General features: G+C 44.9%; 1 protein-coding gene across 1 annotated transcript; it reads left to right on the top strand.

The window, feature by feature from the left end:
* The first annotated feature begins 41301 nt into the window (after window positions 1–41301).
* RFLNA (refilin A) lies at window positions 41302–133520 on the top strand. The gene is made up of 4 exons (XM_086942898.1): window positions 41302–41405; window positions 43748–44094; window positions 125281–125390; window positions 129918–133520. The coding sequence occupies exons 2-4, from the start codon at window positions 43873–43875 to the stop codon at window positions 130249–130251; spliced, it is 666 nt and encodes a 221-aa protein (XP_086799024.1). The 5' UTR covers window positions 41302–41405; window positions 43748–43872; the 3' UTR covers window positions 130252–133520.
* The last annotated feature ends 10659 nt before the right edge of the window (window positions 133521–144179 follow it).

Below are 144179 nucleotides of genomic sequence, written 5' to 3'. Positions count from 1 at the left end.
TCAATGATTATCTGTCTGACATTACTGGTCCCTCTGGGCTCAAACGCCGTGATGGTAGAGGAATGCACTACGTGGAGATAGGTCGAGTATGTGGTAGGTAAAAACATTTACGGACTACTGCATGCTGATGTACTTTGAATGCTGCCCCCCCCCCCACCCCTTCTTTTCCCTCCCTTCTGCAGGTCACGTCGGAACCTTGGCTGATGTATGGAAGGACGATGACCGAACCGCCAATGAGAAGGGGAAGAAGGGAATATGAGCATGGTCCTTATGACAAATAAAAGTTTTTAAAAGACGTAGACTTAAACATGACTGTTCCTCCTTAGGACATAGCAACTGGGAGGATGGACTGACATAGAAACTGGACAGGTACTGAATGACGAAAAATTGACTAGAAACGACGCGTTAGATAATGTAACTGGACGTTTTGACTGGGTAGGGAAAGGACAAAGAAAAATATACGGGTAAGGGTTATCACGGCACCACCCGTCTGGGAAGTTAGAAAAGTTGCTGGTGTTCAAAATGCACTGCCCCCCTTTTTTCGCACTCTTATAGATGTAGCCAAGCTGTCCGACTGTTCTCCCGATCAATACTTGCCGTTGCCTCAGCCCGGAGAACTTCCCACCAAAGGAAGGAACTGAAAAATGGTTTAAGATCCAACCATGGGTAAATAGCACGACCAGGCTAATTTCTGACCGACCAACGACTGAGGTGTAAGTATTGGCAATTGGGAACGCTGGCCGACATAACTGGCGAGAAGGAAAAGGAGGGAAGGGTAGAAAGAGCTAAGCACATAGATAAATAAGTTAGTAAAGATACGTAGGATATAATATGGATTTTGTTGGCCACCTGTTGTTTCCTGTCCTGTCGTGAATGTCTTATATATGTGTAATGCATGTGCCATTTTCCCTGACTGAGTTTGTGTGTGTGTAATGTACGGATTTATGTCTTCCCTCTGTCTGTATTTGCGTGTTACCTGACCTTTGCTGTTCTGTGTTGTGAGCGCACTAAATGACCTATTTTCGTACACGTCTCTCTCTCTCTCTCGCCACCCCCTTTTCTCTCTCTCTCTCTCTCTCTCTCTCTACATGTCATACGTGTACCGAATGGCTCGTTTAGATTGCGGACGACTCTCACTCTCTATGAGAGTCTCCCTATTTTCTCTCCCTCTTTTTGGTAAAATTGTGCCCCACCGGCACCAGTCTGATTTGATACTTATTGAACGCGGAGGTGTTCAGCGAAATTGACCAAAATAAAAATGATTGTACCTCGCCATATTACTACCTCTCCTTTCTACAAAAATAAATGAACTTGAATTGGCTGAAAAGGAAAGGACAGGTAAGACGGCTAAGGTCCCCCAAATCTGGCCATTCATAGGGGAACTGTATGTCAATGGCACCTTATGTCTGTTCTTCAGAGACGAACGCCAACGTCTAGATTGACACCCAATGCCCAGATTGCCCCACCCCTTCGCACCCAAGCGCGAGCGCCCGAAGTATCCCCTCCCCATTTGATAGACCCCAGCTGCTGTCCCGGATATAAACATGATGACCATGAGTAGCTGTTGACCCTCGAGAAAACCTTGTTTTGCCTGACTCTCGAAGATGGCACCCCCGCCCTGTTTGAAAAGGTTAGCCAGTCCTGAAGGGAAATGCTCCGTAATGTTGAATATGATGTAATGCACAGTTGATGGGAATCTCATTTATCCTCACTTAAGTTATAAATAGGACGATGAATAAACCTGCCATAAACTCAGTAGGAATGCTGACACATGCACTGCTTGGTAATAGACCTCTGACTGTGACCGATGAGCATAAACTCTCAAATGCGTAGAATTGAGGGAGGAATTCATATGCGTAGATATCTTCTTCTGCCATTTCTCTAAAACGTTGTCTTGTACCTATTCAAAGATTCACGATCACCGAAGGAGATGGGTCAGATGTGACGTACAGCCTGACTGCAGATCTTGGGACACGTATGACATCGACCAAAGGTGGAGCTGCAGAGCAACAAGATACGGGACGAGACCGCAATTTCAACGTGGAAAATGAAAAATGACGGGCCGCCTTGAAGCCCTCCGACTGCTAACCCACGTGTGCCTGGAGTCTCCGTCCGCCTTCTTTGGGCCCGATTGATGGGCCTGCCTGCTTGTTATCCTTTGCTCCCTTGGTCCCTTTTGTGTGTCCCAGGAACTCTGACCCAACTCCGCGCTCTCTCTCTCTCCTATCGACTATTTGAACCCCACTCACCCTCTTTCCCACGTGACTTTTTGCCAAAGGAAAGAACTGCATTCATATGGGAATAGGGTGTTGCCACAGAACTATAGGTGCCGAGCATAAGGCGCCGCCAAACGGATTGTTTAGGGAACAGGACTGTGGTCTAACAGCAGAGGACTGACCGCGCCCTGCAACGCGTAAGGATAGAACCGAGCTGGACCTATAGCTCCACCGCCGGTGCTCAACAGCGCCAACGAAAGTACCCGGATTAGAGCCTACCAGTGATGGCTCGCTGATAAAAAGACACTGTGACGAAGAGATCTTGTATATTGAACTGAATTCCGCTCTCAACTACGTGGTCAAAACTGTTCATTGGTCACATTTTTAAGTTAGACAGATTTAGGCTATGTAGTGCGTTTAATTGTCAGGAACACAACGAAATGCAATTTCCTATGTGCTGCATTCTGTCCATCACCCCGACTGTCTATAATTGTACGTCAAATGTTAAGTATCAACAAAATACTAATTCATCAGCGATGCCTGTCTATCTGTAAACCCATCGATTGCAAAAATGACTGCTGTTATGTAAAAAGGGGCGACTGTGAAAGTTGAAGAAATTGATGTACATAGACAGCATTCATTTCCCTTCTTCTCCCACTCCTCTCCCTGTGAACACCATGAATGCCATAGACTATTGACCGTATCACTCCGCCAGTGGGAACCCATACCTATATGCATATGCACAGCCATTCTGGGCACCATGGCCTTTTTACCCATTGGAATCCCCGGCTTCCCTCCTGCGCGTATCTTGCACCCCCTCTCTCATGTATAGACCATGAAACCCTCTCCCTTTGCGCGACCCTGATGTGAAAGGCAACCCTCCTGCTTGACCCAGGCATTCCCCATTTCCCTCTCGAAGAAGCATCCTTCGCCTCAGCTGACATAGCCCCCCCAGCTGTATCTGACTGCCCCTGTTCTCTCATGTACAGGTCATAGGATCTCTCTCTCTCTGTGCGACTCTGACCCTGCGCGCACCCTGACCCCCTCCTTCTCCCCACATGGGCAAGTCATAAACCTTCTTCTTCTGCAAGGCCCTGTCCTTGAGAGTCACGGCCGCGCCTGACCAACACCTCCTTCCCTTCCATGAATGCCCCTCTGTTGACAAGCCTTCCTTCAGCGCTCGATTGTCCACGCGGCATGAATACCACTCCTTTGATGACCCCTCCCCCCGAGCCCGGCTGACCACACATGTCCGAGGCCATCGCCTAAGCCAGGAGATACCATTTACTGCCCTTATTGTATGAAGTCACTCCTCTCCAAAGGACTCACTATTGATCCTGGCCACCCCACCCCCTGGCTATGATCAGGCGCGCACATCCTAAACTGTTGATGAAACACTCAGCTGCGTGATTGCCCTCCCCTCTTATCAGCAGGTCAAGGGTCCCCATTGTGAACATATGTGGGGTAGGATTGACACGAGGATTATAGGGATGTCTTTCTTTTGCGTCATACTGTCCTGATTGTACTCTCAAGTGTTTTGTAAGGTATAAAAGCAAGAGTCTCAGCTCACTTGTTAGAGCACCTCCCGAAAGACACTGTGTTTCGTGTCCGAAATGACTGGCTCTCCTCATGAGAATTAAACTCTGTTCTTGATTCCTGCTTCCAGCGCCCGTCTCTTTATTTGGTAATTATTCAACATGGGAACTAAGAGGCGGTTTGCGCCAGCAGCCTGGGCATCGATAGCAATGCGGGCTCATTTTCCACAGCTAATGCGTCCAAATCTTACGCCTGCTTCATGGCAGGCGTAAGACTGACGAAGGCCCTAACAACATGGGACTTGCCCATGTGAAAGGACACATTGCTGGAGTTGCGTCACTTTTGTGACACACTCCAGCAATGCGTCACTTTTGCGCCGACAGATACGTTAGAAATACTGACGTATCTGTAACTCCTTGCGACATGATGCGTCATATTATAAATATGACGCAACAAACATGACGCAAGGAGTGCGCACTGAGAAGTGACGCATCGCTGCTTTCACGCAGCGATGCGTCATTTCTCATAAATGAGGCCCCAAATTGTTTGCATATCCCCATTTAGATAAATGTAGGTACCTTAACAATCTGGCATGGATCTAACCCTCCACTTTGGAGAACCCTGCTCTGGACCACGTGAAACTTATGCTCAATATTTTCAAAATGACCACTGATAATTCCAAAACCCCATGAGAGTTAGGTATCCTGAAGAGAAACACAGATTCAGAATTCATGAGCTTATGCATAGGGCATCTTCAAACATCTAAAAGCCATTGGCCAGCAGTGCCACATTTTGAATGCACTACCATCCTTTCCGTCCCTAAAAGTAACAGTCGTGGATTCAGAGTATTACCCTGACTGATCTGATTAGACCAGGAAGGTCCGTTCAAGCTCCTAGTGTAGGTCATGATGGTGCTTCAACATCTAATGACCGCCGTCTCAGTGGTGAAACTCCTGGTTTGAGAAGATGATTCAAATAAATGTATGCAGCAAGAGTGGAGCATGAAGACTGGCAGACGGTTCATGAGATTGCTCCTATGGTCCAAACTCCTCCCAGCCTAACAGATTCTTGCAATTGTCTTCTGACAATCCTTGCATCTAGAATCTGAGGGCCCGATTCACAGAACTAACTTAAGACAAAATCCTAAACTTACTACTTTTGGTATTCACAGAGGTTAGGATTTTGTCTTAAGTTTGTCTTAAGACAAACTTAAGACAGACTTAAGACAGATTTAAGACAAAATCCTAACTTAAGTCTGTCTTAAGTCAGTCTTAAGTTTGTCTTAAGACAACCTTAAGACAAATCCTAACTTCTGTGAATACCAAAAGTAGTAAGTTTAGGATTTTGTATTAAGTTAGTTCTGTGAATCGGGCCCGTACTTCATATTCTTTTTTCAGCTTTCACCTGAATCGGCCAGGATTTGGATGAAGATGGGTTTGTGCAGAACAGGGTTTCAACAAGTGCACATAGAATGCAAGAGGACTTTTTATGCACAGAGACAATTTTAACCGTACAGTGAATTGATTAACAATTTGTTCTTTAGGAAGTGGACCAAAGAATTTCTGTTGCAGCTTAGAGGACTTTTCCAAATGTAAATTCGTAATGAGTAACCATACTTTTTCCACTCACTGTATATTTAAGTGCGGGGGTTCCTTTGCAATCAGCATATAGCTCACATCTAGTTTTGAATTTTCTAAGGTTTACTGCACGGATGCTGAACTCTCTTGAGCTCAATTATATGTTCTTGTACCCTCTATTACTGATGTAAATGAGTTTAGATCTAATAGTAAATATCTGGGATGATGTCCGATTCATAGCCTGTTATCTTATCTAAACTCATGGCAAATACATGTCTATGTGACAAGATACCTCCATACCATGATGAGTCATCAGCTTCTAGACTAAATGAAGACTCCAAAGATGGATTTTGCAAAATACTTATTCTAGAAAAGCATTCTTTCAGAAAGTGAAACACCTGATCGCCCTCTTTGGGCAACACAAAGACTGCTCCCTTACATAGTAATCTGGTGATGGGGGCTACAGTTTTAGAAAACTACTGAATGAATCTTTGTTTAAAACTGACAAAGCCAAAAAGCGGTGTGTAGATTTTGCTGAGGTTGGTGTTAGCAGCTGAATAACTGCTGATATCTTATTCTCATAGTACACTCAAATGCAATTATATTACATAGAAACCCTATACAATAAGAGAGTGAAAAACACAACTATCAACCGTAGCTAAAAATACAATGATCTCTCAGTCGTCATATGACTGCCTCTGAGTGTTGTGTGTGTGCCTTCATGAATTCTGAATGGACCAGAGTGTCATCCAGATAAACTTTGTGAAATTCAAATTTATATCCTCTCAGAACCTCACACATGAAGAATTGAAAGGCTACAGGAGTGTTGTAGAGTCTGAAAGACATGAATGGATATTCAAAAAGACCAGGGGGCATATTACCAAGCCTGGCGATATTAGATTATCGCCTCTTTAGCGGCCGTTTTCAGGCTCTAAGCGGCGATAATTATATTGCCCTATTAGCAAGCTGTCGCTAACTGATGTTAGCGACAGTTTTAAGGCGATAGCAAGTGGTTTGGGGCCCGCTTTGCATGTCAGCGATATTCATCACTAATGACATGCAAAGTGGGCGTACCCAACCTGTTAGCCATTAAAAACAGTCGCTAACATCGCTATCGCCTATTATCAACGCAGGCGTAGCGATGGAAATATTCACGCTAAGCGTGAATATCTCCAAAAGCTAACGCCTCCTCAGACCAGTTCTTAGCCATTATATCCAATCGGAGGTGGATATTATGGCTAAGACCCTATTGGCGTTAATGCATGAATATCGCTGTATTCTCAGCGATATTCGCGCATTTCGACGCTATTGCCGTATATTTTATCGCTTTAGAGATAAACGTTGCTAATAGCACGTTATCTCTGCGATAATATCCGGCGATGCTTGGCGATAAAAAAAAACTCGCTTTGCCCATTTAGCGATAAATATCGCTAGTTGTTGGTAATATGCCCCCAGATTTCATGAGGAAAGCAGCTTTTTACTCCACACCCTCTTATTAGATGGTATGCTCCTCAGAGATATGGGCACCGATTTGCTAACATTTTGTAGCGTGGCAGAGACACTTTTCTGTTGCAGTCACAACGCAAATAGTTAGACGAGATTTACAAAGACACACGAACCTTGATTGGTGTGGCTTTGCATCACATTTCCCCCAAAAAGGAACGCAAGGCAGCACGTTGTGCTGATTTGAGTTACCTGGCTTCAGAAAGGCATTACAAAAGTGAAGCTCCAGTCCGTCCACCCATATATTTTGCACAAACCCAGATTTACTACAGTCAGTAAACGTGTTTGAGCCAGTATGTCATGCCTATCCAAAGCTGATGTAATGAGGAAAAGTATCTTTAGTTCCCCCTACGGTCTCTTTACATGTGTTTGACATTCTGCAGCACACATATAAAGAGGATAACGCCTCAGAGGATTGTTTTTGCGCAGGAAGATATGCCTTCCTACAACAAAACTATACTGACCACTATGCAGATACCCTTGTACCATGGGGCACGGGCGTCTGTGTTTGAGCTACCCTGCAGCCACAAGTGCGCCAGCACAAGAAGATAGACGAAGCATGGCATATCATCATAAATATGGTGCATTTCTGCTCTCTCACTTTCACGCAACACAGCACAGCAAATTCCCTTGCTACGCTGCATAAAAGATTAGTAAATCTGGGCCCTAGTTTAGCGGAAATGTTGGCATTCCTAATCTAACATAGCAAGACAGGCATGAGGAGCAACAGATACCTGTTTTTGGTGATTCTATATAGGGAAACATCCATTACAACGCAGCCATTACATTGCACTGCTTTTACAACACAACTGTTACAACGCAACTGCCTTTACATCACATGCCATTACAATGCATGCCATTACAATGCAAGTTACTACAACGCATGACATTACAAAACATACCATTACAACGCATGCCATTACAAAGCATTATAAGGTAAGAAATTGAGATTTTTTTTGTTTTAGGTTGTTGGGTATGGGTTTTGGGGTAGATGGGAATAGTAATTTCTACCCCTACACTATCCAACACTTTCCATACTTTTGCACTCACTGGAGTGGGAATAGTAATTTTTACCCCTACACTATCCAACATTTACCCTACTCCTCCCCTAAAGGTATTATGCATTGTATTGGTATGCGTTGTAATGGTAGGCGTTGTGAAGGAATGCGATGTAATGGTATTTTTTCAAAAATGCGTTGTAATTGTTTGCGTTGTATCGTCATATATTCTTCTATATATTGATCACTTAATACTCTATGGTCTAGATATACAAATCTTTCAAGCAAAGCAGCAAGTGAGCCTACGATGGGTGTTTCTAGTGAATATGTATGTGATTGGGGCATAGACTCTAATAATGGAGGTGGCAAGGCCCAGAGATTTGCATTCATAGATTGTGAGGATGATGGTACTGACTTACTTCCTTCTTTTCAACCTTTACCATGACACCAATTTCATGCTTGACTTCTGTTAAATATAATGATATACCTTTATTTTCAGACCTTACTCCACTAACTTCCTGTTGTAATTTAGTCAGTAGATCTAGAATTCTGATTATCCAGAATGCACCCCTCAGGGTGGATGGTAAGGTGGGCTTGGCAGTCTGTAAGAATGCACTAATCTAAATGTCACAACAAACGGGAACAATGAACAGTTTCCCACTTGTAAATGTAAAATGTAAATGTAAATGTATAGGCATTTATATAGCGCACTACTTACCCGGAGGGTCCCAAGGCGCTTCGACCGCTGCGAAACCCTTCCTGGCTTCCCTGAGAGATGGTCCCTTAATGGGTATCTCCAGGGTGAGACCAGGCATCCCCGGCGGTCTGGTGGGGCCGTTAGTGAAGATGAGGCAAGCTAATGCCCGGAGTTGCCGAGTGTGATCGCTGATCAGAGTGGGCACCGAGGCGAGAGAATTATCGAGTCCGCTGACCCTGGTCCAGAAACCTGCCGCGCCGGGAATCGAACCCTGGTCTCGGGCCGTCCTCTGCTCTCGGGTCTGCCGCCTCACCCTATCCAAGGCCAACCATTCACAATACAAGTTTGATGGCTAGCAGCAGACCTCCAGAAAAGGGTATGGGACAGGAAAGAAAACAGAGACGCTAAAAAAAGCCACCATGACTCTTCGCTCTACTGGGTACTGTTTTCCACATAGGTCGTAGTAGGTGATCTTTAGAAAAACTCTAAACTTTATCTCTCTATGGTAATGGTAAAACTCTAGATATTCCTTGAACTGTAACATAAATAAATTGGTTGATATTGATATGTGCTTCAAATAAATATCTCTCTCACTAGGAAACACAGGTACCTTATCTTCTTGATTTGTATTCTTTATGTTTGTATGTACATTCAAATTGTCTCTCAAACTGTAATGTAAACAAACAAAGTATAGTTCCTAGTCGTGCCTATGAGTCCCTCTCTTAAGCGTATACTACTACCTTGGATACAAATGTATGCATCAGAAAGTATCAATAGTCTCTAAAGATTGTACAGCTTTAAGGCACATGTACACAATCCACAAAATAGTAAAGAAAATGTGGAACTAGACAGACCTGATGAAGTCGTAGGGATATACTCTAATATGAGGAAACATGTGTTCGCTATGGCATAAAGAAGGTTGAAGAGAAGTGGCCAATTGGTTGAAAATAAACCATTGAACAGAAAGAAAATAAAGACATTTGAGTTTTTTGACTTCATATTGTACTATTTTGTGGATTTTGTAGTGTGTGCCTTGAAGTTGTACAATTTGTTAGCCAAACCTTGGATTGGGTTGGGGGAGTTGGATGAATCTTCCACCTTTAAGAGCACTGGGGTTGGTGGGAGGAGTCAAGATGGCGGGCTGAAGCCGCCAGGTGAAGGCAGCAACATGGAGCTGCTCCGCCGTTATGCTGACACGATATGCTGAAAACTGCTAGATTTGGCTGAGAACGATAGCCACTGAAGGGAGAAGGAACGCTGGGCTTACCGGAGTTATTATTAAACCGTCACCGAAAACTTGCTCGACGAAACTGGGCTTTCCTTTGCAGTAAGACCCAATGCTGTTGACTGTGCTTCACCAGAGCAGAGGATTTCTGCGGTCTTGGACACTCGCCAGGGTGTGTTTCACTCGAACGCCGAGGAGGCTGTTCAGCGGGGCGGGTCTCAGATCCTGCTCACCTGTCTCGCAGCTGTGTGTACGGCAGACGCTGCGCTCTGTGTCTCAATTGCCGGCCAGCTCGGAGCTGCTCACGGAGCCGATGTCATCGAGGCAGACACGCTCCGCAAGAACTCGGAAAGCAGGAAAGTTGGCGAAACAAGAAAATTCAGGTATGATGCCAGCGCTGGCGTCAGGCGGCTCTAAAACGCCAATAATTGAACACTCTGCGAAGTTAAAAACAAACACGGGCACTAATAATGCTGGCAAAAGTTTAGACAAAGACAAAGCAGACAAGCAGAAATACTCTGACACGCTAGACGAAGATACTAACAGAGCACTTGAAACAGCGCTCGTGCTTGATGAGAGGGGAGGAATTATTCTAACTGGACAAAAGGCGCCCACTTTGCCTAAGGTAGAGGTAGAGGTTAACGAGCAAGGAAAGATAAACACAAATATAGTTAACAGAGCTAATGACGCCCAGTTGGCAGCTGCTACAACAGAGAAAGTGGAGAATAAGAACAGAAATAAAGGCTCTGATAAACTCACAAAAGTGAATAAAGTAGTACTTTCTCTAGAAAGTTACTCAAACACAGAAGATGTAACAATAAATGAAATTCAAAGTGGCAAGGCGATGATATGCGAGAAGGAGACGTTTGTTGAGTGTTTCAACCTGAAAAAAACGCAAGACAACATGCCAAAACAAGGAGGGGCTATAGTGGAACTTAGCACTAAGTCCAACTATCAAACGGATGAGTATATTTTGGGGGGAGAAAAAGTAGAAAATGGCTCGCTCCAGGACAATATTGAGCTAGCAGATGAGGGCTCCAACCCTGAATACGAAGAAATTTCAGATGAAGAAGAAACAGATGGAACTCCTAATAATAAATCTAATCCTGGGAAAGCAATTGGATCAAGGAAAACTAAAATGAAAGCTAAAAATAAACAAAAAAATATAACCCGCAAGTCAATTACTAAAGAGCCGGCTGGAAATAAGAAAAGTCGCTTAATAGATGATAGTCCATTGAGAAGATGGATCGAAGCTAAGGGTGGAGTAAAGAACATGGCTTTAAGAATATCTGGCACAAGTCCCGAAGAAGAACTAAATCCTCAGGGAAGAAACAAATTACTCATAACGGAGTCTATAAAGAAGCCAACATTTGTGAACAACGACTTAATAACTCCTCCAAGTAAAGCTAACGCAAGTATTGAAAACAGTGATGTTGTTTCTTTGATGATTACCTCTAATGACAATATTGAATTAGACGAATCTGTAAATATCAACCCTCAGGATACAGTTTCCAACTTATCAATACCAGCTAAAACAACTCTTGTGGATAGCTCAGTGGAACAACCTGACATTGACATCGTAAACAACGTGACTGAGGGATCAGATAGGAGTATTGCTCCTCTTGATGTCAATAAGTCGCCTGCAATGATATCTCATATGGATCTTTTAAATCAAACACCATTTCAAGGACCACTTCAAGGACAAGTACAGACACAGGACACAACACCATTGCCAGACCACTCAAATACTATATCAAATACTATATCCATGGAGTTAATTATGCAAACTCTCCTTTCACAAAGAACGGAAAGTCAACAACAATATCTACAATTAAGAGAAGACAATACTAAAATACAAGCTTTTATGAGAGAAATTTGTCAAAATCTTGGAGGGGTTACAAAAGAAATGGAAGACTTAAAACAACGTATTGTAGAAGTTGAAGAAGGTGCGAGTAAATCAGAATTTACTATAAAACAGAATTCGACACCGGTTTCTAAACTGGAAGCCAAAGTAGAGGATTTGGAGAATCGTGCACGAAGACAAAACCTTAGACTTTTTGGAATCCCTGAAGGCATGGAGGGGGCCGATCCGAGATCTTTCATGGTGAAATTATTTCAAAGAGCCTTTAGCGACCTATCCGATTGGGACTGGGACTTCCAACTCAAGAGAGTGCACAGACTCCCTCTGTTTCAAAAAAACAAAAATAATAAATTTCCTAGACCATTCTTGATTTATTTCGGGAACTTTCTATTGAGACAAGCAGTCTCACTCAAGGCCAGACCCAATAACCCTGTAACCATTGATAACCTGACTTTTTTTGTGAAGTCAGATTTAAGTAAGGGTACAATGGATAGACGATGGGAACTTCGCAAAATGATTGATTCCTTTAAAGACATAGGGCCATATGTATCAACACATTTCCCCATAGACACAGAATGGGCAAAACCCTTTGATACATCTGGCCAATAGGGTGCATGGCTTATCTCCAAGAACCTGCTCGTCTCAAAGTCATACGAAATTGTCAAGTTTCATTTTTTACAGAACCCGAAGAGGCAGTTCAGGCTCTAGAAAAAATCACCTTAGAAAAAAAAGGACCAATGAACTAACAGTTAAATGATCTAATGAACTAAAAGAGCTAATAGTTAGATGTTTGGCTTTGCTCTGTGGATTTAATATTGATATAATGGTTTAAGAATTTGTGCCTTTTCTCACTTTCTTTTTTTTTCTTTTCTTCTTCTTATAGTATCTGCTTCTACTCTCTTATTCTTTGGCTAAACATAGATATACTTAGAAAGCGGTAGGGGTAACCTCCATGTATGCTCCTTCACTGAGCTGCCCAATCAGCGGCAGCAAGTGATAGAGGGGTGCTCCCCCCGAAGGGACGTGAGGGTGCAAGGGTGGTGGTGGGGTGGCGTCAAGAGAGGGGGTGGGAAAGGGCAGGGGTAAAAAGGGGGAAAAAGCTTATTGCAAGAAATGAATTTGTTTTAAAGAACAACAGAAAATACCCGTATAATAAAATTTACAAACAGAGGGAAACAAATCACACAGGAGAAACTATAAGCTATAAAAATGATTAAACTAAGATTATTAAGTTGGAACGTAGATGGTTTAAATAGCAAAATAAAGAGGAGATTAGTACAAGAAGAGATTAGAATGTATAAACCAGATTTTGTGCTACTATCAGAAACTCATATAAGGTATCAGGAAAGAAAACTGCTTTCCCAGATGGGTTACCATTTGGTGGTTTGCTCTACATTAAATGCTTCTATCCGAGGGGTTGCCATTCTAAAACAAAAAGGAATTCTGTTTGAAACAAGCAAAACAGCTTCAGACGCTCGGGCAGATGGGCAATTGCCCAGATACAATGTGATAATAAAAAATTTGTACTATGTGTGGTATATGGACCCAACATCGATGACCCCAAAGTATTTAAACAATTAAGTATAGAGCTATTAGAATGGGAAGGAGAACGTATAATTACGGGTGACTTCAATTGTGTCATTAACTATAAAATTGATTCTACAGGGCGAGGTACCCCAAATAGGATGCGCAGAGTCAGGTCAGCAATACTAGAACTGGCAAGATTAAACAACCTGAAAGATATATGGCGTTCTAAATATCCTCTAATAGCAGGCCACACTTACTACTCAGCGCCACATAGATCCTGCTCTAGAATAGACATGATATGGGCATCAGATCATATAGCAGACCATTGTGAATTGGAATTATGCCCAAAAATAACTTCTGATCACAACCCGCTGTTACTTGAGCTTGAAATAAGAGATCAAAAGAAAGAAACACGAAATTTTACATTCCCAAGATACTTACTGGCTGAAGCCGGGTTCATAACACTATTGAAAGAACATATAAAAGAGTTTATAGCATTTAATATCAATACAGCTAACATAAATACAATATGGGACACTTGTAAATGTAGCATCAGGGGGTTTGTCCAGCAATATATATTGACATCAAATGCCGAGAACCGTCGTGCTAGTAAGAGAATTACTTCTAATATTTTACAAGTTGAACAACAGCTTGCTGAAGCCACGTTGCAATCAAAAACTGATATTGACAAGATTAGAATAAAGCTAGCTGAATTACAATCCTGTATTAAAAAAAATTTAAGAGAAAGATATAGCACAAAAATCCATAAATACAAACTAGCTCAGTATGAAGGTGGCGATCGGATAGGTAAAATTCTTGCATATAAGACAGCGGACAAAAAAGCTAGAACCAAAATTAAGGCAATAATAGGATCAGATCAAGGTGTTTATGAACAAGCAGATCAAATTTTAAATCAGTTCGCTAACTATTACAAAAACTTATACACCCCAGATAACATACCTTCCAAAAACACAATAACACAATACCTCAACAAATATTTATCAACACAAAGGGACCTAAACACAGAAGTTTCTCAATAACTAAACTCAAAAATAACATTAACTGAAATAAAATTAGCAATCGCTGCTTTACCGTTAGGAAAAGCAGTCGGAGAGGACTGTCTACCTTTGGAAATATATAAAATATGTGATCAAGAATTGCTACCACTTTTGGAAGAAGTGATCAACTCAATACTTACATCTAAGAAAGCACCAGCATCTTGGAAAATAGCTAAAATAGTCTTCTTCCTCAAAAAAGGCAAACCCGAAAAAGAGTGCGGCTCGTATCGGCCAATCTCTTTGCTCAACTCGGACGTCAAGATTTTTTCTAAGATCCTAGCTAATCGTCTCGCTCCCAGCATGCCAGATATGGTTAACCTACAACAACACGGCTTTGTAATGGGGAGAGACACCACTACCCATGTAAACCCGGCAATTACAGCTTTCGATGTTGCTGAGACTACTCACACCCCACTCGGTATGATCATGTTAGATGCGGAAAAGGCATTTGACCGAGTGGGGTTGGAATATCTGTGGGAAGTGTTAAAGAAAATGGGTATTTCCAGACCATACCTGGATTGGGTTTGCTCATTATACGATAGCCCGCTGGCTAAGACTAGTTATGGGGGAAAAGACTCAGCTAACTTCAAGATAGGAAGAGGTACAAGGCAAGGCTGCCCTCTCTCCCCATTACTTTTTGCTCTATCTCTAGAACCTTTTTTAAATGCGTTAATGGAACAGGTTAATATCACTCCAGTATACCACGGCGAAAAGATCCTTAAATTAACAGCTTTTGCTGATGATATTGCGATATATACAACAGACATAAATAAGGCAATACCTGAGATAATTGAAGAAGCGACAAAATTCGGCAATGTTTCAGGCTACAAATTAAATGTGAGCAAAACACAAACTATTGCTAATTATTCTCCAGAACCACCTATATATGATATATGCCAAAATGCTACTTATTTAGGAATTAAATTAGCTGCTAACGTTGAGAACATATTAAATATGAATTATGAATCTTTATTAAAAGAAACTGCTTCAACTATTAAAAAGTGGCATAAGATACCACTTAGCCGAGTAGGGCGACTTAATTTGATAAAAATGAAGATACTACCTAAAATACTCTATCTATTTAGGGCTATACCTTTACAACCTAAAAAACTTTTTTTTTTAAAACTAGATGGCATATGTAGCAGCTTCTTATGGGGGTTTAAGAAAGCTCGTAGGGTTATAAAACTTCTGGAATTACCAATAGCAAAAGGCGGTCTTACTTTTCCTGCTTTTAATCTGTACTTTTTATCAACTTTTTTTCGTCGAATAAGAAGCTTAATGAAAAACGAAAGTCCTCTATTTTTCCATCATTACATGTTAGGGCCAGATAGTAACCAATTCTTGTTTCGCGTGCATGACCCGAATTATTTCAAACGAGTTAAATTTAAGACGGCTAAACATATTAAAAAAATCTGGGATCAAATCTTGTCTATTGATAAAAGCTCATTTTATAATGCTGAACTTAGACTCTGGAACAATCCAGGTCTTCCTGGTATCTTTTCAGATGGGACAGGAAACCGCTGGATCAGACATGGTATTAATACATTGGGAGACCTCTACGGTTCTAAAGGAATTCTAGATTTTGAAAGACTGAAACTAACAAATGGTCTAACAAACGATATGTATTTTAAATACATGCAAATAAGAGACTTCTTCTTTTGTAAAATGAAAATAACTGAAATAACTCAATCGGATGTATTAGGCTGTCTATATTCAGAAAAAACTAAATCACTAATAAGCTTGGGCTATCAACATCTAGCTAACGGCAAGTGTGATGATACAATAAATATTGCAACTAAATGATCTGGTAGACTTAATATGGAAATCAATCCTACACAGATTGCAGCGGCATTATCCCACATAAATACTATAGTACACTCTTCCAATCTTAGACTACAACTCTATAGAACAATCACACAACTATACTACACACCACAAAGAATATCCATGTGGATTCAGGGGAATTCAGCAACTGATAAAACTAAATGCCCAAAATGCGATCTGTATGCAGCCGGCTTAGAACATATGCTGTTTTCTTGTCCGAAATTATCTATATACTAGCAGCCCGTCCCGACGTTGTCCGGGAGCAATTATGCTTCAGGGCCCCCGCCCGCCCTGACGTTGTCTGTGGGTCCCCCGGAGCCTTCCTCCATATATTGCAGTTACTTTGTACGCTTTTGTAACCTGTACACATCACTTTTTCCTCCTGTAATGCCCAGTCTGCTACCTCTGGCTGACGATTGTGACTTTTGTAACGCACCTCTCACGATTGTCATTTTAGCTTTATAACGCACCTCTCACAATTGTTATTTTAGCTTTATAACGCACCTCTCACGATTGTCATTTGAGCGCCGGTCACCGCTCCTCCCCGCCGCTGCTCCTCCCTCACGTTTGCTTTGGTATTTTGTTCACTTGTGGCGCTCACGTTTGCTTTTCTCTATATTGCAGTTACTTTGTACGCTTTTTACTCCTGTAATGTCACCGATCCTCCCCGCCGCCGCTCCTCCCTCACGTTTGTTTTGGTATTTTGCTCACTTGTGGTGCTGACGTTTGCTTTTCTCTATATTGCAGTTACTTTGTACGATTTTGTAACCTGCACACATCACTTTTTACTCCTGTAATGCCCCGTCTACTACCTCTGGCTGACGATTGTCACTTTTGTAACGCACCTCTCACGATTGTCATTTTAGCTTTATAACGCACCTCCCACGATTGTCATTTTAGCACGGGTCACCGCTCCTCCCTCACGTTTGCTTTGCTCACTGCTTACTTGGCGCCCTACCTGATCCGCTGCTCACCGCTCCTCCCTGTCGCCGCTCCTCACTGCCTGCCCGCCGATCCTCACCGCCTGTCCCCGGCTCATGTCCGCTGTCACTGCTCCTCCCCGCGCTGATCTCCACCGCTCCTCGCGCTCGTGTACACCGATCCTGATGTCAGCACGCACGTCGCGGCCAGCGCTACTTTGAAGGGACTACTTTTTTTTTTTAACATATATTTTTTAAATTACGTAATTATTTTTAATTTATATAGCCTATGTCCATCTGCACACCCTGAGGATTACAAAGATGTATCGGGTGTGTGGATTGGCGCTGTGGTTCCTGAGTTTACCCGTCTCAAAGCCTCAAAGTTCTTTCTTTATAATAGTAGTATAGATATAGATTAGCTCTCTCCTAGGCGAAGTAGCGCCTCGGGTCATTTGCGTGCTATATAAAACCACAAATATAGGTACATAGGCAGTACCTCTTCCCAAAGCCTCAACAGGGTGCACCATTAGCGAACATCTGTACGACCTACGCCTAGAAACATCTGAGTACCAATAATATGTGCACATTTTCATAGCTATGGCTATTTAAAGTTGGGAAGTACCCCACTGGCCTTGCCAATATCTTACTGTACACATTTGTGCAGCCGCCTTAAGGGTGAAAAGTCTCTATGAAGTTCCAGGGAGCACGCCTATTTATCAAGGAGTCAATTTTGTACATTGAAAAAGAAGTCGCCATACATGCATTCATTTCGTAAAGTGATTTACATAAACTTGACTATCTCTTGTGCTCTGAATAACAGTTCCTTTTACTTCTAAACTCCATGTTACTCATTTTATTGGCCTCGGGATCACGAAGAGTTAACCTGGCTTTCACGGGCCTTTAATATGTAACCTGCAAAGTTGAACAGTAAAAGGTGCATAAACCTACCCTGCTACCTTAGTGGCACAGTTAATCTTACACTGGGTAGCATCCCTAGAGCCATCACCTCCTGTTAAGGCATGATAGTGGATTTTAGCCAGATCTAATGTTTTCAGGCACAGCACTTAACACGTTCCACCTCGGTACCGAGCTTGCACTCTAAAAAATAGATAAACAAACAACCCCAACCCAACTGAAAGGAAGTAACAAACCTTGAATCACATTTCTTCACGGAGCCACATGGAGAGAAATGCACAGGGCTGGGGGCCTGGGAGATTCATAGAGTGCAGAATGGGAGGGAGTGGTAAATCGCAAGAGAAATAACTTCCCTGCAGTGACCAGTACTGTGAGGTAAGGAAATTCTAAGGTGCATTATTACACTTCTTCACTGGTTTAGAGCCTTGGAATGTGGCATTACTTTGGGAATTTGTGTCTGTAAACAGAATCTTGCATGCTCTTTCCTTTTACCTTACTCTTGCCCCACCACACAGAGGCGTCATGAATGCCTCACTTTGGCAGATTGACCATGGGTGGGTGTCAGGGGGGAGATTGAAACATATTTAAATTATAGCACTGACTGGCAACACGCTGCATGTTTACTGAGGCATATAAATGATAGAGTGCACACCTTCTTGCAGCACTCTCATTACCCAGTCCGAGCCTCCTAACAGAGGTTATCTAAAATGCGGGCCGGGACTACTCATCCCATAATGCCTCAGAATTATCACACCACTGATCGGAGGCATCGCGTGTGCCGAAATGAAAGTTAATGTTTCTCCTGATGAACATGAGCATAGCACGAACTCATTCCTGTGGCGTATTGCTGAATGAGTAACGTTTTTCACTTAACCGATATACATCTCTTGAATCAACATAACAATCACCAGCCCAGACTCCCCACGGGCTACAAATACATGAAATCAAACAGCAATGGCCAGCTGTAATGAGCCTGTAATCGGAAAGTCTCTACTCCTGCAGCCGTGTGTTACCATAAACCAAACACAAAGCGAGGTTGGGGAAGGCCAATATGCAAAAAATGTGTTCAAGCCCCATAGTCCTCACCGCATATCACGGTGCCCAGTCACCATGAGCCCCACCGGTCTTCTGAGCAGGGCAATATCGAGACAGGGCGAGGACTGAGCCCTGTGCTGAATGCCAAGTGACCTCCTCGCTGCAGGGCCACTGCCTCCCACTCCGTGTTCAGGAAGTGTTGGGAGCGCAAATGATGTCATCACGCAGACGTCATGGCCGGCGCTACTTGCAAGGGACTACTTTATTTTTATTTCAAAATTTTTTAAACAACGTATATTTTTTATTTTTAATAGCCTATGTCCTTCTGCTTGCCCTGAGGTTTTCAAAGATGTCTTGGGTGTTTTGATTGGTGGTGTACTTTTCGAGTTTACCTGGCTCAAAGGACACAGTTCTCTCTTTATAATAGTAGTATAGATTGGAAAGGAATAATGTAGGTCTTAAAACATAAACAAATCACAACTCCGGTGCTTTCTGCACACTTTGTCCTTTTAGATATCCAAGAAACTAACTGTTTGAATAAGGACCTTTTAACTATACTTTTTGCATGTGCTAGATTAGTTATAGCTAGAACATGGATATCTAAGGATCCTCCTAATGTTTCAGAATGGTGCGCTTTGGTCAGCGAAATAAGAATTATGGAACTTACATTAGCGAAACATAGAGGCCCAAAAGCCTTTAAAAAAAAGGAAAAGATTTGGAAACACTTTTTCGAACCTTAAAAAACGTTTCTTATCTGTGACTATCTGCTATTACTTTGGCACAATATACAATTATTTAAAATGTACAGTATAGTTTTCCCTCATTTTTTCTCTTTTCTCTGTTGCTCTTTTGATAGCTAAAGATTTACTTTATGATAATTTTCTGTCATACCATTGATATGTGAACTGAAGTGTTATTTTTTTTTTCTTTCTTCTTGCAATAATAAACATACTTAAAATAAAAAAATAAAAAGAGCACTGGGGTTGAAAAAACAGATTTGTGGAGATTGTGTGCGGTTTTCCAGTGAGTGCCTAAGTCCAATCAAATGGCCCAAATCAGAGGATAGTCTCTAAAGATCCTTAAGATCCTTTCTGTTCTTTGCGTAGCTTGAGAATCCATAAGAATGTAATATTTATAATCTATCAAAGCTTTCTGTGAATAGTACCTTAAACTAACTCAGTTTCTTTTCAAAAATACTACAAAATATCTTGAAATACTTATCTGTATCAGCTTGAAACTTTCTCTCACTTCCAAGGGGAAAACAATATCTAATACTTTAAAAACAGAATGTTTGGAAGCAAAGACATGGCTACAGAAACAGCACAGCTCTTTTGTCTAGCAAGAACTCTCTGGACCACGTAGAACCCTATACTCTCCAAAATATATATAATAATATTCCCAAAATCCATGAGAGTATACATATAGGGCTTGTGCCCGAAACGCATCGGTGTGACAGACTGATGGTGGTGGAGTTTGCTGAATAAAGCCAACTTAATTACAATTCCAGAGTGCGGCGTTTTGTTTTGCTGAGAAAAAAAAAAAAAAAAATATATATATATATATATATATATATATATATGTGTGTGTGTATATATATATATATATATATATATATATATATATATATATATGTGTGTGTGTATATATATATATATATATATATATATATATATATATATATATATATATATATATATATATATATTCACTGGAAAAACCATTGGTTATAGACCATATATAGTTAGGGATTAGCATTTACAAAACCATAATTTACTCGCACAAAACCATTGAAATTCGCATATATAGTTAGTTGCAATAACTATATATCGCGCACCCGCAATCCACTGCTGATGATGTCACATATTACATCATTCATGACATGGTCAGTGACATCACTGATGACATCATCCAGTGACTGTATGTTTCTGTAAAGTTAAAATATGTCTTACATATTAAAGAATGAGTGGATGTATAAGTGTCTGGATGAAGGATTTAGTAGGTGCATGACTGACTGTATGAGAGAGTGATTAAATGTGTCTCACTGAGTGCATGGGTTAGTGACTAAACTGTCTTAATTTGTGCATCATTATATCTGTTGTTCTATGAACTGCTGCATGTGTTGATCAGTAGCTATATGAGTAACTATATGGGTTATTGATTGGTTGCCCAAGTATTTGTATGGGAGAGTGAGTGTGTGTGTGGGGGTGGCTGGGGGGTGTGTGACTCTGTGCATACATGTGTGATTCACTAGATCTATGGGTTCAAAACTGTATGTGGAAACAGCTGTATGGGTGGTTGACTGTGTACGAGTGTATTGGTGAGTGAATGGATATCTCAGTGCTACATGTCAAAGTAAGTACATATGTAAAACACAGTACATGTGAGAGTTCACATATATAAATTACTGTGTATAAGAGCCAGTGAATGTGTGAGTGGCTGAATGGATCATTGAAAACTTGTATCAGTGATTGTATAAGAGAGTAAATATGTGTTAGAATATTTTTGAATAAGTAAGGTGTGTATAACTGTATAGTTGAGGAAATGGAGATGTGATTGATTCAGTGCATGACTGACTAGGTGTGTGAGTAACTCCATGGATGAGTGACAGTCTGTGAGTGTCTGTTTACTCTGAGTGTATCTAAGGTTATATTAGAGTCTGAAGAGGCTGATCGTATTATCACATGATTGATGTCATCAGTGATGTTGTCAGTGATGTCATTTGAGTTATCATCAGTGATGTCATTTGAGTTGTCATCAGTGATGTCATTAGCAGTGGATTGCGGGTGCGCGATATATAGTTATTGCAACTAACTATATATGCGAATTTCTATGGTTTTGTGCGAGTAAATTATGGTTTTGTAAATGCTAATCCCTAACTATATATGGTCTATAACCAATGGTTTTTTCAGTGAATTTTCAAGGTTTTGTAAATGCTAATTCCTAACTATATATGGTCTGTAACCTATGGTTTTTTCAGTGAATTTCAATGGTTTTTTAATAGCAAATATCAAAAGCTGTCAAATGTCAAATACGTGATAGGTAAAAACATTTTCGTGTTTATGCACGCTGATGTGCTTTGAACGCTGCCCCCCCCCCTCTTTTCTCTTAGTAGTATTCTCTCTTTGCAGATAGTGAAGGGTAGTTAACGCAGGCCTTTGCCCCCGTTGTAATCCGTCGTGCCTGCTTGTCTCTCCATTTGATTTATTGTTATCCAAGCATTTACTGTTTTAGAATTGATTCTCTTTGGTTCATTCTCTATTTACAAACAAGCACAGAGTCGCAATACTCTGTTTAGTCTTTGCAGATAGTGAAAAATCGTGTAAAAAAACAAAAGTAATCGAGCAAAATCAGTAGGCCACTAATGGGATCTCTTTTTGACCTCGCTAAAATAGAAACATTAGGAACAACCCTTCATGAGAAATACGAAACTAGTGAGATGAACTGAGCTCCACACCATGATGGCTGCAAGACAGCTCGGCTCCGCCACCCACCCCGCCCAAAATAACGATAAACTCTATGCAAATATTATAAATATATACAACACACCATCAAAGTAACAGGGTAAAACATTTTATTAAATAACTATTTACATAACTATTTTATACTTTTTGTTGCCTGATCCGGCTAGCTCAATCGATCGAGCATGAAACTCATGCACTCTGATAGCAAGCGTTGCTGCTGATGCTATGCAGACAAAAACTGGTTTTCAGTTTGTACATTCTTCAAGATTTTTCCATCCAAGGCTGGTTGAGAGTTTGTAGAACGATGGCTTCAGATTTTCAACATACGGTGTGGTGGCGCGGACTGGGAGGGGGCGCTTGGCTCCTGCCCCCTCCCCAAGTCATGTTGCCCTGGTGTGGCCTAAGATCGCCCCCGACATAGGCGGCCGGCTCCCGGGGTCCGGCTGAACTTTTTGCCTTTTGATGACTCTTCCATTCTGGACCTTGTCCCACAATCTGTTTGATCTGAAGACACGCTGTAGTGGGGCGCCCCTTTACCGTTTCAGTTGCCATTCTCCCGCTTTTGCTACACTGTGCCTCTTCCGCCATTCAGCTGTTTACCGCCCGCTCTTGCGACTACAGCGTCTCGCTCACCATGTAGTTGAGTTGCTCCCGCTCTTGCGATGCAGCGATAGGCGGCTGCCACAGGACTCTCAAAATGGCAGCCGGCTCTTCAGATTTGGGTGTGGTCCACTAAAATGGCCATGGGACACCTTGGAACTCGGACGCTTGTCTGCTAGGGCTTGGGCCCCATTCTCGAAAGCGTCCCCTCAGCCTTGAAGATTCTACAAAAGTCTTGGGGGCCCCCGACTCCCGCAGGCTTCTGGTGGGGAGCGGCTGCCATGATTGCTCGTGGAATGGCCACGAATGAGCTACGAGATGGTGGTGCTCTCATGCTGACGCCAGCTTCAGTCTGAAACATCCAGAAACACTGTAGACTACCAATTCGATCAGTTCCGGTAGCGCCCCAACGTGACCCGGTAGAGAAGAACTTGCCCTCCCCTCTTTGACTGATGGTTCTTGTTGCCTGTCCCTTCTGTTGTCATTTAACAGAACTTTTTACACTGCTGAAAGGGGTTGTGTTCCGACCGCTGGTTGGTGGAGACATTTTGACTATATTCTGGACCTACGTTGTCGCGTAATGCGTTATATGACACGCCGCGTTAGCGCACCCGGAAGTGCTCCGGTGCGCGAAGCGCAGCTTCCCGGAAGCGATCCGGGGCGCGGCGCGCAGCGCGTAACGTAAGCATAACAGGTCATGTGACTTGTTAATTAAACTTTTCATTGGTTCATTTTACTTTTGTTATTCTAATGATGAAAGGCTTGGTCATATGACCTAAAAAGTACGCTTTTTATTGCTTTCGAACATTATTTTTTCTTAAACATATATGTTATAATGTTCCAGGCTAATGTACTTTCCCGGAAAATTTACAACTGTCCTGCAAGTAAAATATATTCCTTTTTCGAGAAAAAGGGCGTTTCTTCGTCCCATGACGGAGCCGTTGAGCAAAACAGGCTCGGCCTGCTGTCTTAGTCGCTGATACGCCTGAATATCAGATTCTTATCGATCACTTTATGTTGCAGGAGTAGAAAACACAACAGCCCTTGACCATTTATCTTTACTGCGTTCCTGCGTATTATACCTTTTATCCGTCATGTAATTGGACTGCTTTATTTCACTTGCCTTTTACTGATTCGAAAACAGTGACTAAAATTAAAAACTTTACCAATGTAAATACTACTACCATGTTTTGTTTTAAAAACCTTTATTGTGAAAATGTCAGTATACAAATACGGGCCTATAACCACGTGGGCTGGCCACGGAGCAAACTGTATTCGTATATGATGAGGAGACATTTACACTGTAGAGGAACGTAACGGGCGGGCCATTAGGTTGCAAGAACTAAGGTGTCTAACAGTTACGAAATCGGTGGACATACATTTTATAATTAAAATACGACAGGGCCAGTTACAATAAAATTATCTCGATATACATTTGCGGGCAAGTACCATGGATGACGTTAATTCGAACTTTCAATAGTACAGTAATCAATAACACATCAGAACTTAATATCAATAGGGATGTCGAAATATTCAATCAATTCTCGTCCCCGCCCGCCATGTGCTTCAAAACTGCATACGTATCTCGTGATATCAAGGTTATGCAACCAGTACACAACAAGGAGTTACGAGTCCCATTTATACCGGCGCCATTTTGGGCGAGGCCGGGCAGGTCCAGGATATAGTCAAAATGTCTCCACCAACCATCTACTATGATGATGTTCATAAGCTCTATTGATTAGACTAACACTCCTCTCTCCACATTAAATTAATTTGCCGCAACTTAAACATGTCATTTTCATTTGTCCAAAGTTCTTCTGAAGATTTAGAACCGTTTCCCTTGCCTCTGATGCTATCACTGCCACTTCATTGGTGGATGTACTGGCAGGTCGGGGGTTATCCACCAAATCTCGAATTTGGGCAGCACTATAATTAATCGGGTGCCACCTCTCCATATGACGATGCATGGTATAATTACCATAACTATATTTTTGTTGTGCTGCCTTGGGACTATTCGCACAAAACACAGCTATTGACCATTGTTGCTTCTTTTTTCAAAAAAATGTTTAAATGTGTTTACTGTTTTTGTTGCGTTGTATATATTTATAAGTTATTAAAGTTTTATAATCCTACTACTTTGTTAGAGTGCTATATATTTTTAATGTGACACATAATTGTAAAATCTTTGATGTACAAAGAGGCATCCCTGGAATCTTCCACTTCAGGCTCGGTCCCACAAACCCTCACAGTGAGAATCCCCTCTTCAATCACAATACAGGATGGTTTTCAGATTGTAGGAACGCGTGTGGTGAGACGGATCTCATCGGGTGGGGGCCTTGATCTACTGTAACTCCTTTGAAGAGGGGTGATTCTTTACAGCTGGGGCCATAAACTACATCTGCAGGGCTAGGTGATAGCCTAGGACCGGCCTGGACAATCAGACACAGAGGAAGAGGAGAGTCAGAGGGTGCGGTAGTGAATAGGGTGAAAGGGAGGTGTCGGGCGGGCACAGGGTGTGATTCTCAGAGAAGAACAGCGCAAATGGGAGGAGGTTTCTGCCCATGCATGAGAGAGAGAGCGGGGGTGACCAGTGCGTGGGGGAGATGCTTGCGATGGTGGGGAGCCATGCTGAGGATCGGCAGCGTGCAGAGAGTGGGTCTGGTCAAGGCATCTAAAATGGCTGCCGTGCTCAACAAAAGTGTGGCATTGCAAAAAAGGCAAGATGGCGCAGACATTATTTATCAATAAGGATTAATTTATAACAATTATTTTTAACAAAATATTTACTCGCAGAGACAAAATGGCGGTCAACAGTTCCTGATTTCCTTCGAATCGAACGTAAACAGACGTCACGCAGCAACAAAAAAAAAAAAACGCTCACGCACAGCCACTGGAAGACATGTATCAACATATATGAGCCTCCTCAGCCACCCTCAGAAAACATAAGGGGTCAGGATACGTCTCCCGTACCCCCTTATACCCTGTAATTTAATTAAACCGAAACACAAAATGGTGAATTCCCGTTTCACTACCACTTTGCGGCCCGGTTCGCGAACCGGGAAGCGCTTCTACCGTGAAAAATCAATTTTTTTTTATTTTCCCCACGGGACCCTTTAATAACCCCAACATCATTCCTAGGGTGTCAAGAGGGGTCTACCTTGCCCCCTTTCATTAAATTCCCCCTTCGTTTTTCTCCTCCTCTTGTCTCTCGATCCTACCGAGAGACAAGATGGCGGCCGCTCCGGACTGTTTAGAATGTTGACAGACACCGGAGAGACAATCAGCTTCGCTTCGCAAAGCTCCGTTACGCGAAAAGTACGCGATCTGGAGCGCTATCCAGGACGCTGTCACAGATATATCTGTTTTTTAAAACGTTAATTTCTCAAAATCCACTGGAGCACATATATTGAGACCCAGCAAAGGCACATCGGGCTAACAGTCCTTACAATTTTGCCAAGTTTCGTGGAAATCCATTCAGCCGTTCGAGCTAAAAGTGAGGCCAAACGCCCTATGGAAATTAACATGGGAAAAACGCGTTTTGGGACCCCCCTTTTTTCTCAGCCCCCCCTTGACGAAACCCCCCCAAATTTTCAGGGGCTGCTCAGAAACAAAATGTGCCATTTTCCTGATTCCGTCCACAAACGCCAAAGTTATTAGACATAGAATTTTCAAAAGTCCCATAGAGAAAAAATCCTAACTATATATACCTACTGGAGACCGCCAGTAGGTAATATATATATATGCAAAAAAAGAAGGAGAGAACTCTAAATAGTTCTCAAGTTTAGGTGGAAAGCAGCTCCTGTAAGAGCACTCTCAACACCAGCGACACTCTAGATCTGCTCACCTCAAAAGTCTTTTGCCATTTACTCATTTCCTTTCAGGTTGGCTTTAGTTGGTATTTTACCAATTCAAAGCTGTAATATTGTGCCTAGAGTGATAAATGGCTTTTGTCATTTTACAGTTCGGCAAGGACAGGACTGTACTAGTTCTATGCTTAAAGACTTTGCTGTATAAATGGCAAAAGACTTTGTCCATGTCTATCTCGGTGTGGTTAGCACTGTGCTAATCCTATGCTTAAAAACTTTGATTTGACATTTGAGGTGAGCAGATCTAGAGTGTCACTGGTGTTGAGAGTGCTCTTACAGGAGCTGCTTTCCACCTAATCTTGAAAACTACCCAGAGTTCTCTCCTTTTTTGAATAATTTATGCGTCACTCTATGCCTGAAAGGGTTCTTAAAAAAAACCTGGCAAGGTTACCACCATAGTTTCCACAGCACAGAGGGAGTCCACGACGTTTTCTCCTTTCTTCAGGTACTTTTATTTCATTATATCACACCGTGTGCAAACAAAACAGGCCGGTTGACGTGTTTCGGCTGTTGCCTTCGACTATATATATATATATATATATAATTGCGGAGCTCAAATTCCTTTGCGCACATCTATCCATATTTAACCCACAATTAGCAAAGTCCAATATTCCCTTTTCAAGTCAGATATGTAAAGGCTCAGGTGTCACCGTATCTGCCGAACTCTGGACGGGTGCCTCTGTCTCCGTGAAGGGGGAAATCACTGTAAAAATGAAGGCTCGGGTACGAAGCACTCACGAGACACTATATATTTCATTTCATATATATATATATATATATATATATATATATATATATATTTCCTGTCAAACGCACAATACTAACTGAACCCCCGTGCAATACCTACCTGGACTGAAGCTGACGCAGTCTGGGTATTGCAGTCCACTGATACAGCGTGAACTGCTGTCTTGACGGGTTTTTTGGCTCTATTTCGGAGTGATCAAGACTTTAAGCTTGCTCACATCTAGGATCTGTATTCTTACCTTGTGTTGGCCCTTTTAAGCCCTTTCTTCCAGACCTAGAAGAGGATAGCTGCTTTATATGATGGTAGATCCCTTATTCTTGACTCTAATCCATCTATTGCCTATTGGCTTTGACATAATTATGCATCCTTTCATTATCCTGCCTATAGTAGAGGGTGGATCCTGTGGTCCTGACTTTATATTACACATTGGTATGGTTTGTGTAGGTACTCTGACAGAGCTAAGGGTTATTTCATCCTTCTCAGGCCTACAAGGCCCAGAACTAGAGAGACTCCATTTTGCTTTCTGTCCCTGCAGAGCTGAGATGCTTGAAGGGGAAAGGTAATATTTTGGTTTTGAGCTGTTGTTCGTCCTAAGCGAACCAGAGAGAACCGGCCAGAGCTGAATCTAATCAAGAAGTGTCCCTGGGCTCAGGTCTCTAGACGAAACAAGCAGTTGATCACTGTGGGAGCGTCTAGAGCAAGAAGCCTGGTGCATGGACCTGGTGGGAGGAGGCTGATGGCTGGAACTTTCCATGAGGAAATAGCATTCCATATTAGTGAAGTGCAGAGGCGGAGTTAGTTAGTTGAGTTGGTGGAGCGGAGAGAGTTGAGTTGGAGGAGCGGAGAGAGTTGAGCTGGAGTTGCAGAAGGAGTGGAGAATCAGAAAGAGTTTATGTTGAATTGGAGCAGAGGAGAGGAGTGGAGTTGCAGGAGGAGAAGAGACAGAAGATGCTTGGAACAGAGAGAAGACAGACAGACAGTCAGTGAGCTGGAACTGAAGGAAGCAGTCAAAAGCAGTTACTTATCAGGAGGAGTTGTGAATAGCTGGAGGCTGAAGTAATGTCTTTTAGAAGAGACTGAAGTTATATCGTGGATTAATCTGTGGGAGCAGCTGGAGTGAATTGGACATTGGCATGGAGACAATCAGATAGAGTGAAGAAGCTGGTGGAGCGAACGATTATCAGAGCGGCAGAAACCATTAGACTGAAGTTGGAAGGTGGAGAGAGTTCGTGGGGGAGAGGAGTCCAGTGCAGAGTGATCAGCGCAGATGTGTGTCCAAGAGTGCAGGAGAGGATCTAAGACGAGCTAAGGCACAGACGAGAGAGGAGCCCAGATGACAGCTAGAGCAAGACCCCACACTCCCTAGGTGATATGGTTCCTTACTTTTCAAATATTAACCTTGTCCTTATATTGTATGTCTAATCCCTTTTCTTTCAGTGGTGTGTTACAGTTCCTGTTAGTTACAGAGACCCCGCAGATAACCTTGTCCCTGTTATATGTCTAATCCTTTTCTTTCAGCGGTGTGCAGTCTATTTATAGTTCCTGTTAGTTACAGAGACCCCACAGATCTGTGTATGAATCCTTTTCTATTGTTATTGTAATAAAGATACCCCAGTTCTTAGTGAACCAGTGTGTATGTGTTGTTCTTATGATAGAGAGCGTTTAAATCAGGTAATAACCCTTGCATTCAGTGTGTGTCTCTTGTTCTTAAAGCACAGGTAACCTTTCCTTCTAGTCAGGTGTTACAGCCAGAACAGATGCTGCCCCTGATCCGGTAAGTAGCCACTGAGTAATTAGGGAGAGAGAGGAGCCCTTGGGCTGAAAAAAATATTAGTACACTAAGTGATTCGGCCATCCCATAATATTATTGTAGTAGCGAACCTTTAGTGAATAGTGAGAGAGACTTCCCAATATAGAGAGAGAGAGAGCTGAAGGTATTCATAGGAAAGTGATCGTCGTTGTGTAGCGGCGTTAGTGAGAGCACTGATTGTGGTCAGTGTGTATACCCACAAGATTGTGGCTTGAGAGAGCACCGGGGGGATACGGTGTGTAATGAGATCGCCTCTAGGGAAAGCGGCGTTAAAGAGAGCATCAGGTGGAAGCCTGATGTGTAGGTCCGCCGGATTGTGGACCGGATTGTGAGGAAGAGAGCACTAGGGCTGCAGCCTAGTGTGTAGACACGCCGGATTGCGTGTCGAGTGAGCACTGATGGTGATCAGTGTGTAATGGTAAATAATCAGAACTGCCCCAGGGTAGATTAGTCGGGACCCATGTGGTCGCGAGACTATGTGGTATGAGTGTGGTGTAGGGCATGGATGTCCTTAGTAATCAGTGAGTATTCCTAGTAATCCCTATAGATTTAGTGGTGTTTCTGATGATATGAGCTTGTATATTGCGAGTTCCCCATCCTCAGGTAGGTACCCAGGTGCCTGGATAGATGGGTCCCGAAGAGGAAGGTGGTTACGTTCCGGCTGGGTTGGAGGTGCTCCAAGGAGCTGATCCCATCTGGTTCGAGAACCCGGACGTTACAACTGCCTACAGGTGTGCAGACATCCTTGGGGGTGGAGTTTGCCCTTGACCTTCAAGAGGGCGGCAGGATCTGAGCTCGTGTTGTTGAAAGCTTCCTGGACTCTTGGGCGCTGATGAAGGCAGACAGAATTGCCGAAATGCATTCGCCATTGCAAGAATAAAAGCAGCTTCCCTAATGTTCCTCAGTGTGGTTTCTTCTCATTTTCGCAAGAAAGGAGTTCTGATATATATATATATATATATATATATATATATATATATATATATATATATATATATATATATATATATATATGCAATCCGTCACACCCAACAGCCGCCGAGAGTGAAGAGGCCTGCACAGGAGAATGAGTGAGAACAGTCTTTATTCATCCGCAGTAGGTAAGGTCACATTGTACACCCGCTGTCCAGGAGAATGCATTTCGGCTTGTAAGTAGCCTTCTTCAGCGCCGCGAGCGTTTGCAGTCAGTCAGGCCGCGGCACATTTATCTGACAAAAAGTCACGCCCCACCTGACTTGGCCTGCTTTGCTCCACCTCCTTCAGCCCCAAGGCAAACGCAAATGTCTATTGGCTAGTCGTGTGTGATGACTACCATTCCCAGAGTGCATCTTGCTTGATTTCTGGAAAGCGTTGCGTCGAGATGGCAAAGCGTCTTTCTTTTCCAATTGTTCCCCATCTGGCTGCGGAAGAACACGCTGCCCTCTCCGGTCTCCTTCCGTTTCAACCTGCCTGCTCCTGGTGTCGAAAAAACGGGGACAAGGCTGTAATGCAAGCCCAGTCCAACGTGGAGCTTGTTAACCCCAACACCGCCGTATTAGACCCAGACAGGCAGGTGGACTCCAACAAATCCCGGTACCCCGGGCAACTCCAGAACGCCACCAAAGCAGCCACCAGCAGGGTCAGAGTCACCTTGATGAAACGGGGGCCCCTTAGCGCGGTACTGGAATCCGCGCAGTAACATGCAATCCGTCACACCCAACAGCCGCCGAGAGTGAAGAGGCCTGCATACCTATATACCACCAAAAATTCCTAAAGACAATAACCCTCAAGCCAATATAATAGTATGGCCCTGTGGCTGCTTATTACATCTGTTCAATCAAAAAAGCGTTTTTGGCAGCCATTTGTCAGATACAATCCATTTGTAGTAGAAGTGTGGCTCACTGGTTAGAGCAGGCAGACCCTGAAGCAGAGGTCAGACCCGGGACCAGGGTTCAATTCCCGACGCGGCAGGGTCTTGAGCTCAAAATGTCCATGGACTCGATAATTCTCGCTTCGGTGCCTGACCTAATCATGGGTTCACACTCTGCAACTCTGGGCATTAAGCTTGCTTAATCTCCACAACGGCCCCCCGCGGCGGGATGCCTGGCTTTCACCTTGGGGATGCCCTGTAGGGGCTATCTCACAGGGAAAAGCCAGGACGGGTTCCCAAGGCAAGCGCGGCGATACCCCTTCGGGGGTCGATTCAGGCGCTATATAAGAAACATAATAATAATAATAATCTGAGAAATAATACTTATGTCTTTAACAAAATGTGATCTAGTACTTTTTATTCCAGTACAAAATAATTGTTAAAATGAGCACACTCTTTATATATACAAACATTCTTCCAGGAACGGGCTCTAATGATAATTTTCAACATCCTAGCATGCCAACTATGAAAATGATCTTTATGTGTTCCCGTTTACATAGAAGAGGATATAAAATAATAACCCATGTGAAATTCTGCAAATCTTATTGCTGGAGTTCTGGTAACATGAAATAGCAATATGACTAATTTCGAATAGCTTTCACATGGGGCTCATTTCAAGTTCATTGGGCCTACATATCATGTTGTCGTTTCAGACCAAGGGGTATATTCACAAGAACGTTTGCTAAACATCACCAAAAAATGCTAACGCACCTTTACACATTGCAGCCTATCGCAAACAAAATAGCCCTGTGTTAACATGGAATTCATAACAAGGCAGTACGATGCGATAGTCTGCCGAAACCGCAGTCAATGTCCGCGATACAACCACCTCTGCAGAGATAAAAACACAAATCTAAACGGGAAAAAACATACGACGAGCCCATTCGCAATAAGGAAAGCAGGGAAAAGCACCGCCAGGCCCACGACACATACGGCAGGTGGGAATAAACACAACAAAAGCTTGAAGAAAAAGACAAACCAAACAGACAACAACAGCCAAGCACAATGGAGGCAACCCGAGCCAGCATACAACCCTACAAGCCCCATTGGCAACAAAACATTGTACATGGCAGGCCATCTTGGACAAGGTGAATGCAGCCTGAGAGCGGAGGAGGACAATGGAAGAAAACCAGAACATCTGGAATGATGCGAAACGCACAAACAATCAGAAACACGCCGACAACAAGAAGGCAGCAATGCACACCGGAGGTAGGAGGCCAATATCCCACCAGGAGTTGGATGACATGGAGGAAATGGTGTCCACCACATCAGTCTGGATACAGTGGCAGGACTCAGGGACCGGAAACTGCCCAAAACAACAGACACAACAGCAACAGGGAGAGGAACTAGCAGGGACTGGGGGCATGGGGGAGATGGGCACAATGGCCCATATGCACAATTAAGCACAGCACAACTGCAGACAAACCATGCCCAAGAGTAACAACACCAACCAAGAGCACAAGTCACACAACCTGGCAAGAGCACACCACTGAACAAGCACAGAAGTGAAAACCACACTGCCTGAAAGGAAGAAGGGTGAGCCAAATCAGAGCTAAAGGGACATCTCACACACAATGCAGCACACACACATAGGAAGTAGAGCATGCCAACATTGAACACAATGTGGTACAAACACCAACATTTGCTCAACTGAACACAGGACACAAGTGCACCCGCCTGTTGCCCGTAAATGACCATACACATCTGGCTAAGCACGAAACAGGGACATGACCATGCACAAGTACAAACCCACAGTCCTGATGGGGTAGCAATGCACGTATGGCAGGAAGCCAGAGAGTCTGTGACACAAACATTGGCATACAAATCAAGACACAACACAGTTGGAGACAAGTGAAAGTGCGGAAACTTTATCAACAAGTTCATATCAGTATGGCCAAGAGAAGTGCCACGATATGCAGACCAATGCAGCAGCATGGCTGAATGAGGAACGTAGGAAAGCGCCCATTTCCACCTCGGGGGAGTCTATCACCAACACAAGTCAGTGCATACCCGTCGGTTGCCAGCGCATGGATCATACGTCCAGGCCAATGCAGCCATATCCACTGTCATCTTGAGACATGTGATCAGATTCACAACATTCAACCAGGCATCGGGACATGTGCAATGGGTCACATCCAGTTGTGGCTGCAGGTACCTTGTCACTCGTCCATGAACGCTAGAGAAGCTGCGTAGGCCAACATCTCCAATGAGCGATCGACATCCACCACATCTGACATGTCGTCGGCGTAATCCATCAGCTAACCCGGACAGATTTGCTGACTCCAACCACTGGACCCAATGTGCACCAAAGCCCAATCAGGTAGTGGCTCAATGTGCTCATTGCACACGAGGTCTCGTGCAATCTCCCAGGTCCAGTTTCCAGCCTGCATGCCAAACATCCATGCATGACATAAACGGGCAGCACTGTGACACTCCAGGTCGTGGGCCAACAGGGAGCGCACACACACACATCGTAATCCAGGTCAGCTACCATTATGTTGGAGATACAGGCATCCCTGGACCACTCAAATATGCACAAGCAACAATGCAAAACAGGCTGAACGCACAGCTCGGTGCAATGAGTAGTGTCTGTGTGCAACGGGTGCAGGCCTGGGGTGGGGTGGGAGTACATGTGAATGCCATTTCACGCACGCCAACTATGACCAAGGACTTCTGCATGTGGGATGTAAACACGTTGGTCTCACGTCGGGCAGTGCGTAGTGTGGGAGTCACAAGCAAATGCTATTGTATCTCCCAGGGGGTGCTAGCTACATGCTAGTTCCTGCTCGGACCTGCAGATGTGCTTCCGCCTGATAGTTCAGACAAAGGACTTTTCATCCCTACAGTAACTTCACCATCTGCATGCATACAGGAGATGTACAGAGGCCGGGCGTGGGTGTGGTGGAATGTCAGCAACCCTGGAACCAATGTGACTGTGGCCTATAAAGGTGTGCAGCCACGTGAGTGTAGGCCAATGGACTGGACAGGGCGGACACAGGTGTAGAGCCCATGGCTGGCTGTGATCGCGCTGCAAATGAGGTTGTGAGTGTTTGATTGATTCAGATGCTCCGTCCATCACCCCCCCCCCTTTTGTACCGCTTTGGCCGCCATAAGTGTGGCAGGGTATACTCAGACGTGAGTCCCTTGCTCACTTTGCCACTAGATTCAAGAAAGCCGGGCTGAAGACGGCTGGAATGCCAGAAACCGGTCCTCGGAAGCTTGTTTCCGGTCCAGGGAAGACATGGCTTGGCAGTTCGGGCTGGACTGTTCCCATGAGGCACAGGTTCAGACTGATTTGCATATAGCCATGTCTGAACTGGGGTTGCAGAGTGGGCTAAAGAACGGTGATGGATTAAACCCAGATCTTTTGACTGGGTGTGAGTGTTTGATTGATTCAGATGCTCCGTCCATCACCACCCCCTTTTGTACCTCAAATGAGGCCAGGCAACTCACTGATGCATCCGCATGGCTGATACACATAACACTTGGCATGCATGTGCCAAGACCCCGAGCAGTCTTGCGCTCCTACATGTCCCCGTACGTGCGGGCCCGCTCTCCTGGTGCATGCTACATTGCAACATCGACTACTGTGGCCCTGGTGGTGACTACACCCCAACACAGAGACACACTTACCGCACTTCTTGCCCAAGGCCAGGTCCGAGCCACGGCCTGCTCCCCCTCCAGAATCAGCACACCCTTGCGCTGAACTGACGTATGCCAGACCAGCACACGCTGCTTGTGCATGCAGGGGGTGTGTGCGAAGCTACATGTCCAGGGTCACTGCCAATGCTGAGGTGACATGGTTATGTCCGCTGAAGACAGCACACTGTGATGTCACAGGGCCCGTGCCCATCATGCTGACACAATGACCATACAGAAACACTTGCTCAGATGGTGTGAATGGCTACAGGCACGTGCGCAAGACCACATTTATTAGCAGGCACACATACTGAGTGAGACCTGTGTTGGATGTGTGTGGGGGTGTGCACACCAGCCGGGAAAGGCTACCTGGTGCAATCAGAAATCAGTGTACATCGTAAAGGACACAACCATTCAACCATAAAGGCCCCATGACTTATGCTGCACAGAGTTAGTGGCCCGGATGCACAGCATCCTGCACTGGTCTATCGCCACAGGACGCTGACTTGCGGGGCACAGGGGCAGGGTCACGAGTGCAGAGCAAATTTCCATAGATGTAAAAAGGAGCTTGTCGTGGAGTGTTTCATGGACAGTGGAAGGTATACCCCCAGGGCATGATGCAGAGGGCAGGACCACGCTGAAACAGTCACTAGGGTGGAGATGAATGGAACAGACACATCTCGTACACCAAGTCCGGTCCAGCCAGATGAAGATGCAGGAAACCACCAGGCCATGGACTCAGATGCCACCAAAGTCCAACCAGATAGTGCCTATGACTCATTGCGCACAGAGTTAGTGGCACCATTGCTGTTAGGGGATGCCGCCTTTGATGAGGCGTGTCCAATGGTGTGGACTCCTCCACATCTTACCCAAGACACAGTTCCACATGTGTGATCTACTGGTTCGCAGGGTAGGCCTGAGCCCTCATCCATGTGTCGTCGGCTTGCGTTGAACAGGGTTAGTGGCACCAAGTGTCACTGGCTTGCGTTGAACAGGGTTAGTGGCACCACGTGTCTTCGGCTTGCATTGAACAGGGTTAGAGGCACCACGTGTCGCCAACATGCGTTGAACAAGGTTACTGGCACCACGTTTTGCCGGTTAGCATTGAACAGGGTTAGTGGCACCATGTGTTGCCGGCTGGCATTGAACAGAGTTAGTGGCACCATGTGCCGCAGGCCTGCCATATGGAATTATGCCTCACTGATCGAAGGTAGTCTGGTGCTGTGGCCGCTACCACGGACTTGGGGTCACTGCCACTCCGGGCACAGTACCACTTGTGGGACCTACTGGGCCGAAGAGGAGGCCGTGGAGTATGTAAATAAGAAAGGAGTAATGTGTGCCAGCATCAGGCGGGCCAGCGATGGTCTGCGGAGGCTGCAGAGTTCACGGGACTGGTGCTTGGAGCTTGCACCGGCACGTGGTGGGCCCTCTTTGACACACGCCAGTGTAGGCAGGTGAACAGAGCCTCGGTACACTGGGCCAGGCATGGCGGGAATGGGGACCAGCAGCCGGGGCTGCAGCAGGCACACAGGGATGCAGGCCTCGCAGCGCTCGGCGCAGGACTCGTGGCGGGCTGAGAGGCGCCACCCTGGCAGACGCGTTGTCCATTCCAAATGAGAACCACGACCAGGGCGAGGGCTTTGTGTTCACACCCCTACGTAGGCCTGGCGTATGCAGGTCCAACCCACAACGCACGCGAATGCAGGGGGGGTGTAATGTGCGACATTTCTGCATTCTGCCCCACAGCCTGTGGGGACATGGTAACGTCCACTGGCCACTACACTCCAAACACCAGCAGTTGATCACCACATGGACATTTCCCTGTTTTGCACTCTGTGATCTGTCTGACACCTCCACGCCACACCTGGCATTGGGTAGGTTCACATTCATTAGTCACTTGCCGCTCTCTCGCATGCCGGCTCCATGCCCCTCCTCACATCTTGCTATTGTATGTCTGTGGTGCCATGCTGTGGCTGGGTTGTGGGCATGGCAAGGCCGGATTCCCAATGGAGTCGTATTGTCGTGTCTGGTCGGTTGGCATGTGCTGCGTGCCCATTGGCAGTGTCGTGAGTGGCATGACTGTGGGCTGGAGGTGTGTGGTGTGTTTATTTTGGACTTACCAACGGGCACTGCATTTCCATGTGTGCTGGGTGATGATGGACTGTCGGGAGATGTCAGTATCATGCACTCTTAACAGTAAATGGAAGATGCACAGCTATAGGTTTGTCCAACTTTTTTGATAAGTTCAGTACAAGTTCAAGAAGATAGGGTGCTCTCGCAGGAAGCGTGTCCGTCCTAGACGCTATCAAAAATAATGAAAATGGTGCATACATGCGTGTGAATACATCCCTGTATGAGGCACTCCACTGGGTTCATCAAAGATAGACTCCCAAACAATGTTCATTAAGTTTTGCAAAGTTTATATTTGATAGTTGGTATCATTTGATATTTTCAACATATCAAATGAACGACGTTATCATCATTGCATCATTATTCATCATATATGCATGTTTTCTTAACTCCAATGCATTTCGGGCTTATCAGCCCTTTTTCAAGGAGTTCTAAAAAAATGAAGGAGATATAGCAGTCAATGCAAATTACAATTCGCTGACGAGGTGGATTATACGTGTCATGCAGTGAAGTGTCTAAATACATGCAATCGCGTGTGGTCACCGGTGTGGAGAAAAAATGAAGATAGTGCGGTAAAAAAGAGGGAAACGGAAGTTTGGTGGAGAGGAAAAGCCCTCTGTATTGCCCATAAAAACCTGCAAGACAAAGGCCCCCCCTAGCCTCACCAATCTGATCAAACCACACAAAACTACTAGAAACCTCCGCTCCAACGACCTTAACCTGGCACAAGTCAACAGAATCAACAAGGCCCGTACGGGTGGCCGCCTCTTTTCCTATAACACCTCAAAGTTGTGGAACTCTCTGCCCCCACCACTTCGCCAGGAGCCCAATCATTTTTCATTTCGTAAGAAAATAAAAACCTGGCTCTTCCCTGGAAATTAACGAACACTTGACCCCGGCTCTCCTCAGACCCTTTCTTATCGCAGCTTCAAGCGCTGGGATGCCTCCGGGTAGCCATGCGCTATAAAAGAGCTATTTCATTCATTCATTCATTCATAGTACATTTATGCAATAGACCCATAAAGGAATTCTATGGTTGGGGGGGGGGTATAGATATTTAAGAGTTACTCTTTCGATCAATACCCTTATCTCTGTATTACAATTCTTCTTATTAAGTCATTACCAAGTGGCCAACAAGCTTCCAGAGTGAATCGGATTAAGACGATAGAGCAAGATATTATGTAACAACTTTAGAGGGTAATAAAAATCTACAAAGATGGAATCCATTATCCCCAATAAATACTCTTGCCGATTATAATATGTTGCGAGCAGACTGAGAATTGTGGCTGTGATGCTCGGCTACTGTGGAAAGTTTGTCATTTGATGTCTTTATGGTTCCCTCTGAGCTGCTTCTGGGTGCATTGTAACATTCAAAAGAGGACATTGTGAGGCGGCCCACAAACATGCTTGGAACTAGATTCAGCCGTTTAACACAAGAGTTTGATTGCATTCATCTGACGACTTTTTTGCCCTTGAAGAAGCGGTTATTCTAATGCAAACCACAAAGCACATGTTTGCAATGTTCTTGTGTTTTTATGACTTTCAAGAACTGTGTAAATTAACTCTACATGAAAAAATCAACTTCTTGTAATTGAGATGTATCTTACATGTATGTTTTTTGTTAAAATTGTTGTTCCCATGTCAAGTGCTGTTAATGGCTTAATAAAAATAATTGTAATACAGAGTTAAGACTATAGATAAAAAGATGTATTCCTTATATCTGACCCCCCATCATAGAACTCCATGTTGGTTTCTATTGCACAAATGTATTACAATTTCATATGACCGGGCTTGAGCCATAAAGGGGGTTTTGAGTACTTGCAGGGCATAATTGTGTTTCATTAAATTTCCCAAAAACAAAATTCACTTTTGGAGAACTCTAGATGCTAAAGTCATGTTTGTGACCACTTTGGGTACTACAAGAGATTAAATCATCAAACTTGTCAAAAGGAACTGGCATATGTTAAATGAAATCAACATGTCAATTGAAAGTCCTATGTTTGCATTCAAGTGGGTAAGACACACTGGGGACATGCAGTTCCAGGGCTATAAATGCAGTATAAAAGGTCTTAATGAACACATCAGGCGGCCAAAAATGTTAACAAGGGTTTAATGCAATATTAACAAGCAGCCAGGCTAAATAACAAGTGACAAATGAAATCTCTAAAACATCCACTCAAAATCTACTTGGAGCATATAATGCTGAATTTAATTATATTTATAATGATGTTTATACACTGTACTCCCAAGACAGGTCAAGTGGAAGATAAACATGTGATAGAAACTGTTACTCTAGCTATACTAGCCAATAAGCAGGAGGCGGGGTCTTTCCGCTGGATGAATGGAAGGAGAGAAATTCTTCAGTTGAGGATAAAGGTACATAAGCAGACTGTTGAATTGACTGTTTTCTGAAAATGACATCTGTGATTGCAAATGTTGGGGCAGACACAGTCATATATCACTATCACATCGGAAAAGGCTCTAGAGCTGGGGCAGAGTCAGTGAGTCGGTCAGGTCCCAAGCACCGCTCTATAGTGTACCGGCTCTGTAGTAAAACTGCTGCATGAAAAGGTCACAATCAAAGTAAATTTAAAAACACAAAACAGGCATCTCTGTACAATGCATCTTCGACCCAAAGGGCCTGAAGACACTATTGACAGATAATGGATATATATTTTTACGCACTCACTGGCAGTTATTTTTTCAACCTCGGAAGGATGAATGCATACACCGGGATTTGAACCTGTGCCGGTGGGAGTAGCAAAGGATGCATTCATTTTCTGTACCACCACAACTGGCTCAATACAATCATTTTGTAAAATTAAAGCATCGTACGTAATATATACATTGAATAATGCTTAAAAAAAACAATGTCGGGTGGAGATCTGTTGAGTTCACTGTGTATCACCTTGCTTCACCTTTAGGTCTTGTAGCCAACTTTGATGGATCAGGCCCTGAAGTATTGAAAGGTGCGGGGTTGTGTTTTTTAGCCCATGTGTTAACCAAGACGTGCATCACTGGAACACTACTCATTTAAATGTCAAACATTGCCACCCACCCACCTTTTGGGAGATGGGGTGGGTGCAGAAATTGTTCCTCGCCCAGGCCAGCGCCAATGCGTGCCCCAGGCCTGCGTCACATCTGCCGATCGCGGGTGAACTTGTAGGCTGCGTTGTCAGCAGCCACTCAGCGCAATTACCTGCAAGGAATGTTCTGGCGAATGCCGCCCCGCAGGAAGGGTGAGAGGAATTCACGTGGCCTCATTGCTCAATCGCTTGTGTTTAACTGTTTTCAAGAGCAAGATAATGACCAGGCACTGTATTCCCGTGTGTGCATTTGTGGGGATAAAGCGAACTCATAAACAGGGCGAGAAGGTACCACTTAGCGCTGCGACGTCATGCCAGCCGCCAGAAGCGCACCACTTAAAAACATATAACATACCAAAACACAGAATCTACCTTTCCAAGAAGGTTAACGAGTAAGAACAGGTTTTCATGTGTGCAACACAGCTGTCAACTAGTCCCAAGCCAGAGCCTGTGTCCAGTGCTGTCTTTTCAGACAGCAGAACTTTGCATGCTGGGACACGTAGGCAGCTGCGTGCCGCCCCACGGTAACATGAAACTAAACGTATTCAAAGTGTTGGCTTTAAAGCCCGGACAGGAAATGGTGTTCCTGATGACACATGGCCGGTGGTAACTGCTGTATTGGATTTGTTTGCACGTTGGCTGATATCTGAGGGAAAAGGGTGGTAAAAAGACCCAAATACTTCATGCCTTTCTACATTACAATTGATAAATTATTTTCGCAACCTTAAAATATCTTTAGAAAAATGTATTTAGCTAGTAACCGCTACTTTTTTCACTTTATTTTGTTTGTCATTATCCTCAGCTTCTAGTGTAGTTCTAAATAAACTATAACTGTTCACTCAACATTATTAATAAGTGTGTAATCTTAATTTTTTTACTCAATTGCATGATGCCACTTTAGGGTTGTATTGCTATTATTTTGTTCTTACGCACACGTAGGGATTTAATTTTCCCACCAATCTCCTCCTCCGTCTTTTATATGAACATTTGTGAGTGTTTTAGCAAGCTACATATACTCTCCAGTTATTGCATTATGATTAGGTTGATGTAGAGTTTCTTGGGAGGCACATGCCTGGCTCCTGCTGCGCCATGCCTGTTTGGGGCTGCAGCACGTGCCACGTGACACGGAGTGCGCTCGTGCCTCCCCGGGAGCCAGGGAATGCAGAAAAGCAGGCAGCGCGTCAGTGCGGTTCATAGGAGAGGGTGAGGGTGGAGGGAGCTCAGAGCTGCAGCAGTCCCCGGGCAGGAAGAGACCTCCTTACAAGCGGTGAGTGCCCTTTCTGCTCCTCTGTTCTCCTACCAGGTGCTTTACAAACACTGCTGGCTGAACTTTAAATCCACTCTCCTGATGCCGTCTGCCCTCTTGGACTTGCAACACTTTAAATAGGCAGGTACCGCCAGCCTCCAGGAGTATGCCGTGCTAAGGGAACACGGCACTTTAAAAGTAACAGTACAGGCACTTCTCGCCAGGACTGAGGCACTTTTAAGGGGCCAGGGTCGTAACTTCATACGTCTGCTGACACATCAGTGGGTCGGTTCCTGCACTTGTGAGCAGGAATACTGCACTTTTGACTGACCATTTCCTGCACTTGTGAGCAGGGATACTGCACTTTTGACAGACCAGTTCCTGCACTTGTGAGCAGGGATGCTGCACTTTTGACAGACCATTTCCTGCACTTGTGAGCAGGGATACTGCACTTTTGACAGACCAGTTCCTGCACTTGTGAGCAGGGATGCTGCACTTTTGACAGACCAGATCCTGCACTTGTGAGCAGGGATACTGCACTTTTGACAGACCAGTTCCTGCACTTGTGAGCAGGGATGCTGCACTTTTGACAGACCAGTTCCTGCACTTGTGAGCAGGGATACTGCACTTTTGACAGACCAGTACTGTGCTGTACTTTCAATGGATAGTTACTGGCAGGTTTTAACTTGGCTGAAAGACTTTCATTATCACAATAATTTCATTTCTTAGTAGAGCTCCTGTTTTTTTATGTGCCAATGCCTGACTTTTGAACAGGGCTGCTCTCATTTTAGTGGATCAGTGCCGGCACTTCGCAGCAGGGCTCTTATACTTTTGATTGAAGAGTACTGGCACTTTTTAACAAGAATCCCTGCTATAATTACTGCACTCTTCAGCAGCACTGCTATTTGCTAATGTTATTAATGGGATATTATGTGCAGGGCTTTAAACTTTTAAGTGGGTGGTACCGGCAAGGTGGGTGCTGCCAGCTTTTCTCAGGAGTACTGATTTAATTAGACTGTACTGGCACTTTAACTTTAATCTCATTTCTACACTCGTGTGTTCCTGTCGCAGACCATAAGCTGGCCTACGACCCCTTGACCAGGAAGAGTTTTTACTAACCAGCTGAATGCTCCTCGTTGCATCGACCTTAGGAAGACGATGGGCTGCGTCAGCCCTGCTGCAGGCTGAACTTGTGAGCGACCTGCATGTTATACACAGATCTCTGCAGCTGGTGCTTAACCCACCGAGCGATCTCACCAGCTGCTCCAGGCTTTGGAAGCACAAAAGCAATGCCCGTCCTGAGTTTTCTACAGAAAAAAATCGTGCTGCTTGGACATGATCGATAACGTTCCACAGCTTTGACAAAGAAAACACAGATTTTCTGTGCGCTGCAAGGAAACCTAATCTCCAGTGCTCGGCTGCTGCAGAGAATAGTGCAAGCAGTTCAGGAAAGGAGTGATTGGTTTCTAGGAAATTTGAGCAGCCCCTTTTGTGAATAGTCACTGAACACAAATACAGTAATTTCTGCCATCATTTCCCCGCCGCTCAGCGCCAAGAGGCCTCCTCGGCCGCGGGCATGGCACTTCAGAAATCTATTTACGATTATTGTTATTAGAAATAAAACCTTTGCGAGTCCTTTCTGATGCATTTATGATTAAATAAACTGAATCACGTGTTCACACGTACAGCACAGAGACAGTGACCCGAATTTAATAGCACGTGGAGGGATCTGTCAATAACACCATATTCCCAGACCGAAGAGCAAATATTTGCCTGGCTAGCCCTGCTTTTACTGCCCTCTACCTTCATGAATGTGTCTTTTATGTTCTTAAAGAGGCCATCCAGCGAAACGAAAAATGTTTTCTGTTCGTTTTAACTAAACCTGCATCTCCAAGAAGGTTCAACAATCCACGTCCTCGTGCGCCCCTTCTGTTTCACCACGCCTGGTTGGGTTTTGAGATGTTTGGTAGCACCCCTGGCTAGATGCCCCTCTAAAATGGGCAAAAATGCCATAAAATTCATTAAGGTGCCACAAATCCTGCCAGAAAAAGGTCATGATTATAAGATCGTCCCACCTGTTCAAAGGATGGATTGAGGGGTGAGAGGGGGGCTTCCCAAAGGGACTTAGGGCAGCACGAGGTGCAGTCATTTTTAAAATGAAGCGTGCTTCTAGAATTAAAGGTTTTTGAGAATTTAAGGGGAGTCTCCGAAGGAACTTTGGAACTAGTGATGAGAGAGCGGGAAGCGTCTGGGCAGGGGTGGTGGAGGCAAGGATGTTAGGACTCAGACAGACATCAATAATTAAAGCGACAGTTTTGTCTTGTGTTTTGACTTCTGAACCTGGTCATCTTTTCTTCCTCTAGGTTTCCCTGGCTCTTCAACGTGTTACGCTGCACATTGGGCTCTAAATTTGTTCCCCGGGGGGGCAAAGCTGTCAAGGCAGGTTGTGGGTGCCCTTCGCCTGGACTTGGTTGGCGGTCTCTCAGTCATGGTCGGTCACCTGAACCTCCAGGGGATGGGAGACGGCCTCAAGGACAAGAACCGTGAAGGCCTGTTGGACAGTCCGGACTCCGGCCTTCCCCCCAGCCCCAGCCCTCCTTTCTACTCCATGGCGCCGGGGGTCGCGGAAGGCAGGTCTGTGGGCAGCGTCACGTCCTTCATCGACCACCCAGGGCACGGCTGCAGACAGGACAACACAGGAGGCAAAGTGGTAAGGCCGGTCTACCATCCTTCCAAAAGACGCCATGCTTGATTCAATCCCACCCGTTGGCCATTGATCCAATGGGGGGGCAATGTATGTATGCACATATGTGACTTATATAGCACGAAGCCATCTACAAGGCAACAAAGTGATTGGTTGTATCTTCATGTTGAAGTAAGGATGGGGCATATGGCGAAGACCCTGGTGTAGATGCAACCACTGTGGGGAATTGTCACCTGCAGAACCAGAAAGACCGAGGGCCGGGTTTAGATGTTGGTGGATGGGTAACTCCGTCACAATATAGGATGCAATGGGATTTATATGTTGGCGGACGGGATAGCCATCACCGTGGTGACGTAGAAACCCACCGCCAACAGCTAGATCAGGTCCCCACCTCTCTACTTGACCACACCTTTCAGTTATGGGAGTCTTTGAGCTCCCTTGTCCTCCTGGGTGTTCTGTGACATATGTTAAGCGTTGTTGTGTTTGATATCCTGGTGCTAAGTCAGCGTGGGAGGCGCACACTTCCCGCTAGATTCCATCAGCATCTGTTAGTAGGTGTGTGCAGAGTTGCAAGTATTGTTCTCAGAATCTTCGCGGAGCCCCTTGGGAGCTGCACTAAGTTTCAGAGTTTGACACTTTCCCACCTTTGCATGAACATTGTGACTTTCTCAACAATTTATGTCGCGAAAGGTAAACTTGCAGAGAAAGGGTTGGCATGCCTTGGCCACTGTGCTTAGAAACACTCTGATGAAAGCAGAGTGTGTGGACATTTTCCGTGGTGGGCGAGTTTGATTAGGGGGGAGATTATTTCGCAGTGCAGTAGAAATAACCTCACAATGCACAGGAAAACTCTGCATATGAAAAGCAGAGAAATTTAGCAACATTTGTAAAGTGGGAAAAATCGGGAACTTCGCTGCTGTAAATACATCTTTGCCTGCCCCTGCTACAGGGGGTGGGGGTCTGCCACTGATGGAGTAGACCATCAAAGCAGGTGTGGTCACAGATACTTGGGGGGGGGGTATTTAAACAGAATATTGGAAACAAAAATATTGTGGCACAAAAGGTCAAGGACAAAAATATTATGAAGGGAAGTTTCTGTAGGTAAGCAAAGTTTTACTATAGATAACACCACATATGTGTGCCCTCACGGTATATATATCTTCAATGTAGGTAGATGTGGAGTTAAGATTAATAAATCCATGGACTTCATTTACGGGTAGCCGCTGCGACCCCTGGTATGCCCCTTGTGCCCCCTGTCACTGCCTTTGTGACCCTTAGTGTCAGCAGTGGCAAAATCCCTGGCAGGAACAGAAGCAGCTCGCCCATATGGACGTCAGTGGGGCTTCACTCACCTCGTTTTTTGTGAATTTTTGATTATACTTATAGTGAATAATATTACATTATTAGCTATTCGTTTAATAAAAACGGAGTACAAATAGCTGGAATAGGACTTTCCCTGACAGCTGAGATAAGTACAAAAATGATTTTAAATGTATGTATGTTGTGTGTGTGCTTGCAGTTTGAGTGTGTTTATGTAGGAGTGTGATTGTGTGTCCAAGTGTAGCCAGAGTTTGTGTGTATGTCTGAATGTGTGTGTATGTATAAGCACATGTATGTGTGCATGAAAGTGAAGCTCGAGGGGCATGTAAAATTAATTCTGCTACCCCAGGCATTTTGGTGACTTGACGTCTATGGGTAAACCTGTACTTACCTATTGGTACTTACCTTCTTGATATTTTTTTCCTCTACCTTTTTTCTTATTGCAAAGTGTTTTAATAATTTCTATAAACGGATACATTAGCATTTCTGTTACGAGGTTAGCCAAACGTAGTTTGCATTGCAGTGATTACAGATACTTTGAGATATATATTTAGCTAATCCCCTCTACATTGACCTGCTGGGAAATTAGGCAAAGGATGAAAGAAGCAGGAAAGAAAGGGGTGAAAGGAGGAGACAAGAGAGGTTCTGTAGCAAAGAGCCGAATTGGGCTTATAGCTATGTGACAAAGCCGACACCCCACTAGTTAACCTGTGGCAGGATTGGTAGTCCTGTAGGGCCCCCTGAGGATGTACGTCGTTACAACGCATGCTGTTATAACGCATGCCATTACGACGCAACCTTTACAACGCAAGTCGTTACAACGACTTGCGTTGGGGGCGCTGGATAGTGAATAGTTTAATTTACTATTCCAACTCCAGTCCCTGTGGATAGTAGGAAAGGTGTTGGATAGTAAATTAACCTATTCCCTATCCTGGAGCGCCCCCCAGCGCAAGTCGTTGTAATGACTTGCGTTGTAAAAGTTGTGTTGTAATGGTAGTGCGGAGTAACAGTTGCATTGTAAAGGATGCTCCCCCATGCCTCTTCGGCCCATGGTGGTAACATTCCATCTCGCTCGGTCCGCGCCCCCGAGGGGGAGGGGAGGAGGGAATCGGAATGGATTCAAGGGGGTTCGTAAGAGTCTAGGTACGTGTCGAGTGACTTCCACACCCCCCTGGTTTGATGTGATATTCTGTCCACACGTTATTTTTGTTTCCGATTCAATGTCAGCAATCGTCTTGGGTGTCTACTTAGGGTACCTTGTGCTTACTGGGCCGTCTCGGGTTCTTCTCAGTCTAGTTAGTATTATGTGGCTTGTGGGTGAAACCATTGTCGTGGCACTGAGCAGTGGAGACTGAATTGAATGTTTGATGGTCTGTGGATGTGACCTTATCTTCCGAATTGAATCAAGTGTAGGCCGTGCCGCACACATGAAGACATGCTGCACCTAATCAGACGTCAAAAGGGGACTTGTGCTCTGGCTTGTACCACTTTATATTATTATCTTTACAAGATCAAGAAGAGACACATTCAGATGTTACGGTAGCATATTTAATTGCTGTTTCTTATCTCAATGTGTTTCCACACCTTAAATGATGCCCCATTTATGACTTTTCATGCAGAGAAAACATGCGAAGTATTCACCCATCACTTGGTCCTCGGGGTAAGTGGGCGGTGTTGCCAGATGCATTGTCATGCCCCTGTTGGCGACGTGAGGGTGCCGGAAATGACGTACAATCGAGACGGGGCTAGCGGTCAGAATATAATTTCACGTGGGCGTCAATTGAATATTTTACCGTGATGCCGCAGCTGTTCGGATGCACAAGTCCTCGGGGTTCCCAACTTGCAGGGGCGCAGATACAAGTATGTACCGATGTATTCTGGGAAATCACCTTGTGTCTCTATTGATTATAGTTTGGACCCTCTTTAGATAACTAGGGACCACGATTGGACTGCAGTTCTTTCCAATGTAAGTGGAATGCTGCCAGATCCATGCCAGATTTTCAGGATAGCCACATAAGTAAGCTACATTTACGTGCAATAAATCTAAATGGAAAGCAGTTACGTACTAATTGGTTCTCTTCAAGACCTGGCATGGATCCGCCTGAAGGGGTGCCTTCCTACGTACCCCCTGCATGATATTCTGCATGTTAAAAAATGCGTTCTGGACAAGCCTCCTTTCTGTGTGGAAGTGACTAGGGGTATACTGTCAGAGAAACTAGCGCCTAGATAGGCCGTAACTGTAGTAATCTACGCCACCAGCACTTCATACTTCTCTCTTTCCAGGCATTACACAACACATGAGGTTTTGTCCCTGGGGCTGGGTCTGTGTACAGCGTTTCACTCACACCTCCGGGCTCAGAATGTGGCAACTCCTTGGACTGGCAGCGAAAGAACGGACGCACTGTGTTCTCTTGCACCAGACGTATTTCCACATTTCTGTTCTCGTAGTGGGGAAGGAAATTGGGCCAGCAGCAGGCAGGCCCCCGGTCTGGGCACAACGCAGCAGGTGACTGCCTGTCTAGAGCTGCCCAGCCCAGTGCCAGCTGCAGCCCCTGACATTCACGGGCCGCTCTAAGAAAACCTCTTTGGACTGACCGTCGGGTGAGTTGACCTGTTCTCCGAGTGTCTGCCATAAACACCTCAAGCAGGTGTAAGTGGCGAGGCACTGAGAGAGTATCATGGGAGGCCGATGTAAGTCTTGGCCGCGCGCTGGAGAGTCAGCAGTGGGTGTGGTCTTGTTTCTATGCTATGTGCATTTATATAGCGCCTTTCTGTCATTTATAAGGTCTCATACCGCTTTTGAAATGCGTTCTGGGATGCTTGTTGTCAACTGCAGAACCAAGAGATCTGAGGTGTTTTTTGGGACAGGAAGGCAGGAGCTGTGAACTTCTAGTTGCACTGCCTTTTACAGACTGGGGGCTGCGGCCGTATGATGCCACCAGTAGGCACCAGATTGCACAAAGAGCCCCACAAAATATCCCTGTTGCTAGGGTAGGGGGAGCATCCAAATGGCAAACCATAATTTTGCCTGACACTATGAAACTCCTTACACCAGAGGCGCCTGACTCATATTTGCTTGAGTGTAGATGCTGTTGTCAAGTGCGTAGGTTGTCTTCATTTGTCTTAATATTAGGGATACCTAATATGCTAATTGATGAGAAATCAAAAGCAATTAAAAATTTAAGTGGATGTAGGAAGCATCCACAGCTGTGCCGCATACATATTTAGGAAATAATTAAATAAGCATGGCAGCAAGAATGTAATCAATACACATAATAGGGTATAATTACTTAAATGATTTATACATTCCTAAATAACAATGTAGTGCTCAGCAAGAAGTGATTACACGGTGCCAGAAACGTGATACATTCACAAGTCTGTATATAAGTAAATCATAAAACAAAAAACTCCCAACTCATGAGAATTCAAGAACAAATATGGCCATAGACGTATAATTGTATTATAGTCAACAGTGTTCGACCTCAATGCAGATATTGAGTCCATCATCAGGACAGTGAGTAATTGAAAAATCGCCCAACCTGTAATTTATAAGGAACAGGTCAGGGGGAATCAAGCAGGGAATATGGCCAGAGTAGGAATTAAATATGTGGAATATGGCCAGATTAGGAATTGAATATGTTTTCACTGTGTTTCGACCTCCATGCAGATATTGAGGTCATCATCAGGACAGCGAGTAATTGTAAGATCGCTCAACCTGTAATTTAGAGGGTACAGGTCATGAGCTAATCAAGCTGGGGTGTGAATCAAGCATTGGATATGGCCAGTAGTATAAATGAATTTCTATTTTTGACCTTATCCTCTGCTTGAGTCACTCATGACCAGTCCCCTCTAAATTACAGGTTGAGCGCTCCTCCAGTTAGTTACTCACTGTCCTGATGATGACCTCAATAACTGCATAGAGGTTAAATCGCAGTTGACTCACTCGCATCGCATGACCATAGATGTCCTTGAATCCTCCTGAGCTGAGAGTCTTTTGTTTTTGACTTGTAGACACACTTGTCACTTTGTCACGTTTGTTGCACCATGTAATCGCTCTTCAGCGATCACTCCAATGCTCCAATGCTAAAAATAAATAATAAATAGTATTTGTATTGATTACATTCTTTTTGCTATGCTTCTTATTTTCTTATTTGTAAATGTGATAAGTAGTTTGTCTTCAGTGACACTAGAAGGCTTGCGTGTCATTGGCTGGAGTTGGCGTGTCATTGGCTGGAGTTGGCGTGCTATTGGCTTGAGTTGGCGTGTCATTGGCTGGGGTTGTGGTCTAATGACTCATCATTGGCCCTCAGAAGGGAAGATCTGCGTTTTATTGGAAGGAAAAGTGGAGGTTGTTCCCCAGTGGCCATGGGCCACATTTCACAAAGATTTTTTGTGAGAGCCCTTGTGGTTTACTCTTGCCTTTGGTGTGAATTACTCGCTTATGGGACTCTTCAAGCATTTTCTAGGGGTAGTCGCATCCTACTTTATACTCTGGTATTGCTTACATAGGAGTTACCTGAAATAAGCTGTGTTTACTCTTGGAAAAACGGCTTTGTGAATCAAATCCGGGCCACGGCTAAGCCAGCCTTACTTGAGGAAATTCCTGATTAAACACGAAGTACTGACAGAATACGCTTTATGAATCAAGCCTGTAGACTGAAGACTAGTTCACACTTCTGGCAGCGGAAAGACACACCTGCTCTGGTAAAAATCTCTGTGAATCACGCCCAAGTGGTCAAATCCCCAACCAGTTTGAGCGAGTAGAGTTGAGATTTGCCTAGTGACTAGATCGTAGACCACAACGCGAAAAGACCTGCATTTTTATTCCCGGTGTCACCACTAGCTGAAATCATGTGACCCTGGGCATATCTCTTTCTTTTGCTGTACTCCAGATTCCTTGGATGTCCAGCTGGGGGGATGGGTGGAACGCTACAATTAATCCTTCTACAAATACATTCACTTATAATATGTTCAGTTGTGTGTTCGCTATGCTTTGTTTCCTTGGGTATGTGTTGGAATGAGTGGCATTAGCAAGGGGGTGCGTAGGCTAGAAGTGGGTGGCTCTGGCTTGGAAGGGTGGCATTGACGGGAAGTGGGTGGCTCTGGCTTGGAAGGGTGGCATTGACTGGAAGTGGTTGGCGTAGGCCTGAAAGGGTGACATTGGCTGGAAGTGTGTGCATAGGCTTGGAAGGATGTCATTAGCTGGGCAGGATTGGCATTTGGGGTGGCTTTGGCTGGGAGGCAGCGGCATTCACTGGAAGGTGGTGCCATTGGATGTGGTGGGTTAACTGGCAGGGGATGGTATTGGCTGGAAGTGGGTGGTAAAAGCTTGGGGTGGCATTGAATGGAATGGGGTAACATTGGCTTTGAGAGGCTGGTATTTGCTGGGAGCGGTGGTGGTACTGGCTGGGGTATTGGGTCGGCCTTTACGGAGACAGAGCGGCTTTGGATATAATGGTATTGGCTGGAAGCTATAGGCTCTGGTGGGGCTAGCATTGTCTCAAAGATGGTTCAGTTGGCTATGGCAGCATGATGTCCTTGGCTTGGAGAAGTTGGCATTGGCTGGGTGGGATCATGTTGGCTCGAACTGGGTGGCATTAGATGGGTTACTCTGGAGGTGGTAGCATTGCCTGAGGGAAGTGGTATTGGCTAGAAGTAGGCGGAACTGTCCAGGGTTGGCATTGACTTGAAGGGGGTAGTGTTGGCTGGGATGGGGTGGCATTGGCTTGGAAGGATGGTGTTTGCTGGGTGACGGCTGGCACGGGTGGCGTTGGCTTGGAAGGGTGGTGTTTTCTTAGTGGCGTTGACTCGGATGGAGTAGCATTGGATGGGGTTGGTTAACTGGAAGGGAGTGGTAGTGGCTGGGGATGAGGTAGCATTGGCTGAAGGGGTTCAAGGCACTCAATAGGGTGGCATTTGATTGAATAGGTATAGTGATGGCTGGGATGCAGTGGCATTGGATGGGGGTAAGTTAACTGTGTAGGGTGGTATTGCCTGGGAGGGGCTGGCGATGGCTGGAGGTGGCATTGGGTGGGACCTTTGGCTTTGGCTGGGAAGGGTGGTGTTGGCTGGGAGGGGGTGGAGTTGTCTGGGACAGGTGGTGTTGGGTCGCAGGGGCCTTGTAGGGGTGGTGTTGGCAGGGAGGGTGGTGTTGGCAGGGAGGGGTGGTGGTGGCAGGGAGGGTGGTGTTGGGGTGGTGTTGGGAGGGAGGGTGGTGTTGGCAGGGACTGGTAGTGTTGGCTGAAAAGGAGAAAGGCACAGAGTAAGCGGCATTGGCTTGAAGGGGTGGTATTGGCTGTGATGGGTAGTGTGGGCTGTGAGGGGCTGTGTTTTAAAAAAGGGTGGTGTTGGCTGGGAGGGTTGGTGTTGGTTGGAACAGGGTGTCATTGTCATGGAGGGGTGGCTTTGGCTGGGAGGGGTGGTATTGGGTTGCAGGGGCCTTGTAGGGGTGGCGTTGGCTGGGAGGGTGGTGTTGGCAGGGAGGGGTGGCGTTGGCAAAGAGGGTGGAGTTGGGAGGGAGGGTGGTGTTGGCTGGGACGGGTAGTGTTGGCTGAAAAGGAGAGAGGCACAGAGTACGCAGCATTGGCTTGAAGGGGTGGCATTGGCTGTGAGACGGTGGCATTGACTGGAACTGGTGGCCTCGCATGGAGGTTGCATTCCCTGATAGCCATGGGATTGCTGTGCTGGTAGTGTTGGTCAGGTTTAGGTCACCGAGCCTTCTTCCTCGGGCCTCGGTGGGTCTCCGGTTCATCCCCGGGGTCAGTGCCGAGGGTGGTGCGCGAGAGCCCAGCCTCGCTGACTGCTCAGCAGCCCGGTGCCTGCGGCTGGCAGACAATGCCAGCATTTACACAGGGGCCCCGAGCCCCCGCTGGAATGTGAGCCCTGACCTCCCCGGCTCTGCCCCCGAAATCCAAGCCCTGCTTCCGGCGGGCGCGTGCTCTGTGCTTAAAGTGCACGCCGGATTTACACACTTTATTACAAAGGTAGTGGAACACCATTCCGTGCTTGAAGTGCAAGAGGGGAAGAGTCCACTCTCTTGCACAGTGACTGGGAGAAGTGCCTTGGAGAATTGTTTCTGAGAAGCCTTGGTACACGTCCACCAAAGCCTTTACAAACAGGGCTGTTACAAAGAAGTGCTTGTACCTGAAGTGCATGGTGCGGTAGAGTTTAAGTGCATGTCCTGCAATCTGTACTGAGAAGTGCAGCTACTGTCCCAAAATGTATTGCAGAGCACCGTAAAGTGCCAGACCTGCCCCATTATTCGTAGTGTAGTATTCAAGTTCTGGTGCTGTACTCCACGAGTATTGTAGTCCTCAGAAGCATCGGTACTGTCCCGTTAGCTGTGTTACAGTCCTTAAGTGCTGGTGCTGCCTTGTACGAGTATTGTGGTCCTCGGAAGCGCCAGTACTTTCCCTTCAATTGTGTTATATCGCTTAAGTAGTGGTGCTGTCTTTATTACAATGCTGCTGTGAAGTTTTCTTAATGTTTTATTATTCCTATTACAGTCTTTAAGTGCTGCTGCGGCGCTACATACATATTACAGTCTTTCTGTGAAGTGTCGCTAATGTCTTGTTAATCCTATTACAGCCCTTAAGTGTCAGCATTACTCTAATTTAAGTATGAGCCTTAAAGTGCCGTAATGTCCTACACAAGTATTGCAGCCCTCAAAAGCCATCCGTTCTCTGCACAGTTATTGAAGTGCTTCTGTTAAGTGTCACTACTTTCTTATTTGTCATATTACCACTACTAACCTACACCAGTACCGAAGTCCGTCTGACAAATATTGCTACTGGCTCAGTAATATTACAGTTCTTCAATTCCGATACAGGTATTACAGTCCTTGAGAGGCAAGACTGCCCTACATAAACATTGCAATCCTTCTGTGAATTTCCCTAAAATCCTATTTATACCACAGTCTTTAAGTGCCAATATTGTCCTACACTAGTATCATAGTCCTTAAGTGCCGGTACTGTCTCATACAGGTATTACAGTCCTTGAGTGGCAGGACTGCCCTACAGAAGCACTGCAGTCCTGTAAAGTTTCCCTACAATCTTATTATTCATAATACAGTCCTTAAGTGCCTGTATTGTCCTACACAAGTATCACAGTCCTTAAGTGCCGGTACTGTCCTTCACAAGTATTGCAACCCTTCTGTAAAGTGTTCTCTTCGTCATATCAGTCCTTAAGTGCTAGTACTACCCTATACAAATAGTACTTTCTTTGAGTACCAGCATAGTCCTAAACAAGAATTTGAGTCCTTAAGTGCCGCTACTGCCCTATACAAGTGTTACAGTTCTTAAAATCCACTCCTGTCCGACACAAGTGCTGGAGGCCTTCTCAAAAGGTCAAAAGTCCAACTGTCTCATTGGTAATATTCGAATTCTTGACATTCTTGCCCAGTCCTGTACGAGTATTGCAGTCCCTGCCGGGAGGTACAGCTGTGCAGCGCGCGTGCAGTCCTCCTGGGAAGTACCTGTCCGCTGGTGCTCTGCGCCACATCCTATCCCAGCATGCTTCACGCGCGCGAGCGCCCGTGTATTTGAGGAGGAATGCTCGCCCGCATTCCAGCCGCGCTCTCTCTGAATGGCCCGTCTCTCCTGCCCGTCCAGAAAGCAGCCGTAAAGCGCATCGGTCTTGGGTTCCTGTGAAAGCACATTCTTCGCCATAAACCTTTTATATGCCTTTCCCAGCTGTGGCTTTAACAGGGCTGAATCAGATTGCAGAGCAGAGGAGGTGCCGGGGCCGACCGGCGGTTCTCACCAGTTTCTCGACACCCTATAAATCTGATGCATTCTGCTTCTAAACTCTGTGACAGAGGGAAGCAGCACTGGGTGTCAATGCCATGTTTTTTTTAGATTTGGGTACTAGGCTCTGCATGCGCTGTCTGTTGCCAAGATGTATTGTCAATGCCATGATTCCTTACCACTAGGTAGCTTTATTGTCCCTGCTTGCTTCTTGGTCATTGCATTGTGTACATTAGCTTGTGTAGGCTTAACTTTCTTTTCCTGAGTTTGTCCCGTCCCTGGAGCATGAACACAATACCCGTGTCCTTCCACTGCTCTTTTTTCAAGCGCTATTTTTTCTTTTTGTTTAAGCACTGCACAAGACTACATTTGTTTTCCAGCTCCCTCCCTCGTGCACTTCCCCTCCTCTGTTATACACTTGGCTTTGTGTGCTTCTCCCACTTGCATTGCTTTCTCACCTGTGTGTTGTGCCGTTCCACAGATCGCTTTGTCATCCATTTGCTTCCCCCGCTCCACGTTCCTCTCTCTGTTCGCTTTCCACCCAGTGTCCTCTATGTTGTCTTCGTCACCCATGCCCCAGAGTTGCTTCCGCCCAACAACCCACGTTGCTTTTCCCCCACCGGCTTGCACTTTTTGTCTTTTTGTTTACCAATCCAACTCAGACTTTTCTTCTTTTTTAGCCATGCTGCACAGCATTGTTATGTTATGTTATTGAGATTTATACAGTGTCCCAGCGCTAAACAGACATAACAGCACCTACAACGATGACCTTTGCAGATTGTCGGAAAAGCCAAGTCTTTCGTTTTTTTAAAGGTGAAGAAATCACGCATACTGTGTAGCTCTAAATGGAGTTTATTCCATATGACCGGCCCCAGATAGGAGAGGGATCTGCTGCCTGCTCTAAACTGGTTGATTTTTGGAACTCAAGCCAAGTGTTCAGAAGAAAGTTCTGGAAGGAACAGAGTGATGGATCTTTTCCCTCAGATAGCCGGCCCCACAGCCATGTGGACCTTTATGTACTAGGACCATGGATTTGAACAATATCCTTTTTAGGTCTCGCCTAGGCGGTGCTTGCGCTGTCTTGTTCAGACCTGCAGTATACACTATAGTGTAGAAGCTTCGTGGAACCTCCGCCCACTCTCCGCCCATCATTTTCATTGGCTTGTGTCTTAAATGCTGCCTTCCGATTGGTTGTAGGCTTGTTAGTCCCTCCTTATGATGGACATGTCCTCATTTGTGTCCTTCCAGGGCTACTGGCCCCTTTACTGCACAGACCGCTTTCTTCCATGCCTCCCTCCCGCAGTCCGATGCCTTCTCGCGCCCCCACCCTTCGTGATATGTCACCCGCACGCATTCCCATTTGCAACGCAATAGGTCTCTCGTAAATGGAAGTCCTATTGCATTGCCAATGCTTGTTTTATGAGAAGCCAGTGGAGGGACTCCAGATGGGAGGACATGTGTTTGCAGGGGGAGATTAAGAAGCAACCGGGCTGCCGAGTTCTGTACCACCTGGAGTCTGCCTAGGAGGTACTCCGGAAACCTTGGTAGAGAGCATTCCCGTAATCTAATTTGGAGGTTATCAGCTCTTGTATTACCATTCTCTTGGAACACTCAGACAAAAGGGCAGGGATTTTTTCAACATCCGAAGCATCTCTAAGCAAGAACCTATCAAAGCCTAGATCTATGGTTGAAAAGGAATCCACTATCAAATTTGATGCCTAAATTCTTTATTGAGCCCTGTTGAGGGCCCGGAAGAGAAGCATCCTCCGGCCAGAAGAATCCACATAAATCTGGTGAAGATGAACCAAAGATCATAATCCCGATCTTATCCGAGTTGCAATTTAACTGATTAATTGCCAACCACTGGAACACTTTAGAGATGCGGTTTTTAATAGCCTCCCCAGCAAAAATTTCTCCCTTCCCACAAGAACAGAGAAGCCGGGTGTCATTTGCATAAAAAATTACTTTAGCTCCCAAAGACTCCACCAATACCGTTAAAAGTGTTAAATAAACATTAAACAGTGTAGGGCTAAAAGCCGAGGCCTTAGGAACACCAACCGTCAATTCACGTGCCTTAGAAGAGAAAGGAGGCATCCAGACCTCTTGGCTTCTTACATCCAAAAAAGAGTAAGGCAATTAAGAGCAATGATCTTAATCCCAGTTGCATGGAGGCGGTCGAGGAGCCTTCGATGATGGACAGTATCGACGGCCGCCGATAAGTCTGGGATTATCAAGATGGCCTTCCCTCCTGTGTTCACGGCGCCTCTTACATATTCCACAACTTCTAATAGCACTGTTTCAGTGCTGAAGTGGGACCTAAAACTCGACTGGCTAGGATGTAGAAGATTGTTCTCCTCCAAAAATTGCCACAGTTGTGAGTTGACAGATTTTTCCAGTATTATAGAAAAAGCAGGGGGAAGGGAGATGGGTCTATAGTTTGCCGGAGTTTTGGGGTCCGCTGTGTGTTTTTTTAAGTAATGATATGATTTTTGCACTTTTCCAGTGGGCTGGAATCTTGCCAGATTGCAAAGAGGAGTTCAGCACTCTACTTAATTAACTCTGGTTACATTGGCCAACATTGCGGGAAGTATTGGGGATGCTGTCCAGGCAATAGGGCCCAACGTCGAGAGCTATTGCCTTTGCTAATTCTTGAAATTGTAGACATTTTATTTTCACTCAACAACTGCTGGGCAACTTCTTGAAAATGTGCTTTTTCTATGTTTTTTTAAATTTTGTCTTGTAATTAAACTTTCAGCAACATTTTCATGTTAAGTGTCATAGGTGATTTGGGAAAATTGGGTAATTGTGTCAAAAGCGTGGCTGTTTTTCAATTGCATGCCGTAACTTCTCCACTAGTGAGAAGAGCAGTGTAAGCACGCGCACATAATGTGCCCGCTGCCACTGCAGTCTGGAAAAAAACGGACCTGTTTTGAGGCCCCCTTAAAAAACTGCCGGTGCTCAGACCCGGTGAGTCCCGGCCCACTTAAAGCCCTGAGAGTAGGCCTTGGGGGCTAATGTTACTCCACTGATCTCCTATGATGTTGTAACGTATAAATAAGTTTGGTCTTATAGCTAGCCCAGATACGTTTTAAGGCATGGGCAAAGTGGGCTGTGGCCCAGGGCCCCAGTCTTTAAGGGGGCCCCACGATAGAGCCAGCTCTGTTCTGTAGAGTCTTGCCGTGATGGCTTTTAATAATTATTACACAGATTGTTTTAAATGCCGTTTTCTTTTCATTTATTTTGTTTGTGGGTGAAGTGTGAGAGTTTATTACAGGCATTTTGCAGATAAATGTGTGTTTATGTTTCATGCAAAATCCATTAAATAGTTTCTTTTAGATCAAAACAGTACCTCACGTATGAGAAATGGGAGAATGTCACAGGGGTTATTTGCAGTAATATTAGTCAGCTGCTACTGTGTTGTAATATTGAAAACACACATCACTATCCCTGAATATTAGATGTAATCACAGTTAGAATTTGGGCAAGTGTGCATGTGCACTGTCAATGACCTGGCCAAAGAGCACGTGCAAGAACTGAAACTGGACCATAAATTCAAAGCTGTTCTTGGCCCAGGTTCCCCAAAATCCTTAAGATGTCGCTAAGCTAGCCAGGCGAAGTGGGAGCGCTGCCTGCGAAGCTCACCTGCCAAACCCTCGGATCCCCCACTCTGTTTCGAGTCTGCAGCAACAGAGACTCTGCTGCAGTGCTTAATTTGAGCCTGTGGTTTCCGAAGCTCAGCACTGCCACTTAATTGTCAGCACAAGCGCTTGTGACAGTCTGCCACGAGATGGCGCTGTCTCACTAATTTAGAGATGACCACAACAACAGATAATTATTAATTCAATATACATTATAAATTACTATTACTTCCCAACCAAGCAATTTTTACAGCGTTTGGGGGCCTGAAATAGTCCGAATTGTCACACTTGTAAGAGTTTGATGTTAGTAGCTGTGTTGTTACTCATAGCAGGGGCAATGTGCGTTGCAGGCTGCTATGACCTCCTGACGAGAGCCCTGGCACTTATGTGTTTTTGAAATTAAGCACTGCACTGGCGTAAACCCCTGAACTGGCGGCCGGTCCACCTATGGATGGCGGGTTAACAGTTGCAGATTGTCCCTCTCCTTCTCCACCATGTGAGGCAGCACAGACTAAGGAGTAGGGAATGCAGAATGCTCCCATTGGACAGGGAGAAAACACCTTGCTCATTGGCAGCATTCGAGTTGTGTTTAGAGAAAACAAACTCCTTTTCTGTAAATAAGAAGAATTTTACCCATTGGGCTTTTTAAACGCATTGCCTGTTCAGCAAAGCTGCAGTCCTGCGAAGGAAGCCATCACTGTGGGGGGCTGCCTTCACAGAACCCCTGTCAGGTGGGCTGGGGGCGGGGGGGTTGTCTCTAAATTGGTCAGACGATCTACCTCCAGGTGAAAACCGTCCGCCCGGGCATAAACAAGGCTCTTATTAATACTCATCAGGCACTATAGCTCAGAGAAGCAAGGAAAGCGCTTTCTGTGACTTGTTTGACTTTGCTGGCTGCTCTCTGGGAACGATCTGCACGTGGTAAATATACGTCAGTTTCTTTCGCAGGAGGAATGTGACTGCTGTGTCCCATAAAAAGTGAATAATTAACTCGATCTGGCCTTCCCACGCATTTTTGCACGCTGTCACCCAGGTGACGCTGGCGCGCCCGGTGGTCACGTGCACTTTACCCCACCTCGACTCAATGGCTGCTCTGAATATGCAGATTAGTGACGAAAACGGTGTTTAAGTGGCTGTGATTAGTTTACTGAGAGAGATCGCCAATACTAAACGATACCCTTTTGTGGCCTGCTTGTAACTTGAAATCACTCGACAATCTGGTGCGCAATTCTGCACCAGGGCTGACATTTTACACAGTTGTATACAGGGCTCAAGTCCTAAAAAAAAGAAGTGGGGGGACTCTCCAAGTTAGGTAGTGTCAAAGGAAGTGACATCACGGCACGTGGTATTGCAGGAAGTAACATCACAGGAAGTGACATCATGGCGCGTGACAGGTTCCTTTACCCAAGGATTGACAAATGAACTCTGCTGTCAGCCTACTCCATCAGGCGTAATATTCCATGTGCAGCACATTTCCATGTAGATGTGATTGGTTTAACTGCCTGGTGGTTTACACATTTGATGGCAAGATCTGTTTTTGTCTAGTCCTAGTTTTGACTTTAAAGTAGCATACAGGATTAATGCGCCACTTGCAAAGTACATCATGTAACATGCAGATGGCAGATTTTATTTTATGTCGCTAGATAAGTAGATTACTGCTTTGAACACAGAGATCCTTTTGTTACATGCTGTTGCATTGTAATCCTCCTAGTATAGCACAGTGAGCCATGAAGGATGATACGTGACTCCTACACCCAGTAACCCTCACTGTCTTATGTAACACATCCTGTACAATGAGTTACAAACTTATGTGATTTATTAACAATATAATATATATGTTTGCTGTAAAGTGATCTGGCATCCTACATCGGGATGAATAGCACTGTAAAACAAATAAAAAATATAGGTATTTAAATTGTTATTTTGCACTGTGAACAGAGTAAGGCAGCACCTGACATTCCTACAGTGCATGAATATCTATTATATATGGGGACCCGAACAAAGTCAAAATTGTGCCTCTCTTATGTGCCTTTGAAGCGTTAACAAGCTGCTGCTTTTGTTTCCCTGCCTCTGCATTTACATCTAGGTGTGAGGCTTCAGGCAGCCCCAAGCCTGATACTTGGACAAAGAAGGCCAAATGGGTCCTTAAGTTGGCCTCTGTTTTAACTCAGCTGGAGTCTCAAATAACAAAACCCCCTCCCCACGTTGCTGCACGGAAGGAAAGCAGATAACGAGCAGGCGGTGCTGAATGAATCCCAGTGTCTCAAACATACGGGACGAGTTCAGCATATTTTAGAATGAGGCTCAACTTCTTGGCAGGGTGGACGGCGTCCACCCTGTGATAAGAGTGGGTGGACGCTGTCCACCCGCGTGTACCCCTGACTCAAACCCTGGTTGTATTGTATATCACAATGTCTCATCGTATCACAATCGGGTGTGTTTTTTGCCTTTTTTTAGTAACCTCGTTGGCGCGGCCACGATTCTGCGCCTGTGCGGCAGTTTTGAAGAGTGGGCGGGTTCATGACGGCCCCCAGCCGTCATCAGCACACGAGCACCGGGATGCATGACGGCTGGTGGCCGTCATCAGCATGGAAGGGGTTAAACAGCATACACCAATCGCACTGCCTCTAAGCAGGGTCAGATGGGGACAGAAAATAGACCTGGACAAGAAATTAGAAGAGGCCCCCATTAGGGAATCAGAGAGCAAAAAATGTAGGTCACGTTTGCAAACCAGTAGACTGTCAGCACAGCAGCGTAGCGTGGGTTGCCAGAGCCGGGGCCAAGGCAAGTATTGCGCCCTCTAACCTGTGGACCGTTAGCACTTCCCGCAAAATTCTTAGGGATGCAAAATTTTAAAAGAAATTTACGCCCCTAAAAACGATGCTCCTGGGTCAACCGCCCCTGTTGCCCCGCCCATGCTACGCTACATAGTCAGCATCAATGGGGACACGCATAACTTCCCTTAACCTTCTATGGACTTGTTGGACTCATCAGTGGTCCTGAGGTCACTCTGCCACAGGGCTTGAAAGGGGACTCACTGGGCAGGCCCAACAAGGCTGCAGCCGCCAGGGGTCGCTTGTGTTCCACTTCAGAGGTGGCCTAGCCTTTCAGGCTGGCCTTTTGGGGGTAGCCAAGACTAACTTGCATGTGGTTGGTCCCTGTCTGTGGCACGTGCGAGCTATAAAACAAAGGGTAAACTGTATTCAAGAAACATTGCTCTAAAATGTACTCGGAAAATACAAGTTCCAGTCTTTGAAAGCAAATACCAATGGAAATGTGTGTATATTTCTTGGGTTTCGGTGCAAGAGTGAAATCCTTCAATTAAAGATTACAGGCAGGGGTTGGTGGGGTGTAGGTTAGCAAGTAAAACGTAGATTTAGAACTGCAGAAGTCCGGAGGCTTCTGAAGCCAGCAGCCAGGTCACAAATAACGTTGTTGAAATTCTTGTAATATTTGCACTGCGGTAGGAGTACGGCCAGCAAAGGAGAAGCCTTCATTCTGTGGGCACGTGAACATGCGGCACGGCTGCCAGTGCACACAGGGGCCTCTTGTTCTGCGCCCAGTGCAGCCTGGAGCTGCGTGTGCTGAGCCCACGGGGACGGAGAGGTCCTGGCGCCTTAAGCATCCCTAGACCATCGCTCGACAGTGACAAAGGTCACTGCCACGGAACGTGCCACATAATATCCTTCACTCCCAAATGACGTGGAGAGATGGATCTCTGCATGCAGCATAATTCAGACAGACAGCCACATAATATTGTCCTGCCCTATGAGCCAGGCTGCTAGCCCAATACCTCAGCCACAGGGTGGCAGTGCAAGGAGCACTGTTCCCTGGAGAATAAAGGAGATAGAGAAACCGTGCCAAGTGAAGACACCTGCGAGGAATTCGTACCCTCAGGAGTGAGACAGACAGGGGGATGGTGGGAGAAAGAGGCATGAGGTGGAGGCGGCCTTGGTGATCGGAAACCCTGACACTCAGCAGCACCGGCTCCTAACAAAACTCTGGGCTCCTGCACCTACTTTTTATTTTCCATTTTGAATGCAAATTAAGCTCTGGCCCTGCAATTAATGCCTGGAAGGCGGGCCCCTGGTCACCCTACCCCTTCCAGCGTAACCAGGTCACACCCTTCCTCACTCTCGAAAAGGTTCTCGAGTTCTATTTATTCTGCAAACATTTCAAGGAGAACTAAATCTGCGTTTCAGTTTATACTTCCCTACTAATTCAGCCAGTCTGCTCACACTATATGTACAATCAGCGGCCACTTTGCCCATGTGCCTAGCTGCTGATACCCCATTATAACCGATCAACAGCTACTGACAAGCTGGAGATATGCTAGGCCTCATGGGCTGGGGGAGAGTCACTTCACTCCTCTTTCTGGCAGGCCAGCGACTCTGAAAGGCAGGTCCGCTGGGGCAAAGTCATTCTTAGGCCGGAATTCTACAGAAAAATGTGGATATTTTCTTGATAACTCTGTGCATCTGAAAGGCCGGACGAGCCGAGTCCGAGTCCTGTGTATATACTGGACTTGTGAAAAGCTGAGAAGTTTACTGAAGGGCTGGTGACCCGTGGCCAACCAACTGTAAACGCATTAATTAAATTTAAGTCGCCTCCATTCCCAGTTAAAATTTATTTAAGGAGGGGTAGTGTGGCCATTAGCTCCAGTTTGAGAGACAGAGAGGCCACCCCAGCTCTTAAGGGCAAGTAGTGGCAAAATAGCCACTATTTCCCAGAGGTGGGCCAAGTTGTGAAGTTTTGGGCTCGGATTTAAAAAGGCTTGCGCCGGTGGTAGCGCGATACAGAGCGGGACGTACAATTTACTATCGGCATAAAAAGTGTCTTGTGCTGGAAAGGTGCACTTTTTACAGAGCAGGAACCCTTGGGTGCCATTTTGCCTCAAAGGGACGTTCCTGGGGAGGGACCAGCACAACCACCAATAGGTTTTGACACAAAACTTGATCTACTAAGATAACCTGTGCTTGCTTTGAGTCGAAAACTGTCACTTGCTTGAAGCAGAGGAAGTCTGTTCATTTCTCCAATGCAGTGTACAGAATGAATGCCATTGGTCATCTCACTTTGTGCTTTCCATGAATTAGAATTTGAGTTTGAAGGGCTTGCCTCTAGTACAAATCCCATGCTAGACAGCGCACACTAACCTCTGCACCACGGCACAAGGCTGTGCATTGCACAAAGTAGCCCTGTTTGAGCGCCATCGCAACAGGTGACGCCAGATGTCGGCCTGTCCTTGTAGATATGGCTGTGCACTGTTTTGACGCTTGTGCAACGCAACACCGCAAATTTAGATGCTGCGCTGCATGAAAAATGATAAATATGGCCCATGAAGTATCTGCCTGCCCCTGGAGACCCTCTCTGGTGAGTGCACGACACAAATCAACATAGCATAACCCGCTGAGCTTGGAACTTGGAGTCAGATTGACAAGTGAATGCAGCTGGCCCCTTGAGCTGGCGGCAAGGGAGCTTGCTTCTGGGCACTTTCCTCCCTGCAAGAGAGGTCGAGAATGAGCCTGTCGTTGCTACTGACCGTCTGTGTGCACTACCTGTCACCAGGGATCTGCAGAGGCTGGTATCGTGCCTTGACCGGAGACACACAGAGTATTGCAATACCTTTAACGAGGGTGGGGACAAGTGGGACCAGGCAATACATGCCACTGTTGCCCATGGGAGTTGGCAATACCTGTTAGGAGGGACATGTGTGTGCTGAAAACATCTGTTTCTAGCAGCCTGAGCCATCATCTCCTTGTGCTTGGTTTAGCTCACACTGGTTCACACATGCAAGAGGGCAACAGCTGCTGATGAAGGCATTAAACAACTTGCAAAGCATCTAACTAGGCATTTGGAAACTGCAAGTATCTGTTACTGGCAGCCAGAAGAAGTTTTTACTGCAACAGATTGGCCACTTGGAAGTTCACGATACTTGTCGATGAAGGTACTGATTTGGAAACTGGAAATACATTTTACTGGTCATGTGGAACCTGGGAATACCGGTCTCAAAGGCCAAGTGGTAGTAGCCCACAAGCTCAACTGAGGGCATACAGGATCTGGCAATGTCCGTAGAGGGTAGCGGTACCTCTTACCATAGGCATAATGAAACTGGTGCTATCTCTCATTGGACATGAACCTGGGAATACCCTTAACTGAGGCAAGGGCATGTGAAATCTGCCTTACCAGGTACTATGGCGTGAATATGGAAGCTGGTTCCCCTATTTACTAATGCATATCAAAGCTGGTACTGCTTGTTCCTGTGGGAAAATGGAGACTGCAAAGAGTAACTGCAAGGCGCTTAGCTTCCTTAGGTGGGGTTACATCGCCAGGCCCAATATATGAGAAGCAGGTGCGGTGCTGAGTATGGGAGCCCTAGAGGGTTATTGCTACAATGAACGTGGAGTGTGATGATCCCGGATCGAGTGAGACCAAGGCCACATTGAAGTGATACCCGTTGCCCATTTTGAGAGCTCGTTGCTAAATAAGGTAACCACCTCATTTCAGGTCTTTACAGACACTGTTTCGAGACCCAAACTTTACACCTACAAAATATTATTTTCGAGTGGATTAGTCTATTTAGTTTAATGGAACACCCAGAATGCATTAGGTGACCACACAAAAGTTCAGGAGGCAAAACTCTCTCCGTAATGACCTTGAAGGAGGTGGTCACTCTACTGCTGAAGAATGTGAATGAATGGGTCCAGGGGAGCACGACCTTAGCTCACAGTGTGTGGTTGACCACAGTTTGGGATTTTCACTGTGGTCTTGTGTACCCTGAAAGGGGGGCTCTGGTGGACTCTCAACGATGGGTCTACCTACCTACCCGCTTGGTGTCACAGATATCCTATAGATAAGTTCATGGGGTGCCCCCATACTGAGTATGATTCATGCAGTCACCATGTTTAGAAGCAGTGTGTTGGCTAAATGAGTTATAGGGGTGGTGACTGCATGACACTGAGCCCAGGCATCCCTTGGCACTCGGTCTTGGGTGATGGGATCAAAATCAGACAACGTTCTGACCCAAGGAAGCACATGGAACCAGTTCCTACTCCTGAAAAAGGTGAAACTGCGAGCTATGCTCCTGATGGAAAAAGGACAAGACACATAAAAACATGAAGGGATGTGCAACAAAAGAAGGTAGTCGATACAAACCAGTGATGGCATTAAAAAAAGGCGACACTCTCTCCTTAACAAAGGAAGCTTTATTAGTTTGTCTTTTTGACGTGTAGGACAAACTGAACAGTAGCTTCTCTGAGCAACTATAATCATTTAAAACGGAGATGAAGTCTTCACTGTCTGGCATAGCCAAAGACAAAGAGATTATTGGAAATAGTCAGCACCAATGAAGAGGCAATATTAACCTTTAGATCGACATTGGAAGGGGTATCGTCGACACTGTCGGCTATCAGTGATGAGGTGAAGGAACTATGGGAGAAGTGTGACAATCTTGAAGATCTCCCCTGTTGGGACAATATAAGGCTTAGGAACTTCACAGAAAATACAGAATACAATGATGTTCAGACCTGTTGTGCCACTCTGCCATGCAATATTTTTTGGGATGGTGACGACTTTCAAATCCTATAATCCCTGATCACAGGGTGGAACGCAGAAAAAGGAACCGGAAGCCCACTCTAGAATTATAGTGAAGTTAGCCAAGTAGCCAAGTCAACACTGGAAGACGGGATGTTCCAAGAATCAAGACAGACGGAGAATGTTGAATATGAACACAACACGATCCAGGTGTTCTAGGACCTCCCAACAAAGTACCTTGAAACAAATAAGGGCCCTTCAGGAGATAATAAGAGAGATGAGAAACACACAGATTTAATACAGATGGACCTTCCCCTCGTTACCAGAAACAGTTTGAAACAGGCAGCTATGAAAACGCTTGAGTAACGGAGAGATACCAAATCAAGAATGGAAGCGGATATTACACTAATACGTAAATCAGGTGAACCAAAACAGATATACTCTTCATAACACCCAATCTTATTATTTAATAATGATTTTACAATGCATCCTATAATAGGAGCAACCTGAATGGAACTTGTATATTAATGCTTATAAACCCAGCCATTTTGAATGATGCCTGGTGGAGCTACCTCACGAGCTAAAGGAGAGATTCGCTAAGGATTCCCTCCTTGGCCATCACCTACCCAGCCGGTCCTTGGGCAAACTCTCCTGCGTCTCTCCTGACCTTATCGCCCTTCTCCTCCTACACCCTACCACTCTACTCTTCTCTTCTTTCCAGCTATTGACCACTGCCCTTACCCGTCCTTGCTCATTGTTCCCACCCTGTTTATCCACTGGACTTTCTTATGTCAACTTTCCCACCTCAGTTGAGACCTAGCTGTTTGACTGATGCCTGATGGAACTACCCTGCTTAGCTAAAGGGGAGATGGGCTGTGGATTCCCTCCTTGGTCGTCACCTACCTAGTCGGTCTTTGGGTAGACTTCCCTTCATCTCTCCTGCCGTCTTTTTCCTCATCCTCCCCCTTCACACTTCCCCCTTCTCCCCTCCTCCCTACTCCCCTCACCTTTCTTTCCTCTTTCAAGGTGTTGCTTATTTTTGACATAATGTGTAATTGTTATCATTTTCTGTAACATTGTGTAACCGAATGTAAAGAGCTTTGATACCTACGGTTCTAGCCAGTGCTATAAAAAACTCATTAAATAAATAAAGGCTTATTAGACCCAGAATAATTAGGATTCATGAAATAAATTGGCAAACATTTGAGAAATCCAGCAAGCAAAAAATCCCCTTGACTATCGTAGCGCATGATGCTGAGAAGGCTTTCCCCTGGGTTGAATGGACCTCCTTGTGATGTATATGGCGGAGGCTGGGAGTTGGTCCTGTCATGAAGGCATACATATGGACGAGTGATGCCGCACTGCTAATCATTGAGAAGGCTTCTAAACCGGTTGTCTCAGCGCATGGCCTCGGGCTGACAACACTGAAAGCAATGTCGAAGCACGGCTGGGCGCTGCTGTCAGCTTGCTGCTTGTGGCACAATAGGAAATTGCTGTAGATGTAAAAAAATATATATAGTCTCCGGTAACAGTTACTGACTGGTCAGGAAAGCGATGAATGAACCATTGCAGTTGAAATGCTTACCTCTGACATGAATGGAGACAAGGACAAATGTAGTGAGATCTTGAAGCCACTAGTGGACCATCTTCAGAGCTACACCCCTGGCCTAATGCACCACAAGACTTTAAGAGCCATGGCATTGCCTCTGGACACGAAACCGGAAATGACGGAATCCTGACAATATTGTGAGAATGATTGACCAACCCTTAACTGGTACTTTGATCGATTGAAAACGGGCTGAGTCCGATTCCACTGCGTAGAATGTTATGCATTAAAAGATCGGATTAATTAGTTTCTTTTCTCACTTATTACACAATATGTTGTGTAAAAAATACATTTTTGAGAATTGTAATCCTGCTGAGAAGTGCATAACTCTCCCTTTCAAATGTTGAACTTACAGAAGTGCAGTTACTCAGTACCTTAGAGTGTCTGCTCATTTAAAACACTGCTTGATAGTGAATGAGTCTATTTGAGGGTCACTGGCCTTCACGTAGACAAGGACCCCTATGGAAATCTCACCATTTTCCAATAGACAGCGTTCTCTGATGTCTACCCTGCCATTGGCACTTCTTCCTGGACGCTGAACAGATTTCCAAGTTTAATTCATTATTCATGTTAGTGGTAGGCCTACCGTCCTGCCAAGTACCACGCATCAGGTGTAAAGCTAACACATTTCAGTGTGGTGCTCCGCATCACCGCACTGAAATGCATTGTCACGCATAATGCATGGTTCAGCTGTCGCAGACAGTAGCGCGCCACTGCAAACTGAGTGTGGCAGGTGGCAGTGCGCACCTGTGGCCTGTGCGGGCTGCTCCTGAGTCCCGCAGACTTGGAGCGCTCCCAGCATCTGAGCAGGCTCACAGTCAGTTGGTGCTGCTACAATGTATCTCAATTGTTCATTGATTTCCTGCAGCGCTCTGTGAGTCAGACAGCCTAACATCATGGTTCAGCTAGGGGGAGTGCCCAATTAACTACTACAGAGACAGTCGGCCGGGGCCTGCGGTAGTCAGGTTGTGTGATACACTTTGTGGCACCATGGGGGGAAGTGACGTCACATCCTGCTGCAGAGCGCAGCAGCAGGGTAGTTAGCCTGCTGCTGAGTGCTCGGCGGCTTTAAACATGGTGGGTGGGGGGGGGCTGGCTCACAGCATTGTTGCTCGAACCTGGCCTGTCCGACCGGGCCGCCCGCACTGTGGGGCTTAATAGTATCTATAATGGCCCGCCCGGCCGCCGTCGGCAGCAAATTATCAGAGACCAGCGGCCATGAGAGTGACAAACACTGAGGCCATTCTCCACGCCGCCCCGATCGTCACCGACTATCACGGAGTCCAGTCCGGTTGCAGTGGCCGCAGAGGCAGGAGTAAAGGACAGAGAGCTGAAGTTGCCACGGGGCACTGGTTGTGATGGCCAGCTTGAGCTGCCTTGGCGTCGCCGATGTGCCAATCACGCTGCCCAGCCTAGTTCAGGCTGAAAGAACAGAAAGAGAGAGTAAGTATAAAATAACAACGAGACACTTCAAGTTGTGAGCGAGTTTCACAGTATGTAACTCAATCAAATAAAATGTAATGTGAGCGTGTGATCTAGAACGTGTAAAATGGGTGAATTTTTTGATATTTATATGTTTGCCTTGTCTTCATTTCTTGATTTTGCTTGCGAGAAAGTGTCACTCATAGTCGTTGAAATGTCACTCATAATTACACTGAAATTATGAAAATGTCACACATAGAAATCTGAAACCTTGGGAGCTGTGGGCTTAACACAATCCTGTGCGCAGCCAGTTTCGGTTCATCGGCTTGTGCCGCAGACACTTGCTGATTGAGATCTCGCTCTTGGCAGTCACGCGCTGGTGCATGTCCAAAGTTCTCTCAGAGCATGTGCTTCCGGTCTAACCCTCCCAGGCTGTCTGCTAGATGTGAAAGAGCTGAAGTTACTCAGATGCCGATCTCTAGCAGGGGCAGGGCCAGACTGGGAACATAAACCAGCCCTGGCAAAGAGCTCAGCCAGCTCCAGGGGGTGTGGGGAGGGGGAAACAGGGGGATATGGTAGAGGAAAGCTTTGTGCCGCTTTTACGCTTTTGTTGCAGAGGCCGATATTGCAGCTATGTTGCAAAACCAGCTCCCGGTAATAAAAAGGGCCTGAGGGGACTAAAACCAGCCCGCAACCTGGCGGCCAACTGGGGAAACGCCCGGTGCGCACCGTTACAGCCTGTCCAACCCTGGGCAGGCATGTCCCGCCAGTGCTCATTCTGGATATACTGCCCCCTAGTGACCGAAGTGCAGGAGGTCAGCATGCTTGGCACCAGGGTCCCTATGGGTCACTCATGAAACGACTCTCAACTCAATAATTTACTTCAAATATCACTGAGTGCGAAGCTAGCTAGCTTTGTGTTGGTTAATGTATCTGCTGTAGAGGTTTTTGTACAGGGCACATGTAGAGTCTGCATTTCATCTTTGCAAAGCAAAACAGTGTTGATCAGAATGAGTCGGGTTTCAATACCAACTACTATTTAACAAAATATTAGATCACAATTTACTGTTTGTGACGAGCACTTCATAATTCAGCAAACCAGTTGGCAATAAAATAGGATTTAACATATTTTTCTAACAATACGAACATTAAAGAGAAGGGGCCTCATTTATGAGGCCTTGCGTCAGTTTTACGCTGCTGATGCGTCACTTTTTGTGACGCATCGGCGGCGTTAAAAAATGCGCCTTGTTGCGCCATATTTAAAAAGTGACGCATCTAGGTAGATGCGTCACTTTTTAAACCCCTGCGCCACATTATACCTGCGTCAGGTATAATGTATGCAGAGGGGGCGTTCCCCACAAAAAGCCTCGTAATAGTGACGCAGTGAAATCTATGAGATTTCACTGCGTCACTTTTAGGACGCTGTTGCGTCAAAATCTTGCGCCTGCCTCACAGCAGGCGTAAGACTGACGCAAGCCCTTTCACATGGGGCTTTCCCCATGTGAAAGGACGCATTGCTGGAGTTGCGTCACTTTTGTGACACACTCCAGCAATGCGTCACTTTTGCGCTTACAGATACGTCAGAAATACTGATGTATCTGTAACTCCTTGCGACATGATGCGTCATACATTAAATATGACGCATCATTGGTGTCGCAAGGAGTGCTCAGTGAAAAGTGACGCATCGCTGTTTTCACGCAGCGATGCGCCACTTTTCATAAATAAGGCCCAAGGTGTGTTGAAATTGACGTCACACAGCGCGTGCAACTAAGGGTTTCTTGAAATGTATCTACTTTATTAGGACTACGTAATGCTAGAGGCGTGGCAGCGTCATAGCGCCTATTTGGTGCTATCCTTATGTTTCCACTCTCCGCTATGTGAGGGAGGCAAAGCTGTAACTCCTCCTTTTTGTGAGGGTGAATGTTGTGATGAAGGGATTCAAAGGCGCTCCTAATGTGTTTAGCTTCCTGTTCATACACAGAAGTGCAGCCCAATCGAACTGGAATTCCTACATGCCCTTGCCTCTCTGGAGGTCTTCAACCCTCTCCGGCAGTGTGAACGTGCACGTATCACTATCCATGGTGAATCCTTTTATCTATGGTTATAGGCTGGCTTTAATGGCTTATCGACATCCATAAAAACAGATGCCGTTGTTCAACCTTTCAGCATTCCATCCATCCATTGACCATTTTATCCATCCATACACACAGCCATCATCTATGCATGCATCCATAAATCCATCCCACCCATACATCCATCCTTTGATTTACCCATCCATCAACTGCTGCTTTTATCTATCCATATGGACATCCATTAATCCTCTCAGATTTCCATTTAACGTTCCATCCCCATTCATCCTCTCAGATATTCATTTACCATGTACCCACCCATCCATCCTTTTTGATTTCCATTTACTTTGCCATCCTTTCACCCACCCAATCGTTCATCTATCATCTCAGATTTACAATTACTCTGCTATAAGTTTACTTGTGGATGATTATTATTATTATATTTATATTTATATTATTATTATTATATTATTAGTACCCTCTGATCAATCCAACATTTCTGATTTCCATTTACTCTGCCATCCTTTCACCCAGCCGTCCAGTCATCCTCTCAGATTTCTACTACTCTGCTATCCTTACAGCTCAGATGTCCATTTACCATTCTTTCACCCTACCATCCACCCATCCATCCTCTTAGCGTTCTATTTACTCTGGCATCTGTCCATCCTTTGTTTTCCATTCACTCTACCATCCATCCTTCTTAGGTTTCAGTTTACTCTGCCATCCTTCCACCCACCCACCCATCTATTCATCCTCTCAGATTTGCATTTACTCTGCAATCCTCTCATCTCACGCACTCACCCACCAATCCTTTTACCCACCCATCCTCTCGCCCACTCTTCCATCCAGTCTTGTACCCATTCATCTACCCATCCTTTCACCCACCCATCCACCCATCTATCCTTTTATCCACCCACCCATCCATGCATGCTTTTACATTCCAATCCTTTTACTCACCCATCCTTTTACTCACCCATCCTTTTCCTCACCCATCCTTTTACTCACCCATCCTTTTGCACACCCATCCTTTAACCCACATATCCATCTTTTCAGCCTCCTATCATTTTACCCATCCATCCATCCATCCTTTTAGACACCGATCCTTTCACCCATTTATCCACCCTTCTACTCCTCGATCCTTTCACCCACTCATTCATCCATACCTTAATCCACTCATGCATCCACCCTTCCTTCCTTTTCCTGTCAACCCATTAGTCTTTTTTCCTTGTAGTATTAATTATGAGCTTTTATCTGCCAAGTTGCAAATAAAAGAGGCCCATAAAGAACCCCATCCCCGGGGTAGCTGCTAAAGCGGTGGTTCAAGGTGACCCTGTGTGTGCGTGTGTATATACATATATATGTACACACACACATACAGTGTACAATATGCAACGTATTATCATTGTTTATTGTAGAGAGAGGCCATAAAACAATGGCAACATATCACATAATACATTCTGATCATCTAACCTCTATGGTTTATGCCACAGCTTTAATCATGTGTGAAAAGATAACCAAACCAGGATGCAGGAGTCTAAATGTGTTATGTAAGGATAAATTTCATTGAAGAGTCCTGGTGAGGAGTTAGGAGGGTTGCTTCTATATGTCAAAAAATTGTAATATGCAATGTGTGAGGCAGTAAATAGTGGTCTTCTCATTTCAACTTTGATCTATGGTAAAAAAAAAAACTGGAATTTGGCCTCTGCACTGTAGTAATACATGTGTAAATCTGGTATTGGTACAGTTGCTCTGACTGCCACATATTTGCCCACATTTATGATATATAAAACAAATGCACTGAAACGGTACACATGGCGTGATGAAGCACTCCACGTAAAAGAGACCTTATGTTTTGTTGTAAGAAAGAATTACAGCTAGCCCTCAGCAGGTGAGACTGTTATGTTTATTTATGTAGCAACATCACAAAGCAAAATGATGGATGGAGTGTTGAAACTTTTCGAACACTCGCCCCTAGTCACAGATCTGGGTTTAATCCTTCGCTATTTTGCTTGCCACGTCACCCCCGTTTGGACCCAGCCATATTACTCAGTCTTGACCCTGCTCACCATGGGAACTATCCAGCCTGAACTACCAGGCCAGGTCCTCCCTGGACCGGAAACAAGCATCCTGTGACCGGTTTCAGTATATCACCCCTCATCAGCTAGGCTAGCTTGAATCCAGTGGTGCAACGAGCAAGGGACCCACGTCTTGGCAACCCGTAGCCACTTAGGGCGCACATAGCAATATCACCACATTTCTTTTTGCATGTTTATTTATGTATTCCAAAGATACATTAACCCAGGGCGTTTCGGCCTGCTCGGACTTTTCCGAAAGGCCTTGCAGTGGAAGAAACACACATCTATTTGCAAGGAAGCATAGCCTCGGTGCCGTGTGATTAAGTAATTAGAGTGATTATGAGTTCTGCAATCTGCAGCGGAAATTAGAAAGCCCATTTGGAAGAATCTGCAATCAATTTTGCCCTGTGGCCATGGCCCTCAAATTATTGTCATTATAAAAGAAAGAAATGCAGGTTTAACTACTATACAATGGAAGGTTTGATCTTGTTTGTAAACAAGCTTTGGAACTGAGTAGCCAAAAAAAGATAAATTACTGTAATCTCGTGTAACAGCAAGATAGGGAGTAGCAGTTTCCAGAGTTTGTTTAGCAGTATCCGCAAACAGGGCAAGTGTATAAGGTGGGTTTCAGGCGAGACATAAAGAGTCAAGTGGCCCTGTGCCTAAATATCTCACTTTAGAACCTGGATTATCTTTGTAAATATGGCGCAATTCAGCTCTCTACCTTTCCCGCAATGCAGCTTTTGGAGCGTTGCGTTGCTTGAAATTTTGTAAAATCTGGTTCTTAATCTTTCTAATTTATGGGAGGCAAATTAATCTCTAGAAGCAATGGTGAGACTAACAGTGGCTTAAGTCGAAAGCCTCTTATCCACACCCTTTGTCAATTTAGCGGTCCAAAGTTTGCATTATTTACGTAATGGAGTAATTTACAACTACTATGCGAGAGAGCTTTGGCTGGAAAATTTGACAAAATACAAACATGAAACAAACCTTAGCCCCAGGTAACTGATAACATTTTTAATGTAATATTTGCCCAACCTCCAGCAAGTCTATTGACGGCCAAAGGTATTTGCACTTCACACTGACCATGATTTAGGGAATTTGGTTAGCCTCTGGTTTGCTCTGACCTACGTTTCTCCATGGCTGTTACTTGCGCAGAAGCACCAGTGTTAATATTGTACTGCATCCCTCACGATGGATGGATGGATGGATGGGTGGATGAATGCATGTGGTATTTGTATAGCACGGACCTAGCCAAAGGCAGCTGGGCATGGTACAAGGTCTATCGGGGGCTTACAAATGAAGAGCACAAATGCAATTAGCACAATAGCTGCAATGGCAACACTAAGCAAGAGGTGAAATAAATCACCTGGATACAAATTTATGTTTTGATTTTCGCCATAAAATTTTCCCTTATTTTATTTTTGGGTGACAGAACAACATAGTGTGTAATTTCTTTATTTTTGGGTATGACTTTAGCTCAAAATATTCTGTATTTATGAAAGTTGCTTGAGTTTGCTGATCCAACCTTCAAATCCCATTTTACACCTGCGGTGTAATGCTGGGATACTCACATGATGCGCTTTTTCAAAGTCGCCAGACGCTGCTGTACCCAGAGGGTCTGCTGCAAGGAAAAAAATCTTTTAGGCTTATTGGGACATGTTGGAGAACGTCAACAGGGAGTGGAGCTGTTTTAAATACTCTTACATAAGTTATCAAACCTCCATGACTTCCTATAGCTTTTTATATGTACTTTTCCTATTTTACACTTTTTACATATATTGTATATTTCCTATGAAATCCATTGTTTTATAATTTAATAGTCACCGGTCATGATTTTAGTCCTTCTCACTTTTTAAATTTTTCTATTCTTATCATTATTATTAAGTGTTTTGCTGTATGATCAATTGCATCATTTTCATTGTTTTTCTTCTGTAGACTTTTACTTTATCTTTTTCAATAAACTTTGTTTGAACTGTAAATACTCTCACATGCCTTTGTGAATTGCCCAAAAACATCTAAAATGGAAATGCAATGGGTAATCCACTGAATAGTACAAACAGAACGGACTGCACCCTCTTTGCACTTTTACTAATGGGGAGCTTGATTTTTCAGACTTATTTAAAAAGGCACGTAAGAGTACATAAAAGAGTACGCCTGGGAACGTATTATATCAAGCACCACGGGGGACTCGAGGGTCGTGTGCGCCGGTTTCTGCGCGACATGGCACGTTGGCATTACAGAAGGAGCCACAGACACTTGCGTAACCCCTTGTGTAACACAGCCCGCCCCGGGACCGCTGAATGCGCCTTACTCTCAAGGAGCCTTTCCTCGTTTGCATTGGCTGGCCACCATGCAAATGAGGGAACACTTTGTCTCTGCCCGCGCCTTATTAGACACAGGGGCGCTAAGGCCATTAGGAGGCACACTGTGTGCCACATAGAGGGAGTGCAGAGTTAATGCACCCCCAAGGGTGCCCCTAAGAAGGGGGAAATGAGACCTCTCAGCTCTTAGACAGCCCCTACAGGCAGGTGCAGGGGGTCGCTGCCCCCTCTACTGAAGTCTGCACAGTGAAAGAAGGCCCGCCAGATTCAAACATCTGGTCCACCTTGTACTAATGTGCTGCTTCCAGAGCATGTGTTTGCGGCTGTGCGGGGACTCTTGGGAGGGGGAACTGAGCAGGGCTGTACCAGGTTGTATCCACTGAAAGGCAGGCCAGGGCAGTGTGCCCCATCTGTAATCTGGGCCCTGAACTATTCTCTTCTGCACTCCTACCTGCTTTTTTGTGGGTGACTGTGCATTGCATGGACGGTGGTGCATTTCAGGCCAAGCAGCAACACCTTTAGGATTAGAAATACTTTTGTCTGTAGTCACAGTCTTAAACCTTTAGTGTCACTCCTGGAGCTACCCCATGCCTGGTGATGGAGACAGGAGCGGGGGTGGGGATCGCGTGCAGTGGTGCACCTCTATATCAGGAGGACACCAGCCCTTGTTATTAGGTCCTGTTTGACAGTTACACATTCTTTAAAATATACAGAGTGGACTTTGGATCCTCCAATAGGAGTATTCAGCGGTGGCGGCACAGGTCAATGCGGTGGGGCGGGGCAGGGTTAAGTCGACAGACAATGGAATAGGTATAATTAAATAAATAATACCTGTTCCGTCATCTGTCGACTCCCCCCCCTGCCGCGCCATGCCTGCTTCACAGCACTTACCTGTGCCAGCCACCGCTGACAGTAGTGCTGTCACATCTCATGCGGTTGGTGATTGGTGTTCCATTCTGACTCCTCTGGAGAGCTTGCATTGCAGTGCATGAGGGACTATTTTACACATCAAAGTACACTGAATCACCACACAGTTCATTATTTTTCTCATAGATGCTCTGTATACACAACATAATGGTTTCTATTCACTGCAAATGTAAATCAGTACTGATCTGTTGGCTTTGTCAATGCTTGCCTATTTTGTGGTTTATATGCCACGTTCAAAACCCAAGTGATGAAAAAGTTCATCAGCATACAACTTAAGAGTTAACTATATGTAGTTCCAGAACCTTCTTGAACAGGAGTCCGTAGAAGGGGATGAGCACCAGTTGGCAGGAAGAGAGTGTTACAAGTGAGACGCACAGCCTTAAAGGCCCGGGGGAGCATTTCAAGCTTCTTGAGCCTGGAGACCCCCAGGAAAAGTAATTCTCTTCTCAGGGATCATAGCTACCAATAGTGCATCAGGTGCAGTGGCACCTGTGCTAAAGGGTCTCCGTAGCCGCTGCACCCTAATTTGGGCAGCTTTTTTTTGCAACCAAACCTGGAGTTGGGGGTGCTTTTCCTTGCATGCTTTAGGGCACCATTGTCCCTGCTCCTGAGGTATCATTGTCCACCAGTGGCGAACATTAGCCCCTGTAGTGCGGGGGGGGCGGATCTTCAGGGCACCCCATCTGGCACTGTTTACGAGCGAAGAGCCCCTGGCTTGAGAGCTCCTCCCTGGGCGGGGGGTCGGGGGGCTTTCCATGTTCTTTGCAGGAGGGTCCCCTCAAGTTTCGTTACGGTACTGTTGTCCATCAGAAAAGGGATATTTTATAGATAAGTATTTCATGTCGGACAGGAGCGCAACACCCATTGGGCTCACCGGGCTTCAGCCCCCCACGTCGCCTCCTCTGCCCGGGCTAAGATGACACGCACTGAAATGGTGCAGGAAGGCTGCGCATCCGATCCGAGAATGTGATTGTTTTAATGATTTCTGAGAGGCCCAGCAGCCCGAGCCAGACAGCGAGCCTCTGAACAGTTTCAGCGAGTGAACCCCCCCTGCCCTGACCTCTTGTGTTTCCTTTAGAGTGGCGCAGAGGTGAAATCCTTGCCTGAAGGCAGGGATTTCACCTAAGCACTTGATGGGTAGTGAGCATGGGGTGTGAAGATGTGCACAGCAGGGGGAAGGCATGGCCAGTTAAGGTGATGCTTTTCCTTTGTAAAGGAATTTCTGCTGGCATCTTAGCACAGGGTGTGCTGTCTGTGCACTTGTATAGATGTGTATTCCATACAAGTGCACAGACCGCAAACCCTGGGCTATGGCGCCAGCAGGAATTAATTTACAAAGGAAAAGCTTCACCTGCACTGGCCATCCCTTTCCCCCTGCTGTCTGTGCATTTGACCCACATTGATCTACACAGTGAGACCTTCGGGAGGGGCTGGATGCCAGGACACAGTGCTGCTGATCAGCCAGACTCCACAGTATCAGAAGATCAGGCAGCAGTTTCACCTGCACTGGTATGTAAATATATAATTTACCGTCGTAATTTCTATGCAGGTAAGTACTTAATCAATAATAACTCAATCGGAAAGAAAGAACCAGAGTCCGTGGTGTTAGAGTTCTTAGGGGTTTTATTCCTTAAAAAGGAATGGTCAAGACCAGGATATCATGTTCTTCCCACCACAGGGGTGGAAGAAGGGATAGAGCAATGTTTTATTGACAATACATAGCTTATATACTTAATTTACATCATAGGAAGTAATAGAGTAGGCGTAACAGCTGAGAGTAGACAAGATAACAGCATCCACGTGTTACTAGTGCGTAATCAGAAGGCGTGGACTAGGCGTGAACTGGAGGTGTGTGCTAGAAACGTCACAGATAGGTGTCACAAAGGGGTGGCACTAAGCAGAAAGTTGCAATGTCAGCAGAAATCAGAGGCTTGGATGCGCGCGCAGCTGCATGACGTGTGATTGACGTGAAACTGGAGGGTGCAGGGGGCTTGACATTTGCACTGACGGAAAGAGACAGAAGTCTGGCATGTCAGATCAACTTGTGCTTCTATCATATCTGATATCTGGTGTTTAGGAACTGAGCTATCTGGGCGGAAAGGTCTCTGGGGCAGAAGCTATTCTATACTGACTGTGAGTGCGTGTATAAGCGCCTGAGTGTCTGCATGAGAAGCGTGGGGGCATGGGCCTTCCATGGGAGCATGGTAACAGAGGCTATGAATTACTTGAATTACTTGCACGGAGACAGACAGGTCCTTTGGCTCTGCAGCTGAGGGGGATGTTTACTGAAGCTAGTAGGCAGGAATGTATTTTCGAGGAGCGAAACAGATAACTCGAAGGTTGAAGTCAGTCTTGGCAGGCAGCAGGCTGAGCTAAGCGTGGTGGGCCGCGCTGGAAGTAAGTCAGAGTTCACGGGTACAGAGGCAGCCTGGGCTGAGGCTTTCAGAGTCAGGAGGAAGGAAAAGGCTCGATGGCAGAACTTCTGGGCCTACTTTGCCAGAGCTGAAAAACATGTAGAGTACACTACAAAAAGACATTTGCATAGTATACTTAGGAACGGACTATCCAACCCATTCAGGGTGGGTCTGAAAGAGGACATGTTAACGTTGGACGCAAATGTATTTGCGTCTTCATAGCTGGCACAGGAGGGAAGTTACATGCACTTTAACTCGTACATGGAGACGGTGGGGTACACGCTAGGGAACACAACTCGACCAAAATTTATATTTCCTCATTCCCTCCTTGTTCCCTACGGACCCTTCATGATATATCGATCATCATAAATTGATCAGTTTGTTCTTGTAACATAATTTGTTCGTCTCTCTTCCGTTGTCTGTTTGAGAGAAAACTGGAATGTTCAATGCACGATGTGGCACATAGTCCACATATCGCCGGCCCACACTGTAGGCACAGGCAGCAGCTGAATACTATGACAAGGCCAAAGCCTAGGAAGGATAGGATCTTCCATCCCCAAGCAGTTAACGTTGCCCAGAACCAACCGGACCAAGTTCAGGTGCCTGGATTCTGATGTATCTGATTTGCAATTTTATGCAGACGTGTAATAGCTTGATATACGGATGGCGCGTTTTGTGGAATGAAAACACAGCAACTTGACCCGATGACCTTACAGGCTCCACCTCTATCTGCCAAGATGACGTCAATAACAAGACGATTCTGAAGGACAACAACCCGCATGGCAGATTGCTCCTCTGTTAGGTTACCTAAGGCGGAGGCAGTTTCATGTACTACAGCTTCAAGGGTTCTAGTTAATCTACGTATTAATTTACTGTTTTGGACGGGGCCTAAAAAGAAAAAGAATCCTTTATTAAAATCGGTGTATTGTTCCCATGCTGTTTCTGTATAGTCGACAAGCGGGAGATCTCTTCGGATTCTATTCTTTACTAGATTTGTGTTTCTGTGGTAATCAGGAGGGGCTAGAAAGACAGGTGGCAGAAGGAATGCAATATAACAGGTACCATCCCAATCTGGAGGCAGACGTATGTATGCGGTGTGACCACAAACAAAATAAGAATGACGGGTAACTTTAAAGGATGATTTACCATGATCACTGAATTCGACCACAGTAGTACATTTACTATGACCTAAGTGTACTGAACCTTTCTTTCTGACATAATTCACCAGTGACTGGTAGTACTGGCATAGCGGGCAGGACTGGTGCAGCTTCGGATTCAACAGTAAGAATCATAAGGTTAATTGTGTAATTACTCAATCCATATACTTCATTTTCTAGATCAGTTCCTAATCTAATAGGGAGTCCCTCCTTATCAGGGTAACAGACGTTGAGCAGGACTAAGTTCAGGTTTCCCCAAACCCAGCTCCCGTCGAGGACAGCAATATCAGGATCTAAGGAATTAATTATTTTGAACCATGCACCACAGGAGCCGTTGTGAGTGAACGGTTACGGAAAGAGGGGCAGAGCTCCCTTGTAATTCTGGTAGGGAGGGAGTCGGCCACATATCCAGCAGTTTGTAGCGTTATTAGTCTGATGGGAGTGGTGTAACATACTAATGAATGTGTTGTTGCGCAGCGCAAGTCTGTAAGAAAGTTCATGTGGAGGTAACTCGCTAAAAGAGTGTTCAGCAGAAACGTTGTAAGCAGATTGTTCACGCTTGAAAATAGGGCAATAGATTGGAAGAAGTACGCTTGCAACAATTATCAGAATACTTAGAAAAAACATGATTAACAATGTCACTATACAGTGACTACGCAGTGATTTGCAGTATGTACGTTTCTTGAACTCTCTCTCTCTCTCTCTCTATCTCGATCTAGGGGATACATGTCAGAAACTATTTAACCGATTCACCTAGGGGAGGACTTAAACAATTAAACTGTCTGACTTGCTAGATCGAAGCTTGAGTCTATACTCCTCTTGGGGAGTTTTCTCTCGTTCGGAAACTTCAAAGTCACTGGGCTCGATACAGTCTTTGGAAGGGGTGGACGAGCCTGGGTCGGATTTCAGTTCATTGCATAATTTAACATGGCTCATGTGAATCCACCCCTTTCGGCCCTCAACTTTCACCGCTGTCCTCGTAGTAAGTAGAACGGTCTTCGGCGATTTCCAGCGGGGCTCCAACGGACTTTTCCTGTCAAAGTTCCTTATGAGAATCAGGTCGCCTGGACGGACATCATGCGGCTTTACATCAGTGTTGTCAGGGAAGGCTGCGGCAACCTGTGAACGACATGATTGGAGTGCAGACATCAAGGAGGCAAGGTAATCTGTCAACATATTGCAATCAACATCAGTAATTTTCTTAGGAATGGGCGTCCCCCACATATTCGGTGGTCTACCAAAGACCACTTCGTACGGGGATAGTCCTGATCTCGAATGGGCGACCATTCTCATATAGAACAGTGCCACTGGCAGGGCGACTATCCAGTCGACCCCTTTCTCTTGACATATTTTAGCAAGGCGTGTCTTTAGTGTCTGATTATGCCTTTCTACAAGGCCTGCGGCTTCGGGATGTCGGACACAATGGAATTTCCATTGATATCCTAGCAGCAAGGAAACCTGCTTCATTAATTCGGATGAGAATGGCTGACCGTTATCTGAGTACACGACACGAGGCATGCCGTACCGTGGGAAGAATTCACGAACCAGCTGCTTGGCAGTGGTCGGAGCAGTGTAATCTGGGACTGGGTAGGCTTCGGTCCAACGGGACAGTGCACAAACAACTACGAGGACATATTTAAATCCTCGACAACGGTCCATCTGGATATAATCCATCTGGAGGACTTCAAAAGGATGATCGGGAGGATGAAATCCACCTTGCTCTACAGGGACGCTTTTTCCTGGATTGAACTGACAACAGATCATGCAAGTACGCACTTTCTGTTTTGCTGCTGCTCGTAAGTGTTTATTGCTCCAGAGATTCTGTAAACTGTCTAACATCGCTTTTTCTCCTAGATGTGCTGGACTATGTGCTGTATTAATTATGACTTGAACCATAGAGTCAGGGAGAAACCATGTAGATTTTCCCTTCGTCATCCAACCTTGATCTGTCTGGATCCCTCCTAGTTCAATCCATTTCTTTATTTCATCTGGGGTAGCATGTGTCTGAATATCGACAACATCTAGTGCGGGATCCCTAACTGTCATACAATTTATCGGTCCTATTGTCTTTGTCATGTCAGTTGTCTGAGTGTGAGTCAATGCTGTATGTTTTGCTGTCTGGTCTGCCAGGTCGTTACCCTGGGAAACAGAATCCGTAACTTTAGTATGTGCCTTACACTTCATGACTGATATGCCTGAGGGCAGATGTATTGCTTCTAACAGTGCTTGAATGAGGGGACCGTGTTGTATCTTGGCACCATGAGAGGTCAAGAAACCTCGTTCTTGCCATAACATTCCGAAGTCGTGTACGACTCCGAACGCATAACGGGAATCAGTGTATATGTTAACATTTCTGTTCTTGGCTAGTATACAGGCTCGGGTCAGAGCAATAAGCTCTGCCGCTTGAGCAGACAGTGTGTCAATACGATGTGTTTCCTTGACTTCAGTTTCAGTGGTCACTGCATACGCGGCCACTAACTCTCCTGTACTTGTTCTCATGCATGAACCATCCACATAAAGTGTCAGGTCTGGATTTGTCAGTGGGACATCTGTTAAGTCTTGTCGTGGCTTTGTTACTGCATTAATGATTTCTATACAATCATGCAGGGCTGGATCTGTCATAATTGTAGGTAACATTGTTGCGGGGTTCAGAATGCTGCAGCGTCTGATTTCTATGTGTGGCTGGAATAACGTTAATTCATAACCTGTCAGTCGTGCTATAGTCAAGTGTTGAGTCTGGGTTCTGTTTAAAAGAACCTCCACAGAATGTGGAACTTGTACGGTTAACTGATGTCCTAAAACAATTGAATCGCTCTGTCTGATTGCTAGTGCTGTTTCTGCTACTGACTTCAAGCACGCAGGGAGTGCCTGGGCTACTGAATCCAATGTACTTGAAAAATAAGCGCAAGGCTTATGTGAACCTCCTTGGTCTTGAGTGAGGACAGACAATGCTGTACCATCACGTTCTGTAACAAAAAGTGTAAACGGTTTGCTGTAACATGGTGTCGCTAAAACTGGTGCTTGACATAATGCTTTCTTTAATTCCTCAAAGGCTTGTGTATGTTCCTGAGTCCAGGGAAGGACAGTCGAAGTCGCTGCCTCCTGCGTGGTTAACTGAATGAGTGGTTTAGCTAGAAATGCATACTGAGGAATCCATTGTCTACAGTACGAGGTGAGGCCTATGAAGGCCCGCACTTCTTTTTGTGTCTGGGGTTGTGGCATATTTGCAATTAACTGAATGCGATCGGGAGTGAGCTGTCTCCCCACTTTGGACAGCAAGTGACCCAAGTACACAACTTGCTGAACACAGAATTGTAGCTTCGAAGGAGACACCTTGTGTCCCTTGTCTGCCAGAAAATGTAAAACCGTCAGTGATGCTTGTTCACATTCGGGCTCACTTCGTGCGGTGATCAGCAGATCATCGACGTATTGCAGTAAAGCGGTGTTAACTGGCATTGTGATACAATCAAGTTGTCTTTTCAGTGCTTGGCTATAGATGCTGGGGCTTTCTGTGAATCCTTGAGGTGCGCGTGAAAATTTGAAACTGCGTCCATTTAAACTGAATCCGAAGAGATATTGGCTCTCTGGATCAATAGGTACGCTGAAGAAGGCGTTCTTGAGGTCAATTACAGTAAAGAACGTTGCTTCTGAATCAATAGCAGTTAATAAGGATGAGATGTCGGGAACCACAGGGTACTGTGGAATAATGCATTTGTTCAGTTCTCTTAGATCAATCACCAGCCGATATACTGGCGGTGCATTGGGATCAGTACGTTTAAGAATCGGAATGATGGGTGAATTACAGATATTGGAGTCGGTCTCTACGACCACTCCCTGGGTAATGAGCTCTTCAATGATTTCCAGTAAAGCCACTACAGCATCGGGCGGTAATTTGTATTGTCTGATTCGGGGTAGAACTACACCTTCTTTGAGTGTAACACGGTATGGGGTAATGTGCATACAACCTACATCAGTTGGGCCTTTTGCCCACAGGTGGTCTGGTACATTTTTCAATCTGACATCAAACTCACGCAACATATAATGACCCTTGAAATCCCGCAGAAAGAGTCTAACTCCCTCCGGAGAACAGCAAATTATGGCTCCTAGAGCCTTCAATGTTTTAATTCCTAACAGATTTTCTGGACATGATTTCGTAAGTAACAAGTCTGTAACACGTGATAATGGACCCACAGCCAGGGGGACTGGTTCAGATACTTCATTTACAATGGGCTGTCCTGAAAAACCAAGGGAAACATTCTGTGAGCCTCAGAGGGGTGCCCCTGGGACTTCATTATGACTGATTGTTGTGCGGCTTGCCCCTGTGTCAATTAAAAACTTTCTGTCTTTTCCCAATACTTGACTGTGTACATAAGGACCCTCTTGATCTACAGGAATCTCAATAAGAGGCAAGCCAAACTCCCTCTCTAGGCTGTGTCATGTATATCGTGGATAATCGGGGTAAGCGGACTGGGCATACTGGTACATCTGTTGTGAAACTTGCTGAGACGCGGCAATGGGCTGCGGCTGTGATACCGCTACTGTCTGTGCTGTAGATGATGAAGCATGCGTAGGCTGTGTATTCTGCATGGGCTGCATATTCTGTGAAGACTGATGCTGGTTGTGGTCTTGTCTAGGCGGATGCGGTCTTTCTTTAGTTTTACCTGTCGCTATGTTATGTTTCAGAACGGGGCATTCATGTACGTAGTGACCTGGCTGCTTGCAATAGTTGCATGTCCCTTTAACGGGAGCTGCAGCGTGACCTGTCTGGGTCGTACCCTTTCTATTTCCGTCGGTATGGACCGACTGGGCTACTAACATTTTCATTTTCGTGTCTTTCATACGTTTTTGTTCCTGATCCTGTTCTTCTCTAATTCTGTTCTGATGGTATTGTAACATTTGTAACATCTGTGATGGCGTGTTTGCTTGCCATGTACTCTCAACCTTGTATACACGATTCTTAACCGCTAACAGGGAATTCTCAACTAACTTGGATACAAAAAGATGCGGGTACGACTCGCTGCTTGGTTTAAGACCACTATTAATAATGAAACATTTCTCGAATCTTGAATAGAAGTCACTAGTATCTTCGTCGGGTTTCTGTTTACATGCTGAGATTGCATCCCAGTCTTCTTTTCTAGTTGTCAATAATCTTGGCAGAACCTGTACTATCAGACCTGGTAGTGCTTTAGTTTTCTCCCCAAGGCCTACCCCTGGGACCCGTTTGTTCTCTTCATCTTCTATTTCTGCCCATACAATCTTTTTCTCTCCCACCTCCCATTCTTTTTCCTTTAATTTCTCGTAGATGCCCGTGGGCAGTAATACCTTTAACATTTTCATGATATCTTCGTACGTATAATCTCCCATCAGTAACATGTCCTTAAGCTCCCTGTGAAAACCTGCAGGGTCTTTATCATGGCACGGTACTAGTTTCTTCATTTCTAACAGTTCTAACTTAGTCAGTGGCGTGTGTACATACACGCGTTTCAAGGTACGATCTTCACCCATAACTGGATGTACTTCTCGTAAGGGGTTCTGACTTTCAATGCCATGCCGACGTTCCATATGATACATTTTCCTTTCTGGGGGCGGGGCGGGGACATATTCGGAGCTTATGAAAGTGTCATATCTATGGCGTTGTTCTAGAATTATTTGAATTAATTTGGTACTTAAACCTCTCCATCTGTCCATGAGTAGTGCTTCTAATAATTCGGGTAAGGGACCTGGGTCAGAATGCTGATTTCTGTACTTTGTAAGGAGGTGCTGGATCATGTATACACCTGCTAATTTCTGCTCGTCTGGGGAGAGGTTCAGAAATGTCTGCGCTACGGTGTCATCATTATATATGTCTGGATTTTCGGCCCATGATATGGCTGACCGGGCTAGTTCTTGTTCATCCATAGAATTTAGTACATGGTACCCTACTCGATCTCGAAGCCTTTTATCAGTTTCCTGGAACTGATGTTCAGCAGAATTCGGGTTTGTTAAGGCACAGAAAAGAACTCTCTTGCTTTCTGGACGGATGCCTTTCCTAAGGTAAGTTCCTTTACCTACATATGCTATAGGGTCTGCAGTTTCTTCTGGTTCTCCATGTTCTTCTTCCCCCCCGGAGGAAGCCTTTTCTTTCTCTTTTTGGTGTATTTCTATCACTGCTTTCCTAATTTTCTTGTACATACTGGCTATGCAAGTCCCCTTGTCGTGTTTTCCTTCAGATATATTTTGACCCCACTTGTTTAGTGCATCTAATTCACTCTGATCGGTCCCAGGCCTGTCTCGTTCTCTTATTAGGCAATTTATGAAAAAACGTAGTATCTGTGCTTGAACGTCAACTTTCTGATGCTCCATGGCATCCTTAATACTGTCGGGGTCCTTCCCAGTCTGAACAAACTCATATATTCTATCTAGGCGCTCCTTCATTCCTGCATAGCACAGCAGGAAATCAGTAGCAGATCTTAACCGTAGTGATGCCATCACCATTATATCGTCTTTGCCGGGTACTGGATCATATCTGCAAACTGAAAGGTTTTCTTTAAACATGTCAAGACGGGGTGATTTGAACGAAAAAGGATTTCGCAAGACCCCGAGCGGTAATCTGCGTGTCGGTGGCGGGGTGTGAAGACCCCCGGTCGCACCCCCTGAGGCGGAAGCTTGAGCATTATTTCTTTGTGGAGTCTGTACCTGAACTTGAATTTGTCTTTTAGTAGGATCAGGTGGAAGTGGTTTCGGTAGATCAACTTTAGGTACGGGAAGTGGTGGAGCTGGTGGAACAGGGGAAACCTGTTGTGATACTGGCAGAATATGATTTTGGGGCGGGTTACCACCCCCGTCCCCGTCGGTAGGCAGGGCGCGAACAGGCAGGTTGGTGTAAGCGGGTGCTACATCCTCTAGATAGGAATTCAGGAATATGTCTTTAGTGGTCCTATGAGTTACTTTAGTTGGAACCAATGGTGGCGGTAGGTCTTTCGGTATTTCTGAAATGGCCTCAGGCGAACCCTCAGCCGCGAGATACATACCGTTTACGAGGTTATTTCGTGCGCGGTCTATTTGTTCTGATTTTACTCGGATCCCCTCGGTAACTAATTCGTTTTCTTGGGCTTTCTCTGATTCTTTAAGTCTGTCTTCTCTACGTAGTGCTCTTTCAGCACGCTTATGTGATTCCTTACGCCAAAACTCTATGGCGTCTTTCTGAGATTGTCTGGCTTTCTTTTTCCATAGTGCTTCCTCTACCTTCATGATGCACTCGGCATCCCATGTTCCGGTAACGGGCCATCTGTGCCTTTCGTCTAGATGTTTAGTATAGTCAGCCCATAAATCTAGATATAATATGGCATCTATGCCATGCTTATGGTACATAAAGTTACCTGGGGTGTCCCTAGGGGGGATAGGGATTTCTTCCTCTAGTATCCCTTTCCTAGTTCCTATCTGCTTTAACTTGTTAAAAAACGGCATCTTGTTTACTCGGTACTGAACGCTCGATCCTTGCTACTTGATACTGAATACAGCTAGTTATACAAGAACACATTAATGCACATTAGGAAACAGTCACACTCATACCACGACATTAATTACATGAAAAAGACATTTTGAAACATATATGACTACCCCTATATCAGATGTACTGCTAAACAGCACAGATACACTGCTAAAGCGGTGCAGAAACTTGAAATAACGGATGTACTGCTAAACAGTACAGATACACTGTCTAAGAACAGTGCAGACCGGACTTGTGTACCCAAACCCGTCTAGATATGTCCCAGCAATGGTACTCACCGGGAAGCACGGAAACAGAAGGCCTCGGAAAACTCGACTGGACTCGACTCGACTCGACACTTCGGAAAACCTCGGAAAACTTCGGAAAACTGGTGGGCCTCTTGACACCTCGGACCTTGCTTCTTTCGGCTAGGCTCTGGTCGGGATCCTCCGCACTCCTCACCGCCTCGTCTGGGTACTGATCGTAATCTTCGTCACCTCCGTGGGCCAGAGGGAGATACAGGAAATCCTGCCGGTACGCGTAGTTTCCTTCTAACTGATGGCAGGGGACAGAGCTTACAACGCACCAACCGGCGCGTGAGGTGGGGGAGGGGTCCCTGTTCGGGCGCCAAAATGATGTAAATATATAATTTACCGTCGTAATTTCTATGCAGGTAAGTACTTAATCAATAATAACTCAATCGGAAAGAAAGAACCAGAGTCCGTGGTGTTAGAGTTCTTAGGGGTTTTATTCCTTAAAAAGGAATGGTCAAGACCAGGATATCATGTTCTTCCCACCACAGGGGTGGAAGAAGGGATAGAGCAATGTTTTATTGACAATACATAGCTTATATACTTAATTTACATCATAGGAAGTAATAGAGTAGGCGTAACAGCTGAGAGTAGACAAGATAACAGCATCCACGTGTTACTAGTGCGTAATCAGAAGGCGTGGACTAGGCGTGAACTGGAGGTGTGTGCTAGAAACGTCACAGATAGGTGTCACAAAGGGGTGGCACTAAGCAGAAAGTTGCAATGTCAGCAGAAATCAGAGGCTTGGATGCGCGCGCAGCTGCATGACGTGTGATTGACGTGAAACTGGAGGGTGCAGGGGGCTTGACATTTGCACTGACGGAAAGAGACAGAAGTCTGGCATGTCAGATCAACTTGTGCTTCTATCATATCTGATATCTGGTGTTTAGGAACTGAGCTATCTGGGCGGAAAGGTCTCTGGGGCAGAAGCTATTCTATACTGACTGTGAGTGCGTGTATAAGCGCCTGAGTGTCTGCATGAGAAGCGTGGGGGCATGGGCCTTCCATGGGAGCATGGTAACAGAGGCTATGAATTACTTGAATTACTTGCACGGAGACAGACAGGTCCTTTGGCTCTGCAGCTGAGGGGGATGTTTACTGAAGCTAGTAGGCAGGAATGTATTTTCGAGGAGCGAAACAGATAACTCGAAGGTTGAAGTCAGTCTTGGCAGGCAGCAGGCTGAGCTAAGCGTGGTGGGCCGCGCTGGAAGTAAGTCAGAGTTCACGGGTACAGAGGCAGCCTGGGCTGAGGCTTTCAGAGTCAGGAGGAAGGAAAAGGCTCGATGGCAGAACTTCTGGGCCTACTTTGCCAGAGCTGAAAAACATGTAGAGTACACTACAAAAAGACATTTGCATAGTATACTTAGGAACGGACTATCCAACCCATTCAGGGTGGGTCTGAAAGAGGACATGTTAACGTTGGACGCAAATGTATTTGCGTCTTCATAGCTGGCACAGGAGGGAAGTTACATGCACTTTAACTCGTACATGGAGACGGTGGGGTACACGCTAGGGAACACAACTCGACCAAAATTTATATTTCCTCAGATAACACAACCTAGAGTGGGGCTGGAAGGCTGAGCTAGTTCCAGAACCTTCTTGAACAGGAGTCCGTAAAAGGGGAGGAGCACCAGTTGGGAGGAAGAGAGTGTTACAAGTGAGACGCACAGCCTTAAAGGCCCGGGGGAGCATTTCAAGCTTCTTGAGCCTGGAGACCCCCAGGAAAAGTAATTCTCTTCTCAGGGATCATAGCTACCAATAGTGCATCAGGTGCAGTGGCACCTGTGCTAAAGGGTCTCCGTAGCCGCTGCACCCTAATTTGGGCAGCTTTTTTTACAACCAAACCTGGAGTTGGGGGTGCTTTTCCTTGCATGCTTTAGGGCACCATTGTCCCTGCTCCTGAGGTATCATTGTCCACCAGTGGCGAACATTAGCCCCTGTAGTGCGGGGGGGGCGGATCTTCAGGGCACCCCATCTGGCACTGTTTACGAGCGAAGAGCCCCTGGCTTGAGAGCTCCTCCCTGGGCGGGGGGTCGGGGGGCTTTCCATGTTCTTTGCAGGAGGGTCCCCTCAAGTTTCGTTACGGTACTGTTGTCCATCAGAAAAGGGATATTTTATAGATAAGTATTTCATGTCGGACAGGAGCGCAACACCCATTGGGCTCACCGGGCTTCAGCCCCCCACGTCGCCTCCTCTGCCCGGGCTAAGATGACACGCACTGAAATGGTGCAGGAAGGCTGCGCATCCGATCCGAGAATGTGATTGTTTTAATGATTTCTGAGAGGCCCAGCAGCCCGAGCCAGACAGCGAGCCTCTGAACAGTTTCAGTGAGTGAACCCCCCCTGCCCTGACCTCTTGTGTTTCCTTTAGAGTGGCGCAGAGGTGAAATCCTTGCCTGAAGGCAGGGATTTCACCTAAGCACTTGATGGGTAGTGAGCATGGGGTGTGAAGATGTGCACAGCAGGGGGAAGGCATGGCCAGTTAAGGTGATGCTTTTCCTTTGTAAAGGAATTTCTGCTGGCATCTTAGCACAGGGTGTGCTGTCTGTGCACTTGTATAGATGTGTATTCCATACAAGTGCACAGACCGCAAACCCTGGGCTATGGCGCCAGCAGGAATTAATTTACAAAGGAAAAGCTTCACCTGCACTGGCCATCCCTTTCCCCCTGCTGTCTGTGCATTTGACCCACATTGATCTACACAGTGAGACCTTCGGGAGGGGCTGGATGCCAGGACACAGTGCTGCTGATCAGCCAGACTCCACAGTATAGTATCAGAAGAGCAGGCAGCAGTTTTTTGTGTAAGTTCCAGTAACTTTAATGCATTTTTCAGCACAGCATTACATACTGCCTGCATATCTAGGTTAGTGTGAATGTTGTTCTCGACTTACATACATAGAAACGTCAAAGAGGACAGTCCCCTCCAAATATGCAAATGTAGTGTAAGTTTGTAGTGTTTATTTTTTTTTGGGGTGCTAGTGGGTAATTTTAGAGTTCAGGGTGGGTGTGGGTTTTAGGGTGCCAGTGAGTAATTTTATGGTTCAGGGTGGGTTACGGATTGGGGTGCCAGGGGGTAATTTTAGGGTTCTGAGCGGGTATGGGTTTTGGGATTCCAGGGGGCAATTTTAGGGTTCAGGGTAGGTATGGGTTTTGGGGTGCCAGGGGACATTTTAGGGTTCAGCGTGGGTATGTGTTTTGGTGTGCCAGGGGTAATTTTAGGGTTCAGGGCAGGTGTGGGTTTTGGGGTGTCAGGGGGCAATTTTAGGGTTCAGGGTGGGTATGGGTGATGGGGTGTGAGAAAAACAAGGACCCCCTGGTTATCAATACAGACTCCTAGGGCAGGGTAAACACCTATGTGGGTAAAAAAGCCTAGGACATCAGAAGTGTAAATGACCAATTATTCTGAAATCAGTAGTGTGAAGAAAAAACAAGAAATAGCTGTAAACAGATATATATTTAATAAGTATGAATAAAAATCATATAGAAAAACAAGCTATATGATAAGGTAAAAATATAAATCGTTAAAAACCGACACAAATGTTACAAATCAAATAGTGTCCTATAAGTCATACATTTTACAAAACACAATACAATCACATCGATAAATGACATAAAAGGTATGAAAACATCAATCATAAAAAAACTCGACGCGCGTTTCGGCAGAAAAACGCCTTCTTCAGGAGTCTCTGCTGATAATATTGATAAAATGCATGGAAGTTGTTGATATCTTCATACATGCGGTTTAGTCAGAGCCACTTGATAGAGGCTAATACCTGAGATAGCAATGACATCGTCATCCTCGGCACGCTTGGACGTCAGGGTTCTCCGCAGATTATGGAACACTTGGAGTCACGAATTCGATCCCTTGGTCTCTCTCACATTCGGTTGTTGCTGTCCGAAATCTTTCCTCAGAAGCTCCAACTCTTTCCAGAGGTGGACGCGTGGGTCCAGGTGGCGTGCCCGAGGCTGTCCATAGATTGGGGCACATCCTTCGCTCGCCCTCTCTTAACCCCCTATGAGGCATCGGTGGCTCTGAAGGAAGTTGAGTGGCAGCAGACGTACCCGATGGATTTCTACGCTGGACAGTCCTTGGGGCCATGGACCGTGAACCATGCCAGCCACCGGCCGCCCAGGCCCACTGGCAGGGCCACACAGTATCTTTTGCTATGAGGATTGATTCTATGATCGTTCCGCAGCCTGGGTCTTATCCTTCTTGGTGCTGTTTTCTTCAGTTTTTAATCCAAGACGATGTCATTGCTATCTCAGGTATTAGCCTCTATCAAGTGGCTCTGACTAAACCGCATGTATGAAGATATCAACAACTTCCATGCATTTTATCAATATTATCAGCAGAGACTCCTGAAGAAGGCGTTTTTCTGCCGAAACGCGCGTCGAGTTTTTTTATGATTGATGTTTTCATACCTTTTATGTCATTTATCGATGTGATTGTATTGTGTTTTGTAAAATGTATGACTTATAGGACACTATTTGATTTGTAACATTTGTGTCGGTTTTTAACGATTTATATTTTTACCTTATCATATAGCTTGTTTTTCTATATGATTTTTATTCATACTTATTAAATATATATCTGTTTACAGCTATTTCTTGTTTTTTCTTCACACTACTGATTTCAGAATAATTGGTCATTTACACTTCTGATGTCCTAGGCTTTTTTACCCACATATATGGGTGATGGGGTGCCAGGGGGGAATTTATGGTTCAGGGTGGGTATGGGTTATGGGGTGCCGGGGGAATTTATGGTTCAGCATGGGTATGGGTTTTGGGGTGCCAGGGGTAATTTTAGGGTTTAGGGCAGGTGTGGGTTTTCGGATGTCAGGGGGCTATTTTAGGGTTCAGGGTGGGTATGGGGTGCCAGGGGACATTTTAGGGTTCAGCATGGGTATGTGTTTTGGTGTGCCAGGGGTAATTTTAGGTTTCAGGGCAGGTGTGGGTTTTGGGGTGTCAGGGGGCAATTTTAGAGTTCAGGGTGGGTATGGGTTATGGGGTGCCAGCGGGGAATTTATGGTTCAGTGTGGGTATGGGTTATGGGGTGCCGGGGGGGAATTTATGGTTCAGCATGGGTATGGGGTTTGGGGTGCCAGGGGTAATTTTAAGGTACAGGGTAGGTGTGGGTTTTGGGGTGCCATGGGATTAATTTTAGGGTTCAGCGTGGGTATGTGTTTTATAGTGCCAGGGGTAATTTTAGGGTTTAGGGCAGGTGTGGGTTTGGAATGTCAGGGGGCTATTTTAGGGTTCATGGTGGGTATGGGTTATGGGGTTCCAGATGGGAATTTATGGTTCAACATGGGTATGGCTATGGGTTTTGGGGTGCCTGGGGTAATTTTAAGGTTCAGGGTGGGTTTGGGTTTTGGGGGGCAAGGGGGAATTTATGGTTCAGCATGGGTATGGTTTCTGGGGTGCCAGGGGTAATTTAAGGTTCAGGGCGGGTACGGGTTTTGGGGCTCCAGGGGGGTGATTTTAGGGTTCAGGGGGGTATTGGGTTTTGGGGTGCCAGGGGGTAATTTTAGGGTGTGGGGTGGGTATGGGTTTTGGGGTGCCGGGGAGGGATAATTTTAGGGATAGGATGGGTATGGGTTTTGGGGTGCCAGGGTTAATTATAGATTTCAGGGCGGGTATGGGTTTTAGGGTGTGAGGGGGTTAATTTTAGGGTTCAGCGTGGGTATGTGTTTCGGTGTGCCAGGGGTAATTTTAAGATTCAGGGTGAGTATGGGGTTTGGGGGGCAATGCATCAAGCTAACAAAAATGTGTGCTTTAATTGTTGACCAGTTTCAAATGCAGAATTCACCACATTTTTTTCTCAGCTTGACCTGAGCATTAACCGATCCTGACTATCTGCCATTTTAGCTCCGCCCCATTGATTTACATTAGCCACGCCCCTTCATCTGCCATGTTAGCCCCCCCCCCCCCCGAAATTAAGATCTAGTTGCGCCCCTGGTGTCGGATGTTCACACAACATTATAGACCGGGCCACTGCATTTATGCAGCAGTGATGCACCAAGTTGTCTGTCCCAGTTGGCTAAAGTGTGCAGCATAAGGCAGCACGTTTTTGTGGCACTGTTAATGTGCTATTTTTCATAAATAACGGATATTAATACAGTCTGCCCAAAAGTTTCACAGCATTAGTCCATGTTTAACACACAAATACAGAACTCGGTAACTAAAAGGTGACAGAATAACTTGGACAAAGAGTCTGCCACTGCACAGCCCAGCATTACATATAGCACTGTGTAGTAACCTTTGATGCGCTTGAGCTAGGAACATTACTTATTTGAAATAAGAAGCCACTTACAATGGGTAAAGTGGCCTGAATCAGTGACACGTGAACAGGGAGGCAGATTCCAGAGAGTTTCTCACCTGCTCCTCAAATCTTTCCTGTCTCTGTTTAGACTGCAGGATGGTGGGGCGTCCCGGGCTTTTCAGTGCGATGAAGGGAGGGGAAAAAAGGATACAGGAAAAAAATGCAGTCAGACCAGAAATGGCGCCTTCCAATGTTTCCAGCCAAGTGTTAACCCTTTGCTGGCAGTAACTCCTTGCTGGGGGAAGGGTGGTTTGAAGTGAATATTGGAGGTTTCTCCAAAGGCAAGAAAATTAGACTGGGGAGGAGTCAACCACTTGCCAGGTGCAATATTTACTAGCAGCCAGCCTGCTAGGAGATCTCCCCTTACCACTCGGCACTAGCCATTACGAGTAAAACCCCTTGGAAACAGGAATTATTATGGTGTGAAGGGGATTTTTCAACTGTAAAAGAAGAAATCCCCAGGGCTCGAGTCGGGGCACCCGCGGGTGGACGGCGTCCCCCCACTTATTTTAACGTATTTTACAGGGTGGACGCCGTCCCCCCTGACCAAAAGCTGGACTGGACAATTATGGTGTTACTTACCGGACCGGCGCACCGCCGATCTCCGAACCTTGACCTACTCCTCGCATCCTGCTTCCTCCTCTCTCCACCTCTCCCATCACCCTCCCCTGCCCACTCACTCGCTATCCATCTCATGCTCCCTCTCCTGAAGTCTGTGTCCCGCTTTCCCCTCTCACAGATGCTCCCACGTTCTCTGTTCGTGACCTGCTCACGACCCCACCCCCTTTGAGCCTTCACACTTTCTTAACTACGATGCGCGCATCCTTTTCCCATTTCTTGTCCCCTCACTCCTCTCTTCCCGTGACTTCATTCACCCCCCCATACACCCAGGGGCGAGCTGCTACTGGTGCAGTGGCACCAGGGCCGGGCCCACTGAAACGTGATTATTACTGTATTTCTATGTTTTTTACCTTTCGTGACGTCACATCCTGTCTCTGAGCGTCCCCCCACTACTTTATTTAGGACTTGTGCCCTGGAAATCCCCTATTCTATGCAGGTTTCGTGCCTATGTATATTCAGTGCCGTCTTAACTCATGGGCACGCTGGGCAGTTGCCCTTGGCGCAACGAGCATAGGCAGGGCCGGACTGGCCATAGCGGGCACCGGGAAATCCCCCGGTGCGCCGCACGGGTTGGGGCCGGTTTCGGGCCCCTGGGGTGGCACTTCCAACACACTCCTCCCCCCGAGTGGGGAGGGGGGGCCGGCTGAGCACTTTGCCAGGGCCGGTTGTGGTTCCCAGTCCGGCCATGAGCATAGGGGTCCCGTGCAGACCATCCGTTAAACATTTTTATTCCTGTGAGTGGGTGTGTAGACAGGGCTCAGTGCACTGCTTTGTCCGGGGGCCTATAATGCTATTAAGACGGCCCTGCATATATTTACCACCTGCTATGAGCTGCTGCTGCTGCTTCCATTAATATCTCATACAATTTCTCTGACTTTGAGCCACACTTCTCTGTGGAGAAGTGTGGCTCAATGGTTAGAGGCGGCAGACCCGGAAGGTGAGATCGGCCAGGGACCAGGGTTCGATTCCCAACGCGGCAGGGTCTTGGGTCAAAATGTCTGCAGGCCTGATAATTCTCGCCTCGGCGCCTACTCTAACCTTGGGTTCCACTCTGGGCAATAGCTTGCTTAATCTTCACAACGGCCCCTTCAATGCAGGGGATGCCTGGTCTCACCTTGGGGGTGCCCAGAAGGGACCATCTCACAGGGAAAGCCAGGACGGGTTCCCCAGTGTTATACAGCGCCGGGACGCCTGCAGTGCGGGCAGCTGTGCGCTTTACAAGTATACAACATTTTTTACATTTACTATTAAAATCGGGACAGCTATTTCTGTACCGGGTACATCCAGGTGTAGTCAAACCTAACCACTCATAATCAGACAGAGCGAAATTAACTCATGCAAGCAGGACTTGTAATCAGACCAAATGAGTCTTATTTAGAAGCCGCAAATTTTAAATCAATTTGCGACTTTCTCATCATATTATGTACCTGAAGAAGAGCCCTCATGGACCCACAATCCTATTGGTAAGAATGTCTGTGTAATGCTTACGATAAATCAATAAAAGCTGTCATGCCCCCTAGAGTATAGATTTTCTACCGCACAAGGTGTTAAAACATTTTCAGCTCAGATTATTTTGTAAAGTAATCGGAAGCCACGTGTCTAGAGATACACAGCACTGGATGCACCAACAAGGGTGACAAACGAAAGACTGCACTACATGTACCATGATGCATTGCAGCAAGCTGAGTGCTGAGATTTAGAGACAGGAAGTATTATTTGTCTTTTTCTTTTTCATCCATATTGACAGTGTTGCAAATTCCGTTCAATAAAGAGTGCTTTAAGTGGACAGGTGCTGTCAGGAACTGAGTGCCAGTACTTATTGTATTGGAATGGAAGAGCACCAGTACTACTCTGGAGCAAACAGTGACTCTGGATAGTGAGTACTTGCACCTCTCTATTACCATTTAAAGCACTGGTGTTACAGCAGCCTAATGGGGCCTTTCCAGAAAAGAAAGCCATGTTAATGTATGTAAATGTATTTCACAAACCTCTTGCCAGCGATGTCCATTCTGCCTCACCTGTCTTTTCGCTATGGACATCTCTGCCCTGGTGGCAGAGATCTCTGCACACGTAGGCATATGATTTAGCTGTAGATGTGTCAAGGACAAGAAGGAGGGGTTGAAAATGGTGAATACTTAATCCTATTAAATGGAAAGGGTAAGGAGAAGTTGAAGAAGAGTTTAGGGAAGGGTATGGTAAAACAAAACCCACAACCTCATAAGAGTAAGACAATTGTAATTCACCAAAAACACATATTTAAATCTACTACAATTCTACTATTGAAAAACGGGCCTAAATGTACTCCTGCCTGTCCCTGGACTAAATCATGCACCACATATGGGAAACCAGTAGCACTGTAACAATCTCTCAACGGAACCAATGAAGGCAGGTAATATAACACATAGGGAAATATATATATAGTGAAGTAGTGTGGCTCACCGGTTAGAGGCGGCAGACCCGAGAGCAGAGGACGGCCCGGGACCAGGGTTCGATTCCCGGCGCGGCAGGTTTCTGGACCAGGGTCAGCGGACTCGATAATTCTCTCGCCTCGGTGCCCACTCTGATCAGCGATCACACTCGGCAACTCTGGGCATCAGCTTGCCTCATCTTCACTAACGGCCCCACCAGACCGCCGGGGGTGCCTGGTCTCACCCTGGAGATACCCATTAAGGGACCATCTCTCAGGGAAGCCAGGAAGGGTTTCGCAGCGGTCGAAGCGCCTTGGGACCCTCCGGGTAAGTAGTGCGCTATATAAATGCCTATACATTTACACATTTACATATATATCAGAACGCGACCAAGTAAGCACCGCAATTGTATTGAGTGGGTGAGGAGTACGGCTAACAGGCGGGTTGCGCTAGCGGATATAATACAAAACGCGAAGTGCTACAGCGCCTCAAGAAATCACTGTTTAAACGGCAGAGGGATGTCAGGTGACAACGTAAGGGACCGGGAAACTCTGGCAGCATCATTGTTTTCAGACAGTGCCCCTCTCCCACAAGACATCTGTGGGAGACAAAGCAATGAAACTAGTGGCAGCAGCACCTCAATCATGAAAGAACTATTCAAAACACTGGAGAAAAAATCACGCCAGGAGCAGGCAAAATGGTGGGAGTCAAAGTCGCTGCAGCGATATATAGAGGTTAACAGAATACCTCGGGGACTCAGAATTCTCACTGCCCCCACTTATGAGGACCCCAATCCTGAACTGATGAAGGAGTGGGCAGTAAGCAATCTAGAAGCATCACAGCGGCAAGTACAAATATTAATCAAGTACGCTGACATTGATAGAGCTAAATTATTGACTGAAATTGCAGCTATCAATGAGGAAATCGAGGCGCTAGGTGAGGAGGAGGAAAGAACAAGATTGGCTAAGTTAATGAATGAGCGCTTAAAAAAAGAAGAGAGTAAAATCGTTGACAGGAAGGCTTATAAGTTTCAAAGAGACCGCAACGACTATGAATTGGGGCAAATATTCACCTTTTCAAGAAAATATGATGCTCTACGAAAAGGCTTAGCAAAACCCCCACCCAAAACTAAGAACACATGCCAACAGCAAAATAAGGAGATATCAAGTGACTCTTCCAGCTTCTCCCTTAGCTCGGACCAAGAATCTGGTTCGGATTCGGAACGCCGCAAACAAGTAGAAGGCGCCTCTAAACCATCCCCTGGCCAAGAGATTATTTTTTTATGCCAGGAAAGACTGAAGACACTAAGATCCCATACACGGAAGGAGCAAAAAGACGAAGAACAAACTTCCGGAGACGCCAGAGATGGAGGGCGGCGAAGAGGAGGATTTCAAAAGAGGAAAAGAGGCGGGAGGGGACGGGGCTCCGTCGCCCACCAGGAATAACAAGTACTACTAACCGCACTATCATCAATTTGACCTCTTTGGAATTAACAACACAAGAGGAAGATATCCTTAAATTGGGGCTCACCTATGCAACACCCCGTGACTTTGATTATCCGAAAACTAGATGCGACATCTATAAAGCGGTTAGAAAACTGAAACTCAGGAAATTCTATGCGAAAAGGAAAAACTCTGGAGAAAGCCAAACGAACAACAGCGGCAATAACATCAATGCATCCCAAGGCACAAGAGTCATTTCAGAACTATGGGAGACGGATGGTCGTGGCTATGACAGCACGGAGGATGACAAGATTGAAACAAATAAAATTGACCAATGGGGGAATAGGACCTCACTAATCACTAACTTTAGACCTCCTTCCACATTTTACCCCATCCTCCCGAGGGACAATCTTGACATTTTTCATGAGAATGTGGTATCTGATTTGAAAGATCTGCAAAAAAATGTGGGAAAGTCCAAAAAGCATTTTGATAGCCGATCACGACAGTACACTGCACTCACCAACAGATTGAGGAAAGAGAAAGATCTGGTAGTGAGAATGAGTGATAAAGGCGGAAACGTGGTTCTGATGACCAAGACCAACTATGACAAGGAAGCTTATATTCAGCTGAATGATCGGACATGTTATGAGCGCATCCACACACGTGTATTGACTAATATCAAAGAAGAATACCATCGCAAGCTAGCGAAATGGAAATCCACCAAATTGATTTCAGAAGCTGAATTCAAGTATCTAAAAGTTGACAATCCTATAACACCAATACTGTACTTCATACCGAAAGTACATAAGGACCCTCTGAATCCACCGGGCAGACCCATTATATCTGCCAGAGGCAGTCTCCTTGAGCACACATCTGTATACATTGATTACTACCTACAAGGTTATGTACATCAGTTGGGCTCATATTTACAAGATACAGGGGACTTTCTGACTAAAATACAGGATATTGAATTGTCGCCAGGAGACTGGCTGATAGCTTTGGATGTCACAGCATTATACACGAGTATAACACACAAGGATGGCCTAAATGCAGTTTGCTATTATTTGTCAAGAAGGGGTCCAGAGTTTAAAGAACACAATGCTATGCTCCTTGATATGTTGGAATTTTGTTTGGTTAATAATATTTTTTTGTTTAACCAGCAAGCATACCGCCAGTTGCAGGGAGTAGCTATGGGGGCCAGCTTCTCCCCAAGCTTCGCGTGTCTCCACATGGGAGCTTGGGAGGAGTTGGTCCTTGGCCTTGAATACCAGCACTACATACGCAACAACCTGGTGGCATGGTTCCGCTTCATTGACGACCTGCTGGTCGTGTGGAGGGGCAGCCATGATGGAGCTCTCGAGTTCATTGATCAAATCAATAACAACAATCTAAATTTAAAATTTACTGCGACCCTTAGCCAGGAAAAAGTGACATTCCTTGACACAGAACTGTATGTCAACGACAATAAGTTGGAATCCAGATTATACCGCAAGACCACGGCTGGCAACAGCATTTTACATGCTGCCAGTTCGCATCCAGCACATTTGATCTCCAGCATTCCCTATTGGGAAATGTTGCGATTGAGACGAATTTGCAGCAATCCCCGAGATCTGGAACAGGCGCAGAAAGAAAGCGAAGCTAGCTTTCTTGAAAGTGGTTACTCAATCCAAGTAATAAAGAGTGCCATACAGAAATCTATGGTCTTATCGAGGGATGAACTTTTGGTTAAGAAATCTGAACGCCAAACGACATCCGTTGATAATACTCAGGGTGAGGAAAAGCCAGGGGCGAACTATTTTAGAATAATCACTGGTTTCAACAAACAGCATAAACAGATTCGCAAAATATGTGATAGACATTGGCCTATTGTTACCAAAGATAACGTTATAGGTAAAGACCTCCCCAAACGAGTATCGCTAACCTTCAGCAAAGCACCATCTATGCGCGACCATATAATGACAACCAATTCAGAGCCTTATGTAAAATCCTCATGGTGGCAGGAGTACAATGGTTTTTACAAGTGCAAAACTTGTAAAGCCTGCCAACATGGAATTAACACCAGGAGTTATAGAGATGGTTTCACTGATACACAGCACACTATAAATCAGGTACTAACATGCAAATCAGAATTTGCAGTATATGTTTTACAGTGTCCCTGTGACAAGAAGTACGTAGGCAGCACCAAACATGCTGTACACAAGAGAATCCTCCAGCACCTTCGCGCTATCAGCAATGGTGACAATACCTACCCGGTGGCTCGCCACTTTAGGGAATGTCACCAGAGCGACAACACCAATCTCAAATATTGGGTGATTGATGCGATTATCAACAGCAGAAGGGGAGGTGACAGGGAAACCAAGTTAAGAAGGCTTGAAACCAAGTACATCTTATTACTTAACACTAAGACCCCAATAGGCCTCAACATTACGGAGGATCTCTACACCTGCCTGCCCTGCCTCTGTTCCTATTCATGTCTCTCTTCATGGTAGTCATGCGCGAGGTGAACCCGGCTGGGTGAGACTTGTGCAGGCACCATGAATTGGCTGCGACAAAATAGATACTCTATAACATGATTAAATTTAGCTGCTGCTTTCAGATAAGCCACTAACAATGTTTTTATAAATTCACCATGCACTTGTTAACATTGTTTAGTTTATTATTTTGGTTATGGTAATCACTATTTTTTATAGAGTAGCATGCACCATGGTCCTATTTCCTTGTAAAGTAAAATAATCCATAAACAGTAGAACTACGGTCAGAACATGAAGGTTGGACCTAACTCTATAATACAGCACTAGATTAATGACTAATATGAGTGGAAAGGCACAACGACAGCAGGTTTTGACCAAGTCTGACTTCGAAATATGTGGTTAGAGTTCCAATAGCAATATTGGTCCTTAAGGGGAGAATAATTAGCGTATTTTGCACATATTTATTGCAGATATGTCATTGACATTTGCTTAATTTTGCACATTTTGCGATATTTGCACATGTTATTAGATTGGTCCATGATATATGTATATAATGATCTATGCACTTGCACTTTATTCTTCGTATTCCTCCCAGTACCCTCATATTTATTATTATCGTAAGCAGACCTGTTATCTCTTGTGTATTTTACAATGATTGTTTTTGCCATTGATGATTCACTCATGTAAATATTTGTACATACATCTAGGATGCTGGTTTCTACTAAAGGTATTTTACTGTTATATAATTCATTTTATAAGAAGCTAATGCCACCATTCAGTAGCTGGAAGTATGTTTTCCATGTCCATGCTAATGGTATTCACAGGTGATACTCATTATTTATTGTCACTAGCACTTTAAAAGGGCGGTTCTACTATCAAAACGTTGTCATGTGAACATGGCTCCGTTGAGCCGAAACGTCTTTGACAGTACCTCTGCAATAAAAAAGCAAGAGCCCATCTGGTCCGTGTCCGAGTTTCTTTTGTTGGCTGGCGAGACTCGTTGCAGCGCAATTCGAAAGCGGCATTCCTGATATATATATAAATTCAATAATATTTTAAATTAAACTTTATGTAAAGTATTGTTTAACTGTTATTAAACGCTTATTTAAAAAAAACCATGGTTTTTAATGTACATATAACATGTTAATAAATAAAATATATTATAAATGATAACCTTAAAAAATGTAATGCACAAAAAATAATTACTGACTTGCATCTACAATTGTGAAATATTCAACAGAAATTATATACTATAGGGGTGGAGGATGGAAAATTTACATTTAATACAAAACAAAATAATTCAAATAAAAAAATGTAATTAAGTAAACATGTAATAATAGTTTATGTTTTCGGGCAGGTTTGTTGTCCCTTGTTATTGCGGAAGTCCTGAGTAAACAGGTGTTAGGGTAATGTGTTATAATATATGTTTTCATTTAAAAAGAAATACTGCTTATTTTTCAATTTAAAATTAAAATGACATATTACTTTCTATAGTGAGAACTTCACACTAGTGGTAGAGATCTCTACAAACAGCTGTAAAGTAACAGCCGGATAGTAATTTCTAGATTTTAAAGTCTGTCGTAGGAGTATCCACACCTTCATTTGAGGGAGTGGAGAAGCTTAAGTCTATATGTCAGAATTCTATTTGTCCAGTGATTTATACCTAGATGTAACTGTAGACCAACACATGCAGAGATCTACTCATGTAAACATACCTTTTTGAGTCAGACTCACTATTTTCTGTGAGGATCTTTGCATTGTATCTACTGTGCTTTTCTCCCCTCCCTAGCTTCACTACACAAAGTCAGAGCCTTATGTCCTTATTACTTAAGTAGTCAAAGATGTTTCCCATAAGAAAGGCACATTTTGCCCGTGCACTGATTTACAAAATGAATTAGTGCGAACACAAAATTTGCTACCATTCTGCAGTTTGCTTTTAAATTCGCATAAGGGGGGACCATCAGTGGAGGGTGGAAGGTGGTCCCATCTTTCACCAAAGAGGAAAAAATGAGGAGAAATAAAAGTATTTCTCCTCGATCCCCACAGGAGGCATAGGATTTTGACGCATTCCCAGTTTTTCAAAATGTTGTAAATCTGGGAATGCGTCAAGTTCCATGGATGTTGTGTGGGAACACCAACAGCAACACCCATGGAACGCCCCTTTCACACAGAGTAATGTGTGAAAGGGAAACATATTCACAAGGCCATGAAAAGTCACGCTGGGTGACTTTACGCGGCCTTGTAAATATGAGCAGACCCTCTGCGCGCTGGTGCGTTAAAAAAAGTGACGCACCGGCGGTGGAATGGGCTTGTAAATAAGCCCCTTTGTGTCTAACAAAGAAGATGCAATGGTGGGCGGAAGTAGTCTGGGTGACACGAGGATTAATATATTATAGGTAAGATAATTAGATATGGCATAACATACACACTAGTGTACATTCTAAGGGTATTTGGGATCCCTGAGAAGTTCACAACAACAGCGAAATACAAGATTGCAAGCCAAGAGGCCTTATTGGGTCATAGAACTCCAAGGGGGCTTGCAATATCATTTGATATTTCGGGACATGTTATCCCACATCATAAATAGATCCCAAAAACGGCCAGAGTATGTTGTGACTCCCTAGTTTGTGCAACACAGAGCAAAACGCTCCTGCAGCCTCCTCCACAACACCGCTCTTTGATTTGTGGTCTACCTGCGGGCCTTGTTTCGTTGGGTGCGTTCGATGTTGGTGGCAACAGGGTGAGGTTTTGAGAAGGTCTCTAGAATGGCCGCCAGAGTGTTTGCCCCATATAATAAAGGAAGGTGCGTGAACATGGGGTGCATTGTGTGGGTCAACTGCACTGAATTTTCTTAAGCCTTCTCCGTCCATGAAAGAGGCCGTGGGGCCAGAGCTGGGATCCTGGTTTCAGGGTAGGGTGGTCCTTGCCATTTCCAGCTCAGATGGTCAACTCAGCCACTCCTGTGAATGGGAGAGGCAAATGGAGGCAGCGCTGACCCAAGGACCTAGTAGGTAAACGTGGCTCCCTCCTTCCACAGGAAAGGTCACATGAGATGCATTTTGATGTCACTCTATATTTGTAACTAATTGTTACAAGCTGATAGTAGTGTAATTTTCGTGATTTCAGCCACATTCTAACATCAGATCATGCATGCAATGAGCACATTTAAAGATCTGTTCATGGTTACCTATGTAGGAAGAGTCGGGGGGATTTTAGAGTTCACAACGATTGGTCATTCTAGAGCCAGGAAGTGTAATTTAATGTCTTGCTTTAACTCAGCCAGGAAGGGTGTGGTTTTAGACTGGTGTGACTTGGCGTTCCAATGAAAAGGATGCATAAGCTTGAAAGATGTGAAGTCTGTAAGAGGATTAGTTTAGCCTGAGCACAGTAAAGAGGTGGAGGTTAGCTGAGGGTAAGCAGTGTGATGGGTGTGGCATGTGATAAGTTGTGAGGGTACAAGGAGGTATGCAATGCACCCGTGAAGGTGAATGGTGTGCAGTGTGTCCTTTGCTAGCCAGCCTGGTGCCTTTTGAAGAGGCAGATGTGCACGCTGGCAGCTTGTTGAGTGCCTGTGTGGTAAAACAATGTGTGGTCCCATCAGCAGCTGTTGCCGTTGCTCAGCCCCCTGAAGTGCAGTGTGTTAATCACGGGCTGGGCTTCATGGAAGGGGAGATACTGCGGGATTCTCCTTGTTTGTGTTAGGCACCTGGCATCTGGTAACAGAAGAAGTGAATGCGATGAATGATTCAAGTCTCCGATTGAAGTTAAAGGGCCAGTCCAGCAGTAGCGGCTGCTACCGGGGAGTAGCGGTGGAGCGGGTAGGGCGGGGAGGGGAGCTTATTAACCCCTTCGAGGCTATTGACGAGCTGGGCTCGTCATCGCGCTTACCTGTCCTGCGCGGATGACAAGGCCAGCTCGTCACGTAACGCGGTAATTTTGAAATTGCCGCGCACAGCGGGAAAAGCCGCCGCGGCGAAGCGGTTAAAAAATAAATAAAAGGGGGGAAAAAAAGAAAGAAAAATGCACTTACCTTCCCGGCGACCGGCTCTCCTTCATGTCCACGATGCAGCAACAGTAAGCACCTAGACTCCCCTAGCCAATCACAACGCTGCCTAACAGCAGCGTTGTGATTGGTCTGAGCACCATAGTTCGGCGCTCAGACAGGAACTGGGTGCTTGGGTATGTTCCCCACAGCCTGGTGGGGAACATGCGAAGTGTGCATGACTGTTTGGCCGGCCAAAGACGGCACGCCAAACCGTCATGCGCACTTCAGAGTGTCCATCACTCCTCCCCCTGCTCTCCAGCCAGCACAGCCGCACCCCACCTGCACCTTTACAGCGCAAGCCAATAGCGAACAATAAAATTATGATAACATCATTATTAGCATTTTACTTTTCCTGTGGGGCGACGCTCCTCCGCCTTAGCGGGGGAGCCGCCACTGCCGTCCAGTGTAGAGAAAAATCAGTTCTCTTTGCCCAGTCCTGCATCTTTAACAATCACCAACAATAAGCGTTCTTGAACGTTGCTCTGTTTGATGATGTCAGCTGGGGTTTTGAGATGCACTGTGACATCATTCACTGGATGCCCCCTTTGAGGTGTGTCCTAGGGTTCCCGGCGGCTGCAGTGGGGATCAGGACCAGGAGACCGTATTCTGCAGCAGTTCAACCACCACAGTGACTTTACTGGCCTACATACATGTCATGGGCAGTTTGTTTCACAGATATTCTGACCAGATGCCCCTAAACTATGGCCGTATTCTGATTCTATTGTAGCATTTGTTTATCGCTTAGTATCCCTGTGTGGGGTGCTGAAGCTCTTACTGACATGGACAGCATGCTACACTGTGGTGGGTATGTGGTTGGAAGGGCGGTGTTCTTGTTTTGAGCCTACGTGGGAAGTGTTTTCATGTTGTGTGCTGTGACCACCGAGGTGCAGCTATGGGTGCAGCTCCTGGTGGTGTGGTGGGTTGGGCTATGTAAAAGATAGACTACAACTTTTGGGCAGCTACACAGCACCTTCCTAGCCTTAGGAGCAGCAGGATGCTCCTCATGTGTACACCAAAAAGAGGGGGGAATCAAAGAAGGGCCAATAATCCCCATGGCAACATATGCCAGATACAGATAGTGCAGAATGAGTAAAAGAATGCCAAAAGAGTAAGAACTGGAACTGATGACATCGGACTTTGAAACATCTACAATCTGATTGGTCGCTCTTTCATCCAATCAGAGTAGGTTCCTGATCTAAACCACACTGATAGGCTGTTGTCAGTCAATCAGAGCTGCCGTGGTTAGCCCTTGCCTCCCTGGGTGTTGTTGGTTTTTTTATACAAAAAGCATCCTTCCTGGCTTTTTGCTGTGTTTTTTCACTCCAAACTCCAATTTTTTTAACAATAGTTTGAATGTATTACCATGCGCTTGTATGTTACCTTCTGAAAATACGCATCAAAATGTTTTGAAATAATATTTCAAAAAAATAAAGTACACGTTAGTCATTAAGAGAAAACGGAGACCCGTGTCGCCTCTCTGGGGCTTGCTGTACCGCCTGAGAGCCCGAATGGAGACTCCGTAGCACAACAATGCCGCGTGACTCAGACACGCTGTCTGGTTTCTGTACAACCAGTGGATGCTGCTTTTTCCAGTGTGTGGAGGAGAAAAGGTCATCCACACCAGAGGACTGGAAAGCGTTCAGTTTTCCATATTTTCTAATAAAATATGAAACTTGTTAGAGGCTGCGCGTTGCCTTCAGATTTTCGTCCATAGCTGTCAACATCTGCTAATTTTCTTGCTTGCCTCGTCGCCACATTTGTACAAAACGTTCTCCACAGACGTAGAAAGGGAGAGCCGCACAAAAAAGGAAAAGAAAGGCGAAGGCAGAAGTACGTGGATTTAAAAATAAGCGACAATTTCCTTTAAGTAAATTAAAGCCAGGGAACTGGACACGTGTGAGCTCATTCAGCTTGAAACAGTGTGCACGCAGTCCCCAAATATATAAATAAATGTTATTTTATTCATTTTATAAGTCTCTTTGTGGCTTTGCCATAACATAAATTCGCGATAATCATGTTACCAAAATTTCAACAATTCTGTAGGTTTATTCACTCATATCACCTGCCCTAGTTTTTATTTTTAGTGCATTGGGACTTCACTGATGCAGTAAATTCATACCCGGAACTATTAATACTCTGGGAATCTGTAATTACTAAGGCATTAAGAGAATTCTCCTATTGACCAAGGTGAGCAGATGCTTGTGCGGCCCCTTCTGTAATACCAATGGCGACATCGCTATTGTGAGAGGACATTCCCTTAATTACATGGGGGCGTGGCCCCACACAAACGAGGATCTCCGTTTGCCTCTGCGCCCATACTGTATTACGGACAAGGGCGCAGAGACAAATATCCCTTTAGGAGGCGCACTGAAAGTACTCCACAAAAAGGAGGGGCACAGTCAGTGCACAGTCAGTGCACCCCCTGAGGCCATTCATCTGGTAGGATGAAGGGGGGTCCCATGGACCGCCTCCCCCACCAGACATCCACGTGCAGTCGGGTGCAGTCACTCATTGCACCTGCCTGCTATGGCATGTCGCTCCCCTTTTTAAGGTGCAGGCAGGTTGCCACCTGCACAGAGAATCGCAGAGCGACTTAAAAGCAGTCACTTTGTATTTCAATTAATGCAGTGGTTTGTTCATCATAATAGGGAGCATTTTCCCTGTTTGCGCCCAGTGCACCTGTTTAAAGGTGCGTAACGGGGCAATCAGAGAAAATGTGCCCTAATTGTAGTTCGGGTCCAGATTTCCAGCATTAGAAGGTGCAGGGCTGATGACAAACACATTACCATGAGTTCAACATAAACCTCTGACTGTATCAAGGATGGCGTGAATTGGACCCATACTGTATTGATATTTAGTATTCTCTTGGAGGTGGGTCGATCATATGCTTCCAGGTCCAGATGTCCAATTAAAGGTCACCCAGAGGTGTGTGGGAAAGGATGCTCCAGTGGACACTCGAAGGACCAGTCAGTACCACCTCAGTATGTACAACATTGTTCTGCATTCTGTCCATCAACTGTTGTTTTTGCAATTGTCACCTCTAGTGGGACGGGTATGCTCAAACGAGAGTCCCGTGCTCTCCACACCACTGGAGTCAAGCTATCCTGGCTGATGACGGCTGATAGCCAGAAACCGGTCCTAGGATGCTTAATTCCGGTCCAGGGAAGACATGGCTTGGCAGATCGGGCTGGACTGATCCCATGAGGCACAGGGTCAAGGCTGATTTTCATATGGCCATGTCTGAACTGGGGTGGTGTGGTGAGCAAAAAACGATGGATTTAGGCCCAGATTTCCTCAAAAGAAACAAAGTTCAAAAGTATTCTATTCTAGTAAAAAAAAAAGGTATATTTATGTGTAGAAAGCAGTAGGATAGCTCAAAAAGATGAACGTTCGCCGTTGACACATGTGGTGAGTGTCAGGTCACGAGTTCGAATCCTGGCAAATCTGATTCGGCCTTATATCATTCATAAAGTTTGTACCTTGAGTAACATTACATTGGGTAAAAGTAATACACAAATTAGAAAGAGCTTACTGGTTCTCCTTAATTTCACTCACTGGAGTTTCAAAATGTACAACATGTTGACTTGGAAGAAGGTCCATGTTTGACTCCAGCATCTCACTCACAGTCTCTTCTCAAAACGTCACCCATTTGTGTTCAAGTACCACTTGTTTGACCATATAACAGGCGACGAAATGCCTCAAATATACCAAAAGATGTTCACTAGCATGAAGGGGCTTCTTCCCAAAGAGAACTCCCCTTTATTCCACAGAAGGCCACTCGTTTGCCTCAGATAATTTGCATTTACCCCCATTATGATTCTGGGTTTAAGGCTTTGCAGCAGGGCAATCCATAGGGGTCCTCGTTGGCCTTCCTTCCTGCACATGAACAATCACTACTGGCGATTCACTCTTTGTATGTGTGCTGTAGAATGAAGAACACATAGAAATAGCAAAAATTAGAAGAAATTTATAATTTCTCCTAGTTGCACCAGGATAAGACCAGGTTTTCCCTGGTCTTATTTTTGGTGCTACCCCATATTTACACCACCCTTGTAAATAGTGGGCAGCGTAAAAAAGCAATGGCTGTTGATCACTACAACACCCATAATTGCTCACCCCTTTCACTCTAAGTGCTGCCTGAAAGGGGCATTATTTACAAGGCGGTGTTAAGCCACATTAAGTGGCTTAACGCCGCTTTATAAATAATGCAAAGGGGTTATCACCACCAGAACGTCACAAAAAGTGCATCAAAACCCTTGTCCAATGCCTACAAAGCATTGCCCTATGTCTCAAAACCCTTGCCCAATGCCTACCATTGCCCTGTGTCCCCAAACCATTGCCCAGTGCCTCCAAACATTGCCCAGTGTCCTCACACCATTGTCCAGTGTCTTCCAACCATTGTCCAGTGCCTTCAAGCCATTGCCCAGTGCCTTCAAACCCTTATCCAATGGCTCCAAACCATTGCTCAGTACCTCCAAACCATTGCCCGCCCCAGGGCCCCCAAACCATTGCCCAGTGCCTGCAAACCTTGTCTAACGGCTCCAAGCTATTGCCACCCATTGCCCAGTGCCTGCTACCTTGCCCAATGGCTTCGAACCATTGCCCAATGTCTCCACACCATTGCCCAGTGGCCCAAAACCATTGCCCAGTGCCTTCAAACCCTTGCCCACTGGCTCCAAACCATTGCTCAGTGCCTCCAAACCATTGCCCAGTGCCTGCACACCTTGCCCAGTGGCTTCAAACCATTGCCCAATGTCTCCACACCATTGCCCAGTGCCCCAAAAACCATTGCCCAGTGCCTTCAAACCCTTTCCCACTGGCTCCAAACCATTGCTCAGTACCTCCAAGCCATTGCCCAGTGCCTATAAACCCTTGCCCACTGCCTCCAAACCATAGTCCATAATGGGGATGGTGTCATTGTTCCATGATACGGCCTCAAGAACAGGTTCCGCTTCTAATCCCATCAACCCAAGTTAGGAATCTGGGAAAGACTGATGACTCCAGCCCATCCCTGGTCTTGTAAGTAAATGACGCTACCGGATGATAGTTTTACTGCATGTGATCCCTTTGCAGCATTTTCCCTTTAATAGATGTCCCTCAAAGAGTAAGATCTGCCATCCCTTTGGTGCTACTGTTTGTTTTCTATGCCAGGGGCACCTCTTTATCTTCTTTGAAGGCTCCAGGGAGTGCAGAATGCAGTATCCTGATGGCTACTTTGGAATCGCTATCCATAGAACCTTAGACTATTCTCCGTACTAGACTACTTTTACTTTGACCTAAACGCCACACCTACCACCACCCTAGGACTCTCTTCTAAACTGGTTCCACGTTGACCATCCCTTCCGTCAAGAAACCTTGGACCACTTTCTAAACGGACCACGCTTAGAAAGATTTTTTTTTCCATGGCTGCGCCTGATCCAACACTTTTCTGCACCACCTCATTCCAAAATGCTGTAGTAGTTTACTGGAACCTGTAGTACGCCTCAAACTACATCCAACACTTTCCAAAAAGCCCACACAACTAGCCTAGAGTCTTCCAACTGTGCACATTAACAAATATCCAATCACCATGAAAGTGCTTCAGGCGTTTCAGAAAGGGGGGCACAAGTGCAGCAACACTATACCGCACAATACAATTCTGTGCAGCACAATACACCGCGGTCAGGTCGTCACATCCGTTACTTTACTAGGACCCTTGATACGGTTCTTGTGGGCGCTTTCATTCTGTCTGTAGGCCAAACCTCCTTTTAAGAAACCTCATTTTGGGGACAACCTTGTACGTTCAGCATTTGCTTACCGCATATTTATAAGATGAATTTACATACAATGGACCTAAATGCAACGGTCCTTATTTACAACAAAATGGAGCAGCGCTGCGCCACAAGCCATTTTGCTGCACCAAGCTGTGTCATTTTAAAAGCAATGGGAGGCATCATATTTACAATAGTATAACGCATCCCTGTGCTTTCCCCTGCCATGCTGCAAGGCTGCCTGCGTTGCAGCACTTTAGTTGCGGACACCTCCCTGCACACATTTATTTAGTGTTTGACAGAATGCAGCACACATAGAAAGAGGAAAAAACTAGGAGACATAGAAGTATTTCTCCTCGGTGCGCCTCCTTACGCCTCCCCTGGGTAGACGTGGGATTCTGACACATTACCAGGTTTACAAAATGTTGTTAATCTGGGAACATAGCAGAATCCATGGGTGTTGTGTGGGAACACCCACGGTAACCCAATGGCACGCCCCTTTCACTCAAAGTGATGCATTAAAAGGGGCCGTATTTACAAGGCCATGAAAAGCCATGCATGGTGCCTCTGTGTGGCTGGGTAAATATGGGCCGGCACACTGCGCCGCCGGTGCGTCAAAAAAAGTGACGCACTGGGGGCTCAAGGACCTTGTAAATAAGCCCCAATGTATTTACCTACTCAAGAGTTGGAGCAAAGGGCCGGGTTGCGGCAGCGCTCTATGCCAAGACAGTCTGTAAGACTGGGGTGTCCACCGTTGCCCTACTTCTGGGTTGGCAACATGCCAGATGTTCAGGCCATCCCCAAGAGACATGTTATGTTATAGAGGATTTATATCGCGCACTAATACTCATGAGTGTCCTGGCGCGTCGGGCAGGGGCAGAACGTTGAGTCAGATGGTCAGGCTAAACAAATGTGTTTTAAGACGTTTTCTAAAAAGATGGAACTCTTGGATAAGCTGAAGATCCATAGGGAGCGAATTCCAGGCAGCAGCAGCTTTAACAGCTTTTGTACATGTATACACAATAGGTGTAACTGGATATTATTATTTATATAGTGAGTGGCTATCCTGGCATGGATCTCTCACTGTGGGCCCGAAGCCTACACGCCCCTGTTAAGGAGATGGACCGTGCCTCCTCCAGGCCTCCCCTCAGTGTTGAACTCAGAGCATCTTCCTGCTGCCCATACAAGACCTCACCAGACAAGAGCATTCTGGGAAACCTGGAGGCTCCTGGATGACGGATATCACTCCGTCACATTTCACTTCATAGCAAGGAATGTTTCCATCCCAGCTGACGGCGCTTACGTGGAAAGTCATCAAAAAGGCACTTAGGCTCCTCTGACAGATTTCGCTAAGGAGAGGGCCGCCGCAGAGCCGCGAGGAATGCCATAAGGCAGCATTTTCCCACTGGTGATTGGCATTGCTGCAAAACCCCTGTCTTTGAACTGGGTTTGCACCGCCTGTGCCCCCACATACCTGTCTCCCACACCAACAATAAAACCTGAGGCAAGACTTTTTCTTTTTTCCTTTCATCGACACATCAGTTTGAGGCATATTTTGCCTTCATAATTGCTCATTGTCAAGTAAAAGCGAAGAGATACTATATCTACATTTAAAACAGCTAAGCTCAAATATTGTTTTGCAAAAATTCTATTACGGTATGCTCTTGATATAGAAGCATAAGCTTAATATTTGTTTTTTAAGGGTTCTTGGCAAGCCATTTACAATGTTTAAAAGTCCTTGTTGTAGTTGGAAAGTCTGACAGAATATCGACCGACAGAAAATTGACCTACAAAAATATCGACACAAAAATATTGAAGTCAAAAATATCGAAGTCCAACATAATGGTAAGTACAAAAATATAGAGAAAAAAATGTAGTTGTCAAAAATATCGATGTTAAAAATATTGTTTTTTTAAATGTTTTAATAATAATGTAAAATTGATTAAATATGAAATATAATTTAAAAAAAGTTAAAAATATTAAAACATATAATTTTTTTATAACTAATACATATAATGTTAAAATAAATTATACATATACATTAATATATACACTTACTCCACATAGTGCAACAGTAGGGAAAGTGCTGGATAGCGTAGGGGTAAAAATTAATATTCCCACTCCAGAGAGTGCAACAGTAGGGAAAGCGCTGGATAACGTAGGGGTAAAAATACTATTCCCACTTCAGCAAATGCAACAGTAGGGAAAGCGTTGGATAGCGTAGGGGTAAAAAGTACTATTCCCACTCCAGAGAGTGCAACAGTAGGGAAAGCGTTGGATAGTGTAGGGGTTAAAAATAAATATTCCCACTCCAGAGAGTGGAACAGTAGAGAAAGCGTTGGATAGCGTAGGTCTTAAAAATAACATATTTATAAATCAAATAAATATTGTAAATACATAATTATTTATTAATAAATTAACAATAAATAAAATAAAAACTAAAATAAAAACTACAAATATATCAAAATTAAAAATTACTTTAATAACATTAAATACTTCCCACCCTACTCCCCAATAAACACACAACACACTCCACATAAAATGTCACACAATTAATTTAATTTTCAATTATTCCATTAATAAAAATTAATTTGCTAATAATAATTAATGAACAATAAATTATCAACAATAAATAATATTTAATTACAACTAATAACCAATTAATAATTGATAAACACATTTATCAATACAAATAAATAATATCCTGTAGAAAACACATTATTTATCAGTACCAATAAATATTATCGTATAAAAATGTATAACCAATTAATAATTAACAAAAAAAATCAATACCCTTTTTTTATTAACTAACTAAGTACAAATAGATTATGTCCCACCCTATTCCCCTATAAACCCACAACCCACTCCAATAATAAATTAATACAAATAATATCATTATCAATTAATAATAATAATTTACCAATCAATAATTAATTGACAAATGAATTAGTAATACTAATAAATAAAAATGATTGACTCCTTAATAAAAATTCAATTACTTCCCAGCCTATTCCCCTATAAACCCACAACACAGAACTAAAACACAAAATTTAATTATAAAGAATTAATAATTACTAAAAATTATTATTTAATTTACTATAATTAAATTACTTCCCACCCTATTCCCCTATAAATCCACAACCCTCTATGGTACAAAAATGCATAATTTACTTAACAAAAAATGACACCTTTCTAAAAAATGTATACATATATTTAAAAAAACAGTACAATACTTAACAAAAAATAAAGAAAACATACATCTAAAATACATACTAAAATACATAACACTAATATAAATATTGATATTATTAACATCGATAGTTTAACTATCGATATTACCAACATCGATATTTGCAACATCGATATTTCTTACCTTAAGTTCGATATTCTGGTTGTCGATATTCTTGATGTCGATATTCTGTCCCTACAATATTTAAAACTCGATATAAAGGCACTTTGATATTTAAAAATCGATATTTTGACTGTTTACCTTGTAGTTGAAGGGCAGGGGCTTCACGCAAGAGTCGGGGCAATCCAAAGGCAAGACATAAAGGTAGCTCTCGATGTTTGAATACCAAATCACTATCATTCTAGAATGTTCCTTTGTTAGTTGATGTCCGATTGTATTTAAGACCTATTATGACATCACTCAATCGCTGCCTCTATAATGTTGCCCCTAAAGCCACATACTGTGTAGAGTTTGTGGGAGTGAGGTTTGGGGTGTGGTTTTGTATGTTCATGTATGTATGGGTTTGTGGTTGGAAGACAGAATTATGCTTGGCTTGGGTGTGGTGTTTCATTATTGGCAGGGACACTGGAATTGTGCAGCAGTGGAGCTCCAAATTATGTGGCAGGGTTGAGTAAAAGTCTTTACCTTTTCTACTTTCTCGCCCATGCTTTCGTTTTCCTCATCTATATATCTTCAATTCCTTCACTATGCATATCACCCCACACCCCTCCATCCCATCATCTATCATGGTTTTCCCTTACAGATAATTATTGCTTTAATGGGGCCAAGGTTAGGCTGCTAAAGTGGGGAGCTGACTAAAGCACCGATCCCGCCTCCACCGGGTACCACACACTTTGCTGTAACATGCACAGCACCTCATGTACAGAGATTTATTTTAAAATAAAGATGTTCTCTGTAAAGTGCTTTGCTGTTTCTTGGTGCTGGGTCTGCGCTATATACACATACCTCAAATATTAAGGGCCTTATTTATGAGTCCTTTACGCAGCCGTTGCGTCACTGTTTGTAATGCCGCAGCGGCGTAAAATATGCACCACACTGTGCCATATTTACAAAGTGACGCATCTAGGCAGATGTGTCACTTTGTAAACCCCTTTGATACATTATACCTGCATCAGGTATAATATATGCTGGGCGGGTGTTCCCCCGCAAAAAAGTCTCATAGTAGTGACGCAGTGAAATCTATGAGATGTCACTACGCCACTTCTAGGACTCCACTGCTTCTAAAACTTACACCTGCTCCACAGCAGGCTTAAGGAGAGACGTAGGCCCTTTCACATGGGGCTTGCCCCATGTGACAGGACACATTGCTGGATTTGCGTCTGTTTTCAGACACACCCCAGCAATGTGCCACTTTTGCGCCTACATATACGTCAGGAATACTGACGTATCTGTAAATCTTTGGGACATGGAGCGCCATACAGTAAATACGGTGCTTTCATGGCGTCACAAGGAGGACGCACTGAAAAGTGTTGGATCGCTGTTTTCGCGCTGCGATGCAATATGTTTCATAAATGAGGACCAGAATATCCCAGTTGAGGACCAACTCAGTGGAAACAGCAGAATTGAAGTAGCATTGTTATGTTTTAGCCACCTCGACATTTGCATCTACTTCACATACTCGATTTCGGCCCAAATCTACTGACTGTCATACAATGGAGCATCGCATGAAAAATCGCAGCATTGTTTTGCATGGAATTTAGTAAGAGATGCATTCCAATGACATCATCAGTGTTGCTTGTTCTAAATTTGGCTGTTGTGCATGACGCTAAGCCATGCACGTGTTGGAGAAAGGCGAGCTAGCTGTATGCAGTCTAAGACTCTTTCTAGAGGCACACATGCTAGTTCAAATTTCCACATGTGGACAACAGCACAGGGCCAAACGTGTAAACTGTGTGGCTTATGGTTAAGCACACATTACATATAGGTGTATCAGGCAATAAACCCCTTGACCTCTCGCTTGTGCATGTTCTACATAGTATTAGGGTTTGCGGCAAAGGCCGAACATGCTATTTTAGTAGATCTGGCATTGCATCAAAACCTAAGATTTTTACGCTAGCCTGTCACAGATATGCTGCCTTTGCGTACATTAGCAAGGGATTGCGTGTAGAAGTTTGAGTGCAGTATGAGGGTCAACTTTCAGGTAGATTACCTTTTGTGCATGACATTTGAGCCGCTGCTGCTGGTTGCACCACTTGGCAACGCTTAACCCCTTCCGTGCTGACGGGAGCACTACCTTGCTGGTGCTGCCGTCGGCCAACGGACGATGGAGCACCACCCACCCTTTAGAACGCCCGCACCGCGGCGGAAAAACCGCTGCGGTTAAGGCCTTAATGACACTTTGTATAGCTTTGTGTTGTGTAAGCACCAGCACAAACCTTTAGTAAAGTTGGGCCCAAATCTCTTCTATAATATTTTCATCCTCTGGTGAAAGAGCAGTGCCTAGGGACTTTACAGAATAATAAGCAGGAACAAATTGTTTTTGGTAGTAACTGTACATAGTTGCTCAAGTATTCAATAATCTTTATTTCGTTGCAATTGCATCATAAAAGATATACAAAATACATAATATATATACAAAATACATAATCTACGTGGCCACATTATCATCAACAGTATACAAAAGTGTTCAATTCAAAAAGTGCTAGTGCTTGACCAAATACTATCCCTGAACCCTTACAGCTAAATCACGGGAGTGGGCTTAAAACACACATCAATAAATATAGTTAAAAAGAAGTTTAAAATATTTACACAGTTAAAAAAAGGATTAAATTGGGTTATAACAGCCAGACATTTAAAATGGCAGTGACAGTTTTTGTCTAATGAATTTTACTGCCAGGAGGAATCTACTGATACCAAACACTATTACTTGACTAGTGTCCGTAATTAATATTCTTCCAGCTTCCTTATGCGAAGTTATTCCAATGTTACGGCACAATGGCACTATCCATTTTTTTCTAGTTTCCACATAACTTGGACAGAAAAACAAAATATGAAAAGTGTCTTCTCTTACATTATTTGTGCATAGGGTACATTTATCACTACTGACGTTCCCCCATTTTGACTCGGTTTCTCGAGTTCTTAGTATACCATACCTATACTTTAAGTACAAGGTTTTCGCTAATGGTGGCTGAATCTCATCAAGAAACATTTCAAACTGGGCTACATTTTTCACCAATAAAATTTTTTCGGTTAAGGGGCCATGTGCTCCAATATATACAGCATCATGACTCACAAAGGCCCAAAAAGAAAGTTTAACTATTTTCTTTGAGGACACATTCAATGATTCCGGCTGGCTCCAAAAATGGGATAAACCCAATTTTGTTAACCAGCTTTTAACGTGTTTAAACCAAGGGATCTTGTTACTCGTGTCCAGTTTCAAAACTTCAACCAATCCATTTTTATATTCAGTTAGCTCTGGGGTAATCCACAACCTGACCCATAACAATAATGGTCTTAATATTGCATGCAGGTCGGTGCGCCGTATGTTCATATCAAGGAGTAGGGGTAATAGTGGAGTGTTACTAGGAACCTTTAGTAATCCCCTTAAAAACTTGTTCTCCAAGATTTCAAATGCCTTTTTACATACGGGTCCCCAAAGTTCTGCCCCATACAGAACCGCTGACTGAACCTTGCATTTAAAGAGTTCTAACGCTGGGGTGACTGATTTGTTTGCCCAGTTATTATGCCTTTTCAATATTGGTAGACAATTTTGTTTAAACACAATTTTAGATTTTTCTAATAGGGGTCTCCAACTTAAGTATGAATCTAATAACACCCCCAAATAAGTGAAACTTAGTTCATAATCGAGTTTTTCTCCATTCAATGTAAAGTTTTTCCTGAAACTTTTATGAAGGTTAAGTGCCATATATTTTGTCTTTTTTACATTAATTTCTAACCCTTTTGTGATTCAATACTGCTGGAACCTATCTAATAAAATCTGTAGGCCCCGGGGGGTTTGAGAAATGAGAATCGTGTCATCCGCGAAGAGGAGGGACGGAACTCGTTCCCCCCCCAAGCGAGGAGAATCATTGTCACAATTCTCCATATAGACTGTAATATCGTTGACATAAAGGGAGAAAAGTGTAGGTGCCAGCACGCACCCTTGGCGTACTCCCCTTTTAATAGGGATTGCATCTGTAAGTTCACCGTTAGGGCCCCATCTTACCCTGGCATAATTATTCTGGTGTAACCTAGTCACTAATTTCAATAGTTCATCTGGGAACCCCTGGTTTTTCAGTGATTTCCACAATAAATCGCGGGGGATAAGGTCAAATGCTGCTCGTAGATCTACAAAGGTAACATATAAATTACCTCTGCGGATGATGACATATTTCCAATACAAGCAGCATAGCCTTAATACCTGGTCGATGGTCCCAGTCCTTTCCCTAAACCCTGCCTGATACTTGGATAAAATCAGGTTTTCCTCCAACCACGTATTTACGCGGTTCAGGATATGTCTGGCATAAATTTTTTGCGTTATGTCTAAAAGACTAATGGGGCGATAGTTCGCTGGATCCCCTCTATCCCCCTTTTTAAAAATGGTGATAATTTCAGCCCCATCCCATGTATCAGGGATTTGGTCACCCGCTGCGATGACATTAAACAAATGGTTTAGATAAGGTGCCCAGATCTCCATGTTGTGTTTATAAAGATCACCAGGGATCTTATCCAGACCCGGGGCCTTCCCTTGCTTCACAGAAGCAATTGCTGTTTCGGTCTCTTGTATATCAAAGATTACCAATGGGTTTTCAACATCCTCTATCTGGGTTACTATTTCATTTGGGTTTGCCGTAAACTTTTCCTCTGTAATTTGGGCTGCATATAATGTTGTAAAATGATTAACCCATATAGCTTCATTTAAGAAAACCTCCCTTGAGCCTTTATCTGGCTTATTCCCTTTGGCTACTAACTCCCAGAACTGCCTGTGATCTTTAGCTTTTGCAGCTGATAACATACTAGACCACAGTTCCTCGTCCCAGGATGATTTTGCGGTGGCTATTGTTTTATTGTAAATTTTCCTTTTTGCTTTAAGTTCTACAGAGCTTTTAGTTTTTACCGCATTGATCAAGTCGGTCTTGGCTACTCGGCATTCCTTGTTAAACCAGGGTTTGCCTACGGGTTTTGTATTCGCCGACCCATTCCCTTTCCTAGGTTTTTTAGTAATAAGATCAATCAGTTTTTTACAAAAAGATTTGTGTAGTCCAATAAATTCGCCAGGTTTACATTCATCCATATTATAGGACTCAAATGAGTTCACAAATGTGGAATAAATGTTAGCCAACAAGTCTTTTCTCTCAAGAATATATGCCCATTTAACAGCCCTTCGATTATTACTTATTACAACATTGTCACAGGTTAATGGAACTTCAAGGCTATGCATACCCTCAGTGACAACAGGTTCTTTCAGGATACTTGACAAAAAACTCATTTCCAACGGGAATTGATCGCTCTCAAAACGTTCTCTAACCTTTAAATTATTTGTATATGGCCACAGATTAAAAGAAACAGAAACATAATCTATCTTGCTACTACAATTCCCCCTACTAAAGGTAAATGCTCTCGGGGAGTCTGATGGCATGCGCCCATTACAAGCTCTTAGACCATAGCCTGTGAACAGCCCTGAAATCTGGAGGGCTAATATGGTTCCCGGAACAGTTCCATTATTCAGGGCTGGTATCCCATTAGCAACGTCCTCATCCTCATACAGTTTAACCATCCCCACAATCGGCTCAAAATTGCAATTTAGGTCACCACATAAAATAATACTTTCAGCATGGTCTAAGGTGTCCATAAACATTTCCAATTTCTCTATACATGGAGATTCCCTATTAGCGGGACATGGTCTATTGTACACATTTATGAGATTGATTACCCTCTTTTCACTTGTAATTAGTTTCAATCCAAGTATGTCTAAGGAATCGGTATTTAACATTTTTACCCCCACATCGATAGTTATACTGATCCATATTACCAACCCTCCCGAGGCTCGCCCTCTTACTGAAGGGACGGCCGCCACTTGGTAGGTTCTATATCCTATTCTATGGACCTGATCCGTGGCCCATGTTTCCTGTAGCACACAGATATCAAATGAATTAATATAACTATTCCAGTCAGGATCACACATTTTTGTACCAGCACCAGCGATGTTCCAAGAAACTAAATTTAACAATGAGGGTTTCTCTTTTGAACAAAGTGTACTAGATTTAACAGTGGGAAGTATATTATTAGCAGTAGTGGTACGGATGTTTGAATGCCTATCCACAGATAACCCACTGTTATCGCTATCTCCTCCCTTTGGATCACGCGAACTTGTGCGTACTTCATGGTCATACCCTGCCATATTAATGCTATTACAAAATTTTTCACTACCAGTCTCCTGGTGGTTAAGTGGTGTATTCGCCTCCCCACTCTCCTTAGGAGGTACAACATTGGGTATGGGGGTTGCATTATTTAAAGAAGAAGATTCCTCTGATCTAGTGGTCAGTGTTAATACCTGTAGTCAATCAACTGACTCAGGCAATCAAATTGATTGTAGGAGAGGAAGTTATAGGGGTGGTGGATTTGTCCTAACCAGCCTCCTCTTTGGTGTCTCCTTCCACGGTGTCTTACCGTGGTCCACCCATCTGTTCTAGAATGGAAGTGACCGGGTGGGTAAAAATGTGTTAATTTAAATGGATGTATGGTGGTGGCTGGGTCTGGATTAGGATACTTCCAATTACAGATATAGTTGACTATTCTTGGGTTGTCAAAATTGACAACTATGCTATCCCCTTGTATATCTTTCGTCATGTGGCCCACCCATGATACTCGCCTAATACTCAATATGTTGCCCCTCAGGCCAGGGGGCAACGGCCTATTGGTATTTAGCCATTGGGTCACCCTTTTCCAGAGGTAAGATGTGCTTTCCAACTCCTGCTCACCTAGCTCAGGAACTCCAGTCAAGATAGCCACAAATGGGCAAACCTCCGGGGGAAGGTTAAGTACATCCTTGACCTGGTCTTTACTAGGCCTATTTACTTTTATTATCCCCTTACTGCCTGTTGTATCCGGTGTACTTTGCTTTTGCGATTGGTGATTGGGTACATCACTAGGTGTAGTAGGGTCGCCCACATTTGGTTTAGGTACTACTTTTTCCTTTTGCGCAAGTATAGCATCTGAGGTTTTTACAGGAATAGCTGTTGTCAATGTTGATTGCGGGTTAAAACAGGACTTGCTCAGTTGGATATCTATTCTCTCCTTAATGTCCCTCTCTATGCGTTTTAAGGATACCTCTATTTTACTCAGTCTCTCCTCTAATGGGTGGAGCATATGTCGTAGTGCTTCAAGTATAACAATAGAAGCAGAATCCCCCCCTTCTACATCAATCCTTATTACATTCTTGTTTATGTCAGCAGCCCCTCCCAGACTATTATTAGGGGACACAGGATGCTTAGGACCCTTCTTTCTCTTACCACTAGTATTATTTACAGGCCCTTGTGTATTCTTTGGAATAGCCCCTGCGTTCATCCCTTTCTGCTGCCTGGTATTATATACTTTAGCTTGCTCAGCAGGTACCGGCGCTGCACGAACATTGGGTAAATTATTAGGTGATTGTAAAATAGATTCGGAGACAGTTAGAGTACTATTCTCTGTGACATTCAATATATCGTTATTAATAATTATATCCACATTAGTTCCATTACTTTGAGGACCATTAGATTTTCCTACTGTTTCAATTCTGTCTTTAGCAATAGGTGTTTGAACATGTGCCAATGGCCCAAGAAAAGATCTTCTCGCAATATCCAATTCCTGCGAAACCCTCCTTTCCATGACATTTATGCTTTCATCCACCACACAGTTCAATCTTTTAATAAATTGGTCCATAGCGCCCGTAAAAGCAACAGTGTCACTCTTCCCTTTACTTTCCTTGGGCGGCATACCAATGGTAGTGGGGTTCGTATAAGCAAAAAACAGGTTAAAACCTAATTAAATTCAGACAGTACTCACGAAATAAAGTGTAGCATGAACAAGGGGGTTGGCTCGCCCGACCACTGCTGTCCACTGAGGGCCACAGAGGGCCCGCCCTTTGCCCGGGCTTAGCCCCGGGCGCTCCCGCGCGCGACTCGCGGGGCGAGAGGGGGTGTCAGGCTTTTACTGGCGCCTCCGGGCGCTCTGCACGCGTCACGGCGTGTTGGACCTCGGCCGTATCCCTCACGGCACTGCCCGATGGCAGAAAAACAAGTATGCTTCTTTGGTGTTCCCCCTCGGGGCTTAGTTGCTGAATCATTAGTCAATATTGAATTTTACAATCGAAGTATTCAACATTTCATGCAAACATTGGCATAGCAAATGTGTCCTAGGCCCTATTAAAAGCAAAGAAAATGGTCTCCCAACTGCATTGCTGGTAGTAAAATACTGCAACATTCAAGATCTACTGGCCACCTTCAGATAATTCTTAAAATCCATTGAAGTCAAAAGTTGTTGGTGTAATTTTCTGTAGTGACTTAAGCTTCTGTCTTGACTTCAGTACTTCAGTACTACTTGATGCTAGCACAGTTTCTTCCTGTAGCTATGTTGCCACCTACACAAAGCAACAATGTGTGGCAAGCAGGTGCCCCTAGGAAAGTTTGCTAGGCAGGATAAAACCAAAAGGGGGATAACCTCCAGAGGCAGATTGAAGAAGATGATCAGGATTTGATTTAAAACGGAGAATCAGTACGCAAAACTACCTAGGACTGCGTCTGGCATCATAAGACTTGCAGAAGAGACTGGCAGAAGATTTGTGAATCCAAGGAAAATACAGAGGACAAAACATTAAGACAACAATGCAGAACAAAAAGAAAAGAACGCAACTTAAAACACTAAGGGGCTCATCAGTATGTCGGGCGGACTTTGTCTGCCTGCCATACCACCGGGAAATGGGACCGCCCGCTAAGGGTGCGGCGGTTCCACACATCCCATCAGGATGCGCCCGCCACACTGGCGGGCCCATCCAGCATTTCTGACATTGTGGTGGGCGGTGTGCATTCCACATTTCTGACATTGCGGCACCGCCCGCCGCAATGCCAAAAATGCAGGTTGTGCTTTTCAATGCACAACGAGACAGGCACCGCACGGTGCCTGCCACATTGTACATTGAAATGCAGGGGGGTACCATAGATACACCCCATGTGCACCCCCACCCCCCAGAATCCTAGCGGGCCCCTAATGTAGAAGACCGCCTGCCTTTCTGCATGTCCCCGCATGCATACTAATATGGATCGGCGTGTCTACCAGACACCGCCACCATATTAACAGCTTTCCGTCCGCTGGGGTTGCCCCCGACATAGTAATGTGGCGGGGGGAATTTGCATGTGGGCGGAGGAATATGTCATGCGGATCGTCACCGCCATGTGGGCTGTGGCAATCCGCCCGACATACTAATGGAGCCCTAAGTTGCATTCTCGTGGACCTTCCTCTGAATTTATCCCAAGCCTTTTATGAAAAAGAAACAGGAACTGGCATCACATGAAGTGCAGAAGCCATGTTCGAGCAGTAGCAGATCCCCCCCCCCCCCCCAGCGCCTTGAGACCCTCTGGGTAAGTAGTGCGCTATATAAATGTGATGATTGATTGATTGATTGATCTTGGATTAGAGAGCAGCCAGTGTAATCCACTGTGCCCACAATCTTGGGTTGGGCATGATGATATAGTCCAGGTCCATCTATTCCTGAAGAACTATGGGAAGTGCAAGATTCCAGAAAACAGGATGTGGCATCACTGGAAGTACAGGTGCCATCCTCAACTGGCAAGCAGTCATAGGAAACTACCACATCCATCAACTTAGACTGGGAACGATTAGATAGTCCAGCAAACTCGACTATGGCAACGCACTCAATGCCGGCATCAACAAGTCCCTTATCCGCAAGCTGCAAACAATACAGAACACCGTGGCCAGACTCGTCCTCGGCATCCCCTGGCACGAACACATCAGCCAACACCTGCGGCGACTCCACTGGCTCCCCGTATAGAAGAGTCACCTTCAAAATCCTCACTCACGCCTACAAATGCTTGCACAACAAGGGACCCAAATACCTCAACGACAGAATAAACTTCCATGTACCCAAAAGAAACCTGCGATCATCCAACCTCGCACTGGCTGAAACCCCGCGCGTCCACAGAGCCAGATCAGGCAGAAGATCGCTCTCCCACATTGCAGCCAAGACCTGGAACGAGCTATCGTCAGACATCAGACGCGCCCCCTCCCAGAACACCTTCAGGAAGACCCTCAAGACCTGACTCTTCGGCTGAACAGAGCGGCGTAAACCCCCCCTCCCAGCACCTAGAGAACCTCATGGGTTAGTAGTGCACTTTCAATTCCCTGGTTGATTGATTGATTGAGCTCCGTCTGTTCCTAGAGAACTACAGCTCAGTTAAGGCAACATAGAGGGTTCCAGAAGGTAAGCAATGAGGTTCTGAAAGAAATACGTCTTCATCTTAAGATGTTTCTAGCAGAGGTTTAGGCTTTTAGGGAGACAATGTACACACATTCCTGAACCCAGAATGCTGTTATGGTGTTCTCAGCATCCTCAAAGCAGTACAGTTGGCTAAATAATAAACTTATGTGAGAGTTTGTATCCTACTTTTCTAAATCTGTGATGGCATAATTTGCTTCCTGCATAAAATTCCGCAAAATGTTGTAGATTGGCGCACTTTGCAGAAAAGGCATGGTTGCTGCTGAAGACAGAGCTGCTCTCTCGCATTGTGCCCTGTTTTATTATCTTCTGCCCCCCACACTTTGGTTATCTCTTAGTTTGTGTCTATGTCAGAGTTTTACAATGATACAACAGCCTAAGCCACAACCAAGATATATATCCTGTTCTGAATATTGACCTTATGGTTGTAAAAGTGTCTAGTATAATAATTTAGAGTGAAAAATAATGTCCCTGGGTAATAATTTCCGCCTCTGTGTCACGCACTTGCAGAACTAGAGATGCGACAGTAATTCATCTGGTACCAGAAGGTTAGATGGAGAAAGATTGCTAGAAGAACTGGTAAAAAAAAAAACATGAGCATGAACGGGATAGAAATAGAACGAGAATTATGAAAAAGTAAAAAAAACAAAAAAAACTACTGGTTGTAAAGATAAAGTTGGCAAGATGGCTCAGTGAGTTTATCGGTCATTGCTGCAATGTGGCATGACCTGCAATTCATGAGTTTGAAACCTCGCAATGCTAAATTATCCTTCTGACATGGATACATGGGATGTTACTATACAGGATTATAATAAACTGGCATTGACTGGGCAGTAATAACTTCTGAATAATACATATTATAATTCTGCTTGAACCATTTTGTCACAATTCCACAATTTACATAAGCTTTTTGTATGAAAGTCTTTCATTAGTAGTTAAAAAAAACTGGCTTCTGGATTCAAGTTGCCTCTCGGTGTGTATCGGTGAGCCCAGGAGAATGTCCCAGGATATACTCATGAGGGTTCGCAATATTCAGTTTAAAGGTACATTAAATTAACAGAGCATCTTCTGTGTGGCTTCAATGGCGGCTTAACGCTCGCCTTAGGGTTGGGTGTTAATGGTATAGCCACTAAGTTCAGGCGAGAAAGCAGAATGCAGTGTAAAATCAACCTGTGGATTTTTTTTCACAATACTGCATGGTTCAGAAAAAATCACCTGGGGGTTTTCCTCTGTACCTGTCACTTCCTCCAGAAAGTAAGAAAGGTTTAAATTGCTTCACAACTCAAAACCAGACCCCCTTTTATCAGTCCAATGTGAATTTTCAAGGTCAGTGTATTACTTGCATTGCTTTCTTATGTCAACATGTTTCCTTGTTGAGTTTGAAAGAAAGTAAAGGCTTGGTAGTGTTTCCCCCCCCCAAATGACTATCCATTCTCTCTCCTTTTAGATACCTTATCTCCTTCTCAGCTCTTCAACATCCGACACGAGGCCAAGAATGTGTCCCGTATTCTTCGGAGAAAGCATTGAGGTCAACCCTGAAGCTGTACAAGAAATAAGGTGAGAGCACTTTATATAGGAAAATCTTACGTGGAATGTTGACCTTTATCACATCACCGGTCTCTGTCCATGAGTGGTTGACCCTTTTCTATACAACTTACTAAACCCACTGCCACATGATGGAAACTAGCAATCACCTACGCTGACCATCTCCTCACTATTGGTTTCAAGATGACCGGCTGGAATGAAGAAGGAAGCATGTACTTATTTCTCCAGTGACCCACGGTACGAGGTCCATGGTCCTTCGTTCTTGGAGAAGTCCTTGAACTGACCTTCTACAACCAGAGAGCCAAGGACATCCTTCTAGCGGGCCATATCAGTCTGTGGATAGACTTACCCAGAATCAAAAGAACTGGGACCTTCTTGAAACCATGTAGGGCTCGGCCCTCACTCAGGCAGTGACCAGTTGCATTCAACGTTGAAGGATTTGTGTAAAATGCACACGGTGTATTAACCCTTTGGGCGCGGCCGGGATTCTGCACCTGTGCGGCACATTCCGATCGCAGGTGCGGTCATGACGGCCGGGAGCCGTCATCAGCACACGAGCACTGTGTGCCATGACTGCTCCCGGCCGTCATCAGCATGGAAGGGGTTAATGTGACCTATTCCACAAGCCACATCTAGATACTGCAGCTTCTGTTTACTGCTTCAGTTATTGGGGCCAGCTGGGATAGTGTATGGAAGAACCCATCTTGGCACAGACAGGAAGTGAACACATGGCAAGGGTACAGGGTTCATGCTTGAGTGCTCTAAGCGCAGAAGACTAAGGAGCGTATTTATCAATAAATAGTGTGTATTTGCGCCACGCAACGGGACTTAGAGCGACGTAACCACCAGGTACGATTCATTAAGCCACGCAATGCCACCTTGCGTGGCCCTGAGTGGCTTGATAAATCTACAGCAATGCAACACAGCGCAAATCAATGCCCTGCGTTACTCTGCCCCAGGGAGGCGTTCCATGGGTGGAGCGTGGGTTATTCCCCTGCAAGACCCATGAATTTTGACGTATTCCCAGATTTACCATTACTGCTAGACCTGGGAACGCATCAAAATGCTGCGCCTCCCCAGGTGAGGTGTAATGAGGAAAAATATATTTATTTCTCCTCATGTTTTCCTCTTTCTATGTGGGCTGCATTTTGCAGCAAAAATGGAAAGAGGAAAATGCCTCAGAAGGTTGTTATTATGTAGGAAGGTGTCTCTTCCGGCACAAAAACAATCCTGTCTGCAGCACAATCACCCTCGCACCATGGTGCAAGGGGCCAGTGTTGGCGCTTGGCATCCTATTGTGCCCCATTGCTAAGAAAGGACAGAAATGCGCTGTATAATTTTAAATACGGCATATTCCTGCTCTTGCATGCAGCGCAGTGAGGTGGCTTGCTGCGCTATCTGAAAGTTAGATAAATATGCCCCATAAGCTTTAAGGAAGACGTAATTAACATACATGTATGTAACTGGGAGTTAATAGTTGAGAAGATTGCCCTATAAAGTAAGCGAACTTGCATTAGCCCAGCCCTTGAGCATGATAGGGGAATCTAGCCAGCCGTGATGTGTTTTAGAAACCATGGTCTCTTTGCTGTGACTGCTCGCAATCCTGATGCCAGTCACTATGGGGCAGATTTACAAGAAACTGACGCATCACTGCATTATAGCAGAGATGCGTCAGTTTACCTGCGTCGCGCAAACAAAATCTTTGTGCCACCATAGATGTGTCGCATGTACATGCAGGCTTGGAGTCATCACTGTCACCTGCAGCCCTCACCCCCGCCCCACCAGAGCCCAACCCATCACACTTTAAGTGAGGTGCTAAGTGTCCCTCGCACTACCTGAACCTCGCCATCCCACCCCAGTGGTCCTGATGCGAGTGAGACTCGGCCCATTGGCAACATCATGGTACCCATGCGTGCATCTTTACTGAGACGTTGTCCAAGCAGTGCCTTTCCCTGCCCTTGTTTCCCCTCCACCATTGATTAATCTAACATCTTCAAATCAATAGGAGCTGCAGTCACACCATTAAAGGGTTCTTTGCCTATATATCAATGAGAGACATTGACGACCATTTTGCTGTTTTTTTTTGAGGGGTTAGAAGGGCAGAAAGCAGTTATTTTCCCCGATCTAATTTTCTGTTTAAGGCAATATGCATTTGCCACTCCGCATCGCTTAGTGTCCTAACCTACTTTTTTGCCCCTTTTTTTTACGCACCCCATTTTATTACTCCTGTTTGTGTTCAATGCACTTTTGAAACGTTCCCACAATACTGTTTTTTAGTTCTAGCCTAAAGCAGCTTTATCTGTTTGCCAGCCTCTGTTTTACAAAAAAATCATACTAGAAATGCCTGCATATGTGCATTCAGTCTTCCCTCTTCATCCGTTGTCCATTTAAGTGTCATTCAGAGTCTGCCCGCCCCAGCATACAGCATTAGACCAGTGGGTCTTCCAACTTCATCCATTGACTGTGTTGCACTGCGAATGACACCATTCTTGCTGATTGCATGTGCACAGGTTTCGGAAAAGGAGTATATTTCTGTGCCTGGGCTGCTGTACCATTCCTTAATTTGTATGCTTCTATATAAGCTTTTTAGCAACAAAAAAAATTAAACGTTCAATGCTTGCTGACGCCTTTAGAGCTGTATCCTGATGGGCGCCCAGACCCTGTCTGCACACACAGTGGCTTGGGCTGTGCACACAACATTATGATATGGTCCTTGACTCGCCTACGGACATACCACGCTGAAAGCACCTTATCTGGTCACATGGTCTCTGACTCTTTACCCTAGAGGCATGTCAGCATGAAAAACGCCTTTTTGTGCTTTTTATGTCGAAATGCATACTTTAAGTGTTAATGTCGAACTGCGCACTTTAAGAGTTGGAAAATATCCTTAACAAAAACCATGAACAGTGTTTTCTGAGCAGTCCTTTGTTTTCGCTGTGGACCCTTCACACACCCTTTTGTTAGACAGCCAGGTTTGTATGCTGTCCAAAGTCCAGTAGAACATGTAATACTCTGCAATACGGCGGCTTCCAGTTCACAAGAGCAGGCGCTTAGGGTAAACTTGCTTTGCCTCTGGGAGCTCACTTTCAGTGGCTAAAGGGTAGAAAAATGGTGCTAAACATAGATTTCTATTAAACTCGTGATCACCAAAAGTCACGGCAATATCACTTAAGGGATCACTCGTGTCCCTTTTTTAGGTCGAGCATTCGAGACATCTTGTATATACTTTAGTATAAAGTTATATGTGTATGTACTTTGTAGGCCCTGGAGATCAGCCCTAGGACTTGTCTGCTTCCGCTTAGGGACTTTTTTTCTGTTCAACTGCCTCTATTTAACTGTCTTGATAGAAAACGACCAGTAGAGGTCAGTAAACTACCAGAATTGCTTTCTTGTTAGGGACTTTCTTTTTTGACATTTTTTTCTGGTAACTGCCTCTATTTACCTTTCTTGATAGAAAATGACCAGCAGAGGTCAGTAAAATACCAGAATCACTTTAGCATTCTCTAGATTCCAGTCCATAGAAATGTCTTCCACGAGCACCCGTAGACAATAATAGTTTTCAAATCCTGTATTTTCAGTGATATGACCACCAAAGGCCTTGATTTTATATTAATAACAGAGCTTTGGACTATACCATTTCCAGCTGAAAGGCAATATTTCTCTCCATGTGCTCCCATACCTTGCGTGTCACGCAGTTTGGTTCTTACTTTCCCTTCATGTTAAAGAACAGTAGATGTTTCAGCAACCAGGCTAATGTGCTGCATAGCTAAATACATGTAAGGTCCCAAAGGCGAGACCGATTGCATTGCAAATGCTTGTTGTTTATAAGGCACTGCCGCCATATTAGAGTCCACTGCTGCTGTTTGACCTCTGAGGAGGCAAAAATAGAATTCCTGGTAAGTTGAGGTTCCAAAATTCAGAACAACTCTAGCCCAGAAGCTTTCCTGCATCTGAAGTCACACCACCGACTGGAACTCTCTCAATCTTAGGAAGAAACTCCCTCCTCACCTTCAAAAAAATTCCAAAGCCCCAATTTTCCGTCTACTCCTGAACAAATGCAACAAAGCCCTACATTAGACTGTTAAATAAATAAATGAACAAATATGGCGTCAGAGATGATGCATAGTGGAGGTCATACATCAGCCAGAGCCCCGGAAAGTGATCTAGCCATGTTGAGTGTTCCATATTGGCGCTCATTCCCTGAACTAAAAATATAATAGTAAAAGGTCAGTGGGGCAGCTCAGTGGGTTAAGTCATGGGCACCACAGCCTTAATTTTGTCTAAGATATAATAAAGGAATCCCATTGCGTTATGTCCCAATAACAACTAGCAGTCAAGTGCCAAGAGGCAACAACGTTTATGGTGGGTGCTATACAAGGAGTGAATGCTGTGAATACAAATATTACTGGAGTTGGAAGAGATCATTTGCCTCCTGAACTATCACTGGGCGGCAGGCATCACTTGAGCCATGGGCATGTTTACTGTCTGTTACAACAACCTCTTCAGGCTTCTCACATTTTCTTCTCTTTTCTTCCCCAGATGTAACTCAGAGGTAAAATATGACTCAGAAAGGCACTACAGTGACCACATCTTCTACGCCCAGGTCCCTACAGTGACCTCATACAGCGAAACGGTCATCGCTACCCCAAACTGCACGTGGAGGAATTATAAGTCACAGCTGGTCTTTGAGCCCCGGCAAAAGCCCTTACGGTTCCAGAGCACAACTATCATCTTCCCGAAGCACACCAAGAACATTTACAGGACCACCCTGAACTACACCTTCGGGGGTAGTAAGCGATGGTTCGCCTCCAGCGTCCAGCTACAGCACTGCGAGGAAACCAGTCCGTGCATGATCTACACAGAGAACCTTTAACTTCATCCGATGGGAACCAAAAAGCGGAACCTTGTTGAGTTGGATGCAAGATCCAGACTTGGCCAGAAGGCATTCAGGCGGTTTGATGCTCATGCGACTCGAAAAGCGAAGGGTTTTACTAGTTGCTGGAAACTGCCAACCTCGTGCACTCTTATTCCTTTTCTGGTGGACTTCAATTCTGCATCCTTTGCTGGTGCTTCTGGCCTGTTTCAAGCCAGGAAGATGTACAAAGGACTGTTGCTTCATTTAACTCAAACTGGTTCCAATTGCTGAGATCCATTAGCCTACGTTGTAATGCGTCATGGTACCTTCTCAGTGGTCCACAGCCACATTCTGCTGTTTGGAAGCTTATCATGTACCTCAACTGGATTTGTAAGCATAAAATCATTCAGTACCAGATGGACACAAACATGTTCTCATGGCAGTCATTTTTGGAGTTACTTGAAGGCTGGTGAGGTCTTAGCAATCGGAGCGGCACTTTCATTGGTTCAAGAGGCAGCTGATTTTAAGGGACTACAGCCTGATAAAAGATGGAGCACTGTGCAAACGAAAATACGCAAGATATGTGATTGACGGCCATCGATTTGATCATCATATCACATAGATCTAACTCTCACATATTTTACTTCCTGGTGCAGGGCTACTAGCAGTCCATTTCAAACATACACACTTTTTGTTAGGAGGTAAAGAGCATTTTAGATTTCAGTAAACCCATTCCGATTGACTCCCCGGATTGTGACCAAAGGTAGCTAGGGTTATTGTTATGAGATCTCCTTTGAGAAAACTCCAAGGCATATTTACAAGCCCATATAGCCACAGGAACGTCAATTTAAATGACGTTCCTGTGGCGATAGGTACTTTGCCTTATATACAAGGCAGTGTTAAGCCACTGAACGTGGCTTAACGCTGCTTTGTAAATAAGGCACCATTTCATGCTACACTTGAAAGGTTTTGCTGTGGGCGTAATGGGTTTTGCTGTGGGCGTTCCACTGCAACAGCCATTGATTTTGACGCTGTCCCCTATTTATAAGGGCAGTGTAAAATGGAGGCAGCTCCAAAATAAGACCATGGAAAACCTGGTCTTAAACCAGCGAAATGAGGAGAAATGTTTTCCTTTTCCTCGTTTTTTGTGTTTTCATGTGTGCTGAGTTTTGCAGCACACATAGAGACAGCAAAAGCTCATTGATTGTTTATGTGCAGGAAGGTATCCCTTCTTGCACATAAACAATCTTTTTTTTTGTTTATGTGCAGGAAGGTACCCCTTCTTGCACATAAACAATCTTTTTTTTTTTTAAATGACATTTTGTTATTTCTATGTGTGCTGCATTAAGTAGCACACATAGAAGTGACAAAATGCAAATTTAAGATTGTTTATGTGCAGTAAGGGACACCTTTTTGCACATAAACAATCTTCCCCTCAATGCAGACACCCTTGCACTATGGTGCACGGGTGCCTGCATTGGCGCTAGGCTGCTACATTTTTGGCTCAGCCCAGGGGGAAACGCAGGGCTGTACCATATTTTTGTAAATATGGTGCAGCCCTGCGTTTCTTGGCTTAACAACACGCTTCACCACTTTATTTGTAAATATACCCCTAATTTATATCATCACATAATATTCAAAATATAAAATGTTTATCAAAGTTAAATAATTGAAAAAAAGCCCACAATTTCATCAAATGTCATTGTGCAAAGACCCAATTAAAGATATTTAATGTGAGATATGATAAAACAATGAAAAGTGTCTGTAAAAAAAAAAATGGTCCGGTGAGGCCCAAAATGCAAGAAAGTTGATTAGTAAAAATTGCAGGTATCACAAATTGTCTATACACATGCTTACAATAGCCAATCCCAAGTGTCATAAGCAATGAATCAGTAATGAGGCATACTTTCTTCAGGTTGGCATCCACAAATATGAAAAATTAAGATAATTTTAAAGGAAAAGGCAAATTACTAAAGAGCACAGATGTGCCAATGTCTAATGGCTGGCTGCCCTCAAGGATTTAAATATGGCATTCCAGCTATTGTCCATGAATGGCAGTTTCATGCCACATTTTTAGGATAACCACCGATTATGTGAAGGATTCAATTTACAAAAAATGTATGTAAATTTATCCTTTGTAAATCTGGCATGAATCTGGCTCTTTTGGACCAGGATGGTCACTCAGGATTAACTGTTCCATTTGAGACCAGCGTTTTATCTGCAGTTACCTAACACGGGCACACCACAAACATCCATAAGAATATATATGCGCCCCATGTTGTGCCTTGCAAGACTGAAGACATGCTTCCAACTTTGTTCCCACCTTACCTTTTTACATTGCCTGTTTGTGGCCATCCGATAAAGAGAAAACATCAATTTCACTTTCTCTGATCCTGAAATAGTAACAAACATCAGCAATAAGTGTTCTATAATGCTCTGTTTGTTTGATGAAATACTTGGTTGAATAGATGGCCCCTGTCACCTCTTCTGCTGCCTCCTTCACTCCTTCGCGAGACACTGGCTACGTTTCGCCCATGGGTGATAAAGAAGAAACAAAGAATAAGAGCAGGACAAAAAGAGGGAAACTGGATGTTGTTAGTCATGGTGGAAGTAGGTCAGCATTCTTGGATATTGCCCCTTGATGACCATTCAATTCTTTGGGGCAGATTTACAAGCCCCTTGCGCCTCATTTACGCTGCCTTTGTGTCACTTTTGTGATGCAGTGGCGGCGCAAATCCTGCACCATGGTGCGGGGTACTTACAACGTGACGCATCTGGGAGATGCGTCACGTTGTAAAGCAGTGTGCCATGTGTAGGCGGTCCTGCACGGAAGGGGGCTTGGGAGGGACCTGCGTGACGCATCTGTGCCGTTTTTTTCCCCATGGTGCGCCGCATTGTAAATGCGGCGCATCCATGATGACGGAGCTGTGGCGCACAATAACTGGCGCATCCCTGCTGATATGCAGGGATGCGCCCGTTATTATAAATATGACACTTTGTTTCTAATCCGAGTTGAGCATCGTAGCGACCAAGGAAAAGAGAAAAAAGGCACGAAGGGATGAAGAGGCAAAGAGAGTTGAGAGAACAAGGACCCCTCGAAAGCGGTGTGAAGGTGATCTAAAAAAGGAAAATCAAAAAGGAAGAGAGGGAATCAAAGGAAGAAAGAGAATAAAAACAAAAGAGAAGAAATCGAAAACCAAGGTAGAAAATGTAAGGCACCTGTGTAACAGAAAAGTATGACTATGGAAGGATATGGGAAGTAGGAAATTGATGGAATGAGGAAATCAGAGAGATTAAGAAAAGAAGGGATGTACTTGATAAAAGAAGAGTTTAAACATAAGGAAAGAAAGGTGATTAGGAAACAAAGACGTAGGAGAGGAGTTAAAGGAGAAGGTAAAATCAATACAACAATGAAAGCAGGGAACAAACGATAGAGGGAAGTAAAGAAGTAAGAATTGGAAAAAGGTGGTCTGAGAAAGAAAAACAGAAAGCATGAAATAAATGAGTATGAAATAAAAGAAGGTGAGGAACTGAGGTTCAAGAGATGACAGGAAGAAAGAGGAGGAATGAAAAGAAATCTAGAAAAGAAAAAATATAAAACAAACTGTATTGAAACAAAAGGTTGAGAAAAAAGATTTAAAAAAATTGAAATAGAACTGAAGAAATTAATTTGGAAATGAAGACTGAGCGCAGATATTGAGGAAAGAGATTAAGGGTGGAAAGTGGTGCAGAATGACACTGGTGATTGGAACATTAGTGGGAAGTGGGAAAGAAGTTAATACCAATAATGACATATCGGAATGAGAAAAGATGACATTTTAATCTTTCATCATTAAATCCCTCTTAAAAATGAGCATGCTAAATAGTTTGTCTACTTCCAATGAACTCCAAAGAAGTCATTTATCACCATTACCAATTACAGATGTGGCTGGACCAAACGTAGGCCTTCTTAGGTACATTCCTAATATCCCAGCGGTGGGAACCAGGTGTTTGTGTTTATGTTTATAGACTATTTATTTTCTATGGGAGTAAGAATACATTGTCCATTTGTATGTAGGGGTGGATGAGTGAGAGCTATGTGTAATGGCTGGAAATGTTTTCAATCATCCTATTGTGCAAACATTAATTATAATGATGGAATGCATTTGATATTATTACATCTGGTTGGCCATCTGTCTGGCAATGCCATTAAAGAAATGTGACTTTGCATTGTTATTGTACTAGAATATATTAGGCAATTTACTAAAATGCATGTGTGTCTGCTTAGCCTTTTCTATTGTGTTGTCTCAGTGCCTTTCTTGGGCAATATAATAGTACGTAAAATATCCTAATATCTAAAGTGTGCTTTGCACAGGGCTTTAAAATATGTGAATGGTCAGACTGAAAATGCAACCGACTCTTGCTTGCGGATGTATAATATTTTTATTTTTCTAATTACAGTTCTTATTGTGCTCATGCAGCACTTTTAATATTGTATATTTGGAGGTCAGGTACTTAGCGATATGCTCTTATTTTTGTATATACCTTTCTTAATTATCTCTACTGGCACAACTAATAAAAATAATTTAATAAAAATGACATTCTATCTTATTTTAAAGACATTTCAGGCTTTTGTGTGTTCTTTCTTGCAGTGTTATCAAACTCAAATTTGTACATATGCCTACTGACAAGTTAACCAAATTACCAGAATCTTGTTGGACACTTTTCTGAACCCGTGTGTGCTTCCTCTCACCACAAAGAGATTGGATTTTGGGATCTTATGAAACTCTCCTCCAATGATTTAGTTCCACAGTAGTGTATCAACAGAACAACAAAGTATGATTTAAGACTTAAGAGCATATTCTCAAGGAACTATCGCAGTTAACTGCACTTCATCACAGCCAAAGTTGCGATAAAATAATCGCCCCATTCACAAGCTGGTGCAAACAGCCCATATCACAAGTTTACCTGCGAATGCAGCCGCAAAAAACATCGCCACAGATGACCCCCATAACTATCACTAATGAGATGCAGAGTAGGCGTTCACATGCAAAAAGTCTCGACAACACCACTCTGCAAATTTCTCAATGACCAGCAAGATCGGCAATAAGATCCCAAAAGCGATAAGGCGCGTTAGCAGCAGGAAATCAACACCAGCTGCGACCTGGTGTAATGTCTGACGGCAGCCTGCACCACAAAAGGGAGCCCAGCCCACATCCACACCTGAAGGGCAACAGATGCCATGGAGCCACTGATCATGCAGCTCTGAGCCCCAACAGGGCCACAACACCCACCGCCACCACAACCAGGACCCTCCCGGGGCACCACCCCCTGGCAAAGAAATGTCACATCAGATTTACGGACTCATGTGCAAAAAATCCGATTGATGTCGCACAATCACATGTAACATGCATGTGTCGTCACAAAAAGGAGCATCACACATTCACCTTCGAAGTACCAGAAAAATGTATTCAAAATAACACAAAAGAACATCAATGAAGACTCATGGCGGTTCTCCTTGGGACAACCTGTAGTACAAAGCCTGCAAGTCAAAAATCCAGATGAGAAGGTGTGTCATGCGGCCATCAAAGGACAGAGAGCGAGTGAAAGAGAGAGAGATACAGAGAGAGAGAAAGAGAGGGAGAGAGAGAGGAGGACGGAAGAGAGGGAGAGGAGGACAGAAAGAGAGGGAGGGAGAGAGGAAGACGGAAAGAGAAGGAGGGAGACAGGAAGACGGAAAAAGAGGGAGAGGAAGACGGAAAGAGAGGGAGATGGAGAGGGAGACGGAAAGAGACGGAGAGGGAGATGGAGAGGAAGATGGAAAGAGAGGGAGAGGAAGACGTAAAGAGCGGGCGAAGAAGGCGGAAAGAGAGGGAGCGGAAGACTGAAAGAGAGGGAGAAGGAGAGGAAGATGGAAAGAGAGGGAGATGGAGAGGAAGACGGAAAGAGAGGGAGAGGAAGAGGGAAAGAGAGGGAGAGGAAGACAGAAAGAGAGGGAGGGAGAGACACAGAGAAAAGAAGAGAGGGACAGGGAGAGAGAGTGCAGACACTGCGCACCCAGGCCTCACTGCTCACCTACTGCCACCGGTGTGACTCCAACCACATGCCGGTATGTAGTGCAGTTCACCAGGTCCCTCATCTGAAACAGAGTCCAGATACAAGAATGGCTAAGTACATACAATAGCACAAGACATCTTCGCCTGTCCGCCACTGCGCACCCGGGCAGCTGCAACCCAGCACCTCCTGCCGCCCAGTGGTGCATGCCCGCCCCTGCTTACCCAGGCAACTGCATCCCAGCTCCTCCCGCCGCCCAGTGGTGCATGCCCGCCTCTGCGCACCCAGGCATCACTGCTCACCTTCTTCCACCGGCCTGTCGCATTGAGGGCCCACCACGTACGGGTGCATGCCCCAAACCCGGGGGCCGCCGACATGGCACCCTTCACATCATGCAGCCCCGCTCCGCGGGCCACCAGGTCTCACATTTGATTCTGGGTCTTGATTTCGCCATGGCAGAGGACATACCAGTGCACCCAGCATCACCGCAGGCTGCACACCCGCTCAGCCCTTGAGGTGCCAATAACTCTGTGATCCAGGAGGCACAACCACGTGGTGGTATACCCGCACTGGCCACTGGCTCTGCCCCACACTGCAGTCCAGCAGGGCACACAATTCCTGAGCAGTCCGTACCGCCAGGATGGGCATCATTGCAGGCTGCACACCCACTCAGCACCTTAGCTGCCCCTACCTCAGTGCACCGAAAGTCACCCTCCCGTGGCGGTGTGCCTGTGCCGGCTGCAGTGTATCCAGTGCCACCAAGTCTGTACCCCACAAGTCATGGACCCTCTCTGATTGAGTATTGTGGTGCGGACCACAGCATGTCACCTCCGGGCCGGGGGAATATGATGTAGCAGGGCACTAGGCCCTCATGCCTACATGAACACCACACGGACACACCCAGATAGAGAGTGGAAATGGCATTGAGCGCGTGCGCCCGGCCCTTTTTATTGGCAGGGTCACATGTCCTGTGACGGGTGTGCTGGATAGGTGTGGTGTGGGTGTACACCAGCCGTGAGGGAGTGTCTGTGGCATGCTGACAACTAGACCAGTGACCAGCAGATCACTACAGGGAAGACCTGGGACATGTAGCGTTGTCATCCCCCCCTGTGAGCATAAGCGGAGTTGGCTGGCCTGGCGTATGCCAGTCCAACGTAAAGGTCTGAACAATTACCCCGGGGCTCTGTGCGTGGTTTCGTCCTGGGCTGGACAAGGAAGTAACTGATGTGTGTGTCTCTGTTGTAGTGTCGATACCTCCTGGACCGCAATCAGCAATGTGTCACCCTGTGACCCACGTCCCACAACATGAGCAACATGGACGTAAGGGGGAATCACTGACCCTACAATTATCCATACTTTCACACTTGAAAGACCATTGACACAACACATCTGCTTGATCATGAATGTTTAATGCACATTCAGTGGAGTGTTGCATTTGGAGCAGTACAGGCCTGTGCAAACCTCACATTACAATGTTGGTCCGTCGAGGGCCAGCCAGAGTCCTTCAAGGAAGGATAAGTCCAAAGGAAGAGGAAGATTTCAGTCCACAGTCTGATTGCTGTGTCAAACAAGATATGGCAGTCCATGTCGAGGTCCAAGGTGAGTGTCGCAGAGTGTGTCGCGGACAGTGGAAGGTGATGATGCAGAGGGCAGAACCAAGCAGAAACCGGCCATATGGCGGAGATGAATGCTACTGCGTCCTTCTTACCATAAAGGCAGGTTCATCGGCATCTTCGTCCACTGCTGTTTCATTTGCCTCACGTGTGGGTGGTGATGTTCTGTCTCCTGCACTGTGTGGCAGTGACACCTCAGGGGCCGAGAGTGGAATGTCTGCCGCACCGTGAGTCACTGACACTTCAAGGGGTAGAGATGTGGATGGAGTTGTAGCAGCAGCATGCTCAGCTACCACTCGCTGGTGTGCAGCCGTGGCAGCCACTCTTTCTGCCTTCATCCGCTCCATGGTCTCCATTAACCTCCGCATGTTTCCCAACTCCCGTGTGACATCGCTAGAGCCACTCTGACTAGACAGTTGTTCTATTCTCCGAGTTAGGGCTCCAGCATTGTCAGCCATGGTCCGTTGGCAGGCATGGAGCGGACTGTGGGTGTCCATTAGGGAGTTTCAGTTTGGTTTTGCACTTGACATCATTCCAGAGCCTCTTGACCTCTTCCATTTTCCTCTTCAGCACTGCGACTGCATTCACCTTTTCCACGATGGACTGCCATAGTCCATTTTTAGTTGCCAATGGCACAGGGGAGGTGACGAACAGATGTTGATGGTGTTCTACCACCTCCGTTATCAGGATCCTGTTTTCCTGTGGACTGAACTGCTTCTTCCTAATCTTCTTCTCCTTGGCCTTCCCTGACCCGAAGTCCCCAGGGGCTTGTGGGGGGCTTGTGGGGTTCTGGTTGTCCTCCGTACTGACTCCAGCAACATCCATTGTGCTTCCCTGTTGTTTGGCATTTGTCTTTTTTATTGTTTTCTACTTTTATGGTGATTTTTCCCTCCTGACGTGTGTGAATTGCAGGTTTTCGATGATGTTTGTCTCGCAATTGGCCTCATTACAATTTTTTTGCGTTTGTGTTTTGCATTTTTTTGGCATTGCATTGATTTTAACACGTTCATTTGACCCGTTATCTGGTGACTATCGCATGGTACCGCCATATTGTGAATACTTAGTTAACACAACATAATATTCCCCCAATAGACTGCGATGTTCAAAGTTGCTGTAAATTAATTTTGCGATGGTTATCACACATTCTTGAGAATATGCCCCATGATTTGAAGGGAGCCTCCTCACATTCAGTGGGAGTCCATTTTGGGGTTTTGGGCTCATGTATGGAAAGCCCTTGCCACCCATCTACCCGTACCCACATTTGAACGTCTGATACTGTCTGTACCACAGAGCAATTTGTATGGTAAACAGGACATTGCTTGGAGGAGTGTAGCTCTTAGATTAACCAAAGTCTTTCAATTGTAGTTGAATGCCGGGAGAACTCTTGAACCATAATACAGCACTATTTTATGAGCAATGCTTCCCCTCACTTAGCAGAAAATATTAGTGAATAATATTATGACGTGTCTATTCTAAATCTACACAGGGCAGCATGATGCAGATCTCAAATTGAGATCTGCAAAATCAGAAAAATAACTGCTGAGGGAGCTTGCTGTATTATCGTAACTGTCACTTAAAAACATTATCAGCCCGATTCATCATTGTGAAGTTTTGCGAGTCTGAAATAGCGATTAATAAGGAATCGCTATTCCAGACTCGCAAAACGGGATTCATGTAGGAATCGCAATATTTTTTGCGATTCCTACAGCTTCCTTATTTGCGATTAGCTAATTGCAAATCGCAAATAAGGAATGACTCCCCATTCATTCCTATGGGCCTTTAGGAATGACTCCCCATTCATTCCTATGGGCCTAAAGGCCCATAGGAATGAATGGGGAGTCATTCCTTATTTGCGATTAGCAATTAGCTAATCGCAAATGAGATTGCGATTTCAAGGGTGCAGGGGTGTCCAAAGGACACCCTGTAACACCCCTGAAATGTAAATTTGCACAGATGTTACACACACGCATGTCCAAAGGACATGTGTGTGTGTAACATGCAACTTAGAAAAATGCATTTAAATGCATTTTTCTAAGTTTTCGCTATTTACCACGAGGTTTAACTTCGTAGTAAATAGCGGTTCTAAATTGCGAATTCACAATTTTTAAATGTTTCAAGTAAAGCATTTAAGGAATCTCTAATAGAGATTCCTTAAATGCTATTCTTCGCAAATTTGCGAGTTCTTAAATAGCGAATTTTGCATTTGGGATGATGAAAAATTGCACTCGCAAAGGGCCAGATTCTCAGATTCTGGCCCTTTGCGAGCGCAATTTCGCTTGATGAATCTACCTGTATGTCTGAAATATCAAATCCCTCTACGATGCTCAAGAAAGCCAATAAACAATGCATGAGTGAAAAGTTTTCCACACCTCCACAAACCAAACAAATTTCTTTAAAACGCTAATATAACCCATCTGCCACCTTTAAACATAATGAGATGTGAAACAGCCTGGCACTCAAAACAAAGTTTAGGGGAGAGAATGTGGCCAAACGGCTAGGGCGGCCGACCTCAGAGCGGGGTAACCGGGTTCGAGTCTCAGCAGGGATGCTCAACATTCTGTGATTCTGGGCAAATCAATTATTCTCCCTTTGCCTAACAAAAATGAATGTGTCCATTTGTAATATAACTGGTGCTCATGTAAAGCGCTCTGATACCTTTGGGTCTTTAGTTCACACTATATAAAATGCCACAAAAAAGAATAAACTTCAGCCAAGGATTAGGAGGGTTCGGGCAGAACTGAGATCAGTGGATCTTACACACCTGTCAGCTCAGCTGCCAAGACAGGAACACAGACAAGATGAAGCATGAATTTACCTTTTTACTATTTTCAGATGAATATGACTTGATCGTTAATTGAAGTAAATATGGTGATCAACCGTGTCAGTCGCTGTTTTCCCTCCTTTCAACATATCTTTCACTTCACCACTAGGACAGCCGGCTAAGCGACCAAGAGCCAAGTTGCAATATCACCTGCATCTTGCTCTCCAAAGCCTCATCGGAATGGTGCAAAGGCATCCACAAGAGGCTGCCCGATAGTGCCCGAGACCAGAGACACCCTGTCCTGACAGCTCTCCGCTGGCTGCCAGTGAATGCAAGCATCAAACTCAAGTTTCTTTGTGTACTTTGACTGCACTTGAAGCCCACTCGGCAGAGGTCCAGGATACACAGAGAACGCAGGAGTCAACTCAAGCGACTCTAGCGGGTAAGGCTGGATGCTTCGAGCCACCCCGTTGCCATGACCCTCGTACAGCCCCGCTCACTGCGGACATTGAGTGTGATGAAGTGCCTGTGAGGGGTCAACGGACTCAACGCCTCGTAAAATGGTGCCTGGAGGGGTGAGCTGCAGCACAGAAGATGCAGTGTATGACACAGCCAAAGAAACATGTTGGCCCATATTATCGAGACCGGCGATAACATGATCGCCGCTTTACCGGCAGGAAACTGCATCTAAAGCGGCGATAAGAGGCTTGATAATATGACCTTGTGAATTCCAATAGAAGCCCAGGTTCACATTATCGCCGCTTTAACGGCAGGAAACTGCTGCTAAAGCGGCTTGATAATATGCCCTTGTGAATTCCCATAGAAGCCCAGGTTCTGTTGTGAACCAGGGCTTTTATGGGAATTCACAAGGGCATATTATCAAGTTCCTTATCGCCGCTTTAGCGGCAATTTCCTGCCGCTAAAGCGGGGATAATGTTATCCCCGTTCTTGATAATATGGCCCGTTTGTCTTTGTTAATGCTCATAAGGGGACCTGTAGTGAAGCAGCACTAAACCTGCAGTACAGCAGCCCTAACCCCTAGAAGAGACGTACACCAGCAAGTCTAGCCTTATATTAAGTTGATTGTGAGCTCACCCAATGAAAAGACTGGATCTAACATTCAATAAATTCACACCTGACCACTCATAGGGGCATACTTACAAGCCCCTTCAGTACGTTGTGGTGGCGATAGAGGCTACGCCTTATTTACAAGGCAGAGTTAAGCCACTTAACGTTGCTTAAGGATGCTTTGTAAATAATGCACCCTTCACGCTATACGTGAAAGGGGAGGGCAATGTGTGTTGCTGTGGGCATTCCACTGCAACACCCATTGATTTTGACACTGCCCCATATTTACAAGGACAGTGTAAATATGGGACAGCGCCAAAATTAAGACCAGGAAAACCTAGGCTTCAACAGGCGCAACGAGGAGAAATGATGGATTTCTCCTCTTTTTTGTTGTTTCCATGTGTGCTGCGTTGTGCAGCACACATGGAAACAGCAAAACGCCAATGATTGTTTATGTGTAGAAAGGTGTCCCTTCCGCCACATAAACAATCATTTAATGGGTGTCTCTTTAAGCAGCACACATAGAAGTTACAAAACGCCATTTAAAGATTGTTTATGTGCAGAAAGGGACAACTCCCTGCACATAAACAATGACTCCCCTCAGCGTAGGCACCCTTGCAATACAGTGCAAGGTGGCCTGCGATGGCGCTAAGCAGCTCAATTTAGCGCCAGCACCGGGGGAGACGCAGAGCTGAACCATATTCTTGAAATATGGTGCAGCCCTGCGTTTCTAAAATGACGGAGCGTGTCCTTAGCCTTCTTGGCATAACAACACGTTCCGCCATTTTCTTGTAAATATGCCCCACAGAGTCTTCAAACAAGCGAAAGCAGAGAGCGGTCACCGGTGTCCAGGGCTCCAGGCTGCAGAATGCCCTAAATCAATGTCCACGGACAGAGCCTACATCTGACCTCACTGAGTGGACTCAAACTTTGCACCCAGGGGTGTAGCTTCAAGAGGGTTGTTTGGGGTGTTACACACCCCTAAAAAATGTATTCCATAGTAAATAGTTGGGTACAAATGCTTTCAGTCGGGTATGGTGTGGTCTGTGTCGGATTTCACCTGGGATGTAAATATACACACAGACATAAAACACACACCCACACTAGAACTCTCACAGTTTTGAAGGTCTGAAAAACATTTATTTAGTTTAGAAAATATTTTGTTTTTTAAGTACTCCTAACAATACGCACTGCCCCTAAAACCCCCCTAATTCCCATCTTCTCTTATAAAGTATTTTCACAAGATATGCCATCGTAATTGTTGGGAAATCTGGGGGCATATTACCAACGAGTAGCGATATTTATCGCTAACTAGACTTTGCAATGATTTTTTTATCGCTAAGCTTCGCCGGAAATTATCGCGGAGATAACTTGCTATTAGCAACGTTTATCTCAGAAGTGATAAAAATCCTCACGCTAACTGCCAAATGAGAGATTATCGCTGGAAAACCAACGATAACCTCTCGAAGTTTGGCGTTAGCTTGATGATAGGGGCTCACAAACTTAGCCATGATATCCACCTTCCATAGGATATCATGGCGAGGGTCAGGAAAATACCAGGTGTAAAAAAAGCAGCGCTAACCGCGGTTAGCGCTGCTTTTTTTATCACTAACAGGGTTAGCGATATGCTTGATAATAGGAGAAATGTCGCTTAACAACATTTATCCTATTATTTTTCTCTGGAACGCCCCCTTTGCATCTCATTAGAGATGCAAGGGGAAGCCTAGAGACAAGCATTTGCAATGCAATAGGTCTCGCATTTATGGGAGTTTGAGCTATTTACATTGCAAATGACAATGCCTTTTATTTTTGTTTTCATTTTTAACACATAAATAAAAGGCATTGTCATTTGCAATGTCAATAGCTCAAACTTGCATAAATGCGAGACCTATTGCATTGCAAATGCTTGTTTTATCTTACTGCTGACGAATCATAAAGGAATGTCAAATCTAGTAATTAAATTGTGTGATTTAAATTCACTCCTAACTTCATGAACTCGCGTGAGTGTGGGCAAACAAACCACTTTACCTCCTACCCCCAAATGTCTTGTCTGCCAATAATGAAGTGCTTAGAAACAGCACTGACTCGGGCATCAAATAATAAATGCGCACATTGGAACAGGCAAAGTACCTAGTTTTTTTTTTTTAAACCTGAGCGGCGCCCTCAGGGCAACAATTTTCACAATGCAAAGTTACTACTTTTCATCCCTTTTAAAAAAAAAAATCACTTTCCACAACATTATCCTGGAACAGTTACACTAGTAAATAAGCAAAGTGGTCTAATTTGGTGAAAGTTGCACTCTGACAAATATTCTAGGACTGCAGCTGGAATGGTAATTTGCGTCCTAGAGCGCCCTCCTGCTGGGAGCACAATCGCCTACAATAGGCTTCGAATGCACCTGCACAGCGAGGGTTTGGATTAATTAGCTGGTCACTGAGATGCGCAGTGTGCTTACGGGTGTAAACCGGAGA

Source organism: Lissotriton vulgaris, chromosome 11 (assembly GCF_964263255.1).
Source record: "Lissotriton vulgaris chromosome 11, aLisVul1.2, whole genome shotgun sequence".
In the NCBI taxonomy this organism is placed as follows: domain Eukaryota; kingdom Metazoa; phylum Chordata; class Amphibia; order Caudata; family Salamandridae; genus Lissotriton; species Lissotriton vulgaris.
This window is presented reverse-complemented; position numbering and strand designations above follow the sequence as displayed.

Excerpts from the sequence above, each read along its gene's own strand:
- RFLNA (XM_086942898.1), top strand. The coding sequence starts at position 43,873 with ATGGTCGGTCACCTGAACCTCCAGGGGATGGGAGACGGCCTCAAGGAC. Across the intron at positions 44,095-125,280 it reads ACAACACAGGAGGCAAAGTG|ATACCTTATCTCCTTCTCAG; the intron begins GTAAGGCCGGTC and ends CTCTCCTTTTAG. Across the intron at positions 125,391-129,917 it reads GAAGCTGTACAAGAAATAAG|ATGTAACTCAGAGGTAAAAT; the intron begins GTGAGAGCACTT and ends TTTCTTCCCCAG.